The sequence below is a fragment of the Microcebus murinus genome, chromosome 21 (genome assembly GCF_040939455.1).
Source record: "Microcebus murinus isolate Inina chromosome 21, M.murinus_Inina_mat1.0, whole genome shotgun sequence".
Lineage (NCBI taxonomy): Eukaryota > Metazoa > Chordata > Mammalia > Primates > Cheirogaleidae > Microcebus > Microcebus murinus.
Genome location: NC_134124.1, coordinates 24206174 through 24350352, shown reverse-complemented (window position 1 = coordinate 24350352; position 144179 = coordinate 24206174). Strand labels below are relative to the sequence as shown.

Here is a 144179-nt window from a genome sequence, read left to right as displayed (position 1 = left end):
AGAACAAAGACCACAGCCTGAGCAAGAGGGAGACCCTGTCTCTACTAAAATTAGAAAGAAATTAGTTGTATAAACTAAAAATATATAGAAAAAAATTAGCCGGGTATGGTGGCACATTCCTGTAGTCCCAGCTACTGGGGAGGCTGAGGCAGAAGGATCGCTTGAGCCCAGGAGTTTGAGGTTGCTGTGAGCCAGGCAGACACCACAGCACTCTAGGCCGGGCGTCAGAGCGAGACTCTGTCTCAAAAAAAAAAAAAAAAAAAGAGCAGACTCTGGCAGGATTCTGGGCTGGTTTTACTTTAATTCACAGCTAAGGTGGGAATGACTGAGTGCAAACAACTAAAGAGATGGTGAGGCTGGGTGTGGTGGTTCATGCCTATAGTCCTAGCACTCTGGGAGGCTGAGGTGGGAGGACTGCTTGACTTTAGGAGTTCAAGACCAGTCTGAGCAAGAGTAAGACCCCAGCTCTACTGAAAATAGAAAAAATTAGTAGGGTGTGGTGACACACACCTGTAGTCTCAGCTACTCAGGAGGCTGAGGCAGAAGGATTGCTTGAGCCGGGAGTTTGAGTTGCTGTGAGCTAGGCTGACACCATGGCATTCTAGCCCAGGCAACAGAGCAAGACTCTGCCTCAAACAAAACAAAACATAGAGATGGTGAGCCGCTTGTATGTCTTTTTTTTTTTTTTTTTACAAAAATTTATTCTTGGCTGGGCGCCGTGGCTCACGCCTGTGATACTAGCACTCTGGGAGGCCGAGGTGGGCGGATTGCTCAAGGTCAGGAGTTCGAAACCACCCTGAGCAAGACCCCGTCTCTACTAAAAATAGAAATTAATTGACCAACTAAAAAAATATATACAAAAAATTAGCTGGGCATGGTGGCACATGCCTGTAGTCCCAGCTACTCAGGAGGCTGAGGCAGTAGGATCGCTTGAGCCCAGGAGTTTGAGGTTGCTGTGAGCTAGGCTGATGGCACGGCACTCACTCTAGCCTGGGCAACAAAGTGAGACTCTGTCTCAAAAAAAAAAAATATTCTTAAATGTACAATAGGCTCCAAGACAACACTTCATTTTAGCTATAGGTGGCAGAAGATGTTATGGCAGGGAATCCAGATGTTTAAATAGGAATCCAGGGTCACTGTCACCTCAGCCACAAGGAACAGCTTACTTTTTGCCAGATTTCTTAGTTCCACCTCTTTTGTAGTCTTTGCAGTTTGCTGGTGGAAGGCATGGTCTCTCATTTTTGTTTTAGCTAGAATTTTGGCTCCATCACTTATTAGCTACGACGAGACCTTGAGGAAACTAGTTCACAGATCTAAGCTGTGGAGTCTAACAGACCAGGTTTGGAACCTTGGCTCAGCCGTCACTAGCTATGTGACCTTGGACAAGTCGCTTTACTTCTCTTTGCCTCAGTTTTCTCATTTGTATGATGACTAAGACTGACCTCCCAGGTTGCTAGGAAGACTAAATGAGACCATGTTTGCAAAGCACCTAACAAGAAACAGTCATCGTTGTAACAAACCCAGTATGACTACAAGGTATTGTTATTATGGCCTCCCCTTATACTTGTGGCTTTAAAACGCCAGCTCCCCTAATCCCCTATCTTGCAAATCTGCAACTTCAGAATTTGAATTTGGAGTTCAAGGTTAACGCTGAGCGGGTTTCACAGCTTTAGAAGTCTAGAAGTCAGGCATGATTTCCCTGAGGGCTGAGCTTCTGAAAGCCAGCCAGGAGGTGGAAAGTCAGAAATCAATTGTAACTCAGCATGGGAAGCTCAGTCCTAAATTCTCTGTCAAGTGGGAAAGAGCCTGGAGTGGAGTGGTAACCCTCTGGCAGCCCCTGGTCTCCCATGGCCTGGGAACTTTCTGGAAGGATGCAGATGAAGCCTTAGAGTGGCCCTAGGATAGCCCGGCCTCCACTGGATGCCTTCTGAATGGGCTGGGTTTGGTCACCAGAGCTTCCTGGCATTTCCCACCAGCAGGGAAAATGAGGGCTGCTTAGATGGAAATGCCACTTCCATATTCAAGCAGGATGGAGGCAGATGTGTTGATCTCCTTTTAAGCACATATGTTGCTTCGACTGTAATCGCCTTTTTCCACATTTAAGTACAGACTGGGGTGGGGAGGGTGGGGAAAGGACATGAATTATACTAGGATTCTAAAATAATAATAACCTTATCAAATTTATAGCCAAATGCAAACTGCAATCACTCCCTGGGACAATTATAGGACAGTAGAACTGACAGAAAATAGGCTTTAGATTTTACCAGATGTAGGTACAATCTTACAGTCCCCAGTTATTAGCCAAGTGGCTCTCAGGGCCTCCGTTTCCTTACCTCTTAAATGGGTGTAATAAATAATAGCACTCGGCCAGGCGCAGTGGCTCACGTCTGTAATCCTAGCACTCTAGGTGGCCTAGGTGGGAGGATTGCTTGAGCTCAGGAGTTTAAGACCAGCCTGAGCAAGAGCAAGACACCGTCTCTACTAAAAATAGAAAAATTAGCCAGGCCTGGTGGCAGGTGCCTGTAGTTCATGGCACTCTAGCCTGGGTGACAGAGCGAGACACTGTCTCAAAACAACAACAACAATAATAATAGCACTGGAACATGGGTTTCACAGAACCAAATGAGAAAAAGCATATAATAACCAAGTACCTGCAGGGGTAGTAGGTTCTTAAGAAATGTCAGCTACTTTTATAATGGGAGACAGCTGTGAGGGGCAAAGTACTGAGTTTCATAGTTGAAAGTTTTAATTCTGTTGGTATTAAAAATGTTCTTTTTTTTCTTGTTTTAAAATATTTTACTTTTATTTTTTTATTGTCTTCTTTTTTTACAAAAGCTGTAGAAAAGGAAAAAATGTTTTTTTTTTTTTTTTTTTTTTTTTGAGACAGTGTCTCACTTTGTTGCTCAGGCTAGAGTGAGTGCCGTGGCGTCAGCCTAGCTCACAGCAACCTCAAACTCCTGGGCTCAAGCAATCCTCCTGCTCAGCCTCCTGAGTAGCTGGGACTACAGGCATGTGCCACCATGCCCGGCTAATTTTTTGTATATATTTTTAGTTGGTCAATTAATTTCTTTCTATTTTTGGTAGAGACGGGGTCTCGCTCAGGCTGGTTTCGAACTCCTGACCTTGAGCAATCTGCCCACCTTGGCCTCCCAGAGTGCTAGGATTTACAGATAAGAGCCACCACGACCGGCCTAAAAATGGTCTTCTTAATGAATTGTTTTTTCTTTGAGGCAGAGTCTCACTCTGTTGCCCAGGCTAGAGTGTACTGGCGACAGCCTAGCTCATAGCAACCTCAAACTCCCCCGCTCAAGTGATAAGGAAAACCCCCATCTATTACCTGGCACATCCACTAACCTATTACCTGGCGGTGCGTCAGCCACCTGAAACCTCACCCCTCGGACCACCCCAACTTAATGAAAGTGGAAAAAATTGGGTAGACAAGGCTCAGAATTTGGTGGCGAGGCCCTCTGAGCCCCTGTCGGTTGAACAAACTTGGATTCTCTGACTCTGCGTGTGCCACTCAGTTTGTCCTCGAACCACCCACTGTAACACTTGCTGTAACACCAGCAATCCTCCTGCCTCAGCCTCCCAAGTGGCTGGGACTACAGGTGCATGCCACCATGCCTGGTTAATTTTTTCTATTTTTAGTTGTCTGGCTAATTTTTTTCCTAGTTTTTAGTAGAGACGAGATCTTGCTCTTGCTCAGGCTGGTCTTGAACTCCTGACCTCAAGCGATCCTCCCGCCTCGGCCTTCCAGAGTTCTAGAACTACTGGATTACTGGTGTGAGCCACTGCACCCGGCCCTGAAATTATAATAGTACATAATAATAGGCATTTTTTTCTTTTTTTTTTTTTTTTTTTTTTTTTTGAGACAGAGTCTCGCTTTGTTGTCCAGGCTAGAGTGAGTGCCGTGGCGTCAGCCTAGCTCACAGCAACCTCAAACTCCTGGGCTCGAGTGATCCTTCTGCCTCAGCCTCCCGAGTAGCTGGGACTACAGGCATGCGCCACCATGCCCGGCTAATTTTTTATATATATATCAGTTGGCCAATTAATTTCTTTCTATTTATAGTAGAGACGGGGTCTCGCTCTTGCTCAGGCTGGTTTTGAACTCCTGACCTTGAGCAATCCGCCCGCCTCGGCCTCCCAAGAGCTAGGATTACAGGCGTGAGCCACAGCGCCCGGCCTCTTTTTTTTTTTTTTTTTTTTTTTTTTTTTTGTTGAGATAGAGTCTCCTTTGTTGCCCAGGCTAGAGTGAGTGCCATGGCGTCAGCCTAGCTCACAGCAACCTCAAACTCCTGGGCTCAAGCAATCCTCCTGCCTCAGCCTCCCAAGTAGCTGGGACTACAGGCATTCGCCACCATGCTCGGCTAATTTTTTGTATATATATTAGTTGGCCAATTAATTTCTTTCTATTTATAGTAGAGACGGGGTCTCACTCTTACTCAGGCTGGTTTCGAACTCCTGACTTCGAGCAATCCGCCCGCCTCAGCCTCCCAGAGAGCTAGGATTACAGGCGTGAGCCACCGCGCCCGGCTTTTTTCTTTTATTTTTCATGCCCTTACCTGGCAATGTGAAGGTTTTTATTTCCTAAGCTTGTCCTCTAGGAGTAAAATGTAGATAATAATACCTTCCAGACAAAATTGTAAGAATTAAAGGAGGGAAATGTGGGGAGGTGTCTAACACAGTTTGTTTGAGCTGGAATCAGATTTTCCTACTCTGTCCTGTAGAAAAATAATGGGAGCCACATATATAAATGAACATTTTCTGGTAGCCATATTAGAAGCAGAAAAAGCTGGATAAACTTACTTGGGAGGTTGAGGCAGGAGGGTAATTTGAACCCAGGAGTTCCAGGCTGCAGTGAGCTAGCTATGATCTTGCCACTGCATTCCAGCCTGGGTGACAGAGTGACTATGTCTCTATTTAAAAAAATAAAACAGGCCGGGCGCGGTGGCTCACGCCTGTAATCCTAGCTCTCTGGGAGGCCGAGGCGGGCGAATTGCTCGAGGTCAGGAGTTCGAAACCAGCCTGAGCAAGAGCGAGACCCCGTCTCTACTATAAATAGAAAGAAATTAATTGGCCAACTAATATATACAAAAAATTAGCCGGGCATGGTGGCGAATGCCTGTAGTCCCAGCTACTTGGGAGGCTGAGGCAGGAGGATTGCTTGAGCCAGGAGTTTGAGGTTGCTGTGAGCTAGGCTGACGCCACGGCACTCACTCTAGCCTGGGCAACAAAGCGGGACTCTGTCTCAAAAAAAAAAAAAAAAAAAAAAAAAAAAAAAAAAAAAACAAATAAAACAAAGGCAAAATCTGGAGACAGTCTCACATGAAAAAAGCATAAAAAGAAATGGGTGAAACTAACTTTAATGATGTATCCTATTTTAAATATTATTTTAGTATGTACTAAAAATATGGCTCACGCCTGTAATCCTAGCACTCTGGGAGGCCGAGGCGGGCAGATCGCTCAAGGTCAGGAGTTCGAAACCAGCCTGAGCAAGAGTGAGACCCATCTCTACTATAAATAGAGAGAAATTAATTGGCCAACTAATATATATAGAAAAAATTAGCCGGGCATGGTGGGGCATGCCTGTAGTCCCAGCTACTTGGGAGGCTGAGGCAGGAGGATCGCTTGAGCCCAGGAGTTTGAGGTTGCTGTGAGCTAGGCTGATGCCATGGCACTCACTCTAGCCTGGGTAACAAAGAGAGACTCTGTCTCAAAAAAAAAAAAAAAATATGTACTAAAAATAAAAATTATCAATTAGATTATTTAACAATTTTTTTTCACGCTCAGTCTTTAAGATGGAATGTGTGTTTTATACTTACAGCACATCTCAATTTGAACCAGGCACATTTATGTGTTCAATACATACAGGGAGCTGGTGGCTTTTGTCTCAGGGAGCATAGGCCTGGGGAGTATTGGCAGCAAAGCTATAGAAAGACACCAGTGTCAACTATTTCCTTCTCTTCCCTCATCTTAGTCTTTTTTTTTTTTTTTTTTTTTTTTGAGACAGAGTCTCACTTTGTTGCCCAGGCTAGAGTGAGTGCCGTGGCCTCAGCCTAGCTCACAGCAACCTCAATCTCCTGGGCTCAAGCAATCCTCCTGCCTCAGCCTCCCAAGTGGCTGGGACTATAGGCATGCGCCACCAGGCCTGGCTAATTTTTTCTATATATATTAGTTGGCCAATTAATTTCTTTCTATTTATAGTAGAGACGGGTCTCACTCTTGCTCAGGCTGGTTTCGAACTCCTGACCTCAAGCCATCCGCCCGCCTCAGCCTCCCAGAGTGCTAGGATTACAGGCGTGAGCCACCTCACCCCGCCTTCCTCTTAGTCTTTTAAAAAGCTCAAAAGTCAAGCTATGAAAATCATCTTTCAAATCCACTTTACTCACCTTGGAATGTCCTTTTTTCCAAGCATTTGTTTCCTAGGTTGACACAAAGGAAGACCTTGGGCTGTAGGTGAGTCTGGCAGTGGGATGCAGATTTTCTCTTTTTGTCTTTGACTTTCAAATCTTGGAATAATAGAAACTACTTATAAAGTACCACTCACGTGCTAAGTGATTTACATACATTACTTAATCTTCATAATGACACTATGAAGCAGGTTCTATTGTTATGCTGTTTTTACTGGAGACATGAAGGTTCAGAGAAGTTAAGTATCTTGCCCAAAGTCACACAGCAAGGACGTGGCAGGACTTGATCTAGCTGAGTCTGAAGTCATCGCCTGTATTACTGAGCTTTTATGCCAGTCTTTGTCATTAGTCAATTGCAGAGCTAGGATTCACCTTCACTATCTGACTCCAAGTTGATCCATTCAGGCAATCTCTGAAGATCCAGGTTTCTCACTTTAAGAAAGGAATAATAATAGTTGCCTCGTGTGTGTGTGTGTGTGTGTGTGTGTGTGTGTGTGTGTGTGTGTGTGTAATTTTGAGGACTAAATGAGCTAATTTACTTCTTGCAAATCTGTACCGGCAATGGAAATCTTTTGACTGGCTTCAGGAGTTGTTTTTTATTTTTTATTTTTTTTGAGACAGAGTCTCACTTTGTTACCCAGGCTAGAGTGAATGCCGTGGCATCAGCCTAGCTCACGGCAACCTCAATCTCCTGGGCTCAAGCAATCCTTCTGCCTCAGCCTACCAAGTAGCTGGGATTACTACAGGCACACACCACCGTGCCCGGCTATTTTTTTTCTATTTTTAGTTGTTTGGCTAATCTCTTTCTATTTATAGTAGAGACAGGGTCTCGTTCTTGCTCAGGCTGGTCTCGAACTCCTGAGCTCAAGCGATCCTCCTGCTTTGGCCTCCCAGAGTGCTAGGATTACAGGGGTGAGCCACCGAGCCCCAGTGGGCTTCAGGAGTTTTAGTTCAGCTCTTTCACTAGGGATTCATGCTGTGATTACCATAAATTGTGGTTACCTTTAGTGACAATCTTGGAAGATGTAAGCCCGGTGCTGGGTGCAAAAGTCCAAGAAGTTAGACAATCTGGACTGAGAGGATGGGCCTTGCACACGCCGGCTCGTGACAGAGTGCAGTGAGGCAGGCATCTCCTGTTCCGGTCCTGGCTGTCCCTTGGAAGCCCTGAGAAACCCTGGGCAATTCTCTTCTTTAAACTGAGGGGACATGGCCTGGTGCGGTGGCTCACGTCTGTAATCCGAGCACTCTGAGAGGCCAAGGTGGGCGGATTGCTCGAGGTCAGGAGTTCGAAACCAGCCTGAGCAAGAGCGAGACCCTGTCTCTACTATAAATAGAAAGAAATTAATTGGCCAACTAATATATATAGAAAAAATTAGCCGGGCATGGTGGCGCGTGCCTGTAGTCCCAGCCACTCGGGAGGCTGAGGCAGGAGGATTGCTTGAGCCCAGGAGATTGAGGTTGCTGTGAGCTAGGCTGACGCCACGGCATTCACTGTAGCCTGGGCACCAAAGCAAGACTTTGTCTCAAAAACAAAAAACAACAAACAAAAAAACAAACATAAACCGAGGGGACAGAACCAGAGGGGATGTGAATTCCTTTCCAGCTCTGACTTTTCCGCTCTGCCCAGCCTAAGACCGTGTCGCCCTCCCGGAGATACACTGTTTAAGGACCCCAGTGCGGCAGCTTTGTAACTTCCAGTGCACACGGTGCTTGCTTCCACAGTGGGCGGAAAACTCAGGGGTGGCCTTATTATAAATGAGTATCGAGCAGTAACCGCAGGGTTGAGGCTTCAGACAGAAGTCACTATGGCGACCAAAGCAGAACGAAAGAGTGCAGGCTGCACGAGCCCTCCAAGGTCTCTTGCCTTTCATTCCAGAACTCTGCCGGGCTCCCTGCATCGCGAGCTCTGCGGAGTTAAGTGCCTCAAGGTCAAGGGAACAAAGAAAGGACAAATAAATTGGCTTCATGTGTTCCCTTCTTCGTCAGCATCCACTGACCTTGATGGAGTGGGCTGAGTCTGGAAGGAATTCGGCTTTCGACACAGGGGCCAACTCACACAGAAGAGGGTCGCCTCTGAAGGTTCTGGGGCGGGGTGGTGGGCTGAGGGTGGGGACAGGAGCAGTGGCAGCTCCAATGCTGTGCAGAGACAGGCAAGTCCCAGGCCTCGCCTCTGCTGGAGGCGGAGAGTGACCTATGAATCATCTAGAGCCCTTGACAAACTCTCCTGGGACTTGCTTTTCTCCTTCACCCTGCAAACATACCAGAGCAGAAAATGAGGTGTTGTGACTCAAAGGACAGTGGAAACAGCAGGCTGTGAGAGCCTCTGGCTTTTCAGAGGGCGACTCCCTTGTTCGCTCTGACCCATCAGATCCTGGGTAACCCCGTCTCACCTGTGGCTCTGCACTCTCGGCTCAGAGAACTCACCTTTGGGATCCTCCTATTATTACAAGGCAACCCCGGCCTTAAAATAAAACCTATTTTATTACTTATTTTTTTGTTTATTTATTTATTTCTATATGTATTAGTTGGCCAATTAATTTCTTTCTATTTATAGTAGAGATAGGGTCTCGCTCTTGCTCAGGCTGGTTTCGAACTCCTGACCTCGAGCAATCCTCCTGCCTCAGCCTCCCAGAGTGGTGGGATTACAGGCGTGAGCAACCGCACCAGGCCTTATTTATTTATTTTTGAGACAGAGTCTCACTCTGCTGTCCAGGCTAGAGTGCCGTGGCGTCAGCCTAGCTCACAGCAACCTCAAACTCCTGGGCTCAAGCGATCCTCCTGCCTCAGCCTCTCAAGTAGCTGGGACTGTACAGGCATGCACCACCATGCTGGGCTAATTTTTTTCTATATATATTAGTTGGCCAATTAATTTCTTTCTATTTATAGTAGAGACAGGGTCTCGCTCTTGCTCAGGCTGGTTTCAAACTCCTGACCTGGAGCAATCCTCCCGCCTCAGCCTCCCAGAGTGCTAGGATTACAGGGGTGAGCCACCATGCCCAGCACAAGCTAACATCTTTTTTTTTTTTTTTTTGAAATAGTGTCTCACTGTGTTGGCTGGGCTAGAGTGCCGTGGCATCAGTCTAGCTCACAGCAGCCACAAATTCCTGGGCTCAAGTGATCCTTCTGCCTCAGCCTCCAAGTAGCTGAGACTACAGACATGTGCCACCATGCCCGGCTAATTTTTTTTTTCTATATATTTTTAGTTGTCCAATTAATTTCTTTCTATTTTTAGTAGAGACGGGAACTTACTCTTACTCATGCTTGTTTCAAACTCCTGAACTTGAGAAGGATCCCCGCCCCCACCTCGGCCTCCCAGAGTGCTAGGATTACAGGCGTGAGCCACCGGGCCTGGCCCAAGCTAACATCTTTATTGTAGCCTTGTGACAGGCCCTGAAACAGAGGATCCAGTTAAATCATTCCTGGATTTGTGACCCACAGACACTATAATAAAATAATTGTATGTTGTTAAGACACTAGCAGTTATGGATAACTAATACAAATTTACCTCCAGAAAAGTACACACAAGTGCACAGCTTGATGAATTTTTAAAAGCTAAACATACCTGTGTAACCAGTACCCAGATCAAGAAATAGAAATTATCAGAGTCCCAGAAAGCACCATTCATGTTCCTTTTAGTCACTAGCTATACTGCCCTCCTATCCCCAAGAGTAACCCCATCCTGACTTCAAAAAGCATAAATTTGTTTTGCTTGTTTTTGTACTATATATAAATGGGATCACACAATATGTATGAAATAGTTTTTTAGCAGATTCTCAGAAAGATCCCTTGATAGACTGACAACCACTGACACACACGTACTTACACACACACACACACAGAGGCAATGACTGACATATTTGTCAGTAGTTATCCATCACAGTCTTGGTCTGGGAGCAGGTGATCTGATTCTAGAAGAGAAATATTAGTTACCTAGACAGTAACAGGCCTAGAACAGGAGGAGCAATTTATTCAGCCTCCCTGGTTTGACAGCCATGTCCCTCCTGTTATCTTGTGTCTATAGCTTGATTTCCTGAGCAACCATGCCCAGAGAAAATAACCACTAAGCCATATTTAGCCATATTTTCCCTCTCATGAACCAAGCCCCTGTTGTTTGGGATTTTACTTAATTTTTCACAGATTTGGTTATGGGTGAGAGTCAGCACCCCTCGAGTATGATCAACCCCAGTTGCAACAATAAGACTGCATTTCTGAGGCTGGGTGCGGTGGCTCACACCTGTAATCCTAGCACTCTGGGAGGCCGAGGTGGGCAGATCGTTTGAGCTCAGGAGTTCAAGACTAGCCTAAGCAACATCGAGACCCCGTCTCTACTAAAAAATAAAAAAATAGGACATAGATCAGGTAGATTTTTATTTTTTTGAGACAGAGTCTCACTTTGTTGCCTAGGCTAGAGTTAGTGCCGTGGCATCAGCCTAGCTCACAGCAACCTCAAACTCCTGGGCTCAAGCAATTCTCCTGCCTCAGCCTCCCGAGTAGCTGGGAGGCATGTGCCACCATACCCGGCTAATTTTTTCTATATATATATATTAGTTGGCCAATTAATTTCTTTCTATTTATAGTAGAGACGGGGTCTCACTCTTGCTCAGGCTGGTTTCGAACTCCTGACCTCCAGCAATCTGCCTGCCTCGGCCTCCCAGAGTGTTAGGATTACAGGCATGAGCCACCACGCCCGGCCCAAGGTAACTAATTTAAAAACAAATAGACCCTATTGGTAGTTAGTTATTATTAAGATATTTTATGAGGAAACAGACAAGTTGAGCAACTTGTCTGAGATCATGCTCAGATTATATAGCTAGTCAGAGTCTGACTGGGAGTCAGATACAGGTTCATTCACTTCTACTTTCTGAGTTTTTAGCCACCAAACTATAGTACCCTGCAGAGCTTGAGATCAAAGTCTGCTCATGACAGTGAGCATCTGCTTCAGCAATCGGCTGGATTCCTTGTCCCTACCATTCATCTGTCTATCCAACCATGTATCCATCTAGTCAACCATCTGTCTAATCCTCCAACTATGCAGCCAATCTATCAACCATCCATCCAACCTTCCAATCCACTGAACCCTCCTCCATCCATCCATCCATCCATCTAGCCAGCCACAAATACCAATTGATTATTCATCACACAAATATCAAGGGCCTCCTGTATGCTAATTCTATGCCAGGAGGAGGCTGAATGCAGAGCGGACTAGGATACAACAGCAAATGGAAAAGCCACGTTCCCCACTAGATTTGGAGCTCCCCCCAGAATCCCTTGAGTTTGTATCTGTAGTATATAACATATGATTTGGGTCCTGTTTTCCTTTCCTTTTTTTTTTTTTTGGAGACAGAGTCTCACTGTGTTGCCCGGGCTAGAGTGCCATGGTGTCAGCCTAGCTCACAGTGACCTCAAACTCCTGGGCTCAAGAGATCCTTCTGTCTCAGTCTTCTGAGTAGCTGGGACTACAGGCATGTGCCACCACACCCAGCTAATTTTTTCTCTCTACATTTTTAGTTGGCCAATTAATTTCTTTCTATTTTTAGTAGAGACAGGGTCTCACTCTTGCTCAGGCTGGTTTCGAACTCCTGACCTAAGTGATCCTCCGCCTCAGCCTCCCAGAGTGCTAGAATTACAGGCGTGAGCCACCTGGCCCGGCCGTGTTTTCCTTTTCATCCTCATTCCTTTTCAACTAAATGGTTTCTGGAATAAGCCAAGCCCTCTTTTGCCTGAGAACTTTAAGCAATTGTTATTCCTTTTGAGTCAAATGTTCATCCAGCAATGCCAATAGCTGACTCCTTTTTTCCCTTTGCATCTTAGTTAAAATGTCCTGTCCTCAGAGAGGCCTTTTCTGACCACCTTACCTGAAGGTGACACCCTTCAGGTCCTCCACCAGCTACTCTCTATCATCTCTATTTCTCTTATGGTGCTGCTCACAATATGTCATCATCTTGTTTATTCATTGTTTGTTTATTTTCTAGCTTCTTTTTTTTTTTTTTTTTGAGACAGAGTCTCATTTTGTTGCCCAGGCTAGAGTGAGTGCCGTGGCATCAGCCTAGCTCACAGCAACCTCAAACTCCTGGGCTCAAGCAATCCTCCTGCCTCAGCCTCCCAAGTAGCTGGGACTACAGGCATGTGTCACCATTTCGTATGTATATTTTTAGTTGGTCAATTAATTTCTTTCTATTTTTAGTAGAGACGGGGTCTCGTTCTTGCTCATGCTGGTTTTGAACTCCTGACCTCGAGCAATCCACCCGCCTTGGCCTCCCAGAGTGCTAGGATTACAGGTGTGAGCCACCACACCCGGCCTATTTTCTAGCTTCTTGACTAGAAAAATAAGCCCCAGCAGAGGGCAGTTACTAAATTTTTTATGTTCTTTATTGCCTAGTCCAGTAACTGACACGTAATAGGCCTTCGATGTTTATTGGTTGGATGAATGGATGAGGAATACATGACCAGATCTTCCTAGTATCAGGGAGCCTGAAGAGTAGCGGAGAACAGACCTTGAAAGATAGGGTGAGAACACAGCCTTAAAAGCCAAGCCAAAGGTGGTACACTCCATGTGCACTCAGGGAGCCAGTAGAGGCTGTCGACTGGCAAGTTGAAAATGGTGGCTTACTTGGTAAGTATGCCAGTACTAATGGAGAGTAACTTGGTATGCCAAAAACTGCTATAAACCTGAAATTTAAATTATTCACTGCAGCATCCTGCGATGAATTACTGCAAGAGGTAATCCCATCCCAGGATGGAAACTGTAGTATTCTCCCTAAGGGGGATTATACAATGTGGGACCTCAGGGTCTAGCAATTTCATAGACACTATGTTGTGTTAAATTAATTGATTATGGTTAACTACAAAGTGTCATGGTGAAATCCCTGGAAGGCAGGATCTGTGTCTGCTAATGGCAGCCATCTAGCCTGCAGGAAATAACTATCTGTCGAATGAATGAATTAGTGAAACAGTCATGAACTTGGAAGGACCTGGGTTAGATAGGACCTGCTGCTGGCTAGCTATGTACCATAAGATCTTTAACAGAGTTGAGGCTCAATTTCCTTATCTGTAAAAGAAGAAGAAGACTTAACTTACAGGATTTTAAACGAGAGTTTATGGGAAAATCTCTGGTACAAAGTGAACACAAAGTACATTCATTTCCTTCTGTTATTTTGAAATGAGATTCTGGAACTGCCCTGACTAGGATTTCCTACTGGCCTTTCCTCAAGAGCCACCTGGCTTGAAATAGGCAGAGCATATGGTGATATTTGCTTATTGCATTTTCAGTCTTTTCCATGTAAAACTGTAATTCTGACTATGCAACTTTCCAGTTGAGTGACCTTGGGCATTCTCTTCATGTCTCAAAATCTCAATTTATAAAATGATATCAAATGAGTATAATAGTAGTACCTGCCTTATTGTTAAGAATTAAATGAGATGATATACCATACTGTTTATACTAGTGCCTGATACATGGTACTTAAGAAATGCTGGCTGTAGGCCGAGCCCGGTGGCTCACACCTGTAATCCTAGTACTCTGGGAGACCGTTGTGGGCGGATTGCTCAAGGTCAGGAGTTTGAAACCAGCCTGAGCAAGAGTGAGACCCCGTCTCTACTATAAATAACAAAAGAAATTAATTGGTCAACTAATATATATAGAAAAAATTAGCCGGGCATGGTGGCGCATGCCTGTAGCCCCAGCTACTCGGGAGGCTGAGGCAGCAGGATTGCTTGAGCCCAGGAGTTTGAGGTTACTGTGAGCTAGGCTGACGCCATGGCACTCACTCTAGCCTGGGCAACAAAGCGAGACTCTGTCTCAAAAAAAAAAAAAAAAAAAAAAAATTCTGGCTGTAATCATTCTTTTGAAATTTTTTTTTTTGTGTGTGTGGAGATAGAGTCTTGCAATGTTGTCCATGTTGGTCTTGAATTTACAGCCTCCAGCTATCCTCTTTCCTCAGCCTCCTAAAATGCTGGGATTACAGGTGTGAGCCATCATGACCAGACCTTTTTTTTTTGAGACAGAGTCTTACTCTGTTGCCTGGGCTAGAGTGTGGCGGCATCAGCCCAGCTCACAGCAACCTCAAACTCCTGAGCTCAAGCCATCCTCCGGCCTCAGCCTCCAGAGTAGCTGGGGCTACGGGCATGCACCACCATTTTTTCTATATATTTTTTTCTACATATTTTTTCCTATATATTTTTAGTTGGCCAACTAATTTCTTTTTATTTATAGTAGAGATTGGGTCTTGCTCTTGCTCAGGCTGGTCTTGAACTCCTGAGATCAAATGATCGGCCCACCTCGGCCTCAGAGTGCTAGGATTACAGGGGTGAGCCACTGGGCCCGGCCTAGACCTTTTTTTTTTTTTTTTTTTTTTTTTTTAAGGTTTAGCAAATGTTTATTGAAATGTTTCAAGCAATGCTATTTCATATATGTACACACACACATATATTATACAAAACATATCTATGATGTTAGAGTCAGGATAGTGGTCATCCTTTGATGGGACATAGTGTCTGAAAGAAGGCTTGAGTACAGCTGGCTACTGGAACACTGAATATGTTTCTATATCTGACCACTGGTAATGGTTGCATGACATGGTTTAGTGTCTATTTATTTATTTTTTATTTCGGCATATTATGAGGGTACAGATTTTAAGGTTTCAATAAATACCCTTTCCCTCCCTCCTCCGACCTTTTTTTTTTAAATAGAATTTTATTTTTACTCCCCTTAATGCTAGCATCTTTTCTCCCATGTCCTGTAGGCATTGTCAGTGCCTACGATCTCTTCTGGAGGAAAGGCTGAGTCTGGGGTGCCATTTGAGAGAAATGAGTTCAGCAAATTCTTCCAGAAACAACAAAGCAAGAGATTTCTTTCTTTTTTTTTTTTTTTTTATGTCAATTTTCTACTTCTGTAAAAGCAAGAGATTTGAAGTGAAAGTAGAGAGAGAGAGGCATCAGGACGCTGAAGAGAGAGATACTGTGTAGGACAACATAGGAGAGGACAGGAAAGAAAAAGGCTTAAGCAGGAAACCAGGTGTGTCCAGTTTCCAGTGGATTTGGAGAATAAGCAGTGTTCACATGGTAGTCCAGCAATGTCTCAGGACTCCACCAAGTCTCTCCTTTGCCATTAGCATTTTCCTTTTTTTTTTTTTTTTTTAAAGATAAGTAGGTGCTTTGTTCCTACAAAGTGGGGAGAAGTAAAAAAAAAAACAAACAACATTCTTTATGTGGAGGCTGAAGTAGCTGCCATGAGGTTAGGGACATCATTCAATCCCCAGCACCTCGTACCGTGATTAGCATAGCAGATACTCAAAAGTGTGTGTAGGATTATATTTCAAACTTTAGTTGTCTTTCCCACAGGAGCTTGTCGTGCCCACACGCGGCCACAAGAAGGTCCGTGCCTAGAAATAACATTTATTATAAGGATCTCTGCGCAGAGATTCTTGGGAAGCGGTTCCCCTCTCGCATTACCTTGTTGCTCCTCCCCTCGGTTGCCTTTGAAAGAACTGGTACGCCACGTGATTGCCTCCTTTCTCCCACCTCCGAAGACTTGGCTGATAACGGGCAGGAGCGTAGGCCAACCATAAAACTACATTTCCCCTTCCAGCCAATAGAAAGAAGCGATAAGTATACGGTTCATCTTTTGTGACTTCCCCCGCCCCCTTTGAGCCCACCCCCCTCACTCCTCCTCTCAGAGTCCACATTTGACAACTCATCTGGCCAATGAGAAGTTCCTACTCTCCGTGGGAGGGACGGACTGACTAGATGATAGACTTCCCAGTCTGGCCAATGGAAGATCACAAGTGCGGGAGCGGGGGTAGCACGGAACCAATGGCGCGGTGCCAATAACGAGCATCAGGGAAAGGGCGGGACAAAACTGTTCGCGGGAGGGCGGGGAAGGCTCAGGGAACCAAGCAGCGCTGCCGCCGCCGCCGCTGCTGCCCGAGTTGGAGGAGGGAGAAGCCAGGAAGAAAATGGCGGCCGTAGCTGCAGAGGCGGCAGCGACTGCAGCGTCCCCCGGGGAGGGGGGCGCCGGCGAGGCCGAGCCGGAGATGGAACCCATCCCCGGCAGCGAGGCCGGCACTGACCCCCTCCCGGTCACGGCCACGGAAGCGTCTGTGCCGGATGGCGAGGCCGACGGGCAGAAGTCTGCTCCTCAGGCCGACGAGCCGCCGCTCCCGCCACCACCGCCGCCGCCGGGGGAGCTCGCCCACAGCCCAGAGGCGGCGGGGCCAGAGCTGGAGGCTGAGGAGAAGCTGCCCGTTCGGGTGGCGGAGCCGGCGGCAGCCGCGCCTCAGGAAGGGCCCGAACTTCCACCTTCTGCACCGCCGCCGGAGCAGCCCCTGGCTCCGGAGGAGCGCGAGGAGACGCCGCTGCCTCAGCCCGCAGCCCCGGCGCTCGTGCCGCCGGCGGGCGGGGACTCGGCGGTGTCGCAATTGATTCCGGGCTCCGAGGTGCGGGTCACGCTGGACCACATCATTGAGGACGCGCTCGTCGTGTCGTTCCGCCTCGGGGAGAAGCTCTTCTCCGGGGTCCTCATGGACCTGTCCAAAAGGTACCGCGCTTGACCCCAGCTTTCTCCGGCCCGCTCCGCTCGGTCCCGAGGGAAGGAGCGAGCCCGAGCGGCCCCCTCACCCCGGGCTCTCGCCTCTCCGGCGCCCGCGGGCCCCGCCGCCTGCACCGCCCTCTGGTCCTGCGCGGCGCGTGGCGCGCGCTGGGAGTGGGGCAGGCGCGCCAGGCCAGAAGAGGGCGGTCCCTGCCCCAGGTGGCAGGGCGCGGGTGCAGATGGGCTCGCGAGTCTCAGCCTTCATCCCTGGCCTCCTGCATCCTGGCCCTGGCTTACCCACACTGGGTCGGGTGGGTTAATTGATACAAAAGGCAGATGGAGTTTTTTTTTTTTTTTTTTTGCAGAGAATGGGGTACTGAGCGGGGGAGATTGCTTGTGAGGCACTTGTCTGTCCTCAAATTAACCTTTAACTTTAGTAGAGCTTAGTAGGGTTCGAGAAAGAGGTGTGGACGCTGGGGTTCCCAAAAGGTTACCTGTCACCCCTTGCAGGGGGACGAGGATTTGTAAAAGTGAGCCTTTTAACTCTTATTCTTACTGTTAGAAGTAATTTCCCTTAGGATAAGTGTTTATTAGGGAAGCACATTTTGCTAATTTTAGTGGTAGTTTTAAGAAAAGTTTAAAGAAGAGATCGGAGATATGTTTTTTTAACCTTTAATGTCAAGGTGGAGTGGCAGAAAAGTGTTAAAGTGACTTCTAATATTGTACTATAGATACAGTTTAAATTTATGTATTAAAGGACAAGAAGGTTGAGTTCACCTACAAACCTGTTTTAACCAGTACATTTTCATCTTTTGATTTAAACCATTTATGGACACTGCTTTAAACAGGTAAAGGAGATAATGTAAGTCCAGAGTTAAGTTAACCTTTTTATTCTCTTCTTTTGCAGATATGAAGTGCAGAGACTCCCTTTCATGGCTCTCCATTCTGTTTCCTGCAATAGCACACACTCTGATAGTATCTCATCTGTTTCGAAGTGGCTTGTTAATATATATGTATATATATTTCATTTTTAACTCCTTGCTCTCCCACCAAGACACAAGAATCCTTTCCCATTTGGGGAAAAAAGCAGTTTACATTCATATTGAAGTATGATGTTCAGGGGGAAAAGGTGACAGCCTTTACAGTTACTCTATACCTTGTTTAATCTGAAGGGTTTTTTTTTTTTGAGACAGAGTCTCGCTTTCTTGCCTAGGCTAGAGTGAATGCCGTGGCGTCAGCCTAGTTCACAGCAACCTCAAACTCCTGGGCTCAAGCGATCCTCCTGCCTCAGCCTCCCGAGTAGCTGGGACTACAGGCACGAGCCACCATGCCCGGCTGATTTATATATATATATATATATATGTTAGTTGGCCAATTAATTTCTTTCTATTTTTATGGTAGAGACGGGGTCTCACTCTTGCTCAGGCTGGTTTTGAACTCCAGACCTTGAGCAATCCGCCTGCCTCGGCCTCCCAGAGTGCTAGGATTACAGGCCTGAGCCACCGCACCCGGCCTTGAAGGGTTTTTTTAAATTATTATTATTATTATTATTTTTGAGACAGTCTCGCTTTGTTGCCTAGGTTAGAGTGAGTGCCGTGTCGTCAGCCTAGCTCACAGCAACCTCAAACTCCTGTGCTCAAGCAATCCTTCTGCCTCAGCCTCCCGAGTAGCTGGGACTACAGGCATGCGCCACCATGCCCGGCTAATTTTTTCTATATATATTAGTTGGCCAATTAATTTGTTTCTATTTATAGTAGAGACAAGGTCTCACTCTTGCTCAGGCTGGTTTTGAACTCCTGACCTCCAGCAATCCGCCCGCCTCAGCCTCCCAGAGAGCTGGGATTACAGGCGTGAGCCACTGTGCCTGACCAATTTTTTATATTTTTGAGACAGAGTCTCTGTTGCCTGGGCTAGAGTGCCATGGCGTCAGCCTAGCTCACAGCAATCTCCAGCTCCTGGGCTCAAGGGATTCTCCTGCCTCAGCCCCCTTCCCCCCCCCCCCCCCAAGCTGAGATTATAGGCATGCGCCACCATGCCTGGCTATTTTTTTCTATATATTTTTAGTTGTCCAGCTTATTTCTTTCTTTTTTTTTAGTAGAGACAGGATCTTGCTCTTGCTCAGGCTGGTCTCAAACTCCTTAACCCAAATGATCCACCTGCTTCAGCCTCCCAGAGTGCTAGGATTACAGGTGTGAGCCACGGTACCCAGCCTGTTGTTTTTTTTTTTTTTAAAGAATTTTGGGTTAGGATTTTTGTACTTTTGTTTTTATTGTTAGAAAGCTAGATAAGACAAGTGTGCTTTCTATTGATATATGTGAGAGAGAAAAAGAGAGAGAGAGGAGAGATACTCAGTAGTGTGTATGCTATTGGATCAAACAGAAAAGAAGGCCAGTGATTGTGTGAGAATCTGGATTTCAAATCTGCAAAAGGAAGGTGCAGAAAGGTAAGTTGATTTTGGAAATGGAATGGATAGTGCTTTCCTGTTTTGAGGTGCTCAGTGTGTCAGTGTTTTTGTTTGTTTTTAAAATTTTCTTTGGAAGAGAATTGCAATTTTAGTTTTAGTCTCTTTTGTTAATAGTGCTTCTTATAAACAGCGATTTCTTTGGAGGAGCTATTCCTAATATGAACCTTTTACATTTGAATGTTTTGAAGTGAAAGGATCCTATTAAAAAATACTAATTTTTTAAAAAGCTATTAAGAGAACTTTTAATTTAACAAATATTTATTGAGCACATTGTAAGAAAAGGCACCTTCCTAGGTATTCTGAGTATAGCATATATAAGACATACTTCTGTACTCCAGAGGCTTATTATATGGGAGGCACCAGTTATGGAAATGAAAAGGAAATTCCATTTTACTTTACTTTTAAATTTAGCAATTCAAGGAATTATTATTGGACCAATGATTGACTAATTGGGTATCCCTTTTTTGTAATTTAATATAATGTGGACAAATAGATCTGCCAGTTTATTTTGTAATTTGCACTTACATTGATTGACTACTTCATGTGCAGTTTTGGAGTTAACAGATGGACTCAAGAGATACTTTTTATAGACTTTACCAAGGCTGTGAATAATATTCATCAGTGGCTTTATTTATTTTATTTTATTTTATTTTTTGAGACAGAGTCTCGCTTTGTTGCCTAGGCTAGAGTGAGTGCCGTGGCATCAGCCAGGCTCACAGCAACCTCAATCTCCTGGGCTCAAGCAATCCTTCTGCCTCAGCCTCTGGAGTAGCTGGGACTACAGGCATGTGCCACCATGCCCGGATAATTTTTTCTATATATATTAGTTGGTCAATTAATTTCTTTCTATTTTTGGTAGAGACGGGGTCTTGCTTAGGCTGGTTTCAAACTCCTGACCTTGAGCCATCCGCCTGCCTCGGTCTCCCAGAGTGCTAGGATTACAGGTGTGAGCCACCTTACCCAGCCCATCAGTGACTTTAAAATAAAAACATCTTGGTAAAAATAATAAGAGCTTCCTACTGAGGGCCTGTTATGTGCTAGGCATTGTATCTCATGCTTTAGTCTTTATAGCTATGGTGGTATTTTTCATTTATATAAGAAGAAATTGAAGCTCATTTAATTTGCCAGTTACCTTCTAAGTGGCAAAGTAAGGGTTAAATATAGATTGGTCTGATTCTAAAACCTGTGCTTTTTCTAGTTTTGTATTATAAAGTTAGTTGGGCCAGTTTTATTTTAAGCAGCAAGTAAAGAATTACATATTTCTGAAATTTAGTGCTTACCTTGATTCCAGTGGCTGTTTGGGATAATATAAAGGATATAGGTATTGGAGCCAACCAGATTCTTAAGTCAGTTAATACCGATGAAAACTGCTCTGGAGGCTCCTCATTTGCTTAGCTGAATATTGGGGCAAATGTAGTAAGCTCTGAAGTTTTGGTTCTTGCCTGTCCAGTGAGATAGGAAAGAATGAACATTTGGGTATTAAATGTGTCAATGTATGTATGTTTTTTTCCAGTCCTCAAAAGGGCTAGTTAATTGCTTTTATTAATTTCTGCTATATTTTATTACTAACATTATATATGGTATAGAATTGTGTTTCAAAATTGGAAGAGTTGTCCATCATGTGGAAAAGGTGTCTGTAGAACACAGGATTATTATGTGTGTATGGATGACTAGGAGTCTGCCTTTGTGAGTATTTGAAATTCTTCACTTCCCTGTCATTGCATTATTTATTTGGGCTTATTTTCAGAATGTGGTTGAAGAACACATTTTTGAGAAAAATCTTTTTGTGAAAAAAAGGAGCCAGACACATGTGACTCCAGAAAAGAAAATTGTACAAAATAGTAGATTATTAACTTGGACAGAGTTTCAGGGTACTTGGATTCAGAGTTCTAGTACCTGTACCGGCCTTTTCCAATTAGCACTGTGACTTTGGGCAATTCACGGCCTCTAGGCTTTAGCTAGGTCTTATGAAGCAAATTCATTTGGCTTTGGGCAGTTCACTTAAACACAAACAAGCAAACTATTCCTCAGTTTATGTGTATGTAAAGTGAATAGAGTGATCAGGTGGCCTGGTTTTCTGTATCATCTTGGTTTGATTGTTACTTCTTCCTTTGGCTCATAAATGACATGATATGTGAGGATATTTGGAGTAAATGGTTAAAAACAGATTTTTGGGGGGCATAGTATTTATTTAAAAACTGGATGCCTTTCCTTGAAGGACCTCATGTAAATAAATAAATAAATCTGGATGCCTTTAGGTGAAACATGTAGTCTTTAGTTTAGCCTCAGCTCCTCTACTGTTTTATACCCAGCCCTCTTGGCTAATTTAAACTATCTGCCTACTCTTGAGCTCATTAGCAATGTCTAATGACAATAATCTGTGCTAGCAGATGAGCATATTCAACCCTACAAATTGTTTTTTCTTATTCTGTTTTCTTAATCTTATGCTTTTGTACTTTTAATGTATAAAAAGTATTCCTTCAGGTTGCTTAACTATCTTGCGACTATTTTAGACAGGATAATAAATTAGTGGTTGTGCCATGCTTTCTGTTGAACATTTTTTTTTTGTTTTTAAGACAGAGTCTCGCTTGGTTACCTTGGCTAGAGTATAGTGGCATCATCATAGCTCACTGCAATCTCAAACTTCTGGGCTCAAGTGATCCTTCTGCCTCAGCCTTCCGAATAGCTGGGATTACTGGCATGCACCACAGTGCCAGGCTAATTTTTTTTACTTTTAGTAGAGATGGGGTCTCACTCTTGCTCATACTGGTCTTGAACTCCTGAGTTTAAGCAGCCCTTCTGCCTCAGAGTGCTAGGATTACAGGTGTGAGCCTCCTCGCCCAGCCTTTACTTTTTTATTATGGGAAATGAACCTGCATGTCTGTATCTCCCAGCTTCAACATAAACTTTCAGCCAAACGTTAAATCACATGTGTGTCTCCAGTGTATTATTTTGAAGTTAAGCCAAGGCATATCACTTTTCCATAAATATTTCAGTGTAGATCTCTAAACAGATAAGAACTTAAATAACCATACTACCATTGTCACACCTAAAATATTAGCAACAATTCCTTTATATCATCAAATATCAAGTCCAAGCTAACATCTCAAGACTTTTCAAATTAGGATCCAAATAAAATTCATACATTGCAAATGGTTGATTTTTCTTAAGTTGTTTTTATTTGTAGTTCTGCTATTTTATTCCTCCGCAGTTTATTTGTTAAACCATGGACTTCGTTTTGTAGAATTTTCTACATTCTGGATTTTTTTTTCCCGGTTGCATCCCCCTTTGGCTGCATATCCATGTTTTAAAATAGTTCTTGGCCGGAATGGTGGCTCACACCTGTAATCCTGCACTCTGGGAGGCCGAGGTAGGCGGATCGTTTGAGCTCAGGAGTTCTAAACCAGCCTGAGCAATAGCGAGACCCAGTCTCTACTAAAAATAGAAATAAACTAATTGGCCAACTAAGAATATATAGAAAAAAATTAGCCAGGCATGGTGGCGCATGCCTGTAGTCTTACCTCCTGTGGAGGCTGAGGTGGGAGGATCGTTTGAGCCTAGGAATTTGAGGTTCCTGTGAGCTAGGTTGACACCACAGCACTCTAGCCTTGCCAATACAGTGAGACTCTGTCTCAAAAAAATAAAGATAAAATAGTTCTTTTCCCTCAGAAGCAAACTGAAGGGGCAACAGCCACAGTCTTCTCAGGGCCTCTTTTGGGCCTTGTTCCTTGTTTGGGGTCAGTAGAAATGAGTATGGATATCTCTTTTTTTTTTTGAGACAGAGTCTCACTTTGTTGCCCAGGCTAGAGTGAGTGCGGTGGCATCAGCCAAGCTCACAGCAACCTCAAATTCTTGGACTCAAGCGATCCTCCTGCCTCAGCCTCCCAAGTGGCTGGGACTACAGGCATGTGCCACCATGCCCGGCTAATTTTTTCCATATATATTAGTTGGCCAATTAATTTCTTTCTATTTATAGTAGAGATAGCGTTTCGTTCTTGCTAAGGTTGGTTTCGAACTCCTGAGCTCAAATGATCTGCCCACCTCAGCCTCCCAGAGAGCTAGGATTACAGGCGTGAGCCACCATGCCTGGCTGGATATCTCTTATCTGGCTGCAAACTTTTAGGTCTATCCCCTAAACACACCTCTAACTTTAGTAATTCCAAACATAGAAAAATTGAACCAATCAAGATTGTTTGCAAAAGGTAAAAGCCTTCAGCCCAGGCTTCTGAAAAGGTAGTTTTTTAGCCTTCTTAATCCATACATGAAGGGACTTTATTTCCTCGAACCAGTGGTTTTTCCCTTTTCTGGGGATTTAATCTGTCAGTTGTTCTCCACATCTTAAAAATAGTTATAAAGCCATTTTGAAGTCCTGAAAAATCTCACTCCATTTTTTTTGTGACCTGACATGAAATGAGGAACCATAAATTGTGCTTAAAAATGCTAGTGCATTTAAATTTTTTGGTACATGTGTATTAAAGGTTGTAGCTGGTTGTATTTTCAAATTGATCTTTCTACAAATATTGACTGTATGTGGGGGTACTGTTGCATTAAAAAGAATCGAGATAATTTCTTTAAAAAACTTCAGATTTCACTAAGTTTTTAAAGCAATTTGTAGAAAATTTACTTGTTTTTGAAGGAAATATAAACCAAGACAATGATTTCTTTTCTTTACAGAGACCATGAAACGTATGGTGCAATAGCGCTACTTTTGGTGGGAAAAATATACAGCCATTCTGGTGAAGCAGTGAGTAGTGGTATCAGTAGCTTCTACTAAAGTGTCCAGGTTGAGAATTTAGGCCCTCAAGTAGTATGCTTGAATGATTGTGTTGGGTTGTACATAGTTAAAACACTTAATTTTTGGTGATTATTCTGTTTGTCTGCCCAGGTGTCAATAAAGGGCTCTCACAGTAAAATAAATAGTAGAGTCAAATGTCAGTCACTTTCTGACTTACACAGCTGTAGTATGCCTATTGCTATACAGTACTGTATTGAGAGTGAGCTCTTCCATTGCATGTTCCATTAGTTTGATTTGTTTTGGAAGTGATTATTCGTTAGGCATTAAAAACCTAGTTTGAATCTGAGTGGAAAGAAACCTGTAACATGGAATTAAAAATAAATTTTGCAAGTAGATTTTATATACTAAATAACTAGATGTGTTATATCCAAACTATGCCAGGCATGTTTTATTAGACTTGAAGTTTCTAATGAGGTTAATTTTCAACCTTTTACATGTAAAGAAAACCGTACTTTACTGTGTACTATTTTAGAATACAGCTCTTTATGAAACTAGATCTTATCTTCCTAAGTTCAACTTTTCTATAGGGCCTAATTTATGTTCTTTTTGTTTGTTTGTTTTTGAGGCAGTCTCGCTTCATTGCCCAGGCTAGAGTGAGTGCCATGGCCTCAGCCTAGCTCACAGCAACATCAAACTCCTGGGCTCAAGCAATCCTACTGCCTCAGCCTCCCGAGTAGTTGGGACTACAGGCATGTGCCACCATGCCTGGCTAATTTTTTCTCTATATATTAGTTGTCCAATTAATTTCTTTCTATTTTAGTAGAGATGGGGTCTCACTCTTGCTCAGGTTGGTTTCGAACTCCTGACCTTGAGCAATCTGCCCACCTTGGCCTCCCAGAGTGTTAGGATTACAGGCGTGAGCCTGGTTTATGTTCTTAACTGTTAATGGCTGAGTTAATTTCATGTTGATAAAAAATGAAACTTGTTACTTCTTACTAGTTACTCGTGTCTTTAAAGTGCATCTTTATTTCTGGATATTTATTGGTACTGTTCTCCCTACCTTCCTGAATTAATCCAGACATTACCAGTAGAACAGAAGCTTATTGTAGTGACAGATACTGCAAGAAAGTAGTTGGAGGTCAAGTTATGTTTTGGGTGGTTTTAATATAGAATGTTTTGCTAAACAGTGGACCTCAAAACACATGTGCATAGATTTCTGAGCTCTACTCCACCAATCTGCATTTTAAATAAGTGATTCTGATGCAGATGATTCTTAGACAATGTTTGGAGGTAACTGATTTTTAGGGATAAATAGTAAATTGATAAATGTGTTAAACCTGTTTTAAAAGTTACTTGTAAATTCAGAATGGGACATACTGGCAAACTGAACAAAGCAGTTACATCTGGGGATGGGTAACTTGGGTGGCAGATCCCAATCCTTGTAGAACTGGTAATTAGTCTTGCAAATGGTTTCACAAATCTGGTTGCCCACTTCAAGTTTAAGTAGTACATAATTTCATCTTTCCCCTTGAACCAATTTTATATAGTCACCTTACTATAGAAGAGTGGTTTTTAGCCTTTAAAAACTCATATTCCTGGCCACGCGCGGTGGCTCACGCCTGTAATTCTAACACTCCGAGAGGCCAAGGCAGGAGGATCGTTTGAGCTCAGGAGTTCAAGACCAGCCTGAATAAGAGTGAGACCCCACCTCTACTAAAAATAGAAAGAAATTAGCTGCACAACTAAAAATGTGTAGAAAAAATTAGCCGGGTGTGGTGGTGCATGCCTGTTGTCCCAGCTACTTGGGAAGCTAAGGCATAAGGATTGCTTGAGCCTAGGAGTTTGTGGTTGCTGTGAGCCAGGTTTACATCTCGGCACTCTAGCCTGGGCAACAGAGTGAGACTCTGTCTCAAAAAAAAAAAAAAAAAAAAAAATCTCATACTTCTTATAATACTCTGTATATTCTTGCCATCTAAGAAAGTTGCCAAGCTTTACTTTCTGTACTTAATAATAGCTACTATGTATTTTCTAGTGCCAGTACTGTGCCAATACTTTGTATACATTGTTTCATTTGATGCTACATTGTTTCATTTGATGCTAAAAATCCAATTAAGTAAATTCTATTAATCTCCATTTCACAGATAAAACCTCCAAGGCTCAGAGATTAAGTAAATTGCCTAAGGTTATAAATGGTAGATATTAGGTATTCTGGATGCATTTTTGAATGATACACAGTTCTTTAAGGTTTGAAAACAACCCTGTTTTAATAAAAATGGATTTACCTATATTTTGCCGCTAGCATTTAGCTTATGGTTTTGGTAAGTAGTTAACCTGGTAGTTAGAAATGATAGCATTCTTCTGTTTCTCACCCAGGCAATACCTGTTTGCTGTAAAAATATTGTTTTTCAAGTCAGTGTAGTTAGCTATGGACATTTTAGGAAATTGGATTCTTCTTGTGAGTGGTTCAGGGTCTTAAATTAGATAAATTCTGTTTTGCCTTGGTTGGCCTGGCCCTGGCAATACTGAAATCCACTTGTTCATAAGGGAAACACAGATTGTCAGCTTTGAAGCTTGTTAAGCATAGATCAGTGTTCACTAAGTGCTGGATGACTGAATTTAAAAAGGATTTAAAGACTAAAATATAGTAAGTTGTTAAATAACCTATTTTTGGAATAGGAAAATAGGAAAAGTGAAATAAATTGAACATGTTGCTTTTTTTCAAAAAAAGAAGTTGAGAAATACTTAGATCTCTGTGTGATGGACCCCATTAGACATAATACAAATAAAATATTAAAAGTACATTGAAATCATAACGGAAACAGGAAACCTAACACTGCTTATTAGTATCTTAGAGCCAGGACCAAGAGAATTCTGTTTAAGTGTTTGATAATTGTGATGAGTATTTACATTAATAATTCAAAAGATCCTTTTATACCAGCATTTATTTTCTTTGAAAACTGTCGAGTATGTTGCTGTGTTATGTTGTGCAAAAGTAAAGATTTGTGTGATCTTAAATATTTTGCCACTGTGTGACTATTATAATTTTCTTGGATGGTTATTTATAAAGGAATTGTCTGTTGAAGAGTTAAATCATTATTGCTTTTGAAAAGACTGAAGCATGAATTTTTTTGTTTTTTTTTTTTGAGAAAGGGTCTTGCTCTGTCACCCAGGCTAGAGTGCAGTGGTATTATCATAGCTCACTGCAACTTCAAATTCCTGGGCCTAAGCCATTCTCTTGCCTTAGCCTCCCAAATAGCTGGGACTACAGGTTTGCCCCACAACTCCCAGCTAATTTTTAAATTTTTTGTAGAGACCAGGTCTCACTGTGTTGTCCAGGCTGGTCTCAGAATTTCTGACATCAAGTGATCCTCCCACCTCAGCTTCTCAAAAGTGGTGGGATTACAGGCATGAGCCACCTTGCCCAGCCTAGTATTTTTTTTCTTTGAGACAGAGTCTCACTGTATTGCCTGGGCTAGAGTGCCCTGGTGTCAGCCTAGCTTACAGCAACCTCAAACTCCTGGGCTCAAGCGATCCTTCTGCCTCAGCCAGCCTCCCGAGTAGCTGGGACTTACAGGCATGTGCCACTATGCCTGGCTAATTTTTTCTATATGTTTTTAGTTGGCCAATTAATTTATTTCTATTTTTAGTAGAGATGGGGGGTCTTGCTCTTACTCTTGTTCGGGCTAGTCTCAAACTCCTGATCTTGAGCGATCCTCCCGCCTTGGCCTTCCAGAGTGCTAGGATTACAGGCATGAGCCACCACGCCCAGCCTTAGTGGTTTTTTTAAAAAATATATCTGTAGTTGTTTCCATTTTTATTTCCAAACCTAATTGTTCAGGTAATGTGTTTCAGAGGATACAATGCTGAGAACCTAAAATTCAAATTATTAGAGTTTTAAACCCTTTTTTTCCTCCTCCAAAGCTACCTGTGATTTTATAAAAGAGAATTGAATAGACTTTTTTTTAAAAAGATTGCTTAAATTCTTATGGTCTGAAAAATGTCCTCTGGAGAATTTTTTTGGAGCCTTCCTTCCCACCTCTTAATTTTATAAGATATTTCCTGGTATCTTTATTCATAATAGGTGCATGTTTTGTTTTTAATGTTGCTAAGGCATCTTCCCCCAACCACACCTCATCCATTTGGGTACCCTGCACTGTTGCCCTGTTACTTGGGGCTTTTAATTAAAAATGTATCCAATCATGTACAGTTAATAAAACAACATTTTATTTTTAATATAATAGCAACCATATATTGTGCCTACTTACTGTGTACTAGGTCCTGTGGTAAGCACTTATGTATATGTATTATTTAATTTTGATGACAATTCTACCAAGTTTGTTAGCTACAATTCCAAAATCCAAATAGCTCTGAAAATTGCACTTTATATTACTTTTTTGGTGACAAAACCTAATTTGATTTGCAATGATATAAGTCTATTACAGCTATTTATTCATCCCATTTAATGTGAATGTGCTTTCATTTTGTTTGACTATTGAAATATTAATAGGCCTGATAATGGAGTACTTATTATCTTCTGAAAACTAGGAAAATTCTGAATTCTGAAGCCTGTCTGCCTCTACAGGATTCAGAAAAGAGCATGTGACTATTAGCTTCTCCACTCCCTTAGAGGAGAAGTGGAGGTGGAGGAGAGAGATTAAGTAACTTGATGAAATGAGGGGAGATAGTTAAAGTCACTGTGGGCTGATTGCCTGTATTCATATACTGGCTCTACAGCTTACTAGCTGTGTGACCTTGGGATTGTCACTTGTCTTCTCTGTGCATTAATTTCCTCATCTATAAAATGGAGGTAGTAATAATACTTTACTAATAGGGTTGCTGTGGTGATTAAGTCAATTAATGTAGCTACATATTTAAAATGGTACCTGGCATATAGTGGTGCTATGTGTTTACTATTACTTTTATGAAGTGGGTATTAAGTGGCAGAGCTAGGATGAATGTGATAAAAGCTCTTGAAGTTACTTAATACGGGTTTACTTGAATATACACCGAACCTAAATTCTCTTGTACTGTGGTCTGCAGTATAATCTACATCTTTAAAATGCTTTAAAAAAGTCTGTAGGAGTTTCAGGTAGTTTCTGATACTACTGGCAAAGTATAACTTTCCCTTTTTATTTTTATTTTTTTTTGAGACAGAGTCTCGCTTTGTTGCCCAGGCTAGAGTGAGTGCCGTGGCGTCAGCCTAGCTCACAGCAACCTCAAACTCCTGGGCTCAAGCAATCCTGCTGTTTCAGCCTCCCAGGTAGCTGGGACTACAGGCATGCGCCACCATGCCCGGCTGATTTTTTCTATATATATTAGTTGGCCAATTAATTTCTTTCTATTTATTGTAGAGACAGAGTCTTGCTCTTGCTCAGGCTGGTTTCAAATTCTTGACCTTGAGCAATCCGCCTGCCTCAGCCTCCCAGAGTGCTAGGATTACAGGGGTGAGCCACCCGCCTGGCCAACTTTCTCTTTTTAATTAGGAAGGATGATGTTTAAATTTTACTAGGTAGTGAGATAACAGTTTGCATAACAGAGGATGGGGGGTGTTTCTCAATCTTTTACCATTAGCACCTGAGACAGATGGCTTATGAGGAAATTATAGGCTTTGTCATGAAGAGCAAGTTGTAGTCTCAGTAGAGAAATTTAGTCCTTACAGTCTGCTTCTTATATGCTTTATTTATTTATTATTCTTTCTTTCTTTTTTTTTTTGAGACAGGGTCTCGCTCTGTTGCCCAACATGGAGTGCAGTGGCGTCATCCTAGCTCACAGCACCTCAAAGTCCTGGCCTCAAGCCATCCTTCCTCAGCCTCCTGAGTGGCTGGGACTACAGGTGCATGCCACCACGCCCAGCTAATTTTTTTTCTATTTTTAATAGAGACGGGGATCTCACTCTTGCTCAGGCTGGTTTCGAACCCCTGACCTCAAGCGGTCCTTCCACCTTGGCCTCCCAAAGGGCTAGGATCATAGACTTGAGCCACTGCATCTTGCCGTATGCGCTTTTTAAAATTGAAAAGAGCCTCACCTTTGAGAATGACACGTTTCAAAGTAAGGGAAAGGAAGATATTTTTGTGCTCTTCTTTTTACTTTTTTTTTTTTTTTTTTTTTGAGGCAAAGTCTCACTCTGTTGCCCAGGCTAGAGTGCTGTGGCATCAGCCTAGCTCACAGCAACCTAAAACTCCAGGGCTCAGGCGATCCTCCTGCTTCAGCCTCCCAGGTAGATGGGACTACAGGCATGTGCCACCATGCCCGGCTTATTTTTTTCTATATATTTTTAGTTGGCCAATTAATTTTTTTCTATTTTTAGTAGAGATGGGATCTTGCTCTTTCTCATGCTGGTTTACAACTCCTGACCTTGAACAATCCGCCTGCCTCAGCCTCCCAGAGTGCTAGGATTGCAGGCATGAGCCATGGCGCTGGGCTGGTTTGAAATCTTTACTGGCCTCCCCTTTAAGAGACTAGTGGCCGGGTGCGGTGGCTCACGCCTGTAATCCTAGCACTCTGGGAGGCTGAGGCGGGCGGATGGCTCGACGTCAGGAGTTCGAAACCAGCCTGAGCAAGAGCGAGACTCCGTCTCTACTATAAATAGAAAGAAATTAATTGGCTAACTAAGATATATACAAAAAATTAGCCGGGCATGGTGGCGCATGCCTGTGGTCCCAGCTACTCGGGAGGCTGAGGCAGCAGGATCGCTTGAGCCCAGGAGTTTGAGGTTGCTGTGAGCTAGGCTGATGCCACGGCACTCACTCTAGCCTGGGCAACAAAGTGAGACCCTGTCTCAAAAAAAAAACAAAAAGAGACTAGTTATTCTCCATTTACCGCACTTTTAGCTTAACAACCCCCTCTCCTGTGACACACTCATCAGTATGCCCTCTTCTCTTCTATGTGGTTTACCTTTATTTTGTTGCTTATTTAAACCTCTGAATCCTTACCAACATTTCAAAAATGGATAAATTGTCTTCACTATTCACCGTTCCCTGTTTTACTCTTCACTTAATCTGCTTGGGCCTTTCTAGGTCCAGTTCCCCTGCAAAGCCCATCTCCTGATCAGTAATCCACAGTGATTTCTTGCCCTCTGAAACCTGTAATCTCATTTGGCATTGACTGTTGCATTTTGGTCTTATCTACTAAAGCTGGGTCAGAGTCTATTAGACTAATTAGCATACTTGTTTTTGAATATAGATTTGTGGTACTTGGTGAATTTGCTGGCATTTACACTTACGTAGGACAAATTTTCTTTTTTAAATAGTTTCTTTGCATACAGGTTTTTGTTGGAATTTAGAGAAACCGAATTTAAGATTATGCTTTTTTTTTTTTTTTTTTTTGAGACAGAGTCTTGCTTTGTTGCCCAGGCTAGAGTGAGTGCCATGGCGTCAGCCTAGCTCACAGCAACCTCAAGGGCTCAAGCGATCCCCCTGCCTCAGCCTCCTGAGTAGCTGGGACTACAAGCATGCGCCACCATGCCTGGCTAATTTTTTCTATATATATTAGTTGGCCAATCAATTTGTTTCTATTTATAGTAGAGATGGGGTCTCGCTCTTGCTCAGGGTGGTTTAGAACTCCTGACCTTGAGCAATCCGCCCCCCTCGAACTCCCAGAGTGCTAGGATTACAGGCGTGAGCCACCTCGCCTGACCTAAGATTATGCTTTTTAGGGAGGGGAGTGGGTATATACATACATAATGAGTGAGATGTGCACTATCTGGAGGATGGTCACACTGGAAACTCAGACTTGAGGGGGGAAGGAAGGGAATGGGCATTTTTTGAAACCTTAAAATTTGTACCCCCATAATATGCCGAAATAAAAAAAAAGATTATGCTTTTTAAAAACTTCTTATTTTGAAGTAATTTAAAAATAGCAAAGAACTCTTATAAACTCTTTGATCTAGAGTAGAGTCACTATTTTTTAACATTTTGCCACATTTGCTTTTTCATTCTCTGTGTAAACACTTTTTCTGAACTGTTAGAGAATAGGTTAAAGACATCATTCTCCTTTACTTAATACTTGAGCATTTCTTTCCTAAGATCAAAGATTAACTATAGTCACAGTATATTTTTCAAATTTAGGAAACAATGATAGAACACTTATATGATTTATATTCCATATTTCATTCTTTCATCACTTTTTCCAGTAAAAATTTACTTCAAAGCTTTTTAATCTTCTAGTAAATGTTTACATATTACATTTAGATACAAAATAATATAGAAATTGTATTATTATTAAATCATTATATAGAGAATATTCCACAATTTGGATTTGTCTGGTGTTTATTCCTGAGAGGTTCAGATTACACAGGCAATGTTGTGTTCTTAGGGTACCACATCTGCAGGCCCATGATAGCCGTTTGCCCTCATTGGTGATGTTCACTTTGATTGTCCATCAAGTTAGGGTGCTGTCTTGTTTCTCCACTGTGTAATTTCTGCTCTCTTGCACTAATAATTCCATGAAAATAATAATCTATATTTACATACTGTTTTTTTTTTTTTCTTTTTTCTTTTAAAGTCTCACTGTGTTGCTCAGGCTGGCCTGAAACTCCTGGACTTAAGCAGTCCTACCACCTCAGCTTCCTGAGTATCTGGGACTACAGGTGTGCCTGGCTTAGATGCATATTTTGAGAAGTTTTTTATTTTTATTTTTATTTTTTTTTATTTATTTTTTTTTTTTGAGACAGAGTCTCACTTTGTTGTCCAGGCTAGAGTGAGTGCCGTGGCGTCAGCCTAGCTCACAGCAACCTCAATCTCCTGGGCTCAAGCGATCCTCCTGCCTCAGCCTCCCGAGTAGCTGGGACTACAGGCATGCGCCACCATGCCCGGCTACTTTTTTATATATATATATATATATCAGTTGGCCAATTAATTTCTTTCTATTTATAGTAGAGACGGGGTCTCGCTCTTGCTCAGGCTGGTTTTGAACTCCTGACCTTGAGCAATCCGCCCGCCTCGGCCTCCCAAGAGCTAGGATTACAGGCGTGAGCCACAGCGCCCGGCCTGAGAAGTTTTTTAAATTGTAAAAAACAGAAACTAAAAAAAAAAAAACCCATAAAATGTCTCAACTATTAAGTGCACAGTTCAGTAGTATTAAGTATATTCACAATGTTGTGAAAAAGATCTCCAGTACTTTGCCATTTTTCAAAACTGAAACTAGCAACAACTTTTCCATTTCCTTCTTTCTCTAGCCCCTGGTAACCACCATTCTACATTGTTTCTATGAATTTGACTATTTCAGATACCTCTCATATAAATGGATTCATACAGTATCTTTTTGTGATTGACTTGTTTCACTTAGCATAATGTCCTCAGGGCTCTAGCATGTGGCACAATTTCTTTTTTAGGATGGAAAAATACTACTTTGTGTGTATATATACCACATTTTTTAATTTTAATTTTTATTAATTTATTTTTTTTGAGAAAGAGTCTTGCTTTGTTGCCCAGGCTAGAGTGAGTGCTGTGGCATCAGCCTAGCTCACTGCAACCTCAAACTCCTGGGCTCAAGCAATCCTACTGCCTCAGCCTCCCGAGTAGCTGGGACTACAGGCATGCGCTACCATGCCCGGCTAATTTTTTCTAAATATAAGTAGGCCAATTAATTTCTTTCTACTTACAGTAGAGACGGGGTCTCATTCTTGCTTAGGCTGGTTTCGAACTCCTGACCTGGAGCAATCTGCCTGCCTCCCAGAGTGCTAGGATTATAGGCGTGTGCTACTGTGCCAGGCCATATACCACATTTGTTTATCCATTCATTGGTCAGTGGACAGAGTTGGGCTGCTCCCACCTCTTGGCTAATATGTCTTTGAGATTCTCCTTTCACTTTTTTTTGGATATATACCCAGAAGTGGGGTTGCTAGATTATATGATAATTCTATTTTTAATTTTTTGAGGAATACATGTACAGTTTTTTGGGTTAAATTCTCTATATTTAGCTATTCGATTAGTTTGTTCTGAGATTAAACTTTGATATAATAACCAATCTCACAAGAAGATAAAATGTGAACCAAAATAAGCTTGCTTCACAGTTTTCCTTATTTTTTGATTTAACTTGTTGCCAATTGTAAAGAGAGGTAGTTTCTGAAAAACATCTGCTTGAAATAAATCTGGGTATTATTTTTTTAAATGGTGAATTGCATATAAGTTTTTCCTACTGTAGGTTCTTTTTGAAATTTTAGTGTAGAATATTTTAAAAAGAATTCCCTTCTGCAGTTGCAGTTTGGCAACAAGAATTGGAGGGAAGAAAATGAGAATCAGTTGTGCACAGTTAAATTGTTGTGAACAGGAAGGAAAGAATATAATCCTAGGGCAGAGATGAGCTGACTGAAGTTGCTGTGAAGTTAATGCTGATGATCAGCATTTAAAAAACACTTTGAAAATAATAGGTAAGAATTATAAATACGTCTGACTTTAAAAACAAATTGGTAGTTTTTTGTTAAACATTTTTAGTTTTGTTTCAAGTATTCCTTTTGAAAGAGAATTTGGATGATGGTTATGAGCTTTTTCCCAAGAAGGGATGCATATTCAAGTATAGGATTGATTGGTAATGCTAGAAATCTTGACCAAATGCCATAATTTTGTAAAGTTGATCAGTAGGTAAACGAAGACTTATTCATTTAGTCAAGCTAGAATTCATCCATAAAATTCAGACACATTAAATGGGACCCAAATATTAGAAAACATTTCCATACTTCCTGTAATAGTCACCTTTAAAATTTTGACTTAAATTCTCCACATTTACATTTGTTTCGCCTTTGCATTACGCTGAGGATTTTTTCCACAGTGATTACCTTCTGCCTTGACACAAGTAACTTATTACAACTTTAGAATTCTCCCTGCTCAAAATTTTGGCACTTGTTACTTGTAAATTATTAAGAAGATAGATATTTTTAAAAATTTTTTATTTTGAAAGAATTATAGATTCACAGAAAGTTGCAAAGATAATACAGAGAAATGGGTAAGAGTTAGAATGAGTCATTAGTACGTTAATAAATGTTCTCATGCTGCACAAAGGAATAGGGGTAAGAGGGGAGGTTCTTGTGTCTTATTACTCAACTCTTGGAGTATTTGTAAAGTTTCTTTTAGGAAAAGTTCAAGCAAGGGATGCTTTTTTTTGAGACAGAGTCTTCACTCTGTTTACTGGGGCCACAGTGCCCTGGCTTCAGCCTAGCTCACAGCAACCTCAAACTCTTGGGCTCAAGCCATCCTTCTGCCTCAGCCTCCTGAGTAGCTGGGACTACAGCTTTGCACCACCACGCCTGGCTAATTTTTTCTTTCTATATTTAGTTATCCAGCTAATTTTTTCCATTTTTAGTAGAGACAGGGATCTTGCTCTTGCTCAGGCTGGTCTTGAACTCCTGAGCTGAAGTGATCCTCTGCCTCAGCTTCCCAGATGGTAGGATTATAGGCATGAGCCTTGGCTCATTAAAATCTTTCTTGCTCAAGTTTGCCCTCTAGTGAGCCCTTTATTCTCATGGGACAAATGTTTTCACCTTAGAAAAGATAAAAGGAAAAGTACTTGCTAAAAATTGAGATCCACTGTAACAATAATTCATTGTAAGGGCAGATCTTAGGAATTTCCATTTCAAATACTTCACAGTGTTATGATGATTTTCACAGATTGAACTTGAGAAATTAGGATTTGGGATTTTTAAGGGACCACAGTCCCTGTTGCTATTTTTTATTCTTATTAAGGTTACAGTTTTATAGGTTAGTGGCTTTCAGACTTTTTAGCGTAGCTAGAAATCTGTTTAACATCTGGATCCATATATACTTATAAACATACATGAAACAGATTCATTTCATTTTAGATATTTACTTTTACTGTTCTTTTTTTCTTTTATAGCAGAATGCCAAACAATACTTATACTGTTCTTAATCATAGTGTGACTCTTGAAATTGATTCCATAACCAATATCTCCATCCTCAGTTTGATATCACTGTCCTAGGTATTAAGTGTCCTCCATGTAAGGATAACAGCATGATTACTGAGATGAAGCAAGGACATGTGATTCCCCTTTTCTAGTTTTTAAAATTTATTTTTATTTTTATTTATTTAGAGACAGGATCTTGCCTTGTCACCCAAGCTGGAGGTCAGTGGTGTGATCATAGCTCTGTACGACTTCCAACTCCTGGGCTCAAGTCATCCTCCTGACTCGGCCTCCCGAATAGCTAGGACTAAGGGCATGTTATTATTCAGTCCCTCTTTTCCTCTTAAAGTGATTTATCCTTCTAGTCCTTTGGAGAGGTTTTGTTATTATTTAGAAATATTTTTCTGCTTCATCAGTTATTCACTACCCACAGTTATCAGTTTGGTTTACTCCCCCCCTCTTTTGGTAGCCTACAATTCCATTCATCATTACACAGTTAGGTACTTCCCTATCATATCAAAAACATATAATGCCCGAGTGTTTTGTAAGCTTATGAGGGAAAGGCAAATTAAGAAAACAAGCTGAGTGCAGTGGCATGTGTGCCCACCCATAGTTCTAGCTACTCAAGAGGCTGAGGCAAGATGATTGCTTGAGCCCAGGAGTTCAAGAACAACCTAGGCAACATAGCAAGACCCTGTCTCTATTTAAAAACAATGAAAAGGAAAAGAAGAAAAAACAATCCAGGCCAGATGTGGAGGCTCATGCCTATAATCTAGAGTGAGGGAAGCCAAAGCAGGAGGTTCACTTGCGGCCAGGAGTTTGAGACCAGCCTGGGAAATAGTGAGACATTGATCTAAAAAAAATTTTTAAAAAATCAGCCAGGTCTGGTGGTATGTGCATATACTTGTAGCTACTCAAGAGGTCAAGGATCTCTTGAGCCCAGGAATTTGAGGTTCCTGTGTGTTATGATGATGTCACTACACTCTAGCAGAGGCAACAGAGCAAGACCTTGTCTCAAAAAAAAATATATATATATATGTATGTATGTGTGTGTGTGTGTGTATTATATATATATAAGGCCAAGTACAGTGGCTCATCATGCCTGTAATCCTAGCACTCTGGGAGGCCGAGGCTGGTGGATCATTTGAGCTCAGGAGTTCGAGACCAGCCTGAGCAAGAGTGAAACCCTGTCTCTAATAAAAAAAATAGAAATTAACTGGATAACTAAAAAAAAAAAAAAAATATATATATATATATATATATATATAAATTAGGCTGGGCGCAGTGGCTCACGACTGTAATCCTAGCACTCTGGGGGGCCGAGGCAGGTGGATTACTCAAGGTCAGAAGTTTGAGACCAGCCTGAGCAAAAGCGAGACCCGTCTCTACTAAAAATAGAAATAAATTAATTGGCCAACTAAAAATATATAGAAAAAAATTAGCCAGGCATGGTGGCGCATGCCTGTAGTCCTAGCTACTCAGGAGGCTGAGGCAGGAGGATGGCTTGAGCCCAGGAGTTTGAGGTTGCTGTGAGCTAGGCTGATGCCACGGCACTCACTCTAGCCTGGGCAACAGAGTGAGATTCTTTCTCAAAAAAAAAAAAAAAAAAAAAATTAAAGAAAAAAATCCAGTTGTGAAATATTAATGTTCTTTTTGAACTCCATAAACATAGCAGATTCCACAACTTACTCGATATAAACAGCTGTCAGAAAATTGGCTGGATTATTGTCTCATTCAGAGCATAAATTAAAGCTATGGAAAGAACCCTAAACTCTAGTAAAGTATTAGTTTGAAAATAAGGTCAAAATTACTTACATGAAATAAATTAAATACAGTAAATTTTAGCCAACAACAGTGACTAACATTGGCCTATTTATCTTTACCTGAATTTTTAAGGTAGGAAATAGTGTTGCTCGTTTACACATGTAAAAACTGAAGTTATAGGATACAAACAGTTGATAAGAGACAGCTGTGAAACTTCATGTCAAACATTAAGATAATTATGGTTTAGTTATTCCTAATAAAAAGAAGGGAATTTTTATTTATTCAGCTATGGAAATATTGTGAAAATTTAATGGGGCATAACGATGGCATCTTATGAGTTAGAAAGTTTTATTAATGTAAATAGTGGTCTCACCTCAGATAAGGCATGTTGTTTCACATAGCTCTATGTTAAAAGACAAAAATTACCTCTTTTGTCCTGTCATCTTGAAAAAGTAGATATTGAACACCTGTATACTATATAAGAAAGGGTTAAATGCTCAAAGTGCCTTCCAATTAAGTAGTCAGGAAGCAAACAAGAAAGCAACTTTCTGTGAATTCTGATATAATGAGGAGGGTACCCTTCCTCTTTGGTCTAGCCCACAGCCAAACTTCTCCTACCTTAGGTAAAAAATGCTTTCCTCTTCCTTTATGGTTTGTAAGTGTTTGCTCTAAGTTGTTGGTTTGTGGTACCCAAGCTAACAAAGACTATAGGAAGAAAAGTATTTAGGTGTTAGAAACCAAATACCTATTTGTTCTTTCTAAATCCTTGCTGAAGTTTAGGTGTGTCTGCAGCTGTTAGTACATAATCTCAAGATTTCTTCGCAGCAAAGGTACTCTGAACCTTTGCAGAATATAACATTTTAGAGAATCTGAGAACCAAAGACTTGTTTTCTGTAAAAACAGACGTATACAAAACATTTGCATCTAGTTTCTGGGGTTTACCTGACTGACTTCCTGAAGCCAATCCTTGGGTACTGAGCACTGTGGTGGGCTGAGGCAGAGGGATCACTCAGACTACGGAGTTCGAGGCCGTAGTGAGCTATGATGACGCCATTGCACTCCAAGCCCAGGCAACAGAGTAAGATGCCGTCTCAAACAAAACAAAACAAAACAAACAAACAAATGACGTAGACCAGAGGAGGAAAATCATTATGTATCACATAATCAAATGTTAAGTATTTGGTGAAACTTTTGCTTAAATGTGTGTAGTTATGCATGCATGTATACATACATAAATGTTTTTATTGGGGTATAATGGGAAAATATTTCTTATGTGAGATATAATTTTAAGAATTTGAAAGCCACAGTTCTATACCTGTTTACTTTGGAGATAATTTGATTATCTGAGTTCCTGGTATTTTTGTGGTTTTGGGGGACAGAATAGGAGGCTTAAGAGGATACAAGAATAAAGGAACAAGTTTTCTTTGAATCTTTAGCAATTAACTGATAAAGTTGAGATGAGATTTTACTGATTCAGTATATTTGGGTAGTTAAGACTGAATTTACTATGAAGTTTTTTTTTTTTTTTTTTGAGACAGTGTCTCGCTTTGTTGCCCAGGCTAGAGTGAGTGCCGTGGCATCAGCCTAGTTCACAGCAACCTCAAACTCCTGGGCTCAAAAGATCCTACTGCCTCAGCCTCCCGAGTAGCTGGGACTACAGGCATGTGCCACTATGCCCGGCTAATTTTATATATATATCAGTTGGCCAATTAATTTCTTTCTATTTATAGTAGAGACGGGGTCTTGCTCTTGCTCAGGCTGGTTTTGAACTCCTGACTTTGAGCAATCCACCCGCCTCGGCCTCCCAGAGAGCTAGGATTACAGGCGTGAGCCACCGCGCCTGGCCTACTATGAAGTTTTTGAAAGCTGTTATAATCAAAGGGAAATATATATTTATGTCATAAATTTATAATTGCATTTGCTGAAAATATTGTATACTGTCACATGATGTTTATTATTAAGCTATCTGAGAGAACATTTTTTCTGATTCAAAACTGGAAAGACTTATTTTCAGGTAAAGTCAGCTATTCTGGCATTGCTTAGGGCAACCATTTGTTTTTACCAAAAATGTAGGACTCAAAGTAAACATTAGGTATTCTTTACATTTAAGAAGTTGTATTATAGATGTTAACTTAATGTCTCCTTGTTTTTCTTTCATTTCTTTTAAAGGTTTGGGCCCCATGGTATCCCTGTGACAGTATTTCCCAAAAGGGAATATAAGGATAAACCGGAAGCCATGCAGCTCCAAAGTAATACATTCCAAGAAGGGAGAGAAGTCAAGTGTGAAGTAAATGGTGCTGTTCCTGATGACCCTTCTCCTGTCCCACCTCCTGAGCTGAGCTTGGCTGAAAGCCTGTGGACTTCCAAACCACCACCTCTCTTCCATGAAGGAGCACCTTATCCTCCCCCTTTGTTTATCAGGGACACATATAACCAATCAATACCTCAGCCTCCTCCTCGGAAAATTAAGCGACCCAAACGAAAAATGTACAGGGAAGAACCCACTTCAATAATGAATGCTATTAAACTACGACCCAGGCAAGTCCTATGTGATAAATGTAAAAACAGTGTTGTTGCTGAAAAAAAGGAAATTAGAAAAGGTAGTAGTGCGAGTGACTCTTCTAAATATGAAGATAAAAAACGGAGAAATGAAAGTGTAACTACTGTGAACAAAAAACTGAAAACTGACCATAAAGTGGATGGGAAAAACCAAAACGAAAGCCAGAAAAGAAATGCTGTGGTTAAGGTTTCAAATATTGCTCATAGCAGAGGCAGAGTCGTAAAAGTTTCTGCTCAGGCAAATACGTCAAAAGCTCAGTTAAGTACTAAAAAAGTACTCCAGAGTAAGAACATGGATCATGCAAAAGCTCGGGAAGTGTTAAAAATTGCCAAAGAAAAGGCACAAAAAAAGCAAAGTGAAACCTCTACTTCCAAAAATGCACATTCAAAAGTCCATTTCACACGTCGATATCAGAATCCTAGCTCAGGTTCCCTTCCACCCCGGGTTCGTTTAAAACCACAGAGGTACAGAAATGAAGAAAATGACTCTTCTCTGAAGACAGGACTTGAGAAAATGCGGAGTGGCAAGATGGCACCCAAGCCCCAGTCTCGTTGCACCTCTACCCGCTCAGCAGGTGAGGCCCCTTCAGAAAATCAGAGTCCCTCAAAAGGCCCTGAAGAGGCCAGCAGTGAGGTTCAGGACACAAATGAAGTGCATGTGCCTGGTGAGCAGGATGAACCACAGACATTGGGCAAAAAGGGCAGCAAAAGCAATATCTCTGTTTACATGACCCTAAATCAAAAGAAATCTGACTCTTCCAGTGCTTCAGTGTGTAGCATTGATAGCACAGATGATTTGAAATCTTCCAACTCTGAGTGTAGTTCTTCTGAAAGCTTTGATTATCCTCCAGGCAGTATGCATGCACCTTCCACCTCCTCCACTTCCTCCTCTTCAAAGGAAGAGAAACTCAGTAATTCCTTGAAAATGAAAGTCTTTTCCAAAAACGTCTCTAAATGCGTCACACCAGATGGCAGGACCATATGCGTAGGGGACATTGTTTGGGCCAAGATATATGGCTTCCCTTGGTGGCCAGCCCGTATTCTTACTATAACTGTGAGCCGGAAAGATAACGGCCTTTTAGTCCGACAGGAGGCCTGTATCTCATGGTTTGGGTCTCCAACAACATCTTTCCTTGCTCTTTCGCAACTCTCTCCCTTTTTAGAAAACTTCCAGTCACGCTTTAATAAGAAGAGAAAGGGCCTGTATCGCAAGGCTATCACAGAGGCAGCTAAGGCTGCCAAGCAGCTGACCCCTGAAGTGCGGGCTTTGTTGACACAGTTTGAAACGTGAACATGGACAGTAAGGTAGGCAAGACCACTGGAAGTCGCCACAGATTTTCTAGTCTAGTTAGGAATAATTTTTACAAGTAGCTTGGCCAGATTGGAAAGACAAGTTACACTCAGTTGTCTGGCTTTTTAATACTTACCTTATAGCCATTTTTAGACTGAGAAACCCAAATTGAACGTGCAATCAAATTTTATCTTAAGGAACTGAGATTTTAGCAGTATTTTTCAGTTTTGAAGTCCAAAACCATCCCAAGGCATAGGAGCCATAGCCTCAACTAAAACTGAATTTTTGTAGAGACTGTTAATTGCCATTTGTACCTAATATTGTGTGTATATGTGTGTGTGTGCATATATATATGCACATATATATATATATATATATATATGCACACACACACACACACATGAACTATAGCCTGTCACTATGTGACACAGGTTGCATATTTGGGATTGCAGTAAGAGCTGGTGAGTTGGGAGAATAGTGTGGGTATTTAATGACTACTTGTTTTTTTAATAATGAACACTTAGCCTATCTATGCGCATAATGGTGTAAAAGTTTGATGCTTAGGTGTTTGACAGGTGCTTGCTATTCAGTTACATACTGGGGAATGGCCCAGTATTTGGTACTAAAACTATCAAGATTGGATAGGTTTGAATCACCACTCTCTTTTGTCCAATGGCGATTTAACAAAAACTTTCAAGCTTCTGGTTTGGGAGTTTAGATAGGTTTGATTTTTGGATATGTAAATAGTTGATTGCTAAATATGGTCAGATTTCTCCTGACCTGCTGTTCCTAAATTCTTAGGATACGTCCCAGTAAATTACACTTTGTGAATTAATTGTCATGTGTGTAATTGTTGCATTTTGGATGTACCTAATTTGATAATTTAAAAAAAATAATTTCCGTTTAAGGTATCTGTTTGCAGGTCAGAAAATGAGAAAATGTAATTGTGTAATGTTCTGAAATGTAAACAAAAAAACAAAAAGCTGTAAATAAAATCGACTAAATCCAAATTATTTGTGTGTGTTTCTCAAAAAGCTTTGAAAAATTTCAAAATGGTAGAAAATTATTCTTTGTAATAGCGTTTAGAGGAGGTAAAAAGTCAAACTTCTATTTTGCTATTCACCCTATTAGGGAATATATTATCTGAGAATAGTTAAACTTCAGTAATAAGAGATGAATCAGTATATTCTTAAAATGAGGTTTTGTATTGTAGAGATCTGATATGATTCTAGATTTGATACCTCCCGCCAATTTCTCATAAATGTATGGGTGTAAATTTTTATTTTTTTTTATTTTTTATTTTTTTTTTTTTTTGAGACAGAGTCTCGCTTTGTTGCCCAGGCTAGAGTGAGTGCCATGGCGTCAGCCTAGCTCATAGCAACCTCAAACTCCTGGCTCAAGCAATCCTCCTGCCTCAGCCTCCCGAGTAGCTGGGACTACAGGCATTCGCCACCATGCCCGGCTAATTTTTTGTATATATTAGTTGGCCAATTAATTTCTTTCTATTTTATAGTAGAGACGGGGTCTCGCTCTTGCTCAGGCTGGTTTCGAACTCCTGACCTCGAGCAATCCGCCCGCCTCGGCCTCCCAGAGAGCTAGGATTACAGGCGTGAGCCACCGCGCCCGGCCTATTTTTAGCCTTAATATTTTATCACATGCTTCATTTTTTTACATTTGGGTAATTCTAACTGGTCTCTTCTGTTTGGTCTTCTGCCTCATGTATCACTGCTTTTGGGGCTAGTAACTTAGCTTATTATTTTTCTGCATGGTCCATCTGTCCCTAAGATTTGATTTCTTATTTTCCACTTTTAGCCTTGCATTATTAGTAAAAATATATATGATTGCCTGTGGAGGCAAGTTTATCCCAAGGTTTTTAAATTTGCTTTCTTACTTTTTGTGTCTGACTTAACTTTTACATATGATATAATTTTAATTTGATACTTTTGGAAACTTAAAAATTTAAAGAGAGCAGCTTTTTGTGAATTTCTAAATAATTCAGTTGGAAATATCTTATTTGCTATGGAATTAATAATGAAAAGAATAATGAAGATTGAAAATCAGTAGTCTTGCCAGCTTTCTTAAGGTTATGGACTTTGATTAATTACCAATTTCTGCAAAAGCAAGTAGAATTTCTTTTGGGGAACTCAGTCAATGCTTTTTGATTATAATAAACACACAGTTTTAAAAAGATGTTTCACTTGAATAGAACATATTCTTTCCTGCAAACAGAAACAGTTATATACTATTTTAAAAAATTCTTTGTTTGATTATAACAGGTTGAAAGAAGAACATAATGTGATTGGGGGGTTTATAAGAAAGTATCCTAAGTTTTTCCAAGTATTTGTTTCAGATTAATGAACTTGTTCATTCAAGTAATTTTGAAAGTTTGAAATCTAAAGTTCAGAAAGATTTAAATAAAAGTCACCCAAAATATGTAATTCCAAGGCTTTGTGTAGTGATGAGTTTTATCTTAACATAGTGAGGTTTTTTTTTGTTTTTTTTTGGCGAGGTTCATGGGTCCGGAGAGAGGGGCCCGAGAAGTCACCTTAACATGGTGGTTTTGAAAGTGGAGTTTACTAATACAGTCAGGTGCTTTGGTAAATGTGCTCTTGTGGCATAAACCAAGTTTGGTTTGTCCCAGAAGCCATGGGGAAAAAGAAAGAAAAGAATAAAATTGTGATAAGTACAAAGCTAATATTCAGTTTTGTAGAACATACCTTTGAAAAAGGTTGCAGCATAATCACAAATTTGAATCATCTAATTATCATGGTAAATGATCCCTCCATGTTAAATTGGTAGGCATATTTCATCAGAAGTTTCAATAAGGAAACAAGTTTTAAAGAATCTCTGTAATCTTAAATGCATATCCTAAACACTAATAGCTATATATTAAACAATGTTTTATTCAAATGTTAGTTTCTTAGACAGCTAAATTTGTCCAGTGTCTACTGTAGATAGAATTGAATTGGGTAATTGTAGGCCACTTTGACATTTCTCTTTGAAATGCTAAAAGGAGGCACAACTTCGTATGGCGATAACCGAAGAGGGTATTTTTTCCCCTTGCAGAGGGAGAAAACTAGGCCCTAGACATAATCTCCAGTGACCTAAGAGCGGTGGCAAAAACAGGATTAGCAACGTGAGAAACCAAGTTAAGTAAGAGTTGTGGAACCTAAGGATGTCTTTACTTCTAGAAACTCTCAGAAACAATATTTTTTACCGTTGCATTTTCTAGAACTTATGTAGACCAGGAAGCTAATCACTGGGAAAGGATATCTATTGAACTCTCATTTACAGATGTGGAGTCAGAGACCTAAAAAATACCAGTGAGTTATAGGGAAACTAGGATTCACTAGTCTGAATATTATTTGCATGACTATGTGATGTATTCCTAAGTGTTTTGATGGGAAAATCTGAAAATAGTAGTTGTAGATTAGTAGTAAGTAGAATAGGCAAAGAACATGGAGCTGATACTGATATCAGTGAATACATGCATGTTCATTAGTGATCTGAGTATCTAAATTACAAAATATTTTTTTTTTCTTTTTTATTTTTAAGAACTCTTCCTGTGTCATAAAATATTAAATTGAGTTATACCCCTATTTAAGCAGCTTATGTTGAAGGAAAGGTGCACATTTAAAGACTATAAGAATATAGAATAACTGACTTGGAAATACCTTAAGAAATCAAGAATTTGGATCTAAAATTAAATTTTCCCTTTTTTTTTTTTTTTAAGACTGGTCAAGTGGAGCAGTGGGAGTAAATTTTCCCTTTTAAGTTGTGAATGTTCTGTGGTTTGTGCCTGCATGGGTTCACTTTTGTTAGTACTTAGGGAAGAGATGGGCAAATGTGTAGAAAAGTTGACAATGTTTTGATTCAGGGATTTGTGCCTATTGATGGCCTAAAGTAAGAAATTTGCCAGAGAAAATGTAGACCCATTTTCTAAGTTGGGGAAAATTTAGTTTTTGGTCTGGGATTGTACTAATAGCTATTAAATATTAATCTCTCATAGAAATGTCTAGTATAGAGGAATTCAGAAATAGAACAAGAGGCTGGTGCCATGCCAATTTCCAGGAGAAAATAAAACAGCAAAGCTGCATTAATTACTTGACTTAATTAATAGGCTCTTCATATTCTGTATTTATAGTTTGTGTATACTTACTGTATTCCTTCAACAAAGTGAATAGAATTAAAAAATGAAAGCATTAGCAAATAATATGCTCTGTTACAACATTTTGAATAAAGGAATAAGTATAAAGTTATAGTGATATAGATGATCTATATATTTTTAGTTTTCCAGGGTATCTTGGTGTCTTGACCTTGGATAATTGACATTAAGATGAGAAGAGAAACAACTCTGTTTAGTCTTTTTTTTTTTTTGAGACAGAGTGTCACTCTGTTGCCCCGGGGCTAGAGTGTCATCGTGTCAGCTTAGCTCACAGCAACCTCAAACTCCTGGGCTCAAGCAATCGTCCTGCCTCAGCCTCCCAAGTAGCTGGGACTACAGGCATGCGCCACCATGCCCGGCTAATTTTTTCTATATATTTTTAGTTGGCCAATTAATTTCTTTGTATTTTTAGTAGAGACGGGGTCTCGCTCTAGGCTGGTTTTGAACTCCTGAGATCAAACGATCTGCCCACCTCGGCCTCCCAGAGTGCTAGGATTACAGGTGTGAGCCACTGCACCCAGCCTGTTTAGTCTTAAATAAGAGACTTTATAGATCCAAACAGGATTTTTTTTTTTTGCCTTTACTTTCCTTGTGGTACTAATTGGAAATAATGTTCTCTTTATGTCAGTAGAGAACTATGATTATTTTTGTGTGTGGTATTTTAAAAGTTGATTAAATAGATATAACAATTTACAATCCTAACCATTTTTAATTGTACGGTTCTGTGGCATTAAGTACATTCACATTGTTGTGCAACCATCACCACCTTCCATCTGTAATTTGTTTTTTGATAGGAATCTTTTAAATTTGGGATGGTATTATTCTAGAAGATGTTTGTAAATTAAGTCAAGGAAATGTTTTTCTTGGTCAGGGTTGTCATTGGACTATGCTACTGGCAGTGCCTGGCTTCCAGGATTCCTTCCTAATCAACCTGCAGTCCTGTACAAGGAAATATTGTTGTCTACAGTGCTAATGGTGCCCTCACTTTTAAGAACTGTAACTGCCTCTTGGTAAAATAAATGAATTAGTGTGACTGTATATTCTTATTAGTACGCTTAAGAGTAGGTTTTAGTTAAAACTGTCCCTTTCCAGTGACATAATAAACAATTTTTTTGGACAATTCTGAATATGGAAATCATTTAAATTATTTCAGTAATGTAATTAGTTTCCAAATGTCAAGTTTTATATACCATCATACTTTATGCCATATTTTCATAATGTGTACCATTTTCTTTGGCTTATTGACTTTTCCCACTTTTTATGTCGGTACAGTTAATAGAAAACAAATACGCCTTGACATAACATGGATAGCCCTAATAAAATTCTAAGGTCATCTTCTGTATCACAATTTGGTTGGAAACACTGGATTAATTTTTTTTTTTTCTTTTTTTCTTTTTTTGAGACACAGTCTCGCTCTGGTTGCCCGGGCTAGAGTGCTGTGGCATCAGCCTAGCTCACAGCAACCTCAAACTTCTGGGCTCAAGCAATCCTTCTGCCTCAGTCTCCCGAGTAGCTGGGACTACAGGCATGTGCCACCATGCCCGGCTAATTTTGTTTTATATATTTTTAGTTGATTAATTAATTTCTTTGTATTTTTAGTAGACATGGGGTCTCGCTCTTGCTCAGGCTGGTTTCGAACTCCTGACTTTGAGTGAACTCCCGACTCCCAGAGTGTCAGGATTACAGGCTTGAGCCACTGTGCCTGGCCTGGATTAATTTTTATATCATGCCTTTATGTCCATCTTGGGGTGGATTGAGTCAAATTGTAATGCCTTTAATTCTCTGAAATAACTAATTACCAAATTTGAATTTTGTTAAAAATTCCTGTATTATTTTGACATAAAGATAGATTGGGGAGGAGGTGTAAAGGAAAAGGAGACAGTATTGACTCGAAATTTAGTCATGACTTATCAAAATACTGAATTTCTGACTCAAAGTCTTTTTTTGAGACAGAGTCTCACTTTGTTGCCCAGGCTAGAGTGAGTGCTGTGGCGTCAGCCTGGCTCACAGCAACCTCAAACTCCTGGGCTCAAGCAATCCTGCTGCCTCAGCCTCCCAAGTAGCTGGGACTACAGGCATGTGCCACCATGCCCGGCTAATTTTTTCCTATATGTATTAGTTGGCCAATTAATTTCTTTCTATTTATAGTAGAGATGGGGTCTCACTCTTGCTCAGGCTGGTTTCGAACTCCTGACCTCGAGCAATCCACCCGCCTCGGCCTCCCAGAGCTAGGATTACAGGCGTGAGCCACCGCACCTGGCCTCTGACTCAAAGTCTTATTTTTCAGCTGAGTAACTTAGATGGCTGTAGTTCACACTGTCTGACTTGATGGGCCTTCTTTTGTTGAACAAAACTTTTGTTTGTAAAACAGTTTCATAAAGCTTGGATATTAAAAGCAGGCCAGTCATAAAAGTTTAAAATTAAATATATTTTCTTCAGATTCCTGATATTTTTGTAAGGTCTTATTAAAAAGTTGAAAACACAGTCATTATTTAAATATGGAATTTTCCTTGTATCATAAGAATGTGAGTTACCTCACACTGCCTTAGAAATCTGAGTCTTGACTAGAAACCATGTTTAAAAGTTCTTAGAATTTTTTCTATCCTGGTGTCAGTATCTAAAAGAAAAACCAAATATTTCAAAGCTGAAATGTTAGACTATTATAATCAGACTTTATTCCTTTTCTCATAAATGAAAAAACTTGTAATTATAATGCATATCTGGTTTTGGCAAGGGCTTTTTAATTTTTTTACTATTTAAGGTAATTCTGTAACCCTTAGTGTCCCTGGCTTAGATTCACTTAAAAGCTACTGAAAAAGCCTAGGTGTATATTTTTTTTTCCAGGTAAAATACAGAATTTTTTCATTGCCTGGGTTTTTGTAGAAATATTTCATCCAGTTGAGTGTAAAAGATAGGAATGAGTACTTATGAGTATTTAACTTGCCAGGGATGCAGGTGAGGTGGAACAGTCTAACAGTTTTGCACCAGTAGTGCTAGACAGCAGGCTTTTATTGAATAAAGACTCCTTATCTCACTTTGTGGACACATGGTTGAACGTATAAGCTCTTGAGCCAGATTTCCTAGATTTGAAGCCTGATTGGATCTGCCATTTATAAGCTGTGTGACCCTAGGCTGTTTATCTTAATGTCATCTGTGAAATGGGGAGAATAATAGTACCTCCTTATAAAGTAGTTGTGAGAATTTAAATGAATATTTAACGCAATAATAAAGTGCCTTGCACAGGATCTATAATAATACTTGCTATCATTACCACCACTACCACCGCTTTATGTGTGTGGCATAGGAATTTCATTCTGGTAGCATTTGATAATGTCTTTCTGCAACGTATGCTCAGTATAAATGGAAAAGTTATAGTAATGTAATTTTTACCTGAAAATGTCAGTAATTATAGTATGATTATACAAATATCTGGAAGGAACACAAACCCACTAGTTTTAACAAGCATTTGTGGAGGGAGGGTAACGGGTCGTGGGGTTATGGTTAAGGGAGACTTGTATTAACATTATCTTTCAACTCTTGCCCCATTCATGTGTGGAGCATGAATTCCTGGGATCTAGTGCTCACTTTCCCATTTCCGTTCTCCCTTGTGCCAAGCACAGGGCTGGCATGAGTAGAAACATTGTTTTCTTGTGAATGTATGAGGAAGAGTAATTTTGGTTCAGACATAGACAAACCACCAATCACCATCTCAGATGCCCCGCACATCCCAAATCCTTTCCAAGGGATAGAATCTGAGCTGGTGGGGCTCAGTGTAGTGGAGGTCTTGTTTGTTAGGAGAGCTTTACTAAGATGTTAGACCAGAGTTACACTTGTCAGCTTTTAGGTAAATTAGCTGATTTACACAGGTGTTGTGTTCCCCAGGGACCCTGGCATTTTATTATTTTAATGTTTTGCTGAATGGTGAAAAAGTGGAGATTAATTTGAACATTTTTTTATTGCTACTTGTATGATTGAGTAGGAGATTGTTTCCCCTTTCTAGGAGGGAAATACCATACATTCCAAAGGCCTTGATCTGTATGTGTCATGGCCATATTTTCCAGAGGATAGTCATTTTCATCCATGGCTCATTCTTTTTCTTTTTTCTTTTCTTTTCTTTTCTTTCTTTCTTTTTTTTTTTTGAGACAGAGTCTTGCTCTGTCACCCTGTTGTCCTGGATAGAGTGCAGTGACGTCGTTATACTCACTGCAACCTCAAATTCCTGGGCTCAAGCAATTCTCCTGCCTCAGCCTTCCAAGTAGCTGGGACTATATCTATGGGCATGGGCCTTGATGCCTGCCTTATTTTTCTGTTTTTAGTAGAGACAGTCTCACTCTTGCTGGTCTCAAACTTCTGAGCTCAAGGGGTCCTCCTGCCTTGGTCTTACAGAGTCCTAGGATTATAGGCGTGGGCCACTGTGCCTGGCCCCATGGCTCATTTTTGAGATGCTATTGATCACAAACTCATGATCTCTCACAGTTTAGTTTTTACCAAGGAATCTGGCTGGGAGTGGCAAATCTTGGTGTGAGTCCTGGTATGCTGGAATAACTACGTGCAGTTTGTCTAAAACTCTAGAAAAATAACTGGTTAGAAAAAGAGCACGAGGGCTAGAAAACCAGAATGTCCTGTTGTAAAACCAGGTACTGTTTATGCTTTCCCTGCTTGTTCATGTTACATCATACTTTACTGTATTAAGAAAGTTTATGTTGCGTGCATGTGATCTTAATTTTTTAGATTTTAATTCTGGGCTTTGCTCTAAGAGCCGGACCTCCACTTTGTTCATACACTCTAAAAGGGAGAATGAGTGTTTACTTACCCTGTTGTGATTTCCCCTTTAGATCTCTGCTACCTCCCAGAATAGTTGTTACTGTTGCACTTAAGCTTTCTCTTAATGGAGAAAATAAGTCATTTCCAATGAAATCACCTTTTCATGGGCATATCCCTCCATTTACTGCATCACAGCTGGGGCTCCCTGGCTATTCCTAATGGATATTCTGTACTAGTGGTAATTTCTAAAGAGAAACCTTGAGACCCTAAAAGCATTGAGGGGTAGCTCATCTTAAACATTAGACCCACAAGCAAGGCACTGTGGACTGGTATGTTAATATTTTACATGGTATTTCAGGAGGTTGCAGGCGAAGAATTGCACAGGGAAAGATGAGATGATTTTTTGATGCATCTTGACTCTCTGCCTAAAATTGAAAAGGAGAATGACAGAATGATTGTTGAAACCTAACAGAACTTTTAGAGAGGGAGAGTTTCAAAGATAAATTCTTTAGTGCATTCACATTCTTTTTGTTTGTGTGATTACTGTTGGATTATAGTTAATAGTATATTTAAATTTTTCTGGGAACAAAGAGGTAAATACCTCATTATTAAATCTCTTTTTTTTTCAGATTCACTTTGATTCTGGGTAGTGTTCTTTTTTTTTTATTTCGGCATATTATGGGGGTACAGATTTTAAGGTTTCAATAAATGCCCTTTCCCCCCTAAATCTCATTTTTAAACAACTGTTTTCCTCTGAGTTAAAATTCTAAATTAGGTATATATAAAATTTCTCCTTTTCAACGTCAGAAAAGCCTTTTTAAAAGTTTTCATTATATGATATTACTTCTGATTTAGCATTTTAATAAGTAATTATTATAAGGACTGAATGTTTTCTAGCTTAATGATCCCAAAGTTAACTACACTGATATGATAGATGAATTGTTCTTTATTTATACTTAAACTAGGGAAGTAAACAAGTATGTTTAAAAATAAGGCTTAACACAGTCATCCTTCACTTGAAATTATGCTTAGCATTTGAAGTCTCTGTTCTGAAAGCTTAAGTGAGAAAGCTTATCTTGTCATAAATATTATTTCAACCAGTTGTTACCTCACACAGTAAGTTTAGGTCCTTAATAGTATGCAAGGGTGGTCATTGGGGTAAAAGGAGAAAGGGTTTCAGGCAGTTTTTGGTCATTGTGCTAAACAGGGTCATTGAGCTCATTAATGAGGTAATATGGATAGGGATGACAAGTTCAGCACCACTGAAGATCATTTACTACAACACTAGGCCAGTGTTGGATTAGTAAAAATTTTTTGTCTAGAACGTTAAATGTGAGTTAGCATTTCCACTTTCATTTGTAAATTTGCTTGGAGGGCAGCATCTTGGTGTGGCATTTTGCTGCTTATTTGACTTGGGCCGGGGAGTGCCCTCTCCTGGCCAAGGCTGGTGTGTCTACACAGCTGTCAAGTCTGTTTTCCTTTGGTAGCAAAGCTTTGCATTCTGCGAAGCCAGCAAGTTATCCAGAAAAAATTCGTTATGGAAATTCCGCTGAATTTTGGTCTTATTTTTAAATTATTTTTTGGTAAAATGGATTAAAAAGAACTCAAATGACTGCTCTATTTTTGTTAACTTGGTTTTTTCTACCATAGGTCTCAACAAATGGCAGCTATTACATCAGACAGTGACGAGTCCTGCTGCTCCCTTACAGTGTCTGACAGACCACTGTGGATTCAGTCTGGGAGCATTGAAGTTAACAGTGAAACGGGCAGGTCTGTCTGTTTTAAGCCCTGCCACAAAGTGAAGAGGGCATCATGTCATCACTTGCTCATTCCTGAAGTAGATTAGGCTAGACTTAAAAGAATTCATTAGTTCTTGTTCTTTTTCTTTAGTTTTCATTGACCTTGATAGCTAGGTATGTCTCACATAGGTGATAGTTTTAATGGGTGAAAATAACTTTCAATTGATATTACGTGCCGTGCCAAAAAATTAGAGCCTCTTGTGAGCTTTCATGAATTGAGAGCAGTTTTTCTTAGGGTAGTAGAAGGTTGGGTGTTATGTTACAGATGTCAAATAGTAACTGAGTCTCCATGGAAAGTCAAATACTGGATTTCTTATCTTTTCACTATCCCAGTCTTTCTTTGTCACTTTTATATTCATTACTTTAACTTCTTAAATAGTCATTACTTCTTGCTCTCTATATAAGAATTATATATATGAACATATATATATATTCTTAGTGAATTAATCTCAAACCATTGTCATTTACAAAGGCAGGTCAAAACTTCAGAGGGTGGTAAAAGATAATGCTGAAATGTAGTTGTAATCTGTTTATTTAAGTGGCTTCTTAGGTAATGCCTAAAAGGCTTATTTTGGGCCCTTACATGTTAGGAAAGGTTTAGGGGTTTTTCTGTGTGTGCATTGCTTTTAAACTTATGATCTTTTATTACTTCCTTGAATTAAGGTTATTTAACCCTCTGGTGTTTGTGTAGCTAGTGAAGAGCTGTGTAGTCGTAAATAAGCTATAATTTACAAGTTGGATCAGAATGGCCAATTTTGGATCAGAGGTTGGGGCTCGGAATTTGGACACTTATCTGAATCGGGATGGTAGCTATGTTACAGTGAGCTCTTGAGGGAATAGTGTTTTTTGTTGTTTTTTTTTTGTTTGTTTGTTTTTTTGGTGTGTGTTCCTCATAGGAATAGTAAGATCTGGAATCCTTGGCTTTCTTGCCCTTGTCTTCAACTGAACTTGAATAGGCCTCATTGAAGTTGAAGACAAATATTGAGAGAGTCTTAAATAGAAGGAAGTGGAATTGTATATGGGATTGGCTATTTACCTTTTTTTCTCTTTCAGTTTATAAAATGGGAACATTTTCTTCCAAAGTTCTGTGAGAGTCTAAATCTGTTAATATTATAATCATATTAGTACAGTATCTTAGTTTTAGAAAGTAAAAACTGCTTAGCTCAGTGTCAACTTTAAAAATTTTTAAATTGTTTCTTCAAAAGCAAGGGCTACATTTAGTTTTCTTCTTAATGTGTATAGTATTTATGGCTAGAAGTCATTTTCATTGCTTGAGAAGAAATATGATAGAATACCCTGCAAAATTTATTTTATAGGCCTGGATCTAGTAAGCAAGTTAAAGCATGGCAATACTGGGAAGTCAACATAAAGTCAAGAGTTCTGTCAAATCATGGGAAAGATACCTACTTTGACATTTTTGGATCTTAAATATTGGGAAGGATTGGGGGTTTTTCTTTTCCTTTTTGCATTCTGTGTTTGTTTTGTCTGTTGTTATTCCACTGAAATATCATATCTTTGGTTCAAAACTGCATTTGACCAAAAAATTCATCTTTCTTTCCATGGATCACCTCTTTTGGAATTTTTTTTACTGGTGCCTGGGCTCCGAGGTTTGAGAGGCATAACTGTGGATTGTAGAGGGTTTCAGTGGGATTCTTACTACTTCATGGTAGCAGAGGGAGGTTGGTAATGTTGGGCATTCCGGATCATGCTACTTGGCAGTAATTTTTATAAGCCTTGCACTTTACAAATGTTATGCTTGGAGTCTTGCTTTTTGCTGGAGGTGTGGTGGAGCGCGCCTCTGTTGATACTGAGGTTCGCTGGTGTAACAGGGACACTGTGGCCAGTCTAACCAGGGTACATAAGTTGTCTTCTTGTATCAAAGTGGTGCTCTTGATGCCTTCTGATGTGCTGTGTCTACCTCTGGGAGGCACCCTCCACTCCCTTCTTTTTTTGCTCTTTGCAAAAATATAGACAGTGTGATCTGCCGCTGATTTGTACATAGCTGGGTTCCGTATATAAATTTTCTTCCTAAGACTGTAGGCAAGCCTGTGCTGGAGAAAAGCTGTTGGTACTTCATAGCAGTCCACAGCTAAACCAACTCTCAGAGTTTAGTATTGTTACCTGTGAAATGGCAACACAGAGAACAGAGTTAAAATTCCCCTGTTATTAAGCAAATATTCATAAGCAAGTAGTTTTAAAAAAAACACTCAAGTGCAGATTGACTATATGAAGATAACAGCCATCTTACTTGTGTTGGAATCTGGCCTGACACACTTCAGAAATAACATGAGTGCTTCTGCTGGTTTACAGTGGTTGTAAGTTGTTTTCTCAACAAAAACAAAAACAAAAAACATTGGACAAGTTTAACTGATTTAAAGGAAAAAAATCAGGTGTGATCCCACAATCTATGTAAGGCTTAATTTAAACAATGAAGACCTCATTTTTCTAATATAATTACTTGTGCTTAACTACATTTTCTTCCTTTTCTTTACTATATTTCAGCACAAAGACATTAGCAGGCTGCTGGTTTCATGGACCTGTACCACATGACACAGAGAACACCAGAGCATCAGGACTGAATGACATTGGAGATTTTTAAAGCTGCACTAAGAAGTAAATGTTAAGGCAGTGGTTCAAACCAACAGTCTATACTGGGGCACTTGCACATTGTGCTATAATAAACCGAAGAAAAGGTATTAGGGAGTATTTTATAAAAAATAAACTATTGCAATAAATTATGCATGAGATGAGGAGAAAAGTGATGTGAAATACACAAACAAGAACTCACTTGAATTTTTTGTATGAAGAATCACTGACGGTAACTTCTTTTGAATGTGAAGTTCTTATCAGTACAGTTTGGACATGCCTAAAAGGTATGGGATGATGCTGAAATGTTGAATTATTTTTCATACTTAAACTTTGTGCTTTTCTCCAAGGTTTATGTTAATCAGTTCAGATATGAGGAAAGGTGTTTCTAAAAAGACTCTCTGTGAAACAGCAATAGTCATGTATGCCAAGGCCAATGGTGTGTCCAGGGTCCTGGTAGAAACAACAGAAAAGAGTATGTAACATCCTGCTGAAAGGATGGCAGGTGCCCCACCCCACGCCCCTGAAATTTGGATCTTCTTTAATAAAGCAGGGCTGTATTATCTTGAATATATGTTTGCTTGTTAGAACATATTAAGATGTATTTATTTGCCACTAGTATTTAACATTTTGTGCACATTTTCATAACTGCATTCTTTCAAATTTTGACTCAAAGCGGATAGGCTAGTGTTGATCTTGGAGTGAAAACATACACTCCAAGAGCTAGTTATTAATTCTACTGAGCTGGAAAGGCTTTTATTATTGTCTCTATCCTTACTGATTTTATCTAGTTCAGAAAAGGTGACAATATCTAAATTTTGATGTAGACATTTTTCCACAAAGAGCCCCTCCCCTTCTGTCTAAGTGCAAGAAATTCTCACAGGTGTCAAGTAGGACTTGGCCCTGGGGGACAAGTGGCAGGAACAGATCCATAAAGACAGCATCAGACTTTTCATGCATGGAGCATGAATTCTTATTAATAGAGATTGTAATTTTTTTTTCTTGTCTTTGGTAAATACATATGAAAAACCTTAATTTTTCTTTTTTAATGAATGGAGAAAACATGAGAAAACCAGATGGACCTGTTAGTACTACATTTTTTAAGGCATTTTATATTTGATGGTGCCGTACTTTTAATAATAATAAAACTGAAGTTTTTTAGTGGCAATACTGATTTATTTTTTAAACTAGAAAGATAATCCGTATTGATTACTTATTACAAAAAAAAGGAAAAAAATGCCAAAAAATAAAAAACCATAAAATCCATTTGAAGCAGCATAACAGATAACTGAGTACTTGGCTGAAGTATTCAAACTTTCCATAATGTTACTGTATAGGCTTGGAATTTGCTAATAACCCCATGCTCAGGATTAACAAAAGGTTCTGGGTGAGAGTTTTAGAATATTAATATTTAGTATACCTGACTGATTTGTTTTACAACTCAAAAAGAAAAGGCAGACAGTCTTGCATCTAATGAGCTTAATGCAAATTCTAATTACACTACAAGTAATTAAAAGTTTTGGTTGCATTGTGAAATTGTCCTTTTGGAAAGTTCCATATTGTGAATTCATTATATATTTTATCAAATCAGAAAAAGTCAGCTCAGGAACTGAAGCAGCAGGGAGTTCTAAAGATGACATGTAGTACAAAGGGCGCCCTACTCTATAAGGCCCTTGAGCTTTGGCTTGGGTCTGTCTTGTTCTTTCAGATACATAAACACCAGCAGTACCTTTCAGGCTCACTTCAAGAACTAGATAATGCCCAAGCCATGGTGGAATTACACATGGATTGTATAATCAAGATTTTTAATTGAGCTTTAGAATTCTTTATTTGTGTAGAGTGATGGAAATGACCAAGAAGTAATAATATAAAGCAAATGAATTTGGAGAGATCAGGTTTTAAGTATCTAAATATTTTTTTTTCTCATGACAAATTCTCACAGGTGTTTTGTTACAAACCAGATTTTCATTTTTTAAAAAATGAAACTTGGTGGTATGTAAAAGCTAGACCTACCATGTTGCTATTTCACTTTCATTGCTTTAGTTGCTTAATATTTAAGCTTTGCTTCATGCTACCTTTTGTCTGTATTTCAAACTTCATAAGCCTATTTTGTTTTGTAGACTTGAATGATAAAAATTGTTTCTCCTCTTAAGTATGCTCAGAGTTTTAAATGTTAAAGAATGTTGTGTAACATTTATCCAATAAAGTCTTTGATTTTTTTAAAATTTAGTTATTTAAAAACTGTTTACTTTTTAGGAGTTAGTATTTAAAGATTATTATTATTATTTTTTAACTATTAAAATTCAAGCACTAAGGCCGGGCGTGGTGGCTCATGCCTGTAATCCTAGCACTCTGGGAGGCCGAGGCAGGCAGATTGCTTGAGGTCAGGAGTTCGAAACCAGCCTGAGCAAGAGCGAGACCCCATCTCTACTATAAATAGAAAGAAATTAATTGACCAACTAAAAATATATATACAAAAAATTAGCCGGGCATGGTGGCGCATGCCTGTAGTCCCAGCTACTCGGGAGGCTGAGGCAGTAGTATTGCTTGAGCCCAGGAGATTGAGGTTGCTGTGAGCTAGGCTGATGCCACGGCACTCACTCTAGCCTGGGCAACAAAGTGAGACTCTGTCAAAAAATAAAAATAAAAAATCAAGTACTAGTGTTTGAGAAGTAATGCTTCCTAAGGAGAACAACAGCCTGTAGGTTTCCAATCACTAGGAGATTTTATGGGACCTCTGTATGACCAAGGATAGAGGAAGGGTGAATTGTTTAATTAGGACCCTGTGCATAAACATAACTTTTTTTCTGATGGAAACAACTTACCTTTCAGAGTTGGATGTAATTAAACATTTATTGGTGGGTTTGTTTTGTTTTAACTTTAAGGAGCCTTACCCTTGTGGATAAATGGTTGCTTCTTTAAAAAAAAGCCCAGCATGTTCATTATGAGGTCCAAGTTGTTTGGCCTGAGAACCAGAAACACTTGGTTATTAGGAAAAAATTGGTCTTTTAAAACCTACCAGATAGTTGAGGTTTTTTAGGATTGACCCAGAAACATAGGTCAGTGACCTTTTTTTTTTTCCATTTCAGTAAAGCAATCCTTTAGAACGCTGTCCCTTATTCCAGAGTAACATGGAGTCTTTAATCTTAAACATTCTCCCATTTCACTTTATCTAAATGAGTGTAAAAAAGGAGGCCACGGGAATCTGGCTCTGTTAATATCTTTTTTCTCTCAAGTTTCTCATTAATGAAAGTGAAACAAGATAGAACCAGGAAAGGTTAACAATCCACGTGCTCCTTATCTGGGAAGGCCTACTTGAGACCCATGCCATTCTTGGGCATGTTGTATTCATATATTGGTATATTTATAGACACAACTTTTACAAAATACAAAGAATGAGTGACGAAACACATGGATGCCACTTAAAATCTTACTGATGCTGGACTTCAGATAATGAAGTATAAGTTCATTTTTCCTTTTTCAAGTGAAGATTCTTTTCTCAGTGCTTTGAATAAAGCATACTTTGTTTTTTAAGCATACTTTTCTCTAGTGATGAGTGTCCTGCCAAGTCTTTGCTTATTCAGAATGAAATTTCATGGGACAAAGGAACAACTCCTTCTTTGCTTTGGTGTCAAGAAGGTGATGAACCTGGGGTGAGGGAAAATGGATTCAGGAATAATGTGCCAGAGGAAGGAAGAGCTGATGGTGGTGAGGTCATTAAGAGTTGAGTGCTTCTAGGGTTAGTCCTTTCATCTTTTCCTTATGAGGCGAGTTTGTAGAAGCAGGCTTGTAATGTGAAGGAGAGAAGGTGAGTTGGTGATGTTGAAAGGAAGACGTTTTTATACTGCCTTAGTCTTAAGAGGTAAGACTTGGGTTCTAACCTTAGTTCTGTCCATGACTTTCCTGACAGCAGAATCACACAGTACCCTCCCTGGCAAAATGGGATGTGAAATTCATTGTCCCAATCACCAAGCTCTGAAGTTCCTCCTCAGCCCAAGGCCAAAAACACTGGGGAGACGTCAGGAAACTTTTTCTGTTGTTAATTGAAGTATTCTGTAAACCATTGTTTCTGAGTTCTGCCTAAGCTAAGTGCCTAAATTCTCTGGATCTTGACAGCTCAGAGACAGCTCAAAACTTAACTTGTGCGATCTTCTAAATAAAGTAAATGGTAACATCAGCGTGAAGTCCCTTGAGGTAAAAGGGGAGCTTGACTGTCATTGCACCAGAAAAACACAGCCAGGGCCTTTGGTAAGACACAAAGCAACCTTACAAAGAGAGTGAGGGGTGTGATCCTCACATGTTTAAATGCAGCTCCTTTAACACCTGTAGAAAATGAGGCAGGCTGGACAAGCTTTTGCAGCACAAGCTGAAATTGTAATATAATCCCCGGCCTCTGATACTAACTGCTAATGGCAGAATCCAATCCAAGTATCACCCTGCTGTAGAAAACTATCAGACCTTTTCTCCTAATTTAAGTTCATGAGGCAAAGCTACAAACAGCATATTGTTTTGGGACAGTCGAACCACCCTTATAAAACAGGCTTACGTACTTGAGATCAAATACCATGTATAGCCTACCAAAGCCTATATCCTTCTACATTTAATTACTGTTCTCTCTACTTCATTTCCTTGCTTCCCATCCTTGGCCTCCTCCCTGAAGACTCGTAGTTTGCTTGAAGAGTTTCAGGATTGTGGATTTGACTTTGAGTTGGAAGCACTGACTGGAAGCTGTGTGCTCATGTGCTTAGTTGGCATGTGGTGGCTGCCTGGTGTGAGTCCAGGCGCTATGTCTGATGTGGACATCAGCAAACCACAGAGGGACAATGAGATTCCAGTATCTTCAGATCCAGCTCTTCGCATTTGGAACTAAGGGTTTCCCCAAAAGCCCGTGGGTTGGTTCCCTTCATGTCTGTCGTGATGATGGAGGGCTGGTGAGCCCCGGTGCCTTCTAGCAGCCCCCATCCTGGTAGGCTGTATTTTTCTGCAAGCTGGGACTGACAGCATGAAGACTAGTTGACGCTGGGTCGCTGCCACAGATTGTTAGCTGTGGTCTTCCCTGGCAGCGAGGCAGCAGGCCCTGCTGTGCCTTAGCAAAGGGGGAATGTGAGCTTCCAAAGTTTCCCCTTGACTGAAAGGAAAAAGAAGGTAGAGAGTCATGTTTCTGGTTCTGGCTGATAGAACTTCTGTATGATGGAGCTTATTCTTAGCTTGGATTGTAGAACAACTAGAGGCAATTTAATTTTATTTTTTGATCATAGAAACATTTGTAAAGGTAGACCAGTGTAAAAAATGCCCTGTGTACCAATTCTAGCTTCAATAGTTACCCACTGTGGCCAGGAAGATTAAAATTTTGGATGCTTTGAAATATAAAAATCAAGGACATCCTTACTAGTTTTCACAAACCAATTTTGTCTTTAGTTTCTTTGATTGTCCCTTGAAGGTTTTAAGCAGTTGTTCTCATGCTCTAAGGTTATTTTAGCCCCTGCCTCTTGGGCTGGCTGGTGGCAAGTAATCCAGTTCTCACTTTCAGGAGCACTAATGGACTCCCTCTAGGACATCTCTACATACAACGGGAGGAAGTGATTAAAAACGGTGCCTTCTTTCCCTGTGCAGCTTTTTTTTTTTTTTTGAGACAGAGTCTTGCTTTGTTGCCCAGGCTAGAATGAGTGCCGAGGCGTCAGCCTAGCTCACAGCAACCTCAGACTCCTGGGCTCAAGCAATCCTACTGCCTCAGCCTCCGGAGTAGCTGGGACTACAGGCATGCGCCACCATGCCCAGCTGATTTTTTTCTATATATATTAGTTGGCCAATTAATTTCTTTCTATTTATAGTAGAGATGGGGTCTCGCTCTTGCTCAGGCTGGCTTCGAACTCCTGACCTCGAGCAATCCGCCTGACTCGGCCTCCTTGTGAAGCTCTTAATTGTGCAGTTTGAAGGAACAGATTTTCCAGCCATTCCTGGTGGGATGTGCACATACTTCCCTTTTTAAAGTTAGTCCAGGTGACGGAAGGTTTCAGCTTGTTACTGCTGAATAGAGAGGCGACAGCCTGGAAAGGATCCCTAACCGAAGTGACTCCTTGGGCTGCGTGGGCGTGTGTCAGGTACAGAGTACACACAGATAGGATCAGAGGCAGAGCTCGGTGCCTTAAGAAACACGAGGCACGGGGACGAAGGTAGGGAGAGGAAAGGCATGATAAGGACGGGAAGTGATCACAGAAAGCAGCAGGAAGGAACACACAGCCCGACTGGAGCGACCACAGGCCGCAGGCTTAGGAAGCTGTATGTGGGGGCGGGGCGCAGCTGAGCCGCAGCAGCCCCAGCCCTTTATGTCTGCCAAGGGCAAGCTTAGGAGAGCACCGATAACAGGAAAGGGAGTGCTTGTCAAGATATATGCCACCCTGTGTGGTATCTCAGATTTGCATTTTGTTTGTGGGTGGTTATCACACTCTTCCTCTTTTTTTATTTTAGCGAATTATGGGGGTACAAGTGTTAAGGTTACATATATTGCCGATGCCCCCTCTCCCCCCACTCTTCCTCTTAAAAGATCACTGGTTGTCAAGGAGATTAAAGCAGCCATTGACTTGCACAGCTGCGTCAACAGCCCTCTTTGACATACTATTATTATAGCCTTCCCCTTTGACATCCCAAGTTTTGAAGAACTGGTTGTAGAAGATAAGATTTGTAGGCCGTCTTAGCTCTTGGCATCAAACAACCCTCGCCAAAATACATCTTCCAATTAGGTTTACATTGACACCTGCTGCTAGCTCCCCGTCCCACTATCCATGCAATAAAATGTCTCCAAAAAGTACCTGTGCCTGGTCTTCCTGAATCAGCTTAGATTCTAGCTTGAAAGCTGAGTGAAGTGTTACTTACCAGTAGTCTTGAGGCCAGCTCAGAGACTCGGGACCAGAAATAATCACTAAGCCCAGCAAGAGTGCCTTAAGCACTCCACTACCTTTACACAAAATGTAGGAACTATATGTGACTCTTACCATTTATGGATTAAACAGACTTTCACATCTGACTATACATGAGCAACTCTGATGGGCCAGTGTGTGAGGCCTTGTCGTTTTGCTGAAGCTCAGAGGTAGGCCCAGTGCTGTGATGTTGCTACCATCATTAGCTAAATTGGCCCAGCCACTCCCCAGCCTCCACATCTGGACATGGGATGATGTTCTCTACTCCTTACAAGCAACTACTTGTAAAGGGAGAAGCTGTGGCATTTTGGGAAGTGAGGCAAGCTTGGAGCAAGGTGAAATAATCCGTAGTGCGTTCTACACAGGAAAACCGCCAGAGGAGTATGAAGTAGTTGTAGTTAATAGGTCCGATTTCCTGGGTAAGCCTCTTGCAGAGGCTCCAGCCAATGGAAAAGGTGCTCATGTGGAAGTTGGAAAAGTAGTTAAATGTAGTGTGGGAATATACACAAAACACAAGACTCGATGGAAATGTGCTCTGGAGAAGGTGGGAGGCAGAAACTAAAGGACAAATTGGGGATTTCTGATAAGTCTCAGGACAAATCCTTGCAAATTTCCAAGATGCAAAAACTGAAAACTTGAAAACCAGGAGACAGCTGGGCGTGGTGGCTCACGCCTGTACTCTTAGCACTCTGGGAAGCCGAGGTGGGCAGATTGCTCAAGGTCAGGAGTTCGAAACCAGCCTGAGCGAGACCCCGTCTCTACTAAAAATAGAAAAAAATTGATCAACTAAAAATATATATACAAAAAATTAGCCGGGCATGGTGGCGCATGCCTGTAGTCCCAGCTACTCGGGAGGCTGAGGCAGGAGGATCGCTTGAGCTTAGGAGTTTGAGGTTGCTGTGACCTAGGCTGACGCCACGGCACTCACTCTAGCCTGGGCAACAAAGTGAGACTCTGTCTCAAAAAAACAAAAACAAAAAAACCAGGAGACAGATGCTTATAAGCCAAGTTGAATGTTCAACATCTGAGGACATTCTGCAGGGCTGTGCAAGATAGGCCCCCCTGGCTTAAAGTGACCCTCTTTGCAGAACGTCTTTTTGAGCTTCATGGGAACACTCAGAGAATTCTCTGTTGAGAAGCCCTAGCTGAGCCCTCCAAATTTGCTAGAACTGCACACTTACCCACATAAGAACCCTAGTGCAGAAAGTTTGCCTGAGTTACTAGGACCGGAAACTCCAGGGTGTGGGGGAGGCTGTTCTGGCCAATACCCAGGGAAGTCACAGATAGTTCATTGGCCTTGATTAGGTGACATCAAACTGCTGTCTCTTACTGCCTCCCACTGCATTCTTTGGATTGTGAAAAATAGCAAGGAAGTCTTCTAAGCTGACATTTGAATTATTATACTTGCTGTGTCTTAAAATTTAAGGAGAAGATGACTAGTTTCTACTTGTCCTGAGGTAGCAGATAACTGGTTAGTAGCAAAAGAGACATTTTTAAAAACAGGCACTAAAGGGGTAGAATTGGATTGTGATAGTTGCTCACACTGAGACCAGCTCTTGTGGAATGTCCTTTAATACCAGTTTACTAAGTCTCTAGTAGAGTGGCAGTTGCTAGTGCTATTAAGAACGTAAGCATGGCCCTTTCTTTCTAGAATCTTGTGGCCTATTCATGGAGGCAGATAGGGAAACAATAGATCACAGTATTTTAAAGAATGTGTCTAAAAAAAAAAAATAATAAAAAAATAAAAAAAATAGGACAAACTAGGATGGAAAAAAAGAAAAAAATAAAAATAAAAATAAAAAAAAAATGTGTCTGAGAGCCTTCAAGGCAATCCTAAAAGGAGATAAAAAATTATTTCGGGTGGGGCGTGGTGGCTCACACCTGTAATCCTAGCACTGTGGGAGGCCAAGGCAGGAGGATCACTCAAGGTCAGGAGTTCGAAACCAGCCTGAGCAAGAACAAGACCCTGTCTTTACTAAAAATAGAAATTAATTGGCCAACTAAAACATATAGAAAAAATTAGTCGGGCATGGTGGTGCACTCCGTAGTCCCAGCTACTCGGGAGGCTGAGGCAGGAGGATTGCTTGAGCCCAGGAGTTTGAGGTTGCTGTGAGCTAGGCTGACACCACGGCACTTCCTAGCCTGGGCAACAGAGTGGGACTCTGTCTCAAAAAAAAAAAAAAAAAAAAAAATTATTTTGGGCCAGGCTCGATGGCTCACGCTTATAATCCTAGCACTCTGGGAGGCCAAGGTGGGAGGATTGCTTAAGCTCAGGAGTTCAAGCCCAGCCTGAGGAAAAGTCAGACCCCATCTCTACCAAAAATAGAAAAACTAGGCAGGCATTGTGGCATGTGCCTGAAGACCCAGTAGCTTGGGAGGCTGAGGCAGGGGGAGTGCTTGAGCGTAGGTGTTTGAGGTTATAGTGAGCTATGGTGACACCGCTGTACTCTACCTGGGGCAATAGAGACTCTGTCAAAAAAAAAAAAAAAAAGAAATCGATCCATTGCAGTATTGTTGGAATAAAAAAACATACAATGCCATTGTTTAATACCTTAAAGGTAAATTCTGGTATACTTTATTTTTTGGTGGGGGGAGGAAGGCATCACCATTGAACTTCAAAATCAGGCCGGGCGAGGTGGCTCACGCCTGTAATCCTAGCACTCTGGGAGGCCAAGGAGGGCGAATTGCTTGAGGTCAGGAGTTCGAAACCAGCCTGAGCAAGAGCGAGATGCCGTCTCTACTATAAATAGAAAGAAATTAATTGGCCAACTAATACATATAGAAAAAAATTAGCTGGGCATGGTGCACATGCCTGTAGTCCCAGCTACTCGGGAGGCTGAGGCAGCAGGATTGCTTGAGCCCAGGAGATTGAGGTTGCTGTGAGCTAGGCTGATGCCCACAGCTCTCGCTCTAGCCTGGGCAACAAAGCGAAACTCTGTCTCAACAAAAAACAAAAACAAAATCATACATCTTAGCAGCAGTAGGCAAATATAGGCCACCTTCCTGTCTTATATACTTCCTACTTTTGAACACTCTTGGGTTTTTCCTGCGGGCAAACATTTTCAAAAGGTTTGAAATCTTTTTGTATAAATTTTGGAAGCAGAGAAGTAACAGTACTAGATAAAAACTCTTTGGCTTCAGTAAATTCATACTGAGATCTCTTCCTTTCCTTTCCGGAGGCACGGCTTGGCCCACTCACTGGAAGCACACAAATGTTGGCCTTGTTTGGCATCCTGTAAGTTTGGCATCCTGTAAGTTCAGGGTGGTGGAGAGGAAGAGGAGGAGAAGGAGGGAGAGGAGGAGCAGGGAGGCCTAAGAAGCAAAACCTCTACATTCAGTAGCAATGGTAGTCTCAGGCGTCTTCTCTTTTGTTTTTTTTGTTTTTTTTTGAGACAGAGTCTCGCTTTGTTGTCCAGGCTAGAGTGAGTGCCGTGGTGTCAGCCTAGCTCACAGCAACCTCAATCTCCTGGGCTCAAGAGATCCTCCTGCCTCAGCCTTCTGAGTAGCTGGGACTACAGGCATGCGCCACCATGCCTGGCTAATTTTTTCTATATATATTAGTTAGCCAATTAATTTCTTTTTTTATTTATAGAGACGGGGTCTCGCTCTTGCTCAGGGTGGTTTCGAACTCCTGACCTCGAGCAATCTGCCCGCCTCGGCTTCCCAGAGTGCTAGGATTACAGGCGTGAGCCACCGCGCCAGGCCAGGCATCTTCTCTTAATGGAGATTTTCTAGACAAACAAGTCTGTTTCCTGTTCCTTGGAGCACAGATGTCCTTTGGTATCTCGGCCCTGATTTTGTTTAGTCTCACCCTTGAGCTCAAGAGTCAGTCTGACAAAGCAGTTCTCAAAATGTAGCCAGGGTTCCCTAGAGGTTCCTCAGACCCTTTCAGGTGTCCACAAGGTCAAAACTATTTTTCGTAAGACTAAACCGTTACTTTTTTCACGTCATCTTGTCTCAAGTGCACAGCTGCATTTCCCAAAGACATGATGTGTGGTATCAGGACAAACAGCACAGACGATGTGAGAGCCTTGCTGCCTTCCATCAAGTCACACATTAAAGGAGAGATTGCAGAAATGTACAGTCTCATCATTCTTCTCACCAAAATGTCTTTGATTTGGAAGACTTTTCTCATAAAAATATTTATATTAACATGAAATGTTTATTTTTAAAGGGATTAAACCAAATAACAATTTCCTATCTTGATTTCTAATATGGTACATATTAATAGAATCTACATACATGCAATGCTCTTTAAATATTCTTCGACAGCGCGAGGGGTCCTGAGATTAGACAGTTTGAGAACCACGGCCCTGGCACAATGCTGGCTGCGCAGGAAGCTTGGGAGACGGCTGCCAAGCTGCACTCTTTCTACTGAGCTTTCGGGACTTGTGTTGATTCTTCATACACAACTTTTTTTTGGGAAGCCTTGATGCCAGATTTAATGTAAAGATAGTGAAGTAAAATCAACTCCTCTTTCTCTCTTTCCCTTTCCCCTTGGAAGTTGCACGAAGGATTACATTTCAATCTGTGAGACAGTTTGGCGAATCACAGAGTTAATACCACACATCCCTCCCTCCCCGTCTACCAATGTACTGTAAGAGGCTTTTGGGAACAGATCAAAAGAATCAGCACAGGCTTGAACGCTGGGAGTGTGACTGCTGCATGTCACTGCCTTTGACACTTAAATCAGAACAACTGAAAGCTAATCACTAGCATCAACTGATGAGTAGGAAAAAAGAGTCAATCTTTGAAACGTCTGGGTTCATGCAGTCTAAATGAACATGGCTTTGTTCTGGGATTCGCATTCCACCATTCCTAAATGAAGCCATTTTAAGTTGAAATTACTAAGATTAATACTTGGTCAAAAACACTGATTTCATAATTATCTATACAAACCTGGTGGGGCCCGAGACGGCTGGTGAGGTGGAGTTTCTGAATTCTAGTACCTGGTAGAATGGTCAACTCTTCAAGATAAATCTTCAAGGTGGCAACTAAAACTTCAGGCTAATCTGTGGAATTCAGAATCAGTAACCCTGCTTAAAACGAACACTGCTCCAAAGCCAGGGAAGTCTTCTGCTTTAGCTGTCGTTAGGGGGACAAAATTTACAACCCAGCCCGGACTGTCACAGAAAGCTTTTATTACCACAGAGATCGGAAATCAGGAAATGCAGGAGGTCACGTACAGCAGCCTCCTTAGCGTGTGTGATCAGGGAAGGGGGCTGCAGGCAGGAACCCTGTGTCATCGTCCATCATGTCTGGGCAGTCTCCCAGCCAACAGGTTTGCTGGGTCCAGGAGAGGCTTTGGCCTGGCTGGCGTGTCTGCGTGGCTCAGGAAGGTCAGCCTTGAAAGTAGGCTTCTTCCTGGACAAGCGACAGCCAGGACCAGGGACAACAACTACAGACGCCGCCTTAAAAGGGAAATCAAATTGGGCTCACTTCATCGGGAAGCATATTTCACCCTGATCATAAAACAACAGGGAAAAGGGAGCACTGGGCTCTACTGGGTAGCCTTTCCTTTAGATAAGATGCTTTTGAAAGTTAAATATTGGCAGGGCCTTTCCCCTCGCTAACAGCAAGCAGCACACGATTTCCACGTCAGCTGTTAAGGCTACTGTTATCTTTGTTATCTGTTATTATTTGGATTTTGAACAAAATTGATGGAGTAGGAGCCGGTGGAGGAATCCTGTTTGATCTGGAAATTTTCTGTGGAGAGCCCAAAAGGTCGGAGAACCAAGTTCCCAAGATCTTTTAGTTTACCTGCAACGTAAAAGTAAAAACTCTAATGAATACAGGAACAGAAGCAAAAAGACACCAATTAATCTTACCTTACGCTCTGCTTACGAAATATAAAAAGTATCTCTCTGTTTAAAGAAATGCCTGCCTGGCCGGGCGCTGTGGCTCACGCCTGTAATCCTAGCTCTTGGGAGGCCGAGGCGGGCGGATTGCTCAAGGTCAGGAGTTCAAAACCAGCCTGAGCAAGAGCGAGACCCCGTCTCTACTATAAATAGAAAGAAATTAATTGGCCAACTGATATATATATATAAAAATTAGCCGGGCATGGTGGCGCATGCCTGTAGTCCCAGCTACTCGGGAGGCTGAGGCAGAAGGATCGCTCAAGCCCAGGAGTTTGAGGTTGCTGTGAGCTAGGCTGACGCCACGGCACTCACTCTAGCCTGGACAACAAAGCGAGACTCTGTCTCAAAAAAAAAAAAAAAAAAAAAAAAAAGAAATGCCTGCCTTTGATGATACGATGAAACCTTCCAGGCGAGTTCCCAGCCCCCATTCCCCACTCAGCAGTGCAGTCACTTGAGTGCCGCCCTCCCCCCCACCAGCCTGTGCCTGCAGAGATGGGGGGGCGGGAGGGAGTCCTGCTGGCTCCCTCTGGGAGATCAGAGCTCCCTGTCCAAACTGGCCAGGATGACCAAAGGACACAGGCTCCTGGGAGGAATGCTGTGAAAATCAACCGCTGCTCCCTGTCAGCCCGCCAAGCCTAGTCTGTAGGCGGTGAAGGCAGAGGGCCCTTCCACGTGTCTGTTCTCCCTAAAACAGCAGCAGCCATTTGCTAAATTTAATTCAACTCAGCAAATTTCTGCTGGGCCTGGATTCAAACTCCAGAGCCTCCTGCTTCTCTAAGCAAATTCATAACTACTACGCCAAACTTATCATTTCTTGGGACATGGGGTCTCGCTTATTAGTACAGAGCACCGTCAACCTCAACAGTCCAGTCTCCTCTTGCCAAGTTTCAGGTCCTAAAGTCAAAATTGAGACACATGGTATATATCAAAGGTTGTTATGCTGTTTTTAGATACAAGAGGGCCGCTGAGTTTGTATGTCAAAAGTTGGAATTTCCAGGGCATTTTAGAGATTTACAGGAATTTCCAGGGCAACGGGATGGAATATTTGAAATTAGGAGTGTTCTGGAAAATCTTGGCTGGTATGGGTGAATAAACAGTATCAACCCTCTCTAAACTGCTGTAATTTTTCTTGCAGGTTTGCTTCCAGTGGAGATGAGAATGGGGGTAGACGGGAAGAGAAACTCCTAGTCATGAGAGGTACAGGCTCCTTCCCACCTTGCTACTTATTAGCAGCTTCTGTCACTCTAAGTAAAGTGATAAAAAGGGCTTTATTCTAAGATAGCCTCCCATCTTAAAGTCTAGGTAAAGAACTCCCTTTACATTTTATTGAATATTCTTTTAAAAATTATTTATCTTTTAGAGATGAAATCTTGCTCTGTCACCCAGGCTGGAGTGCAGTGGTGCCATCATGAGCTTGCTGCGGCCTTGCACTCCTGGGCTCAAGTGATCCTCCCACCTCAGCCTCCCCAGTAGCTAGGACTATAGATGTGCCCCTCCATGCTGCCCAGGCTGGTTTTAAACTCCAAGCCTCAAGTAATTCTCCCATCCCGGCCTCCCAAAGTGCTGAGATTACAGGCTTGAGCCACCATGCCTGGCCATGGCCTTTACCTTTTAAAGGCCTTCCTGATAACTCATAGTGAGAACTTTTGGTCTGTCTTAAGATCTAGCCCACAGAAGCTTACCATGTTTAGAGAAAGGCCATCCCATTCTTGCAGAAAACACTAACAGGAAAAGCTCCCAGAGCCCAGGCTGACCACTCTCCAGCCAGACTTCCTAAACTCAAACCTGGGACACACATGCTCAGTGCTGCTCTTTTAAGAGAACCACTGGCACGAGCCTTGGGTGTCTGCACGCAGCAGCAGCAGCGCAGAGAGGCCCAGAGCTCAGCACGGGTAGACAGACGTACAGGGAGGGGATCACAACATGCAAAGACAAGACAGGGCTTCCTCAGTGAGTTGACAAAACTGACCCAGAACTTTGGCAGTTTGTCGTGGGGTTGGGAAAAGAGAATAAGGAGGAAAAGACTAAAGAAGCCCAATAAAATGTCGTTACTGGGACAATCCTTGGCTCTTGTGACATGGAGTTAGTGAAGTTAGAATGTGTTAAGAGCCACTCACTTTAGACTCCAGGGAGGGGCAGTTCCATTTCGGAGAAGTCTCTGTTGAGGGCTACTTGACTGTTGACTGAGCCACAGGGCACTGGCTGGCTGGAGGGATCACTGAAAGCCCATCTCCAGTGCCAGAAAAACAATGTCAAGTACAAACCGAGTATTTTACTTGGCATCTACTCTGTGAGGCTCTGTGATCTAAAGCTTAAGAGCAGTTTCCAGCTTTTGCAATGCTCACAGCCTAGCGGGGAAAACAGACACGATAGACCGAGGTGTGCCCACAGGTGCTCGCTGATCTCGCGGAAGCCACACACTGCAGTGCTGTGAAGCACGGTGTGCAGGTCCAGGATGATGGCAGGCCACCATGCTCCAGAGACGGGGCTCCCTCAGGTAGCACTAAAGAAAGAGTTTTCCTCTAGTGCAGAAAGGCCATTCTAAGCTAAGCGTGCAAATATGCAAACTGCAGATGAGAGAGAGAATCCTTTTTCCCAGACCCTCCCTTTGTTTAACTGGCAGAAGGACTTGCCTGCCACCTTTGGGCGGCAGCTTTGGACTTACAGCTTGTTGATTCTGTGGTGTGGCAGTCATGAGGATATAGGCTTTTCCAGACACAGGGGACACAGTGACTGTACTTCAAAACCCATCAGCATGTTCGTGCAGAGGCCACCTTTCCAATGGGCTGCTCTAGCCAATGCGTGGGCATGGGAGGGATAGACCAGGGATAGACTCCTCTGATGGGCCACTTTGGCTCCCCAGTGGCTTTGCTGAAACATTCTTAGCACCACACTGCAGTGGAAGACTTTTCCTTTCTACCATCTCTCCCCTGCCCCCCCCGCCCACGGTCTGATGGCTCTGCCAGCCTCCTGCAGCTCCTGCCCCACTTTCCCTTGCAGGTGTTTCCCCCAATAAACCTCTTATACTTCTAATCCTATCTTGGCTTCTATTTTTTGGAGGCGACCTAACATATGGTATTCTTTTTCCTTCTATTCCAGTATCTATGCCTTTATAACATTCCGTAATAGTTTAACCAACTATGGCTTCCAGAACAGAACGGAAAATGGGAGGTTCTGCCTGCTAAATGAGACAACATATATAAAGTACCTGGCAGGTAGCAGACACCTAATAAAGACACATGATTAAACAGTCTCCATGTTAGTGAAGATCTAAGGTTACCTGACTTAATTCAACCAACATGTACCAGGTACACGTGTGTAGCACCTTGCCATGTGTAGTGAGGATGCAGACATACATGACACAGTCTATACACCAAAATAAGTTTAGAATTTGACAGGGAAGATAAGACAGACACACAAAAGCAAGTTTATATGTAGCTGAGGTATAAAATGCTACAAGAGTTAGTAAGAGGAAGATTCCTCCTAGCTTGGGCAGGAAGAGAGGAAAGGAGTGGTAAAAAAAGATTCAACCCGTCTTTGTGTCTTGTCTTTGTTTCCACTTGTAGTACATCTGGTGCCTTTACTCAACCTGAATGTGTCAACATGTCCCTAACTATTAGGATCTCATCTATTAGACTAGATCTCATGACAAAGAGAAGAGTCCAAAACTGCTTGTGCTCCGACAAGAATATTTAGGACTAGATATTTCCAAATAAAGTCACAGTAGTACAAAAACAAAAAAAAGAAAAGAAAAAATAATTATAATATTAAAAAAATGAAAAAACAATAAAAAAATATTTAGGACTACAGATCAATGCTAGCTACTGGATACTATTGATAAATATTAATTCCTCTGCCTCTGAGTAATATTATATCACAATAACCCTATTGATTTTCTTTTGCATAATTTCTTTTTGGAGATGCCACGCAGTAGGCAGTTTACCCTGAGGATAGCCGGTGATGCTGTTTGTTTTCATCTCCTTAAGAACACTGGGGTTTGGGTGCAATGGAATAGCTCCTTTGGGACTTTCTCCTCTATTTTGAAGAATCTAATTACATACAACTGAATCCTAATACTACATTTCTTCTTATGAGCCAGGAAACCAAGCCATGCAGCTAATTCTTGCTTTTCTGAGCAAAAGGCAAATCAAGAGATAGCACAGCATGGAAAGGATATAATTCACACCCAATTTAGATTCTTATACAGGCATACATCATTTGATTGCACTTTGCTTTGTTGTATTTCACAGATACTGTGTTTTTTTTTTCCCCCCACAAATTGATGGTTTGTGGCAACCCAGCATGGAGCAAGTCTATGGTGCCATCTTTCCAACAGCATGTGCTCAATTTGTGTCTCTGTGTCATATTTTGATAATTCTTGCAATATTTCAAACTTTTTCATTATTATTATATCTGTTATGGTGATCTCTGGTCAGTGATATCTGATGTTACTATTATAATCGTTTTGGCGTGCCACAAACTGTGCCCACGTAAACAGTGAACTTAGTCGATAGCTGTTGTGTGTAATTCTTTTTTTTTTTTTTTTTTTTAATTTTTATTTTATTTATTTTTTTTTTTTTTGAGACAGAGTCTCACTTTGTTGCCCAGGCTAGAGTGAGTGCCGTGGCGTCAGCCTAGCTCACAGCAACCTCAAACTCCTGGGCTCGAGCGATCCTTCTGCCTCAGCCTCCCGGGTAGCTGGGACTACAGGCATGCGCCACCATGCCCGGCTAATTTTTTATATATATATCAGTTGGCCAATTAATTTCTTTGTATTTATAGTAGAGACGGGGTCTCACTCTTGCTCAGGCTGGTTTTGAACTCCTGACCTTGAGCAATCCGCCCGCCTCGGCCTCCCAAGAGCTAGGATTACAGGCGTGAGCCACAGCGCCCGGCCTGTTGTGTGTAATTCTAACTGCTCCTGTGACTAACCATTCCTCTGCCTCTCTCTTCCTCAGGCCTCCCTATTTCGAGATATAAAAATATTAAAATTAGGCCAATTAATAACCCTACAATGGCCTCTAAGTATTCAAGTGAAAGGAAGAGTTGCATATCTCTCACGTTAAATCAAAAGCTAGACATGACTAAGCTTAGTGGGGAAGGCATGTCAAAAGCCAAGATGGGCTGAAAGTGAGGCCTTGTGCACAAGTTGTGAATACAAAGGAAAAGTTTTTGAAGGAAATTAAAAGTTCTACTCCAGTGAACACACAAATGATAAGGAAGCGGAACAGCCTTATTGTTGATATGGAAAAAGTTCTAGTGGTCCAGATAGAAGATGAAACCAGCCAAAATATTCCCTTAAATCAAAGCTTAATCCAGAACAAGGTCCTAACTCTTTTCAGTTCTATGAAGACAGAGGGGTAAGGAAGAAAAATCGGAAGCTAGCAGAGGTTGGCTCATGAAGTTTAAGGAAAGAAGTATCTCCATAATGTTAACTGTATTCATTAAGGAAAAAAAAAAAAGAGGGTAGTGACTCAAACTACTGATGCATAACAAAACATTATTTACCAAGCAACTGAAGTTGCTTAGGTCCAATGAAAGGTGAATTCGTTATAGAAGCAACTGAGGGAATGAATTCAATTGGAATATTTCAAATAAAGAGAACTATATAAGTAAAAACCAAAGGCATGGAGACAGAAAACTTTTGCTCATTAGAATTTAGAGTGACAAAGACAGATGGAAGTTTTGATTTCATCTGGAACTGACAATGGATAGTAAGAACCAGTTTGCACCAGTCCATTTACTAGATTGGCTTAAAGAAAAATGGGCCTAGAAGCCAATGCCTAAGAGAATTGTCTTCCAAGTCATGGCCATTCACAAAGTCATCTCTTCCAGCATGAAATCCACTTTGGCTATATTCAAATACTTGTTTTATTTTTGCTAAAATAAAGCATCATTGCTAGTACAATAGATGAGAAAATGCTCTTTTCCCTCTTCTTTGAAGAAAGAGTACCTCCAAAATAATTTTTCTATTCAAACATGGTGTCAAGTTTAATTAAATATATAAATTGGGAAAACAGCCTTTTTGGGAAAAACCAACAAAAGTCTCAGAAATATCCTGAGTCTGAAGAGGCTCTCCTTAGAGTCTGAGTCTACCTAGCAAGGGCCAAAAGACTCTGGATAGTCTAGGTTAATGGCTTTCTCTTAGTCAACTCTACTACCAGACTGATCCTTTGGGAAATTTATTCTCATTCTCTGGATACTAATCTCTGAAGTCATAAATGGCAGACAAATTTATTCTAAATGATTGTTCCTTTAGGCCCACATGTTGCAATATATTACATGTAATTCACATAAAAGGTTTAGAAAATACTCATAAAGAAGAACACTGACCAGGGAAGATCTTGACCAGGGAACTATCTCACAAGTCATAAGCAGAATATGCTAGCTCTTTGTCTTGGAACTCTCACTCCTTTTTGTCAAGCAGACTACGCAAGAGAGGTTCTCAGATTCCATCTCTAAAATGCTTTGGCAAATAAAAGAACTAAAACATGGATCAAATGAATCCATTTGCTCTACCTACACCCCCAGTCTTTTCTTACTTTACTGTTTACTCCTAATTCCCACCCTCTCATGTGTTCTCAAACACTAAAAGGACTCTCAGTGCCATTTTCAAAACAAATTCCCTTGATCCTGACATGGTACTGGCAGTACTGACTACATCCTAATGAACTTAAAACCTTAAGGAGTGACTACTCAGTGAAGAAATCCAATAGTTTGTATGGAATTATTATCTGATCTAGAGGTTGGTGGTATCCCAGGTTGGGAGGTGAATTATACTTGCATTCCTTCTATTTTATTTTATTTTTTTGAGACAGAGTCTTACTTTGTTGCCCAGGCTAGAGTGCCATGGCATCTGCCTAGCTCACAGCAACCTCTAACTCCTGGGCTCAAGCGAGCCTTCTGCCTCAGCCTCCCGAGTAGCTGGGACTACAGGCACGTGCCACCATGCCCGGCTAATTTTTATATATATATATATATATATATATATATATATATATATATATATTTTTTTTTTTTTTTAGTTAGTCAATTAATTTCTATTTTTTGTTTTTTTAGTAGAGATGGGGGTCTCACTTTTGCTCAGGCTGCTTTTGAACTCCTGACCTTGAGCGATCCGCCCATCTCAGCCTCCCTGAATGCTAGGATTACAGGCATGAACCACCCCGCCCGGCCTATGTTTGCATTCTTGAAGGCAAGAAAGTTTTCCAAGAAAACCAAAAAGGAAATTTGGCTTCTGAAAAAGCTGACATCTTCTTTAAACCACACTGCTCCTTCTGGGGTCAGAAATGACTAAGTCACTAGCCCATGGTATTGCAGCTCACAGCAAAGGAAGAGACCTAAAGCTATTTCTACCAGTTTTGTTCTCTAGTGAATAAAAATACCCTTGCTTCCTAGCTGTTTATGATCAGGAGAAAGTAAGGGAAGCAAACTTACCTAACATTTCTTCTTTCAATTTTTCATTACGTTCTTCAATTTGCTTAGGTAATCTCTGAGGGAAAAAGGGGAGAAACAAGAGTTGGTGAAAAATCCTTTGCCTTTATTTTGAATTTGAGAAACTTTAAAAACCTAATGTGAAAATAAGATCAAGTTAAGTATATAGCTATGATCCTATTAAAGAAAAAACCAAGTATTTATGTATGTGGGCAAGCTACATAAAGCCAGAAGTTTTGTTTGGCTATATTCCCAGTTTGTAACAGAATGCTTGGATCAAAGGAGGGGCCTCAATAAAAATTTGGTGAATAAATATATACTGGGAAAAAAAGTCTGAAAGGCTATATATCAGATGTTAACAGTGGTATACTTAGGTGGTAGAATTATGTTATGGGTAATACTCTTTTAATTTTTTTTTTTAACTTATTTGTGTTTTCTAACTTGAAGTCCCTTCTTTATATAATCTAATTTGTTGGGCCAGGCGTGGTGGCTCATGCCTGTAATCCTAGCACTCTGGGAGGCTGAGGCGGGAGGATTGCTCAAGGTCAGGAGTTTGAAACCAGCCCAAGCAAGAGCGAGACCCTATCTCTACCCAACTAAAAATATATAGAAAAAATTAGCCAGGCATGGTGGCGCATTCCTGTAATCCCACCTACTTGGGAGGCTGGCTGAGGCAGAAGGATTGCTTGAGCCCAGGAGTTTGAGGTTGCTGTGAGCTAGGCTGATGCTATGGCACTCTAGCCTGGACAATAGAATGAGACTGTCTCAAAAAAAATAATACAATAAAAAAAAATAATTTGTTAAGAAAGGGTCAGATCAATCTTGGGCATTATTAAATAATCACCTAGCTCAGGGTTTTTCAACTCTGGAACTTATTGACATTCTGGACTGGATAATTCTTTGTTGTAGGGGGCTGTCTTGTGCACTGCAGGATGTTTGGCAGCACCTCTCACCTCTATCCACTAGATGCCAGTAGCACCTTCCCAGTCATGACAATCAAAAGGTCTCTAGACATTGACACATGTCCCTGGGAACCAAAATTAGAGTCTTTTAACACATTCACTGCCATGTGAGTTGTATTTAACTCATGCTAGTTTTGAGCCCAGGGCCTGGTGAAGCATATGTCACTTACACGTCTCTTTACCTTGGGAGCTGTGTGAACTATTTTTCAAGTTGCATATAATTCACACACAGAAAACAATAAAAATAACAAAATTTTCATTAAATTAGAAGGGATTGTTTTCTTTCTGAAGTTTTTATTCTATTTTCATAATAAAAACACCATGGCCCCAGGGAAATAATTTTTTTTCTAGTGTGGCTGTCAATGTGTTAATGGTCAATTTTAGCTCTGTCAAGAACTTTGGGATTCTAGTAATAACTCACTATTAAAAAATCAAAATAAATAATTTATTTTATTATAATAAAACAAAGATCTCCTAAATTTTGATAAGCTCTTCAAAAGCAATGAAATGGAATTTAGTTGTGTTAGAAAAAAGTATTTAGGATTCACATAGAGAACAGAAGAAAAAATATTTTAAAATTTTGGGTTTTACCATACAAGCTTCTCTTGCTTGATGTATTGATGGATCTTTTTCTAATATAGATTTATAATCTTCCAGGGCTTCATCTAGTTTGTCCGTTTTCTCATACAGCTCTGCTCTCCTCAATATTGCCCTTATATAGCTGGGGTTTAACTGAATTGCTGTAAAAAGAGAAGAAATCATTATTAGCACAAAGAAAAAGACCTATACATTTGGCTGTATCAAATTCCTTTATCAACCATCCTTCAGGAGTATGAAAGGAAAAATAATTTGTCAAAGTCTATATCTGAGGTTAGCAAACTTTTTCTGTAAAGAGCAAGATAGTAAATATTTTAGGCTTTGTGGGCCATACAGATCTCATCTCTGTCACAACTACTCAACTATGGTACTGTAGCATGAAAGCAGGCATAGATAATATGTAAACAAATAAAGGTGGCTGTGTTCTAATAAAACTTTATGAACCCTGAAATTTGAGTTTCACATAATTTTTACATTATCATGAGATATTGTTTTTCTTTTGATTTGATTTCCTACCATTTGGAAATATAAAAACCATTCTTAGTTTGCAGGCTATACAAAAACAGGTGGCAGGCTGGATTTGGCTGTAGTTTGCCATACCCTGGTCTACACTCCAAGCCCTGGTTTTTGCCTACTTGTCTTTCACCCAGTCCAGAATACACCAGATAACAGAGTTCAATGCACAATAAAAAGAGTGAGAGAATGTGAGGATATAAATTAGAGTTGAGCGAAAACCATCTAGTGGCAGACTTTATCATTCTCTTTTTTTTTAGGCCTTGACTACTTAGATTATATTTCTAGCTAAACTCTCACTGTTTTCAAACTATGACTCCAGCACCAGGTAGCTGGTGCATAATAGCTTTTCCTTTATTTGGCAACAACTGCTCTTCTAATAATCCTTTGCTGTCTTTTGGTTCAAGTATACTGCATTTCTCCTATTCCCTTCTGAGTAGCTTCTTTATTAGAAAGCAATGTCCTGGCTATAGAAGTTTTTTTTTTTTTTTTTTTGAGACAGAGTCTCACTCTGTTGCCCTGAGTAGAGTGCTGTGGTATCAGCCTCGCTCACAGCAACCTCAAACTTCTAGGTTCAAGCCATCCTCCTGCCTCAGCCTCCCAGGTAGCTGGGACTACAGACATATGCCACCATGCACAGCTAATTAATATATATATATATATCTTTTAGTTGTCCAGCTAATTTCTTTCTCATTTTCTTTTTAGTAGAGATGGGGTCTTGCTCTTGCTCAGGCTGGTCTCGAACTCCTGAGCTCAAATGATCCGCCTACCTCAGCCTCCCAGAGCACTGGGATTACAGGCATAAGCCCCCACGCCCTGCCAAAATCTCAATTTTGAATCAAAGTTTAGTATACTGTATTTCAAACAAGAAGCAGTATGATTAATCAAAGTATGTGCCTAACTATCAACAGAGTTTTGTCATCTTAACAGCAGCTTATTTATGTAGCAGCAAAGAAGCCTGGAGACTAAGTGGTGATGAAATTGCAATAAGTGTTTTCCACAGCTTGTTGAGATTTGAATATTTCTTCTTGCAAGAAGTGGTCCAAAGCCTGGAAGAAGTGGTAGTCAGTTGGTGCAAAATCTGGTGAATACAATGGATGACAGACAGTTTCCAAGTCCAGGCCCTGTAGTTTGAGCATCGTTGTTTGTATGACATGTGGTTGAGCGTTGTCTTGTGAGAGGATTGGCCTGTCTCTATTGACCAATTTTAGCTGCTTAATCACAAGCATCCTCATAATTTCGTCTAATTGGTTGCAGCAGACATCCACTGTAATCAATTGACTGGGTTTCATGAAGCCATAGTAGATAATACCAGCACTGGCACACCAGACACTATTCGCTTTTTTGCTGAATATTCAGTTTTGAACTGTGTTTTGGCACTTTGTCTTTATCCAACCATTGTGTTGAATGCTTGCGATTGTCAAAAGGAACCCATTTTCCATCACACATAAAAATGTGGTGTAGAAATGGTTCACCTTTATGTCGTGACAGCCAAACAGGCAAGCTACTAGACAATTTCTCTTTTGACGTTTGTTTAATTCATGTGGTACCCATCTATCCAGCTTCTTTACCTTGCTGATTTGTTTCAAATGGTCCAACATTGTTGGATTAGTAATGTCAAATCTTGCTGCTAATTCACAAGTAGGTAGAGATGGACCTGCTTCCACTACAGCTTTCAGCTCATCATTCTCCACCTTGGTCTCAGGTCGCCCAGGTGGCTCATTTTCAAGGTTAAAATCACCAGAACAGAACTTCTCAAGGCATTTGTACTGTGCATTCACTTGTCCGTTGACACACTGATAAGAAGGAACTTTTCCCATGATTACTTTATAGAAACCTCTAAAATCAACATCTCACTCTGTGAGTTTCCTTCTCAATATAAAGAAAACCCTAAGGTGAATGGCATTAAATATTGTTCCATATGACTAGTAGTAAGGAGATCCAACATGGCCTTAGAAATAAGCTCTTTGCTAACGTTTATGAATTGAGAGAGTGAGAGAGAGAGAACTTCAATACAAATAAACCACATTAACATCAATGTAATTTGCCTATAGGTATAATGCAAAGTATCCATAATAACTATGTCTGAGCATAGGAATCTTAGTTTAAGCAAATCCAAAAACAAATCTGGAAAACACTTTGATTGGAAAACACCTTCTATCCTTTCCTGTCATTTTCTAAGCAAGGCTCCCCAGACACTTAGGGCTATAGCTGGAAATGAACTATTTCTCATGGTACCATGCTAATCAAACTTGCAAGGCATTTTCTCACCATTTGGTTACAGAGAAAGAAGCTCTGAAAACCAGCAGATTGTTCCTAATTTAAACTCTTCAAACCCCCACATCTCCCATAAAGGAAATAGGTTAAATACCTTCCTCCAAACAAAATAGTACATTCAGAATTAGTTCTAGTCCATGACAGTAATAGACCAGAAATAGCTTGCTAGATTATAATGTAGTAACAGTTTCATTCAGATACTATAAAGAAATACTGAGTATATTCAAAAGCAAATAACAGCTGGGAGAAAAAAAAAGAATAAAAAGAATAAAAAAAGAAAAAGAAAAAGAAATACCGAGTATAAAGAAAAGCCAGTAGAGAGGGTACCAAATTAATTAACATAAAGAAAAAAAAATAGAAGGAATTCATGTTTAATGTGAGAGGGGAGCTAGACAACATATAAGGTTCTTTTTTTTCTCTGCTTGACATGCTGCAGAAGGGTTCTTTCCAACTCTATGATTCTCTCAGAAAATATTATCCAAAGAAGGAAAACCGAAAAAATATGAAATACAAAAATAGCAATTAGCTAGAAAAACTCATGAGACTAATAAGATGCAAGGAAAAGTGATTATGTGTGTTTTCCACATCAAGTTGGTTAGAAAGGCAAGAAAACTAGCCTATCAGGAAAGTTTTTGGGAAAAATATGCAATAGAGATCCTGTAGAGTAGGCATCCTCAAACTATGGCCCGAGGGCTACATTCTACCCGCCTAGGACATTTATCCGGCCCACTGGGTGTTTTTGCTGCCACTACCTGTCCTGCTTAGCAGCTGACTCGTCCCGGGCCACAGTGCGCATGTGTGGAATGTGCGCCGCACTCTCCAACGGTCTGAGGGACAGTGAACTGGCCCCCTGTTTAAAAAGTTTGAGGACCCCTCCTATAGAGGGTGTCAGTGGGATGGAAAGACCTTAATAGAACTCAGATATCATATAGCATGACTTGATTCATTGTGTGGAACCTGAAAGGATAATTGAAATGATGGCAAGTAGGTTTGGAAGAATTATTACATATGAAGAGACTACTAATTCACTAATAGAAACCATTCCTCACCATAGTTGTCCCCCTTCCCAAACACACAGATCCAAAAGCCCTGATAGCAGCTAAGATGTTTAATTTGAATCGCAAAGGAAAGTAGTTCAGAGACTATAGGAAGTACATTCTATTCCATGAGTTCTATTGCTAAGGCAGCTTTGAATTTCTCTTCACATATTTACTAATATAGGAGAAACTGGTTGAACTATCCACCCCAAAGCATGCTTACTCTAAGATGACTACTATACAGTATCTCCGAAAATACTGAATTCTAAAGCTTCTTTAAAGGCCCTAGAGGAAGGGTACACGTGCACAACTATACACCTAGCCAAAAGCCCCTCTTTTTGCCTAGGTGAGGTAATGTTCTTATATGTTAACATGTAGTAAGACAAAAAAAGTTGTACCTTTGCTGCAGTCTTTGATGGCCATCTCTTTTTTGTCCTAAAAGGAAAAACAACATTAATATATGTTGCCCTAGTTTTAGCTCAATGGCCCAAAGGCTCAATGACATGATCTCATTAATAACTGTGTGTAGAGGCCGGGTGCGGTGGCTCACACCTGTAATCCTAGCACTCTGGGAGGCCGAGGCGGGCGGATTGCTCAAGGTCAGGAGTTCGAAACCAGCCTGAGCAAGAGCGAGACCCTGTCTCTACTATAAATAGAAACAAATTAATTGACCAACTAATATATATATATATAAAAAAAAAATTAGCCGGGCATGGTGGCACATGCCTGTAGTCCCAGCTACTCGGGAGGCTGAGGCAGGAGGATTGCTTGAGCCCAGGAGTTTGAGGTTGCTGTGAGCTAGGCTGACGCCATGGCACTCACTCTAGCCTGGGCAACAAAGCGAGACTCTGTCTCAAAAACAAACAAACAAACAAAAAAACTGTGTGTAGAGATACAGAATGCTTTTCAAAGAAATCCCATGAAAACAAACATGTTACCTCCAAGATAAAAATCAAAATTAATGTGGGGCTGGTTCTGACCTAAAAGCCTCCTAGTAACAAATGATTCAGGTAGCTTCTTTTCTAAAGTGTCTTTAGATTGTTCTAATTAAACTATTACTTTTGCAAGATACTTTACATTAGAATGCTGATGTTGAGAAGACTTTGTGATCAATAAACAGAGAAAATGATATGTGAATAACTGAATTAATTACCTTCCTCTTTGGATAGTTGTTATACCATCACACTCAAAGTGGTATTTTTCTAGAAAGTATACAGATGGTCCATCTACAGACACTCAGTGTGGCTTGTCATGTAGTCTCAGTTATAAACTTTAATTTATCCATTGATGAAACAAAAATACAAAACAATTCACCAAATAAAATAATTAATTTGACTTGCTGAGTCTTAGAAGCATGGCATAGTGGAAAAAAACAGTGGATGTCAAAAGAACCAGATTCCGGTCTAGCTCTGACCCTAACCTGCTGTTTAATATTGGTCATGCTACTTTCCTTCACTAGGGCTCAGTTTCTCATCTAAAATATGAGCAGGCTGGACTGAATGTTATATAAGATGTCTTCTAGCTCTAAAATGTCTATTTTTCCCAAATTAGAAGTTTTCTGCAATATTAGAGAAATGTTATTTTATTTTATTTATTTATTTTTTTTGAGACAGAGTCTTGCTTTGTTGCCTAGGCTAGAGTGAGTGCCATGGCGTCAGCCTAGCTCACAGCAACCTCAAACTCCTGGCTCAAGCAATCCTCCTGCCTCAGCCTCCCGAGTAGCTGGGACTACAGGCATGAGCCACCATGCCCGGCTAATTTTTTCTATATATATTAGTTGGCCAATTAGTTTCTTTCTATTTATAGTAGAGACAGGGTCTCGCTCTTGCTCAGGCTGGTTTCGAACTCCTGACCTCGAGCAATCCGCCCGCCTCGGCCTCCCAGAGAGCTAGGATTACAGGCGTGAGCCACCGCGCCCGGCCGAGAAATGTTATTTTAAATTAATGTTCAATATTCCTATAATGCCTAGGAATTTAGTAGCAAGTACTAAATATTTTGCAGAATATTTTAGAGTGAAGTCTACTAAATTGTGTTTCAGGATTCAATCAAAAACAGTTTCAGAATGGGGAGTGAATACTTAACGAGTCTGGGGTATCTTTTTAGGGTGATGGAAAAGTTCTGGGACTAGATAGTAGTGATGGTTGTGTAGCATTGTAGCAAGAAAAAGGATATAAAGAAAACATTTTTGTACAGCTGTACAATGTGTTTTTTGTTTTAAGCTAAGTGTTATATAATAGTTGAATGGTTAAAGGTATTTAATGCCACTGAATGGTACACAGTCATGCATCACATAACAATGTTTCAATCAATGATGGACCACATATATGACAGTGATTCCATAAGATTATAATGGAGCTGAAACATTTCTATCACCCAACGAGGTAACAGCCATCTAACGTCACTGTGCAACACATTACTCATGTGTTTGTGTGCTGCTGGTGTAAACAAACCGACTGTGCTGCTGGTGTTATGAAAGTACAGTTATGTATAGTATATAACACTTCATAAAGATAACAAACGACTGTTACTAATACTCTTTATCATTATTTTAGAGCAAGCATCCTCAAACTACGGCCTGTGGGCCACATGCCGCCCACCTAGGACATTTATCCAGCCCACTGGGTGCTTTTGCCGATGCTGCCTGTCCTGCTTAACAGATGACTCGTCCCGGGCCCACAGTGTGCACTCTCCAACAGTTTGAGGGACAGTGAACTGGTCCCCTGTTTAAAAAGTTTGAGGACCCCTATTTTAGAGTCTACTCCTTCTACTAAAAAAAAAAAAAAAGTTAACTGTAAAACAGCCTCAGGCAGGTCCTATAGGAGGTAACCAGAAGAAGGCATTGTTATCATAACAGATGGCAGCTCCATGCCTTTATTGTCCCTGAAGACCTTCCAGTGGGACAAGATGTGGAGGTGGAAGTCAGTGGTATTGATGATTCTGACCCTGTGTGTAGGCCCAAGCTAATGTATGCGCTTATGTCTTACTTTTAATAAAGCAGTTTAAAAAGTTAAAAAAAAAATTAAAAATAGAAAAAAGCTTAAAGAAAAAGGATATAAAGAAAATATTTTTGTACAGCTGTACAATGTGGTTTCTGTTTTAAGCTAAGTGTTATATAATAGTTGAATGGTTAAAAAAATTAAAAAGTTTATAAAGTACAAAAGCTACAGTAAGCTAAGGTTAACTTGTTAATTAAAGAATATGTGTTTTAATACATTTAGTGTAACCTAAGTGGACAATGTTTTTATAAAGTCTATAGTAGAGTACAGTAATGTCCTAGGCCTCCACATTCACTCACCACTTACTCATGGACTTACCCAGAGCAACGTACAGTCCTGCAAGATCCAGTCACGGTAAATGCCCTATACAGGTGTACCACTTTTTATCTTTTATACTGTATTTTTACTGTACTTTTTAAAAATGTTTAGTTAGATATGTTTAGATACACACATACGATGGTGTTACAACTGCCTACAGTATTCAGTACAGTAACATGCTGTGTTTCTAACACAGGAGCAACAGGTTGTACAGTATAGCCTAGGTGTTTAGGAGGCTATGCAATCTAGGTTTGTTGCACAAGGATGAAATTGTCTAAAGACACACTTCTCAGAACTATGCCTGTTGTTAAGCAATCCATGATTGTACTTTAAAATGGTTAAATTGGACAATTTTCTGTTATGTCTATTTTACAAAACACAAAACAAAAAAGGTTCCAGTGGCATCTGGGAAACGCTGTATTGTATCTCTTCCCATGTTCATCACACCAATTCAAATATTAAAAGCTCTAAGAAGTCTTGTAGTAAAGAAATCTGTATAACTTTATATAAGTCAGTATTTCTCCAACTTATCACATTTCCATAAATCAAAGACACATAATTTCCTAATGTTTCTGAAATAGGAATAAATCTTTACAATTTATGTGTACAGCTGCTATGTGGTATTTTTTGTATGCCTAGAAGTGATTACTAAGGTGCAGTGCATTTTACCATCAATTGGCCTCTTCAAATCACAAATTATGGTATTTTACTGCAGAATCCTTTGTTTGAGGCTCATATTCTACGAACAAACACCTCAGGGGACCCAGGTGTCTGCTGCTTTGAGTGGTAGTCTCCAAACCAGAACTAGTTTACCATCCTTTCATAATTTTATATGGATAAATGTCTACATAAAGTAATGTACATAATATATGGACAAAACAAATGTATATAATATATAAAGACAAATCTACCTCTACATATTAAAACAATGTGCATAATATCTAAGGCCAGTAGTTTTAAAAAATTCAGAGACCTTTCTTCTAGGGCTGTCTGCTCTTGTATAACTAGCAAGACCTAGATTTGACAGTCTGCCTTAACACCAGTTTACCACCTCTCTTTCCAGATGAAATGTAAATTTGGCCAGGGGCACTCATTCTGGGATGCTGAGCCTGCAAGCCTGCCTTTCAGAAATTCTTCTTAACCTTTCAAAGCAGTTAACCTATCACTTTCTAAAAAAGTCAGAATATGATCCATATGTCAGGACACTAATCCTGAAAGTTTTCAAGCCTCTAATTTTAGAGTCTTCTCAAAGTATTAAGAATGCAACTTAAAAAAACAAAACAAAAACCTCCACCAACAAAACTATCCTTTGTACAGAAAGCAGTCATAGAGCAATGTTCGTCTGAGTTCTCCTCACATGTGATAAACAAAAGACTAACAAGAGCATACATTTTCCTAATTCAATAAGAGTCTGTTATGCTAGCTCAAACCTAGAAATATCAATAACTTGGGTAACTGTGGAAACAAAGAATCCCAAATGGGTATGATATTAATACATTTTCTCTGACATTGAAGGTATCCTTGATCCCATTTCATAATGATCATGTCCAGTCTGAGAATGTGGCAAGGTGAAGCAATTATGCAAAATTTCCAGTTAAGTGTAAAAATGGTTAGGTGTGGAATCTGATCTCTTGTAAAATGCATTAATTGTTTCACTTTTTAAATTTTTATTTCTTTGAGACAGAGTCTCACTTTGTTGCCCAGGCTAGAGTGCTGTGGTGTCAGCCTAGCTCACAGCAACCTCAAACTCCTGAGCTCAAGCGATCGTCCTGCCTTAGCCTCCCAAGTAGCTGGGACTTTGTAGCTGGCACCACCATGCCTGGCTAATCTTTCTATTTTTAGTAGAGATGGGGTCTTGCTCTTGCTAAGGCTGGTCTCAAACTCCTGACCTCATGTGATCCTCCTGCCTTGGCCTCCCAGTGTGCCAGGATTACAGGTGTGAGCCACCATGCCCGGCTCTATTGTTTTAAATAAACTTAAAACAATTGTTTTATTTTCTCTAATACAAAACATTGGTCTATATACTCTGTACAATTATAGTTTTTCTTCTCTCATGCCACATGAAACACTCCAAAAATACTTTGCCTTGGAGACTGAATCCAACTAATTATACAACAGTCAAAAAAAAGAGACAAAACCTTTCTGTATGCCCAAGCATTCAAGCACACACCTCCTTCTTCACCTCAGGGCCTTAAAAAAAAACAAAAAACTGGTCACCTAAAGTAACTATGGTAGAGGTACTAAAGAATTTCAGGGAATATCAAAGAGACATCCTCTCTAAACAAAAAACCCACTATACCCAATCTTGAGCCAATCATGGTTGCTTAAAGGTAGGTTAAATAACCTACCCTTTGCACTTTGGATGTAAGTAGCCATAGTTAAACAAATGGTATATATTGTTTAAACTCTTCATTTCAATCCAGTGAGACTTACTATGATGACTAAATAGGAAAATCAGACAAATCAGCAACAAATCTAACTTTTTTTTTTTGAGACAGAATCTCACTCTGATGCAAATCTAACTTTTAATACCAATACAGTATAAAAGAAATATGTTTGCACTCTCATCTATTCTACACTCACCCTGCTATACCAGGTTCTCAATCTTTTGGAAATATAAAACACTTCTGAACTTTCCCTGACACCTACTTTGCATTTAAAGATAACTTTCACCCCAACTATTGAACATTTCTCCCAATGTTCATACTTTCAACAGAAAAATCACAATCTTACGAATAAGCCTAGAGTTTCAATCAGTAGTTCTCTGTGCCTTTGAATCCTTATCTTGAATTCTAAGGGTCTAAAATAAGCATCTATAGCTATTCTGGGACATGCACTGCTTGTCTCTGCTTGTTAACCTGCCCTAGTTTAGTGAAAACTTTGCCAGCCTTCCTTCCATGAAAGTATTCACTCAGCTACATTAATGAAGAATGTTAACAGTAATTGGACTCAAGTTTGAAAAAACATTTTTCTGTCCTCCCTGTGCCCTTTATATTAGGGAAACATATGGGCAGGAAAAGGGAGGTAGTAACTTTTAGTCCCGATATGCTAGTTTTTGGAGAGAAACTACCCTATGGAAACAATGCATTCTATGTGCTTCTTAAAAAGAAAAGGTCAAAGATTCATACCTGTTTCATCCTTGCAGCAGCTCTATTTGAAAATAGAATAGATCTGTCTTTTTGGAAGCAGGATGGGCACATCTCCAGGGCTCGACTGTAAGAACTTTCAGCTTCTATATAATCTGAGGATGATATGACAAAGATGAATGGTCATTATGATTTTATTCCTGATGGTATTATATTCCATAGAATCTCAGAATGCATAGTTTGCCAATCATAGGACAAAAATTTCAAATAAAAAGATAGTCATGAGGCCGGGCGCGGTGGCTCACGCCTGTAATCCTAGCACTTTGGGAGGCCGAGGCGGGCGGATTGCTCAAGGTCAGGAGTTCGAAACCAGCCTGAGCGAGACCCCGTCTCTACCAAAAATAGAAATAAATTAATTGACCAACTAAAAATATATATACAAAAAATTAGCCGGGCATGGTGGCGCATGCCTGTAGTCCCAGCTACTCGGGAGGCTGAGGCAGGAGGATCGCTTGAGCCCAGGAGTTTGAGGTTGCTGTGAGCGAGGCTGACGCCACGGCACTCACTCTAGCCTGGGCAACAGAGTGAGACTCTGTCTCAAAAAAAAAAAAAAAAAAAAAAAAAAAGATAGTCATGGTCTATTAAGTTCTGGACAGTAAAAGTCATTCTTCCTATCCTCTCTCTTTGAAGAAATAGAGCTTGCTTGTGCCAATCTCATGAGGTGTGCTTGGCAAACTGACAGCTGAACCTGTAGTTGGTGAAGAGCCCTCAATGCTCAGGAGTCCTAGCATGCCCTAGATGTTCAGCTTTTATTTGACTTATCAATTTAGCAAGGAGTTTTCAGAGGAGGTTAGGGAACTGCACAGATGAAAGAAACTAAACTCTGGAACCATGGCCTGGGATCAAGAAAAAAATTCTATGTATCCATTTTTATTAAGGCTATTATGTTTTCATTTAGTCAACCTGGCTAAAATTGCATCCATGAAATGTTTGGAGAGAAACATTTTATGGAGCTAAAACCAACAATGTAAAAATCAGTATTTAATTCAAGACTTCAAAAGAGAAAATGGTGATACATTTATATATTCATTGTTATATGAAGAATTATGGTCAGGATATTAAGAAAATAACCTACTCACTCCTTTCTCTGGTTTGAAATATTTAATATTAACATATAAAGAGAAATGCTTTCAAAATTAGAAGCATTAGTTTCTAGTAGAAAAAAAAGAAATGTTGATGCCTTGCACCTTGTAAAAAAAAAAAAAAAAAAGAAATGATAATTACTGTACTAGGATATAAGAAAAAAAATTTTAAACCTGAAAATAACTAGCGAAAAATGTTAACACTTCTAGATTTCTGAAGCATATACAGTTTGAGATGTGACAGAAGGCTATTGTAAGATCAAATAGTTTCCCCAAATTATTGGAATGAACTGCCAAATTATTTCGAAGCAAATGTAGGACATGTGGAAGCACATGAAGAAAAAACATCTTTCTACTTAAACTAGCGAAAGAAAAAAAGCACATAAAAGAGCAACACTTCTGAAGTAGTATAGACAATTAAAAAAAAAAAAAAAGAGCAACCAAAGAACAGGCAAAGTACTTCCCTAGGCCATAATGAAGTGGTCAGGCCTGTTGTTACAGTACTTTAGCAAGTGAGGAATGTGGACCCAATTTTTGCAGCAATGTGGCAAAAAGCCTTTTATCATTCAAGGCTAGTGTTTTCCAAAGCAACAGCTGAAAAGTTTTATCCCTGATTTCTGGATTAACAGATAGTGGATTACAGAAAAGAAAAACTGTACCTGGGCCAACAGACACATGGTAACTGGTCACGGTCAGCTAAAAACAATTTGGCCTGGTAAAAAACCTAAAATTCCAAGGTGCTGAGAAGCAACATTATATTGTGAGTTTAGGTTTGCTAGTTGTTTCCAAATGTTCTTTAGTGTTTCTTCACAGGCTCTAAAACAGGATGAGGAGTCAAGATGATCAGATATCAGTGCTAAAACAGTTATCTTACCTCCTTTCTTAAACTGCTCATTTCCCTCCTCCTTTAGTTTAGTGCTCTCTTCTCTTCTTTTCTGAAAGAGATCAGACAATTACATAATTTCTCATAATATTATTATAAATGAACAAAAACGTCTGCTTTCTTTACACACAAGTCTATTTAATAGGCTGCAACTGACTTTTAAGGACTGGATCAGTTTCACCTAAAACTCAAATAGTGATAGAGGAAAAAGAGATGACCATAATTGATTGTATTCTTGATGTTTAAAACACAAAACCGGCCGGGCGCGGTGGCTCACGCCTGTAATCCTAGCTCTCTGGGAGGCCGAGGCGGGCAGATCGCTCGAGGTCGGGAGTTCGAAACCAGCCTGAGCAAGAGCGAGACCCCGTCTCTACTATAAATAGAAAGAAACTAATTGGCCAACTAATATATATAGAAAAAATTAGCCGGACATGGTGGCTCATGCCTGTAGTCTCAGCTACTTGGGAGGCTGAGGCAGGAGGATTGCTTGAGCCCAGGAGTTTGAGGTTGCTGTGAGCTAGGCTGACGCCACGGCACTCACTCTAGCCTAGGCAACAAAGCAAGACTCTGTCTCAAAAAAAAAAAAAAAAAAACAACACAAAACCTAGGTTTTCTTGGCATGTTCTTTGCTATCTATGTTATCTTTTGCATGGAATGCTAATTTAGGTGTCATTTAATTTTTATTCACTCAGAAATGAAACTAAATGACATACCCAATGGTTTGCATACCAGTGTAAATTCAAATTCTGACTTCTATTGCTTACTGTGATAGCATGGTCTTGGACAAATTTCCCAATTTGTCCTTTCGGAGCCTTAGCTTCTTCATCTAAAAAATTAAGCTTTAACAGTTTTATGGATGAATATTTAATGGATTAATGTGATAATGTACTTAAAGCCTCCAATACAGTGATTAGCAAGGACTCAGTAAATATATACTGGTTTTTTCTTTCTGTAAAAGAAGTAATTTAATACTATATGGAGACATACAGGATGGTGGGAGAATGCATTAAGAGGATAAGCCATGTCTGCAAGGTCAGGGCACTGTGCTGTTAGCAGGCTAACACTGGGAAATTTAAAGAAACCTAAATAAATCTCTCTTTTCTTAGCTTCTTCAAACTCAGAAATTCACACAGATGGCCAGCCACCCACCAAACACAAAGGCAGAGAGAAAGTTATCCTGCAAAGCAAAGATGACACGTGCTGAGTCTATGCACGCTTTCTTCCTGAACATCTTAACAATATGGTTGGCACATGCCAAACTGGCAGAAGAGTCTGCCTGCCTGCCACTTTTGACAGAGCTTTTTTTTTTTTTTTTCTTTAAAACAGAGAATTCCCTTTAATCCCTCCCTCACTTTTCTTTTTTTTAAAGAGATGGGGTCTCACTAAGTTGCCTGGCTTGAGTGTAGTGGTTATTCAAAGGCACAATCATGATGCACTACAACCTTGAACTCCTGGACTCAAGTGATCCTTCTGCCTCGGGCTCCTGAGTAGCTGGGACTACAGGCACACATCATCAGGCCCAGCTAACCTCCCTTCATTTTTGAAGCTTGTGATTAAATAAAAACTTTAAAGGGGGGAAATATAGTTAGCAGGGTATTTCAAACAGAGGAGAAGCCTGGATCCTGAACAATTAGTACTCTTAACTTAAATTAGGAACCAAAGTAAAAATATTATTTTTCTAAAAAAGATTTGTAAATGTGCTATTGCTGAGATCAGGGTGTTTCCCAAATGCCTTATTATTATAATACTGTGGATAAAACAGAGCACTTGATAAAATGTCAATAAATGAACTAAAAGGTAAGTATAAACTGAATCTAATTTTTATGGTGTCTACCATGTGCCAAACACGCAGCAGATACAAATCCTAATTCACTTAAGATATAACATATATGAGGAAGGGCTATTCTAAGGAAATTCAGAAAAAATAAAATGGGTAGTGGTGATGGAGGAAATAAAAATACAAGAATGTGGCCACATTTGCCAGCACTTCCCACAAGAGAGGTGCCTGGATTGCAATGAGCCCTACTGTATTGTTTACAGTTTTTGTATGCAAGCAAAAGACTACCTTAAGCAAACAATTTTAAGGGGTAAGTTTATTGGAAAGATATTAGGGGTCACAGAATCAATGGGAGGCTTAAAGAACAGGCTTAGAAAACAGGCAGAACTCAAGGCAGCTAGCTCTATTAAGAAGAAGAAAGTGGTCAGGCGTGGTGGCTCATGCCTGTAATCCTAGCACTCTGGGAGGCCGAGATGGGAGAATTGCTCAAGGTCAGGAGTTAGAGACCAGCCTGAGCAAGAACAAGACTCCATCTCTACTAAAAATAGAAAGCGGATCATCTGGACAACAAAAAATATATAGAAAAAATTAGCCGGGCATGGTGGCACATGCCTGTAGTCCCAGCTACTCAGGAGGCTGAGGCAGAAGGATTGCTTGAGCTCAGGAGTTTGAGGTTGCGGTGAGCTAGGCTGACACCACTGCACTCTAGCCCGGGCATCAGAGTGAGACTCTGTCTCAAAAAAAAAAAAAAAAGATTACAACACAGGAGAATTCCTCCAAACAGGAAGAGGAGTTGGATGCTGGAGAGCCAAGAAAACAGAACAAATCCAGTTAACAGTTATTTGAAAAAATGGAAATTCCTTAGAAAAGGATAATTCATCAAGTTATTAGAGCTTAATGCTCATCCTTTAAGAACTTTCTATTTCCTTTGCTTTGACTCTAATCTCAGGCAACTTTCTGATCCATAATCTGTTCTTCAGAGTCAACTCATTAGGAATGCTCTATGAACAGATGAATCACTCAGACTGCGAGATGAGGCTCTTTGTGAAGTGTGTGTGTGTGTGTGTGTGTGTGTGTGTGTGTGTGTGTGTGTGTGTGTAAAAGAGGGTGTGTTTGTGTTTTAGAAGACCTATCATTCTTTGGTAAATTTATAACATCAGGTTCCCAGTGGGCAAAGCCTAGACCTAACATACACGCAGAAAGGACTTACTGATAAGGAGCAGCCACCCTGAGAAAAGCTCACCATTTCTTTTTAAGCAGGAGGACTAAAAGTTGAACCAACAAAGTGAAGGGCTCCAGAACATAATTCTGAGATTATTTTAAGAAAGACATCTTATTGTTTTGGCTGATAAACCACAACCCAGTGGCTTATTAAGCAGTAAACAATGAGAAAGAACTGCTGCTTCCCTCTCCACAGATTGTATAAATTGAGGATTAATGCAATTATCAATATCATGTTGAACATCTCCTTGGAAACAGCTAAAAATAGCACTTGAAGGAGAAAGTTGTACTACTCCCAGCTGTGCAAAGAGCTTTGTACTTGATCCCAGTACAAAGACCATGATTTATTCTGCAGCCTGAATATACTCTTTCTCCAAAGGATGACATGCATATTGTATTAATATAATGTTATTGGAATTCAAGGACAGATTTTATAGTGTATGCGTCTTACTTAGCATGCTAAGTGCCAGAAGCATTTACACATACATGAGCTGGTTGTGCTGCTATTCTGCAGCACCATCAGAGGCAAATCTTTTCAGGTTTTGTTCTACAAACAGAAGCTTCTAATGTGGTTAGGAGCCCTCTTACACGCCTCCACAGTGATTTTTAACACATTCCAAGGAGGCCTCGCAGGGAAACATCTGCTCTTGAATTATACTTCCACAGAAATAGGATCCAAAGAAATTTTACAGGGCTCTACTCAGTACTCCTCCCCATTACTGGAAACTCAAGGGGGAAATAATGACACTATTCTGCATTGTAAATCATCATAGGAACTGCCAAGAAAAACCCCAAATAGACAATGTCCTCAACAAATAAAATTTATTTCAACAATTACTACCACAACTGCAAACTTCTCAGCTTGGTATTCAAAATTTAGTACAACCTACACCATCATAGCATCTTACTGCTTAAAATCTGCTGTCACATACACTAGCTCATTTATTTTTCAAAACAATTCTGAGAGGTAAGCATGGAAGTCTTTACCCATTTAACAGGTGAAAAAAATCAAGACTTAGAAATCTCTTATTCTTTATACTACATCAAACTTCTAACCTACCTAACCTATCTCACGTTACTACCCAAGACTAAGGATCCCTTCTAGAGTCACATCTTATTATTTTCTCACAATACTTACCATGTTTATTCTTCATTCCATCTGATTGCTCATGCATCCCCACCTTGGAATGCTCTTCCTTATCCCCCTTCCAACTCCCCAAACAAAATTTTCCCTAGTTTTCAAAGTCTAGCACAAACCATATTTCCTTCCCTGGGCCACCTTTCGTTTCCTTTCCCACAGGATCTTTCTTTGAACGCAGACTGTACATACCGCTTCTAATCTGGGAATTCAATTCTGCCTTACAGATTTTTTTAAAAAATTATAAAAACATACAAATGTTTAGGTTACGTAAAAAATAAAAATTAAAAAAAAAATTATAAAAACAATAAAAGCATTGTAAAAAGTTTGGAATGTTACTTAATGCTTAAATGGTTTCATGGGTTGTAGAATGCTTTTAAGCTCTCAGACTTAAGCAAAAGAGGCTCCTGTGAAGGCCCTCCTCTAGCCCCACCCATTCCCCATAGGACTCTTTTAGACCATGTTCCAGGTACTGAGTTCCCCAGGATTTCCTGCTCAGGCCTTCCTAGCCTACTTCCAGGATCTGCAGGGGCCTTTTACTTAGGTCTGTCCTCCCAAGGGTGAACTTTGTTGTAAACCTACAACATAATACTCCAGGTGCAATATTTTGTACTTTGCCTGCCCTAGACCTGGAATTGGCCATTTCTCCAAGGAACCCTGGATCCTTTTAGTGTGGAATGGTATTTAGAAACCAAGATCTGGGTGCTAGTGTGCTCAGTGTTACTAGGGTATTACTGCTTTTAGGCCCTCTCAGTGAACAAACCCGGGAAACACATCTTTAAAAAAACCAAAAAAACAAAAAAAAAAAAACCCAGAACAAAAACCTCATGAGTACAAAGACTTAAAGTGAAATCCAACAAAAGAAGTTTCTTCCTCACCTTCCCTCACAATGAAAACTCTAGTTCTCAGAATAGCAATATATTTACTAATTTGCTCTAACTAACCTACGATAAACTAGAGTTTCAAAATTACTATACAAATATCATTACCAACAATGAACCTACTATGTAAAGTTCAAGGTTTCACTATAGTTCTTTTAGACTTTAAAGGTACACAGAGTCGGTGTCCAAAGTTACTGAAATTATTTTCTCTACATAATTGATTTGTTACAGTTAATTTTTTCTGTTTGTAGTTTTTTTTTTTTTTTCCCTCTGTCGCCTGGGCTAGAGTACCATGGCATCAGCCTAGCTCACAGCAACCTCAAAATCCTTAGCTTAAGCGATCCTCTTGCCTCAACCTCCTGAGTAGCTAGGACTACTGGTGCATGCCACCATGCCTGACTAATTTTTTTCTATTTTAGTAGAGATAGGGTCTTGCTCTTGCTTAGAGCTCAGGCTGGTCTTGAACTCCTAAGCTCAAGAGATCCTTCCACCTTGGCCTCCCTGAATGCTAGGATTACAGGCATGAACCACCCTTGCACTGGCCCTTGTTTATAGTCAATTTTAAGGCTTTTTTCTCATCCTTTGATTTAATAGTTACACAGTTCAAGACTCAATACTATGTGGAATTTCTGATGTGGCAAAGTAGGGAGGCTGCCAAATCCTCTTTCTCTAAAAACCAACCAATTATAAAACTAGACAAAATTATAAAAACCCACCATTGCAGTGCCCTGGAAATTGACCAGAGGCTTAAAAAGCAACACTTATTTGTGAAAAACTACTGAACTGCAGGAAAATACCATGAAAATCTGTGGTGTACTTGCCAGGGACTGCTCCCACTCTTCTCCCCATCATTCAATGTGTAATTCTAAAAGAGCGAGGCAGGCTGTGAATAACCAGCAGTTTCACTGCTGGAGGAAGTGGACCTGCTTTGGAGCAGGAGATAAAATAATCCATGTCCAGTGGTGCTATCAGTCATAAGTAGCAATGTGAGTGGCAAGCAAATGGGGAAGGGCAGGGGTTTTACTAGTCTGAGGTTGCAGTCCCTGTTAAGAGCTGGCAAGGACCCATCGACTAGTCAGAAATGTAACAGGGAGATGTAGGAAGAGACCATCACAGAGGTGCTTGATAAGCTCTCCAAATATCCGTGGCTGACTAATGACGGTGCACATGTTTGGAGATGATTAAGAGTTGAAGCTACTCATATACGCTTGTACTAACAGGAACCTATGCACATGCAATGAGGAGACATAAGAGGGTCCAGCTGGGCCAGATTTGAAAACTGCCTGAACTTTGAATGTACTTCTGATTCCACACAGAGACCCACACAGTGGGTGAGGCCTCACTGGTTTGAGGTGTTGAACATATCTATGACTAATTATTGGCTGACCACTAAGCTATGCAGAAAAAGAAAGCCCAAGAAAGGCAAGCGTAAAAGTAAAAATAAAAAACATAAACAAAACTCTACTGAGCAGAGCCATTAGTGGCCACACCCCACAGGGGAAATGGATTTCACAGCTAAATCCAGGTAAATTACTAAATAAGTAAACAAACAAAATAGTAACTACAAAAATAACAAGGGTGGGTGGGGAGTCAGAATCCAGAGCTGCTACAATATTACCTAAAATGTCTAGTTTCAAAAAAAAAAAAAAATTACAAGACATGCAATAAGACAGGAAAGCTTGACCCACAATCAGGAAAAAAAAAAGCAGTCAACAGGAAGTATCCTCAGAAGTTAGATCTAGCAAAGATTTGAAAGTAATTATAAATAAAAATGTTCAGGCCGGGCGTGGTGGCTCACGCCTGTAATCCTAGCACTTTGGGAGGCTGAGGTGGGCGGATTGCTCAAGGTCAGGAGTTCGAAACCAGCCTGAGCGAGACCCCATCTCTACCAAAAATAGAAATAAATTAATTGACCAACTAAAAATATATATACAAAAAATTAGCTGGGCATGGTGGCGCATGCCTGTAGTCCCAGCTACTCGGGAGGCTGAGGCAGTAGGATCGCTGAGCCCCGGAGATTGAGGTTGCTGTGAGCCAGGCTGACGCCACGGCACTCACTCTAGCCTGGGCAACAAAGTGAGACTCTGTCTCAAAAAAAAAAAAGAAAAGAAAAAAAAAAAAAAGAAAAAAAGAAAAAAAAAAAGGAAAAAATGTTCAAAGAAGTAAAGAAAACTGTGTTTACAGACATAAAGGAGAGCATGATGATTTAAAAAAAAAAAAAGGAGAACCATGATAAAGTGACAAATTATTTAAAAACAAAAACAAAACAAAAAACAAAGTCCAAAAGTTCAATAAATGAAAAATTCACAGAGGGAATCAACAGCAGATCTGAACTTACATAAGAAAGAATAAATAAACCTGAAGTTGGCTCAATAAGAACTATATCCAAGCCAAAGAATGAGGAGAAGTAAAAAGATTGGAGAAAAATGTACAGAACCCTTACAATATCAATGGAAGTCCCAGAAGAAGGGGAAAGAGAAAAGGACAGAGTATTTATTTATTTATTTATTTTTGAGACAGAGTCTTGCTTTGTTGCCCAGGCTAGAGTGCCGTGGCGTCAGCCTAACTCACAGCAACCTCAAACTCCTGGGCTCAAGCAATCCTCCTGCCTCAGCCTCCCGAGTAGCTGGGACTACAGGCACACGCCACCATGCTGGCTAATTTTTTCTATATATATATTAGTTGGCCAATTAATTTATTTCTATTTGTAGTAGAGACGGGGTCTCGCTCTTGGTCAGGCTGGTTTCGAACTCCTGACCTGGAGCAATCCGCCTGCCTCAGCCTCCCAAAGTGCTAGGATTACAGGCGTGAGCCACCGCGCCTGGCCAAGGACAGAATATTTAAAGAAATAAAGGCTAACTTGAAAATTCTGATGAAAGACATTCATCTAAAGATCAAAGAAACTCATCTCAGTGAACCCTAAATAGAAAAGAAAACTACATCTAAAAACACAAGAGCCAAACTGGTGAAAGATAAAGACAAATAGAAAATTTGAAAGCAACAGGAGAAAAATGGTATAAGGGAACAACTAATTTATGACTTCTCACCAGAAACAATGGAGGCCAGAAGGCATAATTATGTAACGACATAATTAAAATGGTGAAAGGAAAAAAAAGTCAATGAAGAATTATTGTCTTTAGCAAAATTAACTCAAAATGAAGGCAAAATGAAGACATGCACAGATGAAGACAGAATTTACTGCTACAAATCCTGCCTTACAATACGTAAATACTAAATAAGTAGTCAGTATAAGGCTTAAGGAAATGACACTTGATGGTCACTCAAAATCATGGGAAGAAATGAAGAACACCAGAAGTGGTAAATATATCGAAGACTAATAGCATTTTCTCTCTTTTCTTAATATCTTTAAAAGACAAAGGATTATAAAAAGCATTAATTATGACACTAGATGGTTTGGTTTACAACCTATATTGATACAGAAAGCAAATGAAAATGGTAGTACAAAGCTGGGGGGAGGAAATGGAGCTATATTAAAGCCAAGTTTCTATATTTTACTGAAAATAAAGATGACTTTAAAGAGATCTTTGAAGTTCTAGACCATGAAGTATTTTATGATCTACACTCATGGTACATTTAGACTTAACAGCTATAGTTAGTTTCTGATGCTTTAATACGCTAGTCATTTAATCCTCACAACAACTTTATGATAGGTACTATTATAATTCCACTTAACGGCAAGTTAAATGATAGAGCTAGGGCAGATCTGTCTAACACTTTAAAGTTTATGTTCTTAACCACAAGCCTTTATTTAACTATAGTGAGTTCAAGCATTTTTTCATACAAACCCATATTGTCTTCCACAGGTGTGGAAATAAAGAATTGTTGGCAGGAAGTAGAAATTGAGTAGGGCACAGAAACTGCTGCAAAAAGGTGAGCACAGAGCTTATAATTTTCATAGTCCTAAAGTCACTTCTAATTCCCTTGCTGTCAAGAATTAGGGCATTTGAAAAGAGGATGACACTGCTCCAGAACACGTTACTGAGTCACAGAGTGCTGATCGATAGTCATTTGGAGACCTATGTTAAAAATAAACTTGTTCCTCACTGAATCAGGGATTTGGACCACAAGTCTTAGATTGTTCTATTATTAATCTAAGACCATCTTCCACAGAGCTAGCAAAATAGGTTCCTTTCTACATCTTTGCTGATGGACCAATTCAATTTGCAAATATTTAAAAATCTATTTTTTGCGTGATTGTTCACAGTCAGTTACAGATTGAACTCCTTGTTCTACTACTTTCCCCCCTCCTCACTACTGCACTTGACTAGTCTTAAAAAAAAAAAAAAGAAAAAAAAAAAAAAAATCTATTTTTTGCCTTCACAAATATGGCGATGCTCAAAATTTTTTTTTAACTCTATTTTCCAGGGAATGATTTTCTTGAGTTAGAGGATAAGAGAGAATTTCAGGTTTCATAGGAAACTGTACTTTCTTGAAGACAAAGAAAAAACTTTGAAATATTACATTGCAAAAAACCATCTTAAAAAACATATAGCCTAAGCTAGAGTGCAGTGGCATGATTATAGCTCACTGCAACCTCAAATTCCTGGACTCAAGTGATCCTCCCACTTCAGACTCTCAAGTAGCTGGGACTATAGGTGTACACCACCACACCCGGTTAACTTTTATATTTTTTGTTGAAACAGGGTCTTGTTCTTGCTCAGGCTGGTCTCAAACTCCTGACTTCAAGCAGATACCTCCAAAAGTGTTAGGATTACAGGTGTGAGCCACCGTGCCCAGCCCAAAATAATCTCTTAAGTGATGTTCTTCAGTGTCTTCTTTAATGCCACCAAAGATTTTTTTGCAGTTAAGTGGGCCCATGGTCTTTGAGAATCTTCTCTAGAGACAGTCCTCTTTGGTCTACAGCTCTTCCATCCTCCAGGTGTGGCCTTGCATTCATGGCTGCATCCATCTCCTCCACACTGGCATACGTGACAAACCTAAAGCCCCTGGAATGCTTGCTGTTTGGATCTCTCATTACCAAATAGTCCACGAGCATTTCCCATTGCCCAAAGTGCCTTCTGAGACTTTCATCAGCTGTTTCAAAGCTCAGCGCTCCATGAAGAGCTTCCACAGCTGTTCAGGCTCTTGAAGAGATTCTGACTTAGACACCACACCAGTGGGAAGAAAGACTTTAACTATACTTCCTCGGCAAGGTCCACTGAGGTTCTTTGATGTCACTATAAACTCAGGTTTTAAATGATAATGACAAACAAGTATAAGGTGAACATTTGTAGAGGGACACAAACTTCATGTTTGTTGCTATTAAAACTAAGATCATTGAGGCAAAGATGGACTTTTCAAAATGGCACTAGGATAACTTGGTAGTCATTAGGAAAAAGATAAAATTAGATCCACAGGTCACTTCCTATACAAGAATAAACTTGAAATGGATTGGGGATCTAAATGTAAAAAGTGAGAAGAAAATGTAGGTGAATTCCTCTTTGACATCAGTATGGGGAATGGCTTTCTAACTCTGATTCAAAATCCAAAGGTAAGGCCGGGCGCTGTGGCTCACGCCTGTAATCCTAGCTCTTGGGAGGCCGAGGCGGGCGGATTGCTCAAGGTCAGGAGTTCAAAACCAGCCTGAGCAAGAGCGAGACCCCGTCTCTACTATAAATAGAAAGAAATTAATTGGCCAACTGATATATATATATATAAAATTAGCCGGGCATGGTGGCGCATGCCTGTAGTCCCAGCTACCCGGGAGGCTGAGGCAGAAGGATCACTCGAGCCCAGGAGTTTGAAGTTGCTGTGAGCTAGGCTGACGCCATGGCACTCACTCTAGCCTGGGCAACAAAGCGAGACTCTGTCTCAAAAAAAAAAAAAACAAAATCCAAAGGTAAGACAAGAAAAGATTACTAAATCTGATTACAGAAAAACTAAAATAATTATTTGGCCAACAAAATAAAACAAACATTCCACTATAAACAAAGTCAAAAGACAATGGACATCAGATACTTGTACATTTATGTTTGTAACAGCATTAATCACAATAGCCAAAAGGTGGAAGCAACCTGAGTGTCCATGGATGGATGAATGGATAAATAAAATGTGATATTATACATACAATGGAATACTATTCAATCTTTGGAAGGAATGAAGTTCTCATACATGCTACAACATGGATGAATCTTGAAAACATCATGCTTAGTGAAATAAGCCAGACACGAAAGGACATTGTATTAATATGATTCCACTTATATAATATAAGGTACCTAAAGAGTAGTCAAATTCATAAAGACAGAAAGAAAGTAGGATGGTGGTTATTAGGGTATAGGGGAAAGAGGGAGTGGGGAATTACTGTTTAATGGATATGGGGTTTCAATTTGAGAAGATGAAAAGTTCTGGAGATGGACAGTGGTAATGGTTGTTCAACAATGCAAATGTACTTAATGCAACTGAAGTGTACACTTAAAAATGATTAATAGGTAAATTTTATGCTATGTATACTTTACCACAATTAAAAACAAAAATGGAAAAACAGGGAGAAGATATTTGCAACATATACCACAAGAGCCAAAATCTCTGATACATTTTTAAAAACTCTTAAAAGTTGAGGACCGAAGGAGTAAAACTCCATAGAAAAATGGGGAAAAGAAGAGACAATTCACAAAAAATGGCCCTCAAATATATGAAAAAATGCTTGAACTCGCTATAATTAAATAAAGGCAACATAAAATAACACTGAGATATGCTTTCTCTATCAGACCGGCAAAAATTAAAAGGTATGACAACATATACTATGGATGAGGCTGTGAGGAAAGAGGACCCCTCATACACTCACTGCTGGTGGGGATGCAAACTGGTACAACCCTTCTGGAGGGGGATGTGACAATTCCTAAGAAAGTTATATATGCACACTTACCTGGTTTTTTTTGTTTTTTTTTTTTAAGAGGTGGAGTTTTTGTGGGGGGAGGGCAGAAAGGACATTTATTGAAACCTTAAAATCTGTACCCCCATAATATGCTGAAATAAAAAAAAAACAACACAGCCGTGCGCGGTGGCTCACGCCTGTAATCCTAGCTCTCTGGGAGGCTGAGGCGGGCGGATTGCTCGAGGTCAGGAGTTCGAAACCAGCCTGAGCAAGAGCGAGACCCTGTCTCTACTATAAATAGAAAGAAATTAATTGGCCACCTAATATATATAGAAAAAATTAGCCGGGCATGGTGGCGTATGCCTGTAGTCCCAGCTACTCCAGAGGCTGAGGCAGAAGGATTGCTTGAGCCCAGGAGTTTGAGGTTGCTGTGAGCTAGTCTGACGCCACGGCACTCACTCTAGCCTAGGCAACAAAGCGAGACTCTGTCTCAAAAAAAAAACCAAAAAAAAAAAAACCACAACAACAACAACAAAAAAAAGAGGTGGAGTTTTGCTATGTTGCCCAGGTTGGCCTTGAAATGCTGGGCTCAAGTGGTCCTCCCACCTCAGCCTTCCCAAGTAGCTGGGACTATAGCCACGTGCCACTGCACCTGGCTGCACCTACCTTTTGACCCAACAATCCCATTTTAAGGAATCTAACCTGAAGATACATCTCCAACAATACGAAAATATACACGTGAGATTATTCATTGCAGTAATGTTTGTAATTGCAAAATAATGAACATAATCTGAATGCTTATGCATAGGAGTGATTAAATAAATGATGGCACCCACATATAATAGAGTACTATTTAGCTGGAAAAAAAGACTGCAGATACGCTATGAACTGATATAATTTTTTCCAGGACACACTGTTAAGTGAAAAAAATGAAGTATAATAAAGTATGTGTAATATGCTAGCTTTCACATAAAAAAGGATAGCACATCTTATATTTTCCTGGTTAGAGCTGGAACCCATACTACTAAGTGAAGTATCCCAAGAATGGAAAAACAAGCACCAGATATATTCTCCAGCAAACTGGTATTAACTGAGTAGCACCTAAATGGACACATAGGTACTACAGTAATAGGGTATTGGGCAGGTGGGAGGGGGGAGTGGGCGGGTATATACATACATAATGAGTGAGATGTGCACCATCTGGGGGATGGTCATGATGGAGACTCAGACTTTTGGGGGGAGGGGGGGAAATGGGCATTTATTGAAACCTTAAAATCTGTACCCCCATAATATGCCGAAATAAAAAAAAAAAAGGAATATAAGAAAATACACATGTATCTGCTTATTTGTGTAAAAGAAATACAGGTTGGACAGAATAGAAACTAAAGAGATTGGTTACCTAGGGAGTAGGTGAAAAAGGGGTAGAAAAAACTGGAATGAGGCAGTAGGGATGAAGAGCGAGTAATATTTGTTCAGTGTACCTTTTTGTATAACTCTGACTAGGAGAACCAGTTATGTTTCATACACCCAAAAACAAAAAATGAAAATAAACCAAGATGTACGGGGAACCCAAAATGGAATACAAATAGTAACAAATGAACCTAACTGTATTTCAGATTGATGTAGATGGGAAAAAACAATCCAACCTAAGTAACTCTCAAGGTACCTCCCTCAAGATATTAATTACAAAGGAAAATTTACATAAAACTTTATAGGGAAGAAAGAGGACCACCCTAACCAACTGATCAAAGTTAAGATCACTAGTAATAAGATGTAACACCACACAACTGTGGACAGGATGCACTGTAAAGGGCACAACATCGCTTCTGGGGTATTTTTGCCCCAAACACATAATTTCAGTGGAATCACACACAAAAAATTAGACAAATCCAAACTGAGGGATAGTATACGAAATAACTGAGTACACTAAGGACATAGAAGACAAGGAAAGATTGTGGAATCATCATCAACTGGAGGAAACTAAGGCAACATGAAAACTAAATGCAACATGGGATATTGGACTGGATCCTGGAACAGAAAAAAAGACATTCATAGAAAATGTGATGAAACTCAAGGTCTGTAGTTTATAGTATTGTACTAATGTTTATTTCCTGGTTTTGATAATTGCATTAGGATTATGTGAGCTGTTAACATTAGGGGAAGCTGAAAACTATGATTTTTGCTACTGTTACAGAGTCTCATTCTGTTGCCCAGGCTAGAGTGCCCTGTTGTCGGCCTAGCTCACAGCAACCCCAAACTCCTGGGCTCAAGCAATCCTCCTGCCTCAGCCAGCCCAGCTAATTTTTTTATATATATATTTTTTAGTTGGCCAATTAATTTCTTTCTGTTTATAGTAGAGACGGGGGTCTCACTCTTGCTCAGGCTTGGATTTTTGCTACTGTTCTCTAAGTGTAAAATGATTTCAAGGCTGGGCATGGTGGCTCACTCCTATAACCCCAGCACTTAGGGAGGCCAAGGCAAGAGGATCACTTCAGGCCAGGAGTTCGAGGTAAGCCTGGGCAAGATAGTGAGACCTCATCTCTACAAAAATTAACAAAGATTAGCCAGTGTGGTGATGCATGCCTATAGTTTCAGCTACTCAGGGGGCTGAGCCAGGAGGATTACTGGAGCCCAGAAGTTCAAGGGTGCAGTGAACTATGATCATAGCACTGCATTCCTGCCTGAGTGACAGAGCAAGAAGACCCAGTCTTTAAAAAAATAAAAATTGACTTCAAAATAAAAAGTTAAAATGGAATGCCCTACTTGAGAAATAATTTTCATCCTTGAAGGGCTAAATATAATATTTCCAGTAAAGATTTTAAATTCCTACATCAGTAATAACAGTTATTCAACATATTTACGGCACATAATACATAATGTGCAGGCACTGTGTTAAATGCTTGGGAACACAATAGTACATAGGATAAGGCTCTACTTATTGCCCACCACACTTACATGCTAACTAGAGTATGTTAATAAAACATGAAACTGCCTAAAATAAAAATATAAGCATAGTTATGTGTCTCCCTAGCTCAATGGTGAATTTCTTGACAGGGGAAACCATTTTCTTTAGGAAAACCAATTTTGACTATTATTGAGGGCACTAATAAATGTCTGCTGAATGAATGACTCAACTTTCAGAATTACTCTGAATCTGTAGCATATATGGCTTAATTTTCATTTATCTGAAAAGGATATGGGGGTGAAAACTATCACAGGTATCCTTTCTGAACAATGAAATTAGAGAATCAAGGATTTTAAAATGATGTATTGCTTTGTATAAAGAAGATGTTCTATAAAGAAGATAAATTATAATACTGGTTAAGATGGAAAATGGTATCATAGTACTGCTAAGTGAAGACTCTTCCTGTAAAGCAAATAACCATAACTTGGCTATAATCTTACCTTGCCAATTCATATTTTCTAATATAGTAATCCTATTTGCTTAGATTACCTATACTAGATTCAATGTCTGATTCCATGACTATATAACTCATCATTCAATGAGCTAAAACTCATAAAAGTATATATCATAGTCTCCACCCAGAAGCAGAGACTGAAGTTTTCACATCAGTACCTTAAATAGCTAAAATGAAGAATACTATGTGTCAGACATTGTACTAAAGGCTTTACATGGATTAATTCACTTTTTTAAAATATTAGGAATTGGAATTTTATTTTTTTAATGAACAAAACTCCCCCAAATTCAACTGATATAATTTTTTTTTTGAGACAGTCTCTCGCTTTGTTGCCCAGGCTAGAGTGAGTGCCGTGGCATCAGCCTAGCTCACAGCAACCTCAAACTCCTGGGCTCAAGCAATCCTGCTCCCTCAGCCTCCGGGGTAGCTGGGACTACAGGCATGTACCACCATGCCTGGCTAATTTTTTCTATATACATTAGTTGGCCAATTAATTTATTTCTATTTATAGTAGAGATGGGGGTCTCACTCTTGCTCAGGATGGTTTCGAACTCCTGACCTCGAGCAATCCTCCTGCCTCGGCCACCCAGAGTGCTAGGATTACAGGCGTGAGCCACCACGCCCGGCCTCAACTGATATAATTTTAAATCTTGGTGTAACCTGGTAAAAATGTTAGAGAGTGCTCCTCTATTCCCTTACAAATAAACCATTCTCCAACAGATACTGTATAACGCAGTAGCTGGCTAGACTATTCCTTTCACTTTATGTCAGTGAATATAACATAAACACATTTGATGAGGAGCTTTCAAGTATATATCCCTTCCATCATTATTAAATAATAAAAAATTGCATTAAATGCATTAAAAATAATTTCTTAATAATCCTATGATGAGCATGTGTTTAACAGATAAACAGGGAGAAAGCCAAGAGCTTCAGGCCAGCAAATTGATAGCCACATTATAAATCTATCAGCAGCCCTCTGCTTCCCTCTGCAGCTTTGTGAAGTAATTGCTACAAAAGAAAACATCATAAATTTAAGTCAAGCACAGTTCCCAGAGATCAATTAATTTGAGTAAAAAGGAGAATAAAGAGAGCTACATACTCACCAACGTGGTAGAAAATGGAGGCGCATGCAACAAAATTTTATGCTTTAGTCCTATCTAGGTGGAATGAGACAACTATATTTGCAATGCAAATACTGAAAGGGCTAGGGACACCAGTCCTATAAATTATTCTGAAGGGAATTCACTAACACCCCCCCAAAAAAAAGAAATAAAAAGAGCTTTCAGTTTTCTTTTCTTTGAAATCAGACATCATTTGCTTTTCACACATGGACATATTTATTTTTTCCACAAGTCACTTTTATAGGCCCTCTAGGAAATCAAGAGGGAGGATCTTTGGATGGATCTACAGTTAGAACCTGGCTCTCATTAAGTCTTACCCTTCTGAGGAAAAAATGACTGATCTCTGAGGAATTAATCTTGGAAATATTTCCTGGTTTCTTCACTCAGAAAATTCTATTTCCCAAAACTCAATAAATTTTCTATTTTGGTATTGCTTAAATTCCATCTAAAAAGTCATTTTCAGACCTTGAGCACAGATGTGAATAAACGAAAACCTCCTATTTACTTCTGATGTTGAATGCAGTCAGTGTACTGGTTAGATCAATACTTTTTGTTTTGGACAGTTAGTCCTCTGTGTCTCTGGCTCTCTGTTTCCCAAAGTGTGGCCACAGTTCTTCCTATATCAAAATTACCTGGGGATGCCTCTTTACAAAGTAGATGCCTGGTTGCCACCTCACAGGTTTGTGCTATCAGACACTTCTCAGGGCTTCGCATGATTAATAAGTTTCCTGTGATTCTTAGGTACAATAAAGTTTGACAATCACTCATCTACACAAACTGATCTTCCTTAATAAACACAGGAAATAATGGATGCCACTTTAACTTTTCTACCAGCAAATACTGTAAACACATCTCATTAACTTCCAAAAGTTTTAGAGCAAGCAGCCCTTATTTTCTCTGAATTAAATCTCAGAATCAGAAATCTAAGGTCCCTCCCAGCTCATAAATTGCAACATTTGATTCAATCACTTGCCAATAGCATTAAGCCAATACCAGTAACTCTAAGAAGTTAATAAAAATGGCAACCTTAGTTCCAAAGGGTGCCCATTTGAAATGAAAGGAAAGAGAAACAACAAAATCAGAAAGTGTTTGCTAACTGGTCAGGCGCAGTGGCTCATGCCTATAATCCTAGCACTCTGGGAGGATCCCAAGGCAGGAGGATACCCTGAGCTCACGAGTTCGAGATCAGCCTAAGCCCTGAGCAAGAGTTGAGACCCCGTCTCTACTAAAAATGGAAAAAATTAGCTGGGCATGGTGGCATGTGCCTGAGTACCAGCTACTTGGGAGGCTGAGGCAGGAGGATCGCTTGAGCCCAGGAGTTTGAGGTTGCTGTGAGCTAGGTTGACGCCATGGCACTCTAGCCCGGGCAAGAGAGTGAGACTCTTGTCTCCAAAAAAAAAAAAAAAAAAAAAAAAGATTATGGAAATGATACCATGAGGTGGCAGCAACATGGAAATCCAAAAGATTAAATAATGTGGAATTTAGGAAAAATAACAGGGATGGGCAGGGGAAATGAAATGTAACTTCTGTTCTAAATTGAAACTTCTCTTCTAAACTTTGATAATTAAAGTTTTTCCTAGTTAAAGAGAAAACAGCCTTAAAGGAAAGAATAATCTCTTACATTTTCAGAGCCTAATAAAAATTTTTAAAATCCCAGATACCATGCATTCTGAGTCCACGTTCACCAAGCAGCAGACCTTTGGATCCCTTACTTAAAAGGATCTATGTATGTATGTATGTATCATGTACAAACAACTGGTGACAGGGAGCAAGCCTGTTATAATAACTAAATCTGCATTTTGGCTTAAAAATTAAAAACTTTTTTGTTTGCAGGCAAGAATTAAATCACCAAAGTCCCGATGAACTCAAAGTCCCTTCATCTTCTTTGTATTAGTAAAGTCCACCGCCATCTATCCAGGGCTGAAGCCAAGAAATCATCCTAATTTCCCACTCTATCCCTCCAATCAAATCCACCAGTATGTCTTGTCAATTTTACCTCTAAACTATATCCTGAAATCATTCATTATTTTGCTTCAGATCCACAGTTCAAGCTACTTCATCTTTGCCTAGTTATTGCATTAGGCTCTAACTGGTCTCCAATGTTCCATTCATGTCCCTCTCCTACCCCTACACCCTCCATTCTAGGGACAAGAACCTAAATTCTCTTATTAAAATGTTAATAATTCCTGTTCCTCCCCTGGCTTAAAATTACCCATCTGTTTCTTACTGCACTTGGGATAAACTTCAAATTCTTTACCACGGTTTATGAACTATTCCATTATCAGACTCCTGCTCACTCTATCACCCCATTCTCTTCTTTAATCACTATGCTTCAGCTATTGGCCCTTCCATTCCTGGAACACACCAAGAAAACACCAAGCTTGTTGCTTTTCTAGGGCCTTTATGTTCACACAAACTGCTCTTTATCTAGAATGCTCCCCTCTCAGATTGTCACATGCTTGGCTCATTTCCACCTCCCCCCACCAGGTCTCTGCTGATAGCCCACCTCTCCAGAGAGGCCTTTCTTGACTAGCCAATCTCAAGTAGTCTTCTTCATCTGCCTTAGTCTGTTCAGGCTACTATAACAAAATAACACAGAATGGGTAATTTATAAATAAGAAAATTTTTTCACTGTTCTAGAGGCTGAGAAATCCAAAATCAAGGCATTAGCAGATTGTGTGTCTGGTAATGGGCTGTTCTCAGCTTCTAAGATGGTGTCTTCTTGCTGTGTCTTCACCTGGTGGAACCAGGGGTGAAAGGGGAGTGGAAGGGCCAAACAGGCTCCCTTAAGCCCTTTTATAAGGATATGAATTCTTACAATCACCTCCTAAAGGCTCTACCTCTTAATACTATTCCATTGGGGATTAAGTTCCAATGTGAATTTCAGAGGGACACAAACATTCAAAACCTAGCATCATCCTTCTAACCCTCAACCTGTATCACTTCATCTTAACATTTCTTCATAATTCTCAACTAGCATATGCCTATGAGAGAACAGAAACCTTCTCTGTCTTGTTCACCACTGTATCCCTCATGGCCCCAAACGATGTCTGGCGCATGGAAGAAATGCAAATATTTCTTGAATAAATGAACGAGAGAAAATTACTGTAACTTTTAAGGCCAATTACTGGCCCTTATGGGAGAGATAATACTATTCATTCAGGAGCTATATAATGAAGACTATGGGTGAGGCCCCATGACAGTGGTTCTCAAGCTTCAGTGTGTGCATATGAATTATCCAGGAAATTTATACATGAGGCCTAAGATATTGCATTGTGACAAGCAGTCCGTCAAAGGTGATCTTCTGGCCGGGTGCGGTGGCTCACGCCTGTAATCCTAGCACTCTGGGAGGCTGAGGCGGGCAGATTGCTTGAGGTCAGGAGTTCAAAACCAGCCTGAGCAAGAGCAAGACCTCATCTCTACTATTAATTGGCCAACTAATATATATAGAAAAAATTAGCTGGGCATGGTGGCGCATGCCTGTAGTCCCAGCTACTTGGGAGGCTGAGGCAGCAGGATTGCTTGAGCCCAGGAGTTTGAGGTTGCTGTGAGCTAGGCTGATGCCATGGCACTCACTCTAGCCTGGGCAACAAAGCGGGGGAAAAAAAAAAAGGTGATCTTCTCATAAGATCAATAGCAACATACTATAGTACATGCCACAGGTTCCAATACTATTATACAAGCATCTGAATGTGTCCCTCCAAAATTCATGTTGAAACCTAATCCCCTTTGTGCTGATAATTAAGAGATGGGACCTACTGGGATGTGATTCAGTCATGAGAGCTCTCCTCATGAGTGAGATTAGTGCCCTTATAAAAGAGGTTGAAGGGACCTGCCTTGCCCCTTCCACCATTGAGGACACAGAAGGTGCCATCTGTGAGGAACAGGTCCTCACTGGACGCTGCAACTGCTAGCACCTCAAACTTGGACTTCCCAGACTTCAGAACTGCAAGTAATAAATTCCTATGGATTATAAATTATCCATTTATACTTTGTATTTTGTTATAGCCGTACAAAGATAGTAAGTATATTTGTATGATATTATAGCAATAATTCTCATCTGCTGCTAGATCTCACCCAATCCTTTCAGAATCACTTATTTCCCTCATATATCTAGTACATCACAAATGTTAGCCAAAATCCCATTCCTGTGGGTAGTCATGTCTACATTTAAGCTTTCACAAATAGTTCAGATTTGCTGTTGAAATAAACACACACACACACACACACACACACACACACACTGTGCTCTCATTAAGAGATCTTCCTGGTTTTTACCAAATCTTAATAGCCCTTCTCCTCCATTACTCTTGATTTCTGAATTCTGTTGAGAAGTGACATACTATTTGAGTCTGAATTATCTTCCCAGACATAAGCTTGATTAACAAACAGACCTTGGCTATTGATACCGTGCCCAAAGAGAAACTTTTATTTGACAAATAGATCCTATAGCAGTGGTCTCCAACCTTCCGGGCACCAAGAACTGGTTTCATGGAAGACAGCTTTTCCAATGGGCGGGTGGCAGGGGAGCTCAGGCAGTGATAAAGACAAAGCTTCTCTCACTTGCCCACTGCTCACCTTCTGCATGTGGCCTGACAATTTTTCCACAGAAGGTGGGGGCAGAGCTCAGGCAGTGATGTGTGGCCCGGTTCCTAACAGGCCACAGTCCAATACTGGGACATGGCCCCAGAAGTTGGGGACTGCAGGCTGGATAGTACTTCTTTCCCAAATCCTTAGAGGTTGGCTTTATGTGCTTTTTTGGGAGAATGTACACTGGTTGTAAAGAATCAGTTGTTATTTATTTATATTTTCAAAATGGAATCAACATTTTTTGTGGCTATTGATTATAAAGGTAATATATGTTTGCTATTAAAAATCAAATATTATAAATTACATTAAATATAAATAAAATCCCTAATAATCATACCCCTCAAAGCTACTACTTATACTTTGGTATATACCCTTCCAAACTTTTATATATGAACATATTTTCACATAGGTTGTTTTTTTTTTTTTTTTTTTGAGACAGAGTCTCACTCTGTTGCCCAGGCCAGAGTGCCGTGGCGTCAGCCTAGCTCACAGCAGCCTCAAACTCCTGGGCTCAAGCGATCCTCCTGCCTCAGCCTCCCAAGTAGCTGGGACTACAGGCATGTGCCACCATGCCCAGCTAATTTTTTCTATATATTTTTAGTTGGCCATTTAATTTCTTTTTATTTTTAGTAGAGACAGGGTTTCACTTTTGCTCAAGCTGGTCTTGAACTCTTGACCTTGAGCAATCCTCCCACCTCGGCCTCCCAGAGTGCTAGGATTACAGGCGAGCCACCGCGCCCAGCCTTCACATAGGTTTTTAACTTAAAAGGAATCACCACTGTTGTATAACATGCTTAATTCTTTTTTTTTGAGACAGAGTCTCACTTTGCTGCCCAGGCTAGAGTGAGTCCTGTGGCATCAGCCTAGCTCACAGCAACCTCAAACTCCTGGGGTCAAGCAATCCTACTGCCTCAGCTTCCCGAGTGGCTGCGACTACAGGCAAGTGCCACGATGCCCGGCTAATTTTTTCTATATATATTAGCTGGCCAATTAATTTCTTTCTATTTATAGTAGAGACAGGGTCTCACTCTTGCTCAGGCTGGTTTCGAACTCCTGACCTTGAGCGATCCTCTCACCTCAGCTGCCCAGAGTACTAGGATTACAGGCATGAGCCACCTCGCCCAGCCTACTTAATTCATTTAACATTGTATTACAGGCATCTTTCCATGTTAATTCCTAAGATTTACCTATTTAACAACTGCACTGTATACTGTACAAATATGACAAAAAATTTAAATAATACTCTGGGAAAAACACCCTGTCTCTCTCCTACTCTCACAATACTTCTGATACTAGATGTGAGAGTTTCTTCCACACCAAGCAATTCTCCAGTGGACACGAACTGGGTGTCCTATAATTCAATTCAATTCAATTCAATTCTGACACTATTTACCTGGAGACAGTATCAGATCCCACAATTTAAGGCCTCAGTCCCATAATTCTGGTCCCACTTCATATGCTAATCACAAGTCCCGGGTTGTGACCTGTTCTTCTGACTGCTTACCAAAGTGTTCCTTGGATTCAATAATTTCCTATACAGAATGACTTACAGAACCCAGGGAAATACTTTACTTATGACACTTTAGCAGTTCATTATAAAGGGTGCTGGAAAGGGTACAGATGAGCAGCCAGGTGTAGAGATGCACAGGCAATGTGTGTGAGAAGGGGCAGAGAGCTTTACCATATCACCCTCCTAACACCTTCTTGGGCTCTGTGAGAGGAACAAAGATCTGTCCCTTTTAGGGACAAAGACCAAATATATTTATTATACCAGAAATACATCTGTTCAACATTTTCTAGCTTTCCAAAATCATGAATGATGCTACAACACATCTATGTATATACATTTGTGCATTTCTCTAATAATTTCTCTAAAACAAATGATTAGAAAAGAATCAGTGGTTTAAAGCCATATTATCCAATATGGTAGCCTCTAGCCACATATGACTCTTTAAATTGACTTAATTAAAATAAAATTCAGTTCCTCAGCTGTACTAGACACATGTCAAGCGCTCAACAGCCATGTGGCCAGTGGCTACCTATTGGACACTGCAGACAGAACATTCCCATCACCGCATAGGGTTCTACTGATAGCCCTGCCTAAAAAAATGTTTGTATAAAAATTTGGTATCTGTATCCCATAGAAGTGGTATAGCAGGGGACCAGCACAGTGGCTCATGCCTGTAATCCCAGCACTTTGGGAGGTCTAGGCAGGAGGACTGCTTGAGAACAGCAGTTCAAGACGAGCCTGGGCAACCTGGTGAGAATGCCATCTCTACAAAAAATAGAGAAATTGGCCAGGTGTGGTGGTGTACCTGAGTAGTCCCAGCTACTGAGGAGGTTGAGGCAGGACAGCTAGAGCCGAGGGCTTTGAGGTTGCAATGAGCTATGATGATGCCACTGCACTCTAGTCAGGGACCCAGACCCAGTCTCCAAAAATAAAAGTGATGTAGCAATTTAAATTTCCAATATTAGTACATGAGTCTCTTCCATGTCCTCTTTTTTTTTTTTTTTTTTTTTTTTTTGAGACAAGGTCTCACTCTGTCACCCAGGCTAGAGTGTAGGAGTGCAGTGGCGTGATCATAGCACACTGAAACCTCAAACTCCTGGGCTCAAGTGATCCTCCCGCCTCAGCCTCCCAAGTAGCTTGGACTACAGGCACCTGCCACAATGCTTGGCAAATTTTTCTATTTATTTTTTTTATTTTTGTACAGATAAGGTCTTGCTCTTGCTCAGGCTGGTCTCCACCTCCTGACCTCAAGCAATCCTCCCGCTTCAGCCTCCCAAAGTGTTAGGATTACAGGCGTGAGCCACCATGCCTGGCCCTAAGTCTTCTTATCTATCAGATAGATCAATGTTCTGATCTGACAGATAAGACATGTTTTAATTTGCATTTTTGTTATTCAAGAGGCTGATAATCTTCATTTTTTTTGGCCATTTGTGTTTCTTTTTTTGTTGAATTATCTGAACTTTACTTATTTGAAAAGATTCAAATGTAATGCTATCCTAGTGCTGATGAACTATAAAAACCAAACCATATATTCAGTGAAGACAAAGACATTTTTTTCAACTCTTTGCTGGTTTCTTGATAATTTCACAAAAGTATTTATCAAAATACATAAAAATAGCTAATAGAGTAGTACCACAATTAGCTAAAGGCAGTTTGCACTTTCTAGACTGTTTCCTTTTTTTTTTTTTTTTTTTAATATTTTAAATGTGAATACTACGGAATGATTAGATGAAAGTCTGGAACAGGGAAAAAAACCACCTATGGGATAGGAATCTGAACACTAAAGAGGAAAGGGAAGGGAAAGAAGAAAGGGGAAAAAGAATATAAGTGTACTCATTTAAAAAAAAAAGCAGTGATTCCCTGGATTGGTGGGGGTGGGGAAGGAATGACTGGTAAAGCAACACAAAGGGAGTTTATAACATGATGGAAACATTCTATAGGAATGTGAGTTACACAGGTGTATACAGTTGTCAAAACTCATTAAACTGTACATATTAGAACTGATTCATTATATGTAAGTTATATCTCAATTTTTAAAAGAGTGAAAAAAGTATTGTGCTATTTAGAATATTAAATTTATAGGCAATAAAAGTAATTAAATTAAAAATATTTATAGACTTTAAGATAGATATCCTGGTCTAGGAGACCATAAAAAAGTCTTAGTAAGGCTGGGCGCGGTGGCTCACTCCTGTAATCCTAGCACTCTGGGAGTGCTAAGGCAGGTACAGGTGGATCGCTTAAGGTCAGGAGTTCGAAACCAGCCTGAGCAAGAGCAAGACCCCGTCTCTACTAAAAATAGAAAGAAATTAATTGGCCAACTAAGCGTATATATAGAGGCTGGGTGTGGTGGCTCACACCTGTAATCCTAGCACTCTGGGAGGCCGAGGCAGGCAGATTGCTCGAGGTCAGGAGTTCGAAACCAGCCTGAGCAAGACCCCGTCTCTACCAAAAATAGAAAGAAATTAATTGGATCAACTAAAAATATATATACAAAAAATTAGCCAGGCATGGTGGTGCATGCCTGTAGTCCCAGATACTCGGGAGGCTGACGCAGTAAGATTGATTGCTTGAGCCCAGGAGACTGAGGTTGCTGTGAGCTAGGCTGACATCATGGCACTCACTCTAGCCTGGGCAACAAATTGAGACTCTGTCTCAAAATAAAAACAAAAACCAAAAAGTATATATAGAAAAAATTAGCCGGGGATGGTGGCATATGCTTGTAGTCCCAGCTACTTGAGAGGCTGAGGCAGGAGGATTGCCTGAGCCCAGGAGTTTAAGGTTGCTGTGAACCAGGCTGACGCCGCGGCACTCACTCTAGCCAGGGCAACAGAGGGAGACTCTGTCTCAAAAAAAAAAAAAAAAAAAAAAGTTTTATTAAATTAGACGTGGAAAGCAGAGTATGTGCCACTTTGAGCCAAACCACTTGATTGTTAAACCCAGATGGCGCTAGAAAATGCACTATGACATTAGGGCAAAATATATTTAAAGTATCAGAAAAGCACTGCTAACTTTTTAACACAGACATTTAATCAATGTTTCTAAAAGCCTGAAACCTGAACTCAGAGGTCACTTTCCGGAACATCATTTCTATAATGTTATGAAAACAGTACTTGATTTAATTATCCAAGCCATACTTTTTGAGGTAGTTTATGTAATTGGCTCATTTTCACCCTTTATCTTCCTCTCCTGGTGGAGCACACCAGCACAAAAGCTAATATTGTCACACTATAACCATATGATTCAATCATGAAAAGTGCCTAAGAAGAGATAAAGAGAAGATGCTCTTCCGCATCTCACGCTGCACCTCCCCATTATGCTGCACATTTTTTTTTTTTTTTTTGAGACAGAGTCTCACTTTGTTGCCCAGGCTAGAGTGAGTGCCGTGGCGTCAGCCTAGCTCACAGCAACCTCAAACTCCTGGGCTCGAGTGATCCTTCTGCCTCAGCCTCTCAAGTAGCTGGGATTACAGGCATGCGCCACCATGCCCGGCTAATTTTTTTTATATATATATCAGTTGGCCAATTAATTTCTTTCTATTTATAGTAGAGACGGGGTCTCGCTCAGGCTGGTTTTGAACTCCTGACCTTGAGCAATCCGCCCGCCTCGGCCTCCCAAGAGCTAGGATTACAGGCGTGAGCCACAGCGCCCGGCCTTATGCTACACATTTATCTCAACCTATTTATTACCAACCTATCACAACCTGTTCAGTGAGTGAGCTCTTTAGTGTCATAAACTATGATCTCATTCAAGTTCTTTGCAGACAAATTCAGATATTATGATAACTCTTCAAAGACTACTTTGCTTGTGAGATCAGAAGAAGGATATGTGGAAGCCAGCAGGATTTGTATCCAAAAGTGAAGGCTTGCTTTCACTTAAGGATGTAGCCCAGGGTCAAAGAAACAGGAAACTGAACATTTTATTAATGTATCTGCTTTGTAGGAAGAGAGATGTTTTTGTTATTAAATTTTACATTTTCCTTTGGCTTTGGAATCAAACAGATCTCTATTTGAGAATCAGTTCTGACATTTATTAGGTGTTCCATATTGGGCAAGTTACTTTACTACTCTAAGTTCTGTTCCCTTATGGGAAATAATAACAGTATATATCTCATAGGTGTGTTGTGAGGATTGAATGAAAACACAAGTAACATTTTAAGCTCAGTAGCTGGCACATTATAGACGTTCATCAAATGATTGCTCCTTTCATCCACAATTCTGTTCTTTGAGACCCAATCACTGTCCTCAGTAACCAAAACAGCACCAAGATATTCAGGCAGTCATATTTTGCTAACAAAGGATCAACATAAACAAGAAGCATACCTAAATAGTCTTACAAAAAATGTTCATTGCAGAAATTTTAGCAATCATAGAAAAGGTCATAAAAGAAAGCTAGAAGAGCCCGATATAGTGGCTCACACCTGTAATTCTAGCACTTAGTGAGGTCAAGGTGGAAGGATCACTCCAGGCCAGTAGTTAGAGAGCAGCCTGGGCAATAGTGAGACCCCATCTCTACAAAAAAAAGAATAATGAGCTGGGCATGGAGTTGTGTGCCTGTAGTCCCGGCTATGTGGGAGGCTGAGGTGGGAAGACTGCTTGAACCCAGGAGTTCAAGGCTACAGTGAACTATGTTCCTGCCACTGCACTCCAGCCTAGGTAACAGAGCAAGACCCCATCTCTTAAAAAAAAAAAAAAAAAGCAAAGTTAAAAGGTGTGCATGTGTATACACACACACACACACACACACACACACACACACACGTCAAAAATAATTAAATAAAAGGACTGTTATGTTACAGACTCCTGAAGTAGGACACAAATATACAGCTCAAAGTTCACAGAAAAAAAAAGGAAATTTCTTTGCTAAGCAGACACACTCAATGCTTCCCTCTCATGCTGATTTATCTGTGATCCATCACTACTAAAGGAATAAGATGAAGTTACTCTTTACTGCATATGAAATGGTCTATGATACAGTATCGTTCTTACTTACTTATTTATTGATTGATTGAGACAGATTCTCACCCTGTTGCCCAGGCTAGAGTACCATGGCCTCAGCCTAGCTCACAGCAACTTCAAAGTCCTGGGCTCAGGCGATCCTCCTGTCTCAGTCTCCCGAGTAACTGGGACCACAGGCATGCCTGGTTAATTTTATATGTGTGTGTGTGTGTGTGTGTGTGTATATATATATATGTATATGTATTTTTTAGTTGTCCAGCTGATTTATTTTTATTTTTTTGAGACAGAGTCTCACTCTGTTGCCCGGGCTAGAGTGTCGTGGCGTCAGCCTAGCTTACAGCAATCTCAAACTCCTGGAGTCAAGCGATCCTCCTGCTTTAGCCTCCCGAGTAGCTGGGACCACAGGCATGTGCCACCATGCCCGGCTAATTTTTTCTATATATTTTTTAGTTGGCCAATTTCTTTCTTTCTTTGTTTTTTTTTTTTTTTTTTTTTTGAGACAGAGTCTTGCTTTGTTGCCCAGGCTAGAGTGAATGCCATGGTGTCAGCCTAGCTCACAGCAACCTCAAACTCCTGGGATCAAGCAATCCTGTTGCCTCAGCCTCCCGAGTAGCTGGGACTACAGGCACGCACCACCATGTCCGGCTTATTTTTTCTATATATATGTTAGTTGGCCAATTAATTTGTTTCTATTTATAGTAGAGACAGGGTCTCGCTCTTGCTCAAGCTGGTTTCGAACTCTTGACCTCGAGCAGCAATCCACCACCTTGGCCTCCCAAATGCTAGGATTACAGATGTGAGCCACCACGCCTGGCCTTTCTATTTTTAGTAGAGATGGGGGTCTCACTGTTGCTCAGGGTGGTTTCGAACTCCTGACCTTGAGTGATCCTCCCACCTCGGTCTCCCAGAGTGCTAGGATTACAGGCGTGAGCCACCATGCCCAGCCCACCACATTTATTTTTAAAAGTTTAAGTGGTACATTGTATACAATAAATGAAATATTTACCTGTTTCTCTTCTTCTGGCATGTTTTTTTCCAGTTCTACTAGGTACTCTTCATCTAGTTCAGAGGAATTCACATCATCATCAGGTTTCTTCTCAACCTTGTCTACCCCTGGGTCCTCCTCAAATGAAGCACTACAGTCATGAAAACACTCCTCTTCTTCCTGGTCCTCCTGGGAACGGGCCTCATCATCCTTGAGTGGCTTGTTCTGGGAACGCTGATCTTTGGGATCAGGAACTGAATGGTCAGCACACTCTGTTTCCTGGGTATCTGTTACCTTCAAACCATTGAACAGATCCTCTGGAACCCTACAGTTCTCTGACTTCTCTCCCATGCTGAATTCAGTGAGGGAGGTGACGCCAAACCTCTGGGAAAGAAAAAAACATCTGCTATGTAACGGTATTTATATTGAAAAAAAAAAAACCAAATCTGCCCTTCATACTTAACTGAACCTCGGCATCATAGCCAAAAACACACCCTAGCTTTCTCTCATTGGAATTCACTATATAAAAAAAAGTTATCATAAGCCCATAAATAATGACAAACATCATTTTAATTGATATCCCTTTCATCTGGTTAAATCTGGTACTCTGGTACCAGAACTTCTTATCAGCAACAAAAGAGACCGGATTTTAATGTGGCTCTTCCACATTCCACCACTCGAATTTTGTTGAGGTGGTAAAAAACAGGCAGAAACTAAAACAGTGGCAAGAAAAATGAAGCAGCTCTACTTTTCATATACAATGAATGACCAAGCTGTGAATAACAAACTACGACTTCTGAACTACAGTTTGTCTTTACAGCACCATCACAGGAAGCTCAGAATAAGGGTCTAGTGGAGCTCAAATAGAATCCATGCCCAAACTATGATCATCAGCTTAATCCAAATGCATGTGGTAGGGCCTACGCATCTTATAGTGGAAGGGAGCGCTGACTCAGGTGGTCCTAATCAGGATCCCCGTGTGGGTCAGAATCAGGCACTGAAAGGGTAACTCTAAACCCTGGTTGCATAACAGAACATTAGAGATGCTTTAAAAAATACCACTGCCCAGACCCTGCCCAGATTTTGATTTATTGGTCTGGCTTCAGGCAAGGGCATCTGTAATTTGAAAAAAAAAAAAAAAAACCCAGGTGATTCAGTGGGCAGCCAATTGCTAACCACTGCTCTAGAAGCTGAGTCAGACTGTCAGCAGCCCAGTCCCTCTGATCGCAGCCAAATCACGCCGACGACCCTCGTGTAGCGACCGGAGTCCAAATTAGCCCTAGCTTGTTCCAAAACTCAAAAACAGCAAAATCGTGATATGGAGACTTCGCCTCCACAGCAATGTCTTGTTTCTCTTTGCTCTCAGGACTAGTAGAAGAACATATGAGGATGAGCCCCCCAGAGTTTGGGAATTGCCACCCCGCGCTTCCCAGTGGATTGTCCCCTATCTATATTCCTTACCGCCAACGCTCCACACACACCAGGATACTCACAACCTCACAGACCCTCCTCTCTACACCTTCTTGGCCTCTGAGACCTTCTACTTCCGTCCAGTCAGGTGCACTTCCGTCGGCGCCGACCAATGGCGTCGCTGTTGGCACGGCATCCTGGGTAATGTAGTGGAACCCTAGGGAAGGAGGGCGTCGCTGTCGCTGTGTGACGTCATTGTACGGACTGAAATTTGAGAAGCGACTGACATCTTGGGTTACGGCAAAACTCCGAGTTACTCAGCATAACAGGAAAAAAAGAAAAAAAAAAGTCTGTCTCCATGGTGTTCGTTTTATTCACTCTAACCTCTCTCGTTCTAGCAAAGTATTGAGGAATCGTGAAGCATAAACCTTGTCCAAAAATGAACTTTTCCCTCTACTGGGTCTCAAAGTGTTCCTTTCATGGGTTCCAGTTCGAGATCAGCAGTTTTCATAATAATACCAAGCTGTGATTTACCTTTTTCACATTCATTTTCTCATGAAGGTACAGTGGAGTTTTTCAGAAACTATGTGTCATGTGCTAGTGTAACGGATTGAAGGCAGAAGGAGATAGGAAAATTCAGCTGTTAAACCAGAGAGCGAGACCCCATTTCTACTAAAAATAGAAATAAATTAATTCACCAAATAAAAATATATAGAAAAAAAATTAGAGGGGCATGGTGGCGCTTGCCTGTAGTCCCAGCTACCTCGGAGGCTGAGGCAGAAAGATTGCTCCAGCCCAGGAGTTTGAGGTTGCTGTGAGCTAGGCTGATGCCACCGCACTCCAGCCAAGGCAACAGAGTGAGAAGAGTCTCAAAAAACAAACAAACAAACAAAACCCTAACTAACTAAATAAAGTATAGAGCATGAAGCAAACAACAAATCTTTTTTTTTTTTTTTTTTTGAGACAGAATCTCACTTTGTTGCCCAGGCTAGAGTGAGTGCCATGGCGTCAGCCTAGCTCACAGCAACCTCAAACTCCTGGGCTCAAGCAATCCTACTGCCTCAAGCTCCTGAGTAGCTGGGACTACAGGCACCACCACCATGCCCAGCTAATTTTTTTTATATATATTAGTTGGCCAATTAATTTCTTTCTATTTATAGTAGAGACAGGGTCTCACTCTTACTCAGGCTGGTTTGGAACTCCTGACCTGGAGTGATCTGCACGCCTCAGCCTCCCAGAGTGCTAGGATTACAGGCGTGAGCCACGTGCCCAGCCAAACAACAAATCTTTAATGATGGAAGCTCACCCTCCAGTTCCAAGCCATGAAGATTTTGTCTCTTTAGTCTTTACAACCACTCTGTAAAAGGAAAAGATATATTTTTCATTTAGAGGCAGTTCTGTTGTTATTTCCCTGGGGCAGAGATCATGACTGCCAATTTACAGTTTTGAGGGGTCCTATTTCAGGAATTTATAGCCCAAACACTGGGTACTCAGCTCTCTGAGTTGAGTAGATGAATACTGAGATTTTTGGAATTATAGGGTTGTTGTAAGAATTAAATGGTGTCATGTCTAATCTCAAACACAGAAAATGAAGTGCTCAAGATAGAAAAAAATACTTTAATATTAATAGCACTTAGCATGGTAAGTGCTCAATACATGTTGCTATTGTAATCATTATTGTTAATGAAAGTCTCACAGATATTACTATTATGATCAATGACTATCAGTAATAGCAATTTTGTTAATTATTACTATTGTTATTGATGATTCCTAATAATATTATTAATAGTGGTAATGTTTATGAAGCTTTTATTCACACCCTTTAGAAGGCTGAGCACCCAAATTTGTTGAAAGAATTGATGTTGAACATGAATGATGGAATAATGAATGAATGCTGGGCATCATACTAGGTCCAAGTGGAGGGTACAGCAGTAGACCAAGAGAGTAGCAAAGGAACCAGGTTTCCCTCTGCTTTTCTTTCTAGGGGAGCAGCTGGGTGGTTTCTTAATGACACATGTCCATCCCTCAATTAGTAACAAGTTGCCCACTTATTTTGTGGCCAGCTCTGTGCCAGGATCAGGGTAGGCACTAGGGAGAAATGAGCAAGTCTCAGCATGACTGGTAATGATGGAGGATACAAGAGAAGAAATCTCTTCCTCAAGGGTGGTCCTGTGGGTCATTACCATGACCACTGGATTGCTGTCCAGTGTGGTGGTTAAAAGCATAGATTCTAGAGTGAAACTGCCTCTTACTATATGATCTTGGATAAGTCATTGAACCTTGATTAACATAGTATGGATGTAACAGTGATAACCACCTCATAAGGTTTCATGAGACTTAAATGAAGTAACAAACTAAAAAGCACTTAGTGCAGACTCTGGCACATAACTTTAACTTGAAATTAATTACCTTACCGTCTATATACTGCAGGGTTAAAAAAATTTTTTTTTAAATGGCTTTGCAGATAATCTGCAGGCAGAGACAGGAGTCACTACTGTCTTGCCCAGTGACTTATTATGCACATGCTCTCCTAAACTTCTGGGAAGCTCTGTGCATCTACACTCCCTAGAGTTAGAAATTTAAAGCTATGCTAGACTGACTCAGTCCTTTCTGTGCTCAAAGTGGATATACTAATACAAACAGGCTTACTGAGCCCAGTTTTGGGGATAAAACCTTACACTCTGGGATCCTCTAAGTCCTGGGCTCCACTCTCCTCCTTCCCCCAGGGTTGGACTCCCTGAGCTTGGCAAAGCAGGGTCCAATACCTAGGAACAGTCAGGAATGCCAAAAGAACTCCTTGAGAATGAGATGCATGTAAAATACATAACTGAGAATGTAGACCCTGCATTCCTATAGTGTCTCCAAAAGATGCCATTGCCTTTTATTTTTTCCCAGGTCCAATCTTTGAATTGAGATTTCTGATAAGAAACATAATCAAGAGTTAATATTCTGGCCCAGTGCAGTGGTTTAGGCCTGTTAATCCTAGCACTCTGGGAAGCTGAGGCAGGAGGATCACTTAAAGTCAAGAGCGAGACCCTGTTTCTACCAAAAATAGAAAAAATTAGCTTGGTGTGGTGGTGTGTGCCTGTAGTCCTAGCTATTCAGGAGGCTGAGGCAGGAGGGATTGCTCGAGCCCAAGAATTGGAGATTGCAGTGAACTGTAGTGAGGCCATGACACTCTAGCCTGGGCAACACAGTGAGTGACTCTGTCCCAAAAAAAAAAAAGAAAAAGAAAAAAAAAAGAGTTAATATTCTGTGCATTTAAATTTCTAGATTTCTGTTTTCCCTTAGATCAGCATGTCCAGTAGAAATGCAATGTGAACCACATATGAAATTTAAAATTTTCTAGTAGCATCAGTAAAAGAAGTAAAATTAATATATAATACTATTATTCAGTAAAATACATATTTTATTTAACCAAATATGTACAAAATATTATCCTTTGAACATGTTTGATCAATATAAAAATTATTAATAAGTTATTTTACATTCTCTTTTTCATACTAAGTCTTTGAGATCATGTATGTATTTTATAGGATATCTCAATTTGGACACAATTTTTTATCAAAAATACTTAATACTTGAATCTGTATTCACATTTTATAAAATTTATATTTAAAAAGTAGATTCATATATCCAAATTTTTCAAACATACTTCTCTATAACTGAATCAAATATCCGTTTTTAAATATAAATTTTAATTAAATAAAATAAGAAATTTATGTCCTTGGTTGCACTAGCCACATTTCAAATGTTCAATAGTCACATGTGGCTAGTGGCTACTGTATTGGATGTCACAGGCTTAGAGTTTATAGAACAACTAATTAGCATCTATAGAGAACTTACATGCTTCAAGGGCTGTGTTCATTATTTTACATTTGTAATTATAGGTAATCCTCACTATAACCCTGGCTTCCCTTGTTTCTTATAATCCTTTTCCAACATGGTAACCAAATTGATGTTATTTATTTTTAATTAATTAATTTATTTTATTTATTTATTTTTTTTTTTTTGAGACAGAGTCTCACTTTGTTGTCCAGGCTAGAGTGAGTGCCGTGGCGTCAGCCTAGCTCACAGTAACCTCAAACTCCTGGGCTCGAGTGATCCTTCTGCCTCAGCCTCCCGAGTAGCTGGGACTACAGGCATGCGCCACTATGCCTGGCTAATTTTTTTTATATATATATCAGTTGGCCAATTAATTTCTTTCTGTTTATAGTAGAGACGGGGTCTCGCTCTTGCTCAGGCTGGTTTTGAACTCCTGACCTTGAGCAATCCGCCCGCCTCGGCCTCCCAAGAGCTAGGATTACAGGCGTGAGCCGCAGCGCCCGGCCAATTAATTTATTTTTTAAGAAGGTCTCACTGTGTCGCCCAGGCTGGAGTGCAGTGGCTATTCACAGACAAGCTCATAGCCCATTGTGGCCCCAACTCCTGGGCTCAAGCGATCTTTCTGCCTCAGCCTTCCGAGTAGCTAGGACTTTAGGCATGTGCCACCACATCCAGCTCAAATTGATCTTTTTTTTTTTTGAGACAGTCTCACTTTATTGCCCAGGCTAGAGTGCCGTGGTTGTCAGCCTAGCTCACAGCAACCTCAAACTCCTGGGCTCAAGCAATCCTACTGCCTCAGCCACCCGAGTAGCTGAGACTACAGGCATGCGCCACCATGACGGGCTGATTTTTTCTATATATATTAGTTGGCCAATTAATTTCTTTCTAATTTTAGTAGAGACAGGGTCTCGCTCTTGCTCAAGCTGGTTTCAAACTCCTGACCTTAAGCGATCCTCCTGCCTTGACCTCCCAGAGTGCTAGGATTACAGGCGTGAGCCACTCTGTCTGGCCAAATTGATCTTTTTTTTAGACAGAAGGCTAGAGTGAGTGCTGAGTGCTGTGGCATCAGCCTAGCTCACAGAAACCTCAAAGTCCTGGGCTCAAGCAATCCTCCTGTCTCAGCCTCTCAAGTAGCTGGGACTACAGGCATGTGCCACCATGCCCGGCTAATTTTTTCTATATATATATATTAGTTGGCCAATTAATTTCTTTCTATTTATAGTAGAGACGGCTCTCACTCTTGCTCAGGCTGGTTTTGAACTCCTGACCTCAAGCAATCCGCCCTCCTTGGCCTCCCAGAATGCTAGGATTACAGGCGTGAGCCACCACACCCAGCCAAATTGATCTTTTAAAAACGTAAATCCTATACAATTCTTAACCATTTGTATTGCTTTCCCACCCTGATTAGAATAAAATGTAAAATCCTTCCTGTGACCCATAAAGTTCATGTTTCCTGGCCTCCACCTTTCCCTTGGATCTCATCTTATATCACTTTCCCTCTTGGACATTGTGCTGCTCTGTGTTTTTAAAATAACCCTTTTTTCTGTCTCCACACCTTTGAGCTCAATGTTCCTACTGTGTGATGCCATTAACAGCTCTTTCCATGGTTTGCTTGTTTTCATGCTTCATGTCTTCCTGCAATGACTCTTAAGTGTCTCACTCTATTACATCACCCTCTTATCTCACTCATTTATCACCCTCTGTAATAGGCTTGAGTATTTATTTGCTTGGTTATTATAACTCCTTCTACTAGACTGTAAGAACCACAAGGATAGGGATCTTGTCTGAACTATTTGCTGTGAAATCTCTAGATTTTTCGATTTTTCACAGTGCCTGGCACACAATAGACACTCAATATTTGTTGTATAAATGTATGAAATTTGTAGGTATTATTATCACAAATGATAAGACTGAGGCTCTGGAGGCTCACGCCTGTAATCCTAGCACTCTGGGAGGCTGAGGCGGGCGGATTGCTCAAGGTCAGGAGTTCGAAACCAGCCTGAGCAAGAGCGAGACCCCGTCTCTACTATAAATAGAAAGAAATTAATTGCCCAACTAATATATATATACAAAAAATTAGCCGGGCATGGTGGCGAATGCCTGTAGTCCCAGCTACTTGGGAGGCTGAGGCAGGAGGATTGCTTGAGCCCAGGTGTTTGAGGTTGCTGTGAGCTAAGCTGACGCCACGGCACTCGGTCTAGCCTGGGCAACAAAGCGAGACTCTGTCTCAAAAAAAAAAAAAGACCGAGGCTCAGAGAGGTTAAAAGTTTTTCCCAAGGTCACATAGTAGAGCGGAACAGGGACTTAAAGTCCAGTCTAAGCACAAAGTCTATGTCCTTCTAAAGAACAAAGGGGCCAGACAGACGTGGTAACCTTAACTGCAAAAAGGAGAAGTGGCTTGAAGGTGATTTATATCTATACATATATATTGATATATATTTGGCAGGAAAACTGAGCAGCTTTTCAGTGTCAGGCAAATAGCTCAGAGCCTGGTTAAAGATGAGGTTTTTAATGCTGGTGTTGGATGGGTGAAGGTACCATATGAAATGAAGACTGACAGTCTTGGAGAGAATCATCCAGAAGGCTGCCAAAGCCAGCATCCTACTCCCACTTGTCTGAGTGCCCAAGCCCTCTTTGCCCTAGACCTTGGTCCTTTGGACCAAAAAAGACAGTTCAGTGCCTCAACCACAAATGGAATGATTGAAGCAAGCACATTTTTTGCCTTGGGACTCATCAACCGGACCAAGCAATTTATTCTGAGTTACGAAACAAACATCCTACCCCCACTTTATTATATTAAATGCCCATTTAAAAGCATAAAGCATTGTGTCCAAACCCTTGCAAGTTCAGGCAGGAGGCCAGTGTTGGTCCAGCAGGTGGCAAGGACTGGAGTCTGACGGAAGAAGAGAACATTTGCCGAGAGCGCTGCCTGAGTGCCAAGCACCCAGCCAAACTCTCTCTCTCTTTCTTTCTTTCTTTTTTTTTTTTTGAGACAGAGTCTCACTTTGTTGCCCAGGCTAGAGTGAGTGCCGTGGCGTCAGCCTAGCTCACAGCAACCTCAATCTCCTGGGCTCAAGTGATCCTACTGCCTCAGCCTCCCAAGTAGCTGGGACTACAGGCATGCGCCATCATGCCCAGCTAATTTTTCGTATATGTATTTTTAGTTGGTCAATTAATTTCTTTCTATTTTTAGTAGAGACGGGGTCTCGCTCAGGGTGGTTTCGAACTCCTGACCTCGAGCAATCCGCCCGCCTCGGCCTCCCAGAGTGCTAGGATTACAGGCGTGAGCCACCACACTTGGCTCAACAAACTAATTTTCAACAAAGCAGACAAAGATGTACACTGGGGACAGGACACCCTATTCAATAAACAGTACTGGGAAAACTGGATAGCCACATGCAGAGGAATGAAACTGGATCTCTAGCTCTCACTATATACAAAAATTAACTCAAATCCTAGCACTCTGGGAGGCCGAGGCGGGCGGATTGCTCAAGGTCGGGAGTTCGAAACCAGCCTGAGCAAGACCCCGTCTCTACTAAAAATAGAAAGAAATTAATTGACCAACTAAAAGTATATATACAAAAAATAAGCCGGGCATGGTGGTGCATGCCTGTAGTCCTAGCTACTCGGGAGGCTGAGGCAGGAGGATCGCTTGAGCCCAGGAGTTTGAGGTTGCTGTGAGCTAGGCTGACGCCACGGCACTCACTCTAGCCTGGGCAACAAAAGTGAGACTCTGTCTCAAAAAAAAAAAAAAAAAAAAAAAAAAAAAAAATTAACTCAAGATGGATTAAAAGGCCAGGTTTGCATTTATAATCCTAGCACTTTGGAAGGCTGAGGAGGGAGGATTGCTTGAGGCCAGGATTTTGAGAATAGCCTGAACAAGACCTTATCTCTACTAAAGAAAAGAAAAGAAAAGAAAAGAAAAGAAAAGAAAAGAAAAGAAAAGAAAAATTATCTGGGTGTGGTGGTGCCAGTGTGTAGTCCCAGCTACCTGTGAAGCTGAGGCAGGAGGACCACTTGAGCCCAGGACTTCGAGGCTACAGTGAGCTATGACAATACCACTGCTATAGTCCGGGTGACAGAGTGAGACCCTGTCTCAAAAAAAAAAAAAAAAAAAAAAAAAAAAGGATTAAAAACAAATGTAAGCTCTAAAACCATAGAAATTCTAGAAGAAAATGTAGAAAACACTCTTCTCAACATTGGCCTAGGCGAAGAATTTATGACTAAGACCTCAAAAGCAAATACAGCAACAGCAAAATAAACAAGTGGTATTTAATTGAACTAAAAAGCCTCTGCACAGCAAAGGAAATAATCAACAGAGTAAATAGACAAACCACACAAACAATACATCCCACAAAGGGCTAATAGCCAGAATCTACAAAGAACTCAAACAAATCAGCAAGAAAAAAACAAAAACCTCCATCAAAAAGTGGGCAAAAGACATGAACAGATTTTTCTCAAAAGAAGACAGACAAATGAATGGCCAACAAACATAAAGGGAAAAAAAGCTCAACATCACTAATCATCAGGGAAATGCAAATTAAAACCACCCCCAGCCTCGCTATCCTGTACCGGATGCCCTCAGTAGTGAATGTGGACTCCCCGGCCTCCTCTCCATCCTGATTTTCATTCTGTCCCTTTGGCAGGAAGGTCGAAGGCCCAGAAAATAAGTAGAGGTAGAACGTCTTTGCTTTGGCACCGTTTGGGCAGTCCACAATGATGCCACCACTTGGCTTCGTGGCCCGGGTTATGATCGGTTCCCACTGCTTGGAGTTCTCGGGGTACAGCTCCAGGACAGCTCGGGCAAGAATGGAATAAAAAGAAGAAAAAAAAGCAGTACAGATGCTTGGCAGGGATGTCAGATTTCTTGTTAGCCTCACAGAGCCACTGCACAGCAGAAATGCTTATACAGCAATCAAAGGTGACCAGTTTGAAGGGGATGCCTTGGCCCATGTCTCCCCAAAGCAGGTTTCCCTCCAAGTCTCGGTTCAAGGCCTCATCCAGCATGGCAGGGCTGATGTCGAAGCCTGCCCAATAGTGCCCCTCAGCGGAGAGATGTTCTCCCCTCAGCCCAAAAACCACAGCCAACATATAACAGGTAACAGGCAGACCCTCAGGCGGGCAGAGGTGCTTCAGCGCTCGCCCAGCCACCTTGGTCGAGCCAGCCAGCATCTGTAAGTTGTGAACTATTTCCACACTTCATTATTATTATTATTATTATTTTTGATACAGAGTCTCACTTTGTTGCCCAGGCTAGAGTGAGTGCCATGGCGTCAGCCTAGCTCACAGCAACCTCAAACTCCTGGGCTCAAGCAATCCTACTGCCTCAGCCTCCCGAGTAGGTGGGACTACAGGCACGCGCCACCATGCCCGGCTAATTCATATATATATATATATATATATATATATATATATATATATTAGTTGACCAATTAATTTCTTTCTATTTTTATAGTAGAGAGGGGGTCTCGCTCAGGCTGGTTTTGAACTCCTGACCTTAAGCAATCCGCCCGCCTTGGCCTCCCAGAGTGCTAGGATTACAAGCGTGAGCCACCTCGCCCGGCCCATTATTATTATTATTATTATTATTTTTGAGACAGATTCTCACTTTGTTGCTCAGGCTAGAGTGAGTGCGGTGGTATCAGCCTAGCTCACAGCAATGTCAATCTCCTGGCCTCAAGCGATCCTTACTGCCTCAGTCACCCAAGTAGCTGGGACTACAGGCATGTGCCACCATGCCCAGCTAATTTTTTCTATTTATATATTTTTAGCTGGTCAATTAGTTTCTTTCTATTTTTAGTAGAGACGGGGTCTCGCTCAGGCTGGTTTTGAACTCCTGACCTTGAGCAATTCACCCACCTTGGCCTCCCAGAGTGCCAGGATTACAGGCGTGAGCCACTGCGCCCGGCCTATTATTATTATTTTTGAGATAGAGTCTCACTGTGTTGCCCGGGCTAGAGTGCTATGGCGTCAGCCCAGCTCACAGCAACCTCAGACTCCTGGGCTCAAGCGATCCTCCTGCCTCAGCCTCCCAAGTAGCTGGGACTACAGGCATGTGCCACCGTGCCTGGCATTAATCTTTCTTTCTTTCTTTCCTTCCTTCCTTCCTTCCTTCCTTCCTTCCTTCCTTCCTTCCTTCCTTCCTTCCTTCCTTCCTTCCTTCCTTCCTTCCTTCCTTCCTTCCTTCCTTCCTTCCTTCCTTCCTTCCTTCCTTCCTTCCTTTCTTTCCTTTTTTTGAGACAGAGTCTCACTTTGTTGCCCAGACTAGAGTGAGTGCCATGGCATCAGCCTAGCTCACAGCAACCTCAAACTCCTGGGCTCAAGCAATCCTGCTGCCTCAGCCTCCCGAGTAGCTGGGACTACAGGCATGTGCCACCATGCCCGGCTAATATATTAGTTGGCCAATTAATTTCTTTCTATATTTAATAGAGACAAAGTCTCGCTCTTGCTCAGGCTGGTTTTGAACTCCGGACCTCGAGCAATCTGCCCGCCTCGGCCTCCCAGAGTGCTAGGATTACAGGCGTGAGCCACCGCACCTGGCCCATGCTTCATTCTTGTAAAACAGCTCTGGGGACAGCCGTGCTCTGGTCTCCCGCTGCGAAATGCCATTCCCAGGCCTCAGCAGCACGCTTCCAGTCTGAAATCCTCTTGAAGCCAGAATAAAAGGGCAGCTTCCACTGTGCAAACCCAACATCCTCCCTAGAATAAACATCTCAGAGTATTTCTGTAGATTTTTGGAGAATTTGATCAAAATAGCGGCTTGAGCTGGGCCTGGTGGCGTGTGCCTGGAATAATCCCTGCTACTGTGGAGGCTGAGGCAGGAGGATTGGGGGAGCCTAGGAGTTCGAGACCAGCCTGCGCAGCATTGTGAGATCCAACCCCCCAAAAAACAAAAACCAAACCAAAATAAAACAAAACAAAAAACCCCAGCAGCTTGTTCAGGAACCACCTCACTTATTCAAGCAATTTACCTCACAGTACCCTGTTTCTTTGAGTTCAAGACTGTAAAAGCATTCAGTAGCACCCAAAACATAATTCGATGTTCTTTCCTCAATGTAATTTAACAGATAAGATCTTTGTAGATCTTTATTTTGTTATTTAAAACATTATGTCCATCTAAGCAAACTTATGGAATGAATAAATATTTAGTAAGTATTCCCATATATTTCAAAGGCAGAGATTGTGGAGACAGGCCAACTTTCCTAATTTTTCTGTCCTTTGTCTAGTTAATTGCTGTATTTAGAGATTGCAGAGAAAATGACAGTGGTTGATCTATAAGTTTTTTTTTTAAATCATGGTCTGCTGACTCAAGTTTTTCAAAGAGCCCAAGATAATTGGAGTTACATGAGCCATAAGTGAAATCTCATTTTATCTCCTGTGTTCTTAAGTAATTCCATCCAAGGGTACTTAAGGTGCATTTGCCCCTTTATTATTGAATTTTATACTAGTTCAATCCCAATATGCCACTAAAAAATATACGGTCGTAGAAAGACACTTATGTGGAAGTGATAGAAAAATATCAGCATCTCTGGGAAATAGGCCTACAGTGGAATAATTTTGTAAGGCTCAGCATTTACTTAGCACTTCAAAAGCTGGCACTGGTTGGTCCCAGTGCAGTGGTGTTTACAACTGATTGATCACAACCAGTTACAGATTCCTTTGTTCCTTCTCCACTCCCACTGCTCCACTTGACCAGCCTTTAAAAATAGTTTAAAATAATAAAAAAAAAGCTGACACTGTGTAACTGAATACACATAAGCTCTGCATTTGTGTGTGCTTACTTTGGTTTCCCTAACACCTCTGAGCTAGGCAAGGCAAGTTTTATTCCCATTTTACAGAAGAGAAAATTGAGGAAATTGAGAGCTGAAGGAATTTGTCAGGATGACCATGATAACTTGTGGTAGAGTTATAATTACAGCCAGGGGGGCAAAGAGATCTTAGTCTAGGAGTTCTTGATCTTATCTGGTCTATGAACTCTTTTAATGGCCTGCTGATGCCTACGGCTTTCTCCTCAGAAAAATGTTTTTAAGTGCATAAAACAAAATACACAGGATTATGAAGGACATAAATTGAAACACAATTATTAGAATATTAACAATAAAATTTGCAAGATATCTACATATATATACACATAACCTCTTTATTACCACATTAAATGTAGCAGGTCTAATAATGACCAAAATTTTGAAGCAGTGATGAGTACACAATATTTCAAAATTGAAATATATCTGAAACAACTGTAATATACTATAAAATATATATAATATATACTATAAACTATATATAAAAGTAATATACTATAAAATATCTGTGATTCTTCTGGTGAAAAAGTCATAGGCTCTGCTAATACTACTGTGGTCTATTGCCCAAAGTCATCGAAAAAAGGAAATGCTACATTGCCTTTTTTTTGGTTTTCTTTATAATTAAAAAAATTTTTAACTTTTAATTATTATGATCACATAATAATTGTATATATTTATGGGGTACATGTGATGTTTTGATACAGGCATACAATGTGTAATAAATCAGGGTAATTGGGGTATCTGTTACCTCAAGCATTTATCATTTCCTTTTGTTAGGAACATTCCAATTCTTTTAGTTATTCAAAGTATACTGCAACCTATTGTTCACTATAGTCACCCTGTTGTGCTATGAAGTATTAGATAGTGTTCATTCTATCTACTTGTATTTTTGTGCCCTTATCCCCACTTTATTTCCCCCTCCTTGCTACCCTTCCCAGCCTCTGGTAATCATCTTTCAACTCTCTATCTCCAAATAATCTCCAAAGAAATTTGTCTTTCTGTGCTTGGCTTAGGAAATGCTAAATTTCTATTAGAGGTCAGTGAAAATAAGAATGTATTTTTTTCCCCCAGTCAAATTCACAACCTTCTCCCCTGAATTTTATCCATGGTCCCCTTAGGGGTCTGTAGACGCCGAATTAAGAAATCCTTATCTAGTCTAATCGCATGTAAAACAGATGAAAAAATCCAGGCCAGAGAGGAAAAGTGATTTATCTAAGACTACTTAGCTATATAATAGCAGGGATTAAACTAGAACCCAGGGGCTGATAGCACCTTCCCTACAGGGGTGTTATGAAGAATAAATGTAATAATATATCCAAATGCTTAGCACAGTGCCAATAACACAATAGCCATTTGTAGAAAACACATGACACAGTGGCCACATGACACAGTAGAAGCAGCTAGTTGAGACTTTCTGGAAATCTCCATCGAAGAGGGCAGATTCAGCTGTGTGTTGTGCCTTTTGCCTTTGTCTCTCTCCCTCCCTGCTTGGAAGAGGGACATTATGGCCACATTTTAAGGAAGGTGCCGACAAACACCTGAAGGGACATGGGCCCCTCCCAACAGTATGGATTAGCCATACTGTCCCTGGAGTACCCACCTCCCAACTTCTCACATGAGAGGGGGAAAAATAATGCTTTTGACTCGTTCAAGCCAGTTATTTGTATTCTATCATGTGCAGCTGAACTCACTCCCTAACGGATACACCGCTCTTCCTGGCCAGGTGACTTAAACCCTCTCTAAGCCATGAGTCCCTCATTGACAAGAGCACCACTCAAGGTTTTTTGATGAGGATGAGAGCATACAGGGGACTTGCCACAGTGCCTGGGACAATAAAAGGCAGTTGTTATTAATATTATTGCTGTCTTGGTGGATGGATCTCAGTTCAGTGTTCTTTCAGCCATATTGACTCATAGCTCAAAAACCACACACACAGACTCAAAATCCCTCAAGCTCCCCCCCCACCGAGGCAAGCCCTCCTGCTGCAGCTCTGGTACACATCACATGCCTCAGATTCAGCCTCAATGAAATGCTTATCACGTCCCACAGAAAGGAACAGTTTATGAAAATGCTGACAGAGTAAAAACACCTAATAATTAGTGGCTAGCAACCACAGACATGGAGGTAATTAGGAGGTTTATATAAATTCAGGGGACTGAAGTAACTTCTCATTTATTCCTTAAATTTATTGCCCGAGTCCCCAGTACAGTCTGTCTTTCTTTTATACTTTTTTTTTTTTTTTGACAGAGTCTTGTTCTGGTGCCCAGGTTAGAGTGCAGTGGCGTCAGCCTAGTTCACAGTGACCTCAAACTCTGGGGCTCAAGTGATCCTCCTGCCACAGCCTCCCAAGTAGTTGGGACTACAGGCACGGGGCACCAAGCCCAGTGAATTTTTCTGTTTTTAGTAGAGATGGGGTCTAGATCTTGCTCAGGCTGGTCTTGAACTCCTGACCTCAAGCCATCCTCCCTCCTCAGCCTCCCAGAGTGCTAGGATTATAGGTGTGAGCCACCACATCTGGCCCCAGAGATAGTATTTCTGCCCGCAGAGCTGACTTTAGAGAAAGAATGTGGGAAGAGAAGTGGTGCAGAGGTTATAGGGGGCTGTGAAGAACCTCTGGACCCCAAACACCTTCTCTCTTCCAGTGGCCCCTGTGCTGGACCTTCTCCCACTGAAGTGGGTCCCCCTGGGTCACGTAGGGCAGAGTAAGTCAACGGGTCTGAGAAGGAGTCCAAGGACAAAGATGTCATGGGGTTCCCAAAGACACATGTGGCCTACAGTCCTGTCAAAACATGGTGCCGACCGAGCGCCGTGGCTCACGCCTGTAATCCTAGCACTCTGGGAGGCTGAGGCACGCGGATTGCTTGAGGTCAGGAGTTTGAAACCAGCCTGAGCAAGAGCAAGATCCTGTCTCTACTATAAATAGAAAGTAATTAATTGGCCAACTAATAGACATAGAAAAAATTAGCCAGGCATGGTGGCGCATGCCTGTAGTCCCAGCTACTTGGGAAGCTGAGGTAGCAGGATCGCTTGAGCCCAGGAGTTTCAGGTTGTTGTGAGCTAGGCTGACGCCACGGCACTTACTCTAGCCTGGGCAACAAAAAGTGAGACTCTGTCTCAAAAAAAAAAAAAACAAAAAAAAACAAAAAAAAACAACCAAAAAACATGTTGCCATTTCTCTACCTGGTTCTTTTCTTGGCTTTGACATTGCTTTCCTTAGCACCGATGGTTCGGGGACCACTTAGGGTGCTAATGGCTGCCAATGTGGGGGTCTCCTTAGACGACGCAAAGCCTCTAAGTGAGGCAGACACATGGCTCACTATACCCAGGGCTGGTTTGTTTGTTTGTTTATTTATTTATGCAGGGTCTCACTCTGTCACCCTGGCTAGAGCACAGTGGCATCATTATAGTGCACTACAATCTCCATCCAATTCCTGGGCTCAAGCAATCCTCCTGCTTCAGCCTCTCTGGTAGCTGGGACTACAGTCCTGCGCTACACCCTCTACTTTTTCTTATTTTTGTAGAGATGGGTCTCACTCTTGCTCACACTGGTCTTGAACTCTTGACCTCAAGCAATCCTCCTGCCTGCATCTCTCAAAGTGCTAGGATTACAGGCTTGAGCCACTTCGCCCAGCCAAGATCTTTAACTTGATCAAATCTGCAAAGTCCCTTTTGCCATATAAGGTAACATTCACAGGTTCCAGGGATTAGGACGTGGACATATTTGGGGGGCCATTCTTTGTGTGTGTGTGTATGCTGAAGTTGCTTATTTTTTATTTATTTTGGCGTATTATGGGGGTACAAGTGTTAAGGTTACATATATTGCCCAGGCCCCCCTGCCCCCTCGAGTAAGAGCTTCAAGCGTGTCCATCCTGGGGGTCCATTCTTCAGCCTACTACACACTGTAGAGTCCCTGAGAAGTGACATATCTGCTTGGTCACCACTGAGCACTAAAGGCTTGCAGAGTGCCTGGCGCATGGTCCATATGCCATATTTATCAGTCATACCCATGAAAACTGTGCACCTCTTTTCCGGAAAAACATCACATTCTGCGTGACATTTTAGAGGGTTCCCAGATTCCTTGAAGCCAACACACGGACCCCATGTCAAGTGTCCCTAGCCTAGAATTCTAGAATGTCTGGCTGCCGCTCAAACACCAGCACCGCAGAGCAGCACAAGCTAATTGCAAACCAAGTTTAATTCTTTACACTCCTGTCGCTTAGGCGCGATGGACAGCAGGTGGCGCGCCCGTCCGCCTCCGCGCGGAGCTTGTCCCCTCTGCGAGCACCTGCTCAAGGCAGCGGGGGCGTGGAGCGGTGTCGGTCACTGCAGTGTCTAAAGAACTGTTTCCCAGTCTCCGCACGTACGGAGGAAGGACGCCCCGTTGCATGCGGCGAGGAGCGGCCCCGCCGTCCTTGCTGCGCGCTGCTGGCGACGCCGCGGCGCCCCCGACCGAGCCTGCAGGACACACCCGGGCACCTGGGCGCGCGCTGCGCCCCACCGGGAAGGGCGGGTCGGAGCTCCCGGCAACCGCAGAAAACACAGAAACCCAAAGGCAAATATTTATAAGCCTGCAAAGGAGGAAACTGATACCTCTCTGCGGGATTTAAAAGGCATGGAAACAACTGCTGCTTAGTTTCTGGAAACGGGCTCTTGAGCTTCTTAAAACCCCGCCCTTTTGCCCTCGGGCCTGGCTCAGGGTGTGGACGTTAACCACCTGGGAAGGAACGGGTCAGAAGGCAGGCTTACTTTCTCTGCAGACATCCCCGGTTCTGAGAGCTTAAAGCAGAGGGCGGGCCTAAATTGCGCCAGCAAGCAGCGCTGTCAGAGCCTGGGAAAGGGAGGAAGCAGCTTTCCAACTCAGTGTTTAGCAAAGTGGGTCCCAGAAGACAGGAGGCGCCATCCAGAGAGGCGTAAAACCTAGCACGACGGAATGCATGCTCATTCATTATGATGTTCCTTGAATTACGCGATGGTGCCATGTACCGTAAACTCATGGTAAAGTGGACAACCCAAAAATGGAACCATGGGAAATCGGGGACAGTCTGTACAATGCTTCTCAAAATCTGGTCCATGGATCAACTGCATCATTTTTTATTTTTTGAGACAGAGTCTCGCTTTGTTGCCCAGGATAGAGTGAGTGCCGTGGCGTCAGCCTAGCTCACAGCAACCTCAAACTCCTGGGCTCAAGCAATCCTTCTGCCTCAGCCTCCTGAGTAGCTGGGACTAGAGGCATGTGCCACCATGCCCGGCTAATTTTTTCTATATGTATTAGTTGGCCGATTAATTTCTTTCTATTTATAGTAGAGACGGGGTCTCACTCTTGCTCAGGCTGGTTTCGAACTCCTGACCTCGAGCGATCCTCCCGCCTCAGCCTCCCAGAGTGCTAGGATTACAGGCGTGAGCGCATCATTTCTTAAAAATGCTAGGTCTGACCTCCACTGGCTATATCAGTTAGTTGGAGGGGGCTGAAGGTGATGACTGTACGTGTTTTTTTATAAGTTCCCTGAGGGATTCTTCTGCTGAGTTTGAGTACTATGCAGCCCCAGCTCTTGGTACCAAAAGCTGGCAGTTCAGATACAAGAGCCAGGCTTTGGGGCACACACCTCCTTCCAAAGTTGACTCTCTAGACCCCCAGTAGGAAGCTGCAAATTAAGTCATGTGAATGTGAATAATCAATATTTTTTGTCTAGTAGTCCCCACCTGTCAAATCTCAGGTTTTCTTAGAAAGTCACCCCCCCCCCAATATTTCTGGAAGCCCCTGCGGGTTCCTTTTCTACCACTGCCTCCTTAATAATGGCGTCCTGAGGCCAGGCGCGGTGGCTCACGCTTGTAATCCTAGCACTCTGGGAGGCTGAGGCGGGAGGATTGCTCAAGGTCAGGAGTTCAAAACCAGCCTGAGCAAGAGTGAGACCCCCCCCCCCCCCCCCCCGTCTCTACTAAAAATAGAAAGAAATTAATTGGCCAACTAAAAATATATAGAAAAAAATTAGCCGGGCATGGTGGCGCATGCCTGTAGTCCTAGCTATTCGGGAGGCTGAGGCAGGAGGATTGCGTGAGCCCAGGAGTGAGCTAGGCAGATGCCACGGCACTCTAGCCCGGGCGACAGAGTGAGACTCTGTCTCAAAAAAAGGAGAAATAAATAATAGGTCTGTTCATGACACGTGCTATAAAAAAGGCAAAACGGGTAGGGAGCTACAGAATGAGTGGTCAGGGAACACCCTGTGAGGTGATCACATATGAACAGCCCCAAAGCATGTGAAATCTGTAAACATCTGGAATGAGCACAAGCAGAGGGAGCAGCGAGAGCAAAGGCCCTAAGAAAGGAGTGTCCCTGGTGTGTTCGTCAAGGGGGCCCATTGGCTGGAGCAGAGTGAGGGAGGGGAGTGTAAGGAGAGGAGGTGGGAGAGGAAACAGGGAGGGGAAGATCATGAAGCAGAATATGGGTTGCATTGGGATGGGAAATCCCTGGAGGGTGTGATCAGGGGCTAGGTCTCATTCACTTTTCAAAGAGATCGTTCTGGTAGCCAGTGTGAGGTTTTTCGGTGGCGGCGAAAAGAAAAGACAGAGAGAAAGAGTGGGGGCCAAACCACGTGGCTTTATTATACACTCGTGGACGAGGTTCTGGGGCCCCAAGAGAGGGGGGGCCCCAGAAGTCGTCGCTGTTTGAGGCCTTTTTATACCCTTTGGGCCTGGCTAGGGACTTTTGGTGGGAAGAGCTGGGGTTTTTAGGAGGGGCTGGAGGTATTTGTGGAATCCAAGAGCTGAAACCTTCTTATCCAGGTGGACATCTGGGTGTGGATCCTCTCAGCGGGGCCTGGCAGTTTTGTCCTTGGTGGGTCTGATCTCATGAGCCTTTTCTTTTTGATCTACGCAGAGGAGGGGGCCTGCTACCAGCCTTACAGCCGGAGAGGTGCAAATGGTGCAAAGGGACAGTTTTCTAAGGTGGAAGCAGGGCTCTTAGCTGGGAGGCAAGTGCCTTAGTTCAGGCCGGAGAGGATGGTGGTGGGGGTGACCGTGGAGGTGGCGTGAAGTGGATGGATTCTGGATACACTTTGAAAGAGGACCTTTTGATGATGGATGTGGGATTTCAGAGCCAGAGAGAAGTGAAGAATACTCTAAAATTGTTTGTTTGTGCAATCAGGTGAACACTGGCACAGTTCCTGGAATTGGGGTCGGGAGCCATTTTGGGAGAGAAACAAGAGGTCAGTTCTGGACGCGTTAAGTTTGAGATGTCTATGAAAGGCCTCACCTGGTGACATAATCTGGGAGTCATCACCATGTGGCTAGAGCTTAAAGCCATGGGAGTGGTTGGGGTCACCAGGGAGTGAAGAGAAAGGCCCCAGGACTGAGCCCTGGGCACCTTACCATTGAGAGGCGAAGGTTCTTCACTGAGAAGGAGTGGTCAGTGAGGTTGGAAGCAGCATGAAAGAAGAGCTTAAAAATAAAAAGGAGCACATCAAGCGGTGACCAATGTTGCTGAGAGGTGCAGGAGGACAAGGATTGAAAAGAGACTTGGCTTTGGCAGCAGGCAGGCCCTTCACAACCTTGATAAGCAAGGTTCCCAGGGAGGAGTGAGGATGAAAGCTGGCTTCAATGAATGAGAGAGAGAATGGGGGTGGGCAATGGGGTATAAACATGAAGGAGTGTTTTTGTTAAGGGAAATAAAGAAGTACTTTTGTACCTGGAGGGCAATGTGGGTCAACAGAGGAAGAAAAGGAAAAATCAGTGAGGCTAGGAAAAAAAAGAAGACATTGTCTCTCTGGCCCCAGGGACCCATCTATAAAATTTCCCTTCTTGTAGACTCCTGTGACTCCATGCATGTCACCTTATGCAAGCAGATGCTTGGGAGAGCCTCTGGGCCACTCGTGCAGGAGGCACGATCAAACCTCGAATCCCAGTTTCAGTTTAGCAGTGACAAAATACCTGTTCATCACTGCCTGCATCTTAAGCATGTCTGGCTGAGAGGAGGCCTCAGCAGTATGTGGCGATTGGGTGTTGAAGGAGTACCTGTGTCTCAGTTACTACCTTAGGAATGACATTGATGGACAGCAATGCTGGAATATATGGGGTTTGAGACTTGCAGTGGGGAGAATCCTAAAAGAAAGCATCTGGTGCTCCCTGATGTCTCACCATAGGTGTTTCCCTGCATTGAGGGGCCCAGGGAGGAAAGCCCTGCCCAGAGTGTCCCCAAGCACTGATCATAGCCCTGGGCTAGCCGGCCCCTAGGGCTTTCTGAGGCAGCAGAGTAGTCTGGTTTGGGATGGGGGAAGTCCTGCTCTTTCTGCCATGGTTGGGAAAGCCACTAGCCTCTGCCTTTGGAACCCCTTCATGAGAAACCTCTGGGTTCATCCTGGAGTCAGGTTGGAGGCCACTTTCAACCCTAAATTCTGCAGTAGATGCTTCATCATCAATCCCTGCTCTGCATGAGCTATTGAGGGGTGGTCTTGAGCTGGACCAGCTCCACCTCATGCACACTGAGCTGGGTCAGAAAGCTCCGTCCTGCACGTGTGTGTATGTGCACGCACAGAGCATGTCAAGAGCTGCCTCCACCCTTTTTTTGTTTTTTTTTTTTTTTTTTTTTTTGAGACAGAGTCTCGCTTTGTTGCCCAGGCTAGAGTGAGTGCCGTGGCGTCAGCCTAGCTTACAGCAACCTCAAACTCCTGGGCTCAAGCCATCCTCCTGTCTCAGCCTCCCAAGTAGCTGGGACTACAGGCATGCGCCACCATGCCCGGCTAATTTTTTCTATATATATTAGTTGGCCAATTAATTTCTTTCTATTTATAGTAGAGATGGGGTCTCACTCTTGCTCAGGCTGGTTTCGAACTCCTGACCTCGAGCAATCCGCCCGCCTCAGCCTCCCAGAGGACTAGGATTACAGGCGTGAGCCACCGCGCCCAGCCTCTGTTTTTTTGTTTTTTTGTTTTTTTTTTACTTTTTTTTCTACGATGATATTACACAACTGCAAGTTTTTTGTTTTTTGAGACAGAGTCTCACTGTGTCACCTAGGCTAGAGTGCCATGGCATCAGCCTAGCTCATAGCAACCTCAAACTCCTGGGCTCAAGCGATCCTCCTGCCTCAGCCTCCCCAGTAGCTGGGACTACAGGCTTATGCCACCATGCCTGGCTAATTTTTTCTCTATATTTTTAGTTGGCCAATTAATTTCTTTCTATTTTTAGTAGAGACGGGGTCTCGCTCTTGCTCAGGCTGGCCTCGAACTCCTGACCTTGAGCTATCCTCCCGCCTCAGCCTCCTAGAGTGCTAGGATTACAGGCGTGAGCCGCCGCCCCCCGCCTGCTCTGGGGATGATGAGACATGTGGGTCAAGAGTGACTGACTGATATTTTGGGATATTCATTCATGTTTCTGCTCCTTCCTCTGCCTGATTCAGTCAGGTAGCAGGCTTTGTGCCTTACTCCTTTGGTGAGGTGTGGGCGAGAAGGGAAGCAGGAGAAGCTTGCAAGGTTTCTAGGAGAAGGGAGCTCGGAGAAGCAGGAGGGTGCAAGGAGCTTCCTCCCAGATCCAGAGGTTTCTCCAGGCTGGGAATGTGCAGCTGCAGGTTGGTCAGGTGCATGATTCAAATCCTGGCTCTCCCACCTGGAAGCCATGTTATCTTGGATTAATCACCTTAATTTTTCTAAGCCTAAAAATGGGATAACAATGATGATTACCTCATTGATGTGTTATCCCAACATTGTGGTTTTAGTCTCAAGGTTCTGGAATAATCCTATTAAATAAACTTTGGAGGTCCCTGAGGTTGGAGAGCACAAACCTGCCTACTCTAATTTGGATGGGGGGGAAAGCATCAAAACAAAAAGCACATCTAGGCCGGGCGCGGTGGCTCACGCCTGTAATCCTAGCACTCTGGGAGGCCGAGGTGGGCGGATTGCTCGAGGTTGGGAGTTCGAAACCATCCTGAGCGAGACCCCGTCTCTACTAAAAATAGAAAGAAATTAATTGACCAACTAAAAATATATATACAAAAAATTAGCCGGGCATGGTGGCACATGCCTGTAGTCCCAGCTACTTGGGAGGCTGAGGCAGGAGGATTGCTTGAGCCCAGGAGTTTGAGGTTGCTGTGAGCTAGGCTGACGCCACGGCACTCACTCTAGCCTGGGCAACAAAAGTGAGACTCTGTCTCAAAAAAAAAAAGCACATCTGTTTCTGGCTCGATTTCCTATTCTTCCCTATCATGCCTTCTGACTCCTTTGCAAGTCAAGGCCAGAAGGTGCCAGACTTCAAATCTTGCCCAGTATTTCATTAGCTCTGTTAAGAGAGAGGGAATATTTTTTGAGCACCTGTTAGGTACTAGGGGTAAATGGTCACAAATGTGGGTTGAGACTATTTACGTAGAAATTTTAGATCTTCCTTTCTTTTCTAGTTATCGGTTGTGGTATAACAAACTTGGTATAAAATAACAATAATCATTTATGTTATTATCTATTATGATTATGGAGGTTGACGGGGCTCAGCTGGGTGGATCTCATTCAAGGGTAATTTACATGCCTGGTGGTTAAGGCTAACTGTTGGCTGGGAACTTAGCTGACAGGAACATCTCTATGTGGCCTCTTCATGTGGCCTGAACTTTCTCGTAGAATGGTGGATAGGTTCCAAGGATGAGCATTCCAAGAGAGAAAGACAGGTGGAAACTGAATTACCTTATATGACTTTGGAAGTCCCACAGGTGACTCGTGCTGCATTATATTCAAGAAGTAGGTAATTAGACTTCACCTCTTTTTTTTTTTTTTTTTTTTTTTTTTTTTGAGACAGAGTCTCACTCTGTTGCCCAGGCTAGAATACAATAGCATCAGCCTAGCTCACAGCAACCTCAAACTCCTGGGCTCAACCAATCCTCCTGCCTCAGCCTCCCGAGTAGCTGGGACTACAAGCACATGCCACCATGCTCGGCTAATGTTTTTTTTCTATATATTTTTAGTTGGCCAATTAATTTATTTCTATTTTTAGTAGAGACAGGGTCTCCATCTTGTTTAGGCTGGTTTCAAACTTCTGACTTTGAGCGATCCTCCCGCCTTGGCCTCCCAGAGTGCTAGGATTACAGGTGATTTACCTCTTTGAGTAACACATTTCTTCATGCTGGAGGATGCAAGATTCTTTTACTCTGTAATAAATTTATGTCTTTCTTCTTCAAGGTGGACACTGAGTCCTGAAAAACTGGAATCTGATGAACAAAATGGGCTCTTTGTCTCTATATTTCAGATATCGAAGTAAATAACTGAATAACTAATACATCTGTTAATAGCAACTATTTATGGGATGCTCACCAAGTGCTTGGCATGGTGCTGTTTTAGCCTCGAGATCTCATTTGATCCTCCCAATGTCCCCGTGAAGTAGGTGCTATTATTATCCCTATTTTATAGTTAAGGAAACAGGTTTAGACCAGCATGTAAGTTGCCCAATGACAAACAGCTGCTAACTGGCAGAGGTGGGATGTGAGCCCCGGTCTGGAGGATTAACTAGTAGTCCACTAGCAAAGCCACTTGGCTCTTTACTTGGGTTGGCAGATTTATCTCTGTGCGTGTCTCAGTGGTGACAAATGACCCAGCAGTGCTTGGGTGGCTGGAGGATAAAGTAGGGCTGCTTTGCTGACACTTGGGAGGTCAGAGCAGAGAGGCCCTGTCTGCCCCAGGGGCTCTTGATGAACTCTGGACCCTCCCTGGGCCTGGCCACAGTGAGGGGACTAGGAGAGGCTAGCGTACTCTGTGGACTCCGGCTAGCGACAGATCTGTAACTCAGCACTCTCTAGGGGATGTGAGCCACTGCCTGGCCAACCTTCCTTCTGGAAAGAGGCAGGAGGCAGCCACTGCCTCTCTGTACTGCCCGGGTGACCTCCAAACACCAGTGATGAATGAGAGCATCAGAACTGAGCAGCTCGGGAAATGCTTTTGGTGCTGGTGGCTTCAGATATCCAAGGGCCAAATTATAACTTGCCTCTGCCCAGTGATTACATTTCACTGTTTATACCACGATGATCTCATTGAGTCCTTTGTGCTTCCTGGTGGGCTGTGACGATCATGTCCATTTGCTAGATTGGAAGAGGCAAGATGAACTGCCCAAGGTCATGTAGAACCAAGAGTTGAACCCAACCTATACTGACTCCAAATCCCATTCACTCGCACTGGACCAGTGGAACCCCAGGGTGATTCGGGCAGGCCAGAGCAAGGGGCTGAGGAGGAGGCCATGAGAGCCAGTCTCTGTCCTCCTTACCCCACTTTACTCTGGGCTGCTCTTATATCAGGACTCTGTGTGCGGTTTGTTTGAAAGAGTTGTGTTGCTACCAAAAAGTTTTTGGAACTTCCTCAAACTATTCCTTTTGCCCTGGGAATGGGGTTGATACTTTTCTTTTTCTAGGACCCCCTTTTCTCTCTAGGGGCAAGAAGGGATGTACTCAACTCCAGGATGGTGGCACAGGGGATTGTAAAAGGTACTGGACAAGGAGGCAGAAGACTGGGTTCTAACTCTAGCTTTGACGTGACTTGGGAAAGTTATCTACCACAGTAGCCCCATCGGTAAAAATGAGGGAGTGGGCTCATATAATTACTAAGATCCAGTTCAGCTCACATAACCCGTGAATCTTGGCTACCATGCTGAATTCATGAGATCTTAAACAGAGATGAAGTACCTAAAATTGCATGAAAAGGTTCTAAATTTTTTTTTATATGTGCATTTTTGGGGAAAGAGTGTCTACACCTTTCATCAAAGTATTAACCACTTTGGTACAAGCATTGACTGTAGTCAATAGCCACAGATGAAGGCGCACAGCGGAGCGCAAAAATAACGTAATGAAAACATATATGGATATGTTACCTATTCTGATTTACATTACAAGTAGAGCTGCCTGTAAAGTAAAACAAGCTTTCAGTGCTTTAAAGCTTTCCTCATCACACAAGAGCAAAATGGATTCATTGTCAATGCACAGCACAAACTATTGTGTGGACTGTGAGTGCCGGCTGTGGGCAAGGTTTCACGGATGGTGAGTGCCATGCTGAAGTGGTTAAAGGAGTCTGAAATACAGAATCTCTGGCTTCCCAGGACTTTTAAAAAATATATTTTTCATTTTTTTGGCAGAACTGCTGTTGTTTCTCCTTTCGGGGTGAAGTATCAAGTTTTAAGAATGGCGTGAGGAAGCTATTTGCAGTAAGGAAACAAGGGCAACATACAAAGATAAGTGGAACTAAAATATGGTAGCTAGATGAAAGAGCAAGAGCTGTGAATAAACTGACAATCTTGTTTAAGCCCCTGGATCCAGCTATACCTGATACCCCCCTCCACTTTTTTTTTCCATCTATGATTGTAAATTAATGACAGAAAATACCCCCACACTTTTAAACTACCTGAACTTCTGGCTGTATTTCAGTCACCTACAGAATGAATGACTGATGTGCTAATACTATTGGAACAGGCTCTTAGCCATTTGAAAATATAAAGCTCAACTTATAAAAGCAAAGTAGGAAGAGAAAGGGAAGGGATGGGGGAGGGGAATTCCTCCCATGCTTTTCCGAATCTCTGAAGAAAAATGTTTTATATTTTGTTCCTTGTCCTTTATTCTCTTCTCAAACTGGAGGGTCTTGGAAGCAGAAAAGACTTTAGAATCAACCCGCTTATTACACAGATGGGAAACTAAGATCCAGAGAGATGTGATTTTCTCCTGGTTACACAGTAAATCAGTAGCAGGGCTGAGACTAGAACCCAAGCTATGTTCTCCAAAGAATGCTCCCCCTCTCTGTGCGACTTTCCTTAGTGCTTCTTTCCCAGG

The 144179-nt window shown here is 41.2% G+C and overlaps 2 protein-coding genes and 1 pseudogene across 7 annotated transcripts; 1 reads left to right on the top strand and 2 right to left on the bottom strand.

Annotated features, from left to right (window-relative positions):
• Positions 1-16298: 16298 nt before the first annotated feature.
• Positions 16299-57133, top strand: PWWP2A (PWWP domain containing 2A). Of its 5 annotated transcripts, XM_020283760.2 has the most exons (4): positions 16301-16944; positions 39922-40886; positions 52182-52301; positions 54833-57133. In XM_020283760.2, the coding sequence occupies exons 1-4, from the start codon at positions 16364-16366 to the stop codon at positions 54844-54846; spliced, it is 1680 nt and encodes a 559-aa protein (XP_020139349.1). In that variant the 5' UTR covers positions 16301-16363; the 3' UTR covers positions 54847-57133. The 5 variants fall into 5 exon arrangements, with proteins under 5 accessions (XP_012641809.2, XP_020139349.1, XP_020139350.1 ...); XM_020283761.2 differs by lacking the exon at positions 52182-52301; XM_012786355.3 differs by lacking the exons at positions 52182-52301; positions 54833-57133 and having other exon boundaries at positions 16299-16944; positions 39922-46885.
• A 9824-nt stretch (positions 57134-66957) lies between these two features.
• On the bottom strand, positions 66958-118971 carry TTC1 (tetratricopeptide repeat domain 1). Of its 2 annotated transcripts, none has more exons than XM_012786356.3 (8): positions 118865-118971; positions 117393-117755; positions 88928-88988; positions 86954-87066; positions 80910-80946; positions 76679-76827; positions 75129-75183; positions 66958-67593 (listed from the first exon to the last, which is right to left on the bottom strand). In XM_012786356.3, the coding sequence occupies exons 2-8, from the start codon at positions 117720-117722 to the stop codon at positions 67460-67462; spliced, it is 879 nt and encodes a 292-aa protein (XP_012641810.2). In that variant the 5' UTR covers positions 117723-117755; positions 118865-118971; the 3' UTR covers positions 66958-67459. The 2 variants fall into 2 exon arrangements, with proteins under 2 accessions (XP_012641810.2, XP_075852366.1); XM_075996251.1 differs by having other exon boundaries at positions 118833-118931.
• Positions 118972-125245: 6274 nt separating this feature from the next.
• On the bottom strand, positions 125246-127778 carry LOC105883278 (18S rRNA (guanine-N(7))-methyltransferase pseudogene; annotated as a pseudogene).
• Between the last annotated feature and the right edge of the window lie 16401 nt (positions 127779-144179).

Excerpts from the sequence above, each read along its gene's own strand:
- TTC1 (XM_012786356.3), bottom strand. The coding sequence starts at position 117,722 with ATGGGAGAGAAGTCAGAGAACTGTAGGGTTCCAGAGGATCTGTTCAAT. Across the intron at positions 87,067-88,927 it reads TGAGCAGTTTAAGAAAGGAG|ATTATATAGAAGCTGAAAGT; the intron begins GTAAGATAACTG and ends TATCATCCTCAG. Across the intron at positions 76,828-80,909 it reads CATCAAAGACTGCAGCAAAG|CAATTCAGTTAAACCCCAGC; the intron begins GTACAACTTTTT and ends CTCTTTTTACAG.
- PWWP2A (XM_012786355.3), top strand. The coding sequence starts at position 16,364 with ATGGCGGCCGTAGCTGCAGAGGCGGCAGCGACTGCAGCGTCCCCCGGG. Across the intron at positions 16,945-39,921 it reads CTCATGGACCTGTCCAAAAG|GTTTGGGCCCCATGGTATCC; the intron begins GTACCGCGCTTG and ends TTTCTTTTAAAG.